The sequence below is a fragment of the Crinia signifera genome, chromosome 12 (assembly GCF_055691185.1).
Source record: "Crinia signifera chromosome 12, ASM5569118v1, whole genome shotgun sequence".
In the NCBI taxonomy this organism is placed as follows: domain Eukaryota; kingdom Metazoa; phylum Chordata; class Amphibia; order Anura; family Myobatrachidae; genus Crinia; species Crinia signifera.
The window spans coordinates 51,392,741-51,528,461 of record NC_139228.1 but is presented as its reverse complement, the minus strand read 5'-3'; the positions used below and the strand labels follow the sequence as shown (position 1 = coordinate 51,528,461).

The 135,721-nt window shown below is 48.5% G+C and overlaps 2 protein-coding genes across 4 annotated transcripts; one reads left to right on the top strand and one right to left on the bottom strand.

Moving 5' to 3' along the window:
* Nucleotides 1–15,492: 15,492 nt before the first annotated feature.
* TTC7B (tetratricopeptide repeat domain 7B) lies at nt 15,493–86,972 on the top strand. Of its 3 annotated transcripts, XM_083166395.1 has the most exons (24): nt 15,493–15,836; nt 16,601–16,755; nt 40,105–40,273; nt 45,520–45,650; nt 46,675–46,796; nt 53,319–53,397; nt 54,090–54,262; nt 54,559–54,622; nt 55,606–55,743; nt 57,793–57,876; nt 59,150–59,254; nt 59,404–59,521; nt 60,056–60,113; nt 61,183–61,255; nt 62,771–62,931; nt 63,149–63,265; nt 63,640–63,737; nt 63,925–63,936; nt 64,768–64,908; nt 65,149–65,196; nt 67,895–68,035; nt 78,874–78,938; nt 78,978–79,115; nt 85,220–86,972. In XM_083166395.1, the coding sequence occupies exons 1-24, from the start codon at nt 15,716–15,718 to the stop codon at nt 85,439–85,441; spliced, it is 2,733 nt and encodes a 910-aa protein (XP_083022521.1). In that variant the 5' UTR covers nt 15,493–15,715; the 3' UTR covers nt 85,442–86,972. The 3 variants fall into 3 exon arrangements, with proteins under 3 accessions (XP_083022521.1, XP_083022519.1, XP_083022520.1); XM_083166393.1 differs by lacking the exons at nt 63,925–63,936; nt 64,768–64,908 and having other exon boundaries at nt 15,495–15,836; nt 65,140–65,196; XM_083166394.1 differs by lacking the exons at nt 63,925–63,936; nt 64,768–64,908; nt 65,149–65,196 and having other exon boundaries at nt 15,496–15,836.
* A 22,149-nt stretch (nt 86,973–109,121) lies between these two features.
* Nucleotides 109,122–124,538, bottom strand: CALM1 (calmodulin 1). Its single transcript, XM_083165887.1, has 6 exons — nt 124,304–124,538; nt 113,771–113,801; nt 112,806–112,949; nt 112,324–112,430; nt 112,096–112,231; nt 109,122–111,381 (listed from the first exon to the last, which is right to left on the bottom strand). Exons 1-6 carry the CDS (start codon nt 124,304–124,306, stop codon nt 111,353–111,355), a joined length of 450 nt encoding a protein of 149 aa, XP_083022013.1. The 5' UTR covers nt 124,307–124,538; the 3' UTR covers nt 109,122–111,352.
* Nucleotides 124,539–135,721: the final 11,183 nt, after the last annotated feature.

Here is a 135,721-nt window from a genome sequence, read left to right as displayed (position 1 = left end):
CCTGAGAGCTCCCTCCCTGCTCTACACGAGACTCTGGAGGAATATTCCAAAGTATCCTTTTATAAGCTTAATACCTCTAAGACTGAAGCCCTCCCACTGCATATCCCTCCCGCGGTAACTACAGTATTAAAAGACAAATACCAATATGCCTGGCAGAACAAATCGATTAAATATCTGGGGGTGCATGTAGCTTGGGATCTCAATATTATAGATTGTAATTTTATCCCTTTACTGAATGCTTTTGAAAAGCTCATTACTGAATGCAGTGCTCGCGAAAACCACCCAAAAAAGTAGGTCCCGGGGACCCTTCACTTCTAAAAATTGGGGTCCTACCGGACCTTTTCTGGGTCCCAACGGAATAAATCCTCCTCTCCCCTTCTCCCTAGCATAGCACATGTGGGTCAGGAGGGGGGGGGGGGGAGAGTATCAATTGGCCCACTCTCATGAAGGTACATATATACTAGAAACTAACTAAACCTGAAAACAGGGACAGTGCGCGCCAAAGGCGCGCGCTAAAAATTTATGGCATGTGTTTTGGGGGGGGGGGGGGGGGGAGTGGTGTTGTCACATAGTAGTACACATTACAGCACACCCCATAATGCCCAGTACACATTACAGCACACCCCGTAATGCCCAGTACACATTACAGCACACCCCGTAATGCCCAGTACACATTACAGCACACCCCGTAATGCCCAGTACACATTACAGCACACCCGTAATGCCCAGTACACATTACAGCACACCCCGTAATGCCCAGTACACATTACAGCACATCCCGTAATGCCCAGTACACATTACAGCACACCCCGTAATGCCCAGCACACATTACAGCACACCCCGTAATGCCCAGCACACATTACAGCACACCCCGTAATGCCCAGCACACATTACAGCACACCCCGTAATGCCCAGCACACATTACAGCACACCCCGTAATGCCCAGTACACATTACAGCACACCCCGTAATGCCCAGTACACATTACAGCACACCCCGTAATGCCCAGTACACATTACAGCACACCCCGTAATGCCCAGCACACATTACAGCACACCCCGTAATGCCCAGCACACATTACAGCACACCCCGTAATGCCCAGCACACATTACAGCACACCCCGTAATGCCCAGTACACATTACAGCACACCCCGTAATGCCCAGTACACATTACAGCACACACCGTAATGCCCAGTACACATTACAGCACACACCGATATGCCCAGTACACATTACAGCACACACCGTAATGCCCAGTACACATTATAGCACACACCGATATGCCTAGTACACCCCAGTACACATTATAGCACACACTGTAATGCCCAGTATATATTATAGCACACACCGATATGCCCAGTACACATCATAGCACACACTGATATGCCCAGTACACATCATAGCACACACTGTAATGCCCAGTATATATTATAGCACATAAGTGCTGCTTACTTACATGCTTGTTGCTAGGGGTTACATGCTCCTTGCAGGGGTCACATGCTGGGGGGTATGGGGGCATTTTATGCTGGTTGCCACAGGGGAGGGGGCGTTTTATGCTGGTTGCCATTGGGGGGGGGAGGGCGCATATTAGGTTTGTTGCCACAGTGGGGGGGGGGGGGGGGCGGGCTGGAAAACATGCCGACATGCTGCTCAGCAGAGTAGGTGAGCGGGCTATCAGCGCGGTGGGGGACTGGATGTGGCTGGAATAGCTGACACGCTGCTCTGAGTTGCTTTAGCCACATCCAGTCCCCCGCCACCCTGACAGCGCGCTCATCTACTCTGCTGAGAGCGGCTGTTACAGCATACCCCTCTCAGCAGCGGAGTGGACTTGGGATGCAGAGTTACTATGAAACGGTAACCTGCTCTCATGCAGGGTGCGTTGCTTTAAGGTGCGCAGCGGCAGCAAACTGTATAAAACCTACAGTGATTGGCTGCCGGCGGCCACTGTTCAGTGATTGGGTCCCGGCGGCCGCTGCAGTCACAGTGATTGGCTCGCAGCGGCGGCTGACAGGTTTAGTACAGCGCGTCCTCGGGGACCCCTTTAGTTTTAAAAACTGAGTCCCCGGGGACCGTTTTAGGGTAAAATACGCGCTATAGCGCGTTTTTGCGAACCTGGAATGGTCCATACACGAGATCTCCTGGTTAGGTAGAGTAGCAGCGTCAAAGATGGTCTTGCTACCTAAGCTCATGTATTTGTTCAGAGCTATCCCTCGGATCCTCCCTACTTCTCTTATTTGTAAATTCAATGCCTTATTTTCTAAATACATTTGGAAGGGTTCCAGGCCCAGGATCTCCAGATCATGTCTTGATAAAGGGCCTTGCCCGAAACGTTGACACTAGCTTGTGTTGATTGATTTATTTCTTCACTGCTGCCGCCGCGCAGAAACTATACAAACCTTGGGAGTGCCATCTACCTTTTTGTGGGTACTTTTTTCCTTGAGAAACAGAAAGGCACCTCGAGTATCTGCATCTTTAGGAAGAGTGCCGGTACACCCTTGTCCTATATATATATATATATATATATATATATATATATATATATATATATATATATATATATTAGGGCGGAGTGAAAAAAATGAAATTGAGAAATTCAAAATCGGCTAGTGTGGAAAAGTTGTGACTAGACTTGAATAAGAAACGTGCAAAAGCATTTTGATCTGAGTCAACATCTTCTGTTCTGGCAAGAGGCCTGAAGTTTCACTTTTTGGGTGAAAATGACGAAAACTATGAAGATGCTCCGATCTAGTTAAAATTATGTCAGGATGTCTTAGAGTGGTTCATTAATATACTTTAGCATAGTAAAAGAGAGTACGAGATTGTCCTAGTGCAAAGTGAATGACTTTGGTGGAGGAAAAAATACCTAATAATTGACCCATTTTCATGGTCACAATTGTGAATATTGTGTGTTTTCTCCTGAACGTGTTTATAATAGAAGAAGCACAAATACTCTAAATGGAATTCCGGTGACACTGCGTGAAATATAACACTGCATAATAGCCCTTAATCAGAGCTGATCCCAGTACAAATTTGTTCTCAAAATGGGCAAAACAAATGCTGCATTGCAGGTGGGGCAGATGTAATGTGATGAGAGAGTTAAATTTGGGTGGGGTGTGTTGAAACTGAAATCTAAATTACAGTGTAAAAATAATGCAGCCGGTATTTACCTTGCACAGAAACAAAATAACTCACACAAATCTAAAGGTGGCCATACATCTACAGATCGATTGTCAGATTGGGCCGGTTGGAACAAACAGCTGGTAATATCTGAATGACAGTTTTTCAGCATTTCAAAGCAAATGGTCAACTGTCATTTGCTCTCATCTTTTACCAGGATTTTGTTCCAACCAGACAGATCGGACAATAAATCTGTAGAGGTATGGCCACCTTAAATCTCTCTGCACATGTTACATCTGCCCCACCTGCAGTCCAGCAATTTTTTTGCCCATTTTGAGAACAAATTTGTACTGCGATCAGGTCTGATTAAGGGCCACTATGCAGTGTTATATTTCACACAGTGTCACTGAACTACATGAAATTGGATTTATGCTGCTCTCTTTGCAGTGCATATACAAAGATAGACAATCCTTTGTATATAAATAAGAAATAACTGTTGCAGTCTGTTATTGAAAAACAGTAACTGTTACAATAAGTTTTACAAGTAACAGTGTAAACTGTCTAATGTATCATTTTACATATCACTTCTGTTTATTGACAGAAAAAGGGTTGCATCCCCTATACTGGGAACATGATTGGGCTGCATTACAGCATATAATTATGCCAAAGATAAGCCAATATATTAACTGTTAAATATGTTGAAGTGTATTATGATGTAATAAATTGTAAGCTTGCAGCAGGGCCCTCTAACCCCCAAGTCTGTCTGTCATTACCCAGCTTGTTTTATCACTGTCTACTATTGTAAAGCACAACAGAATCTGCTGAGCTATATAAGAAACTGTAAATAAATAAATAAACAAATAAATACATTGATTCAAAAAATAACAGGTTAATCATTCTATGAGTGGTGTCCAGCAGTACATATATGCCAATCACTGTGTTCATTTCTAGGCAGCAGGGCCGTCTTAACAGCAGTGTGGGCACCTGGGCAAAGCAATGCACTGGGGCCCTTACCCATTCTCCCCTCCTAGGGGTGGGGGGTGGTATCAGCAGCAGCTTTGATGTCCCATGGGAGGCAGGGGGTGCTCTATCTTCCATTCAACATGTAGGACCTGGAGCAGTAACTTCTGCTAATTACTCCTTTACTGCACAGGTGGTGGGAGGGTGAACACCAACGTGTGGAAGGGGGCACTGAGCTGTATGAAGGGTCCCTTGTAAATGACTTCCAGGGAGGTAGGGGGTGTTTTATACACAGGGGACGGTTGGATAATGGAGTGGGCTTAATATTCATCATTTTCCGGTGGAAGGGCAGCTTGTTTGACTGCAGATATCGCCATTATCTGGAAATAGATGTCAGCCTAGTATAAAAACCTAGAGTCCCAACTTTCAGGAGGTGCTGGGAACTTGGGTATCAGAGATCAGGAGCCAGAGCAATCCATTGACAAAAATATAAAACTACACCAGACGTTTGGAGCTGGAGCAGGGACCGGCTGCTTGAAGGCTGATATCTCTGGTTCTGGGAATGATAGAGACAAGCCGCTAGTGTCAGAGAGAACCTGAGAAATATGACTGGAAATTGTAATTAACAGGTCGGATGTGGACTGCTGCTTTGAAGTTGGATATCTGCAGTTCCCCAGGGCCGATTTTCAAAATTCTGGTATCCCTGGAAAAAGGGGATCCTCAGCTATCAACATAGAGCCCTTATACACCTGGAGCCCCTGGGCAAGTGCCCATTAAGCCCATACAAAAAGACGGCCCTGCTAGGCAGGATTGATCAGCAATACCTATTACAGCATAATGCACTTTAATGTATTTAACTGTTAATATATTGTCTTATCTTTGGCATAATTATATGCTGTAATGCAGCTGCAGGTGGGGCAGATGTAACATGTGCAGAGGGAGTTAATGTGGTCATACATCTACAGATTTATTGTCCGATCTGTCTGTTTGGAGCAAAATACTGGTAATGGATGCTTTGAAATGCTGATACTTTGCTTTAAAATGCTGGAAAACTGCCAAAAACTGTCATTCAGATATTACCAGGTATTTGTTCCAACCAGCCAGATCTCACAATCGATCTGTAGATGTATGGCCACCTTTAGATTTGTGTTGAGTTATTTTGTTTCTGTGCAGGGTAAATACCTGCTGCATTATTTTTACACTGCAATTTAGATTTCAGTTTCAACACACCCCACCCAAATTTAACTCTCTCCGCACGTTACATCTGCCCCACCTGCAATGCAGCATTTGTTTTGCCCATTTTGAAAACAAATTTGTACTGCGATCAGGTCTGATTAAGGGCCATTATGCAGTGTTATATTTCACCCAGTGTCACTGAAATTCCATTTAAAATATTTGTGCTTCTATTATAAACACGTTCAGGAGAAAACACAATATTCACAATTGTGACCATGAAAATGGGTCAATTATTAGGGATTTTTTCTCCCGCCAGTCAGTCACTTTGCACTAGGACAAGCTCGTACTGTTTTTTACTATGCTAAAGTATATTAATGAACCACTCTAAGACATCCTGACATAATTATAACTAGATTGGAGCATCTTCATAGGTTTCGTTATTTTCACCTAAAAAGTGAAACTTCAGGCCTCTTGCCAGAACAGAAGATGTTGACTCAGATCAAAATGCTTTTGCACGTTTCTTATTCAGGTCAAGTCACAACTTTCCCACACTAGCCGATTTTGAATTTCTCAATTTCAGTTTTTTCACTCCGCCCTAATATATATATATATATATATATATATATATATATATATATATATATATATATATATATATATATATATATATATATCCCCTGAAGTTACCCATTGACCAAGTTTATACTGCCTTTACTCTGTGTTTTGACAGTGTAATATTCCCCCATGCAGTTTGCGGCAAGTATTGACAAGTACAAGGGGGCCCCCCTGTCTAAAGTGCCCCGGGCCCCCCGAAGGCTTAATCTGGCACTGCACAAGGGTAATCTTTTACAGTTCTCTTCTTTACAGGAGAGATACGGGGTACTCAAGCAGGACTTTTATAAATACCTTCAAATACGGCACTGGTTGTCATCCTCATTTAAAAGTACCACGGCCAGCCCCTCCTTCCCTAATTACGTACTCTCTTATTTGACTTCACAGAACCATAGAGGGGGTATTTCAAGATGGTATAGATACTTGGTTACTAAAGGGAAAAAAGGTAAATTACCGGCCCAGCTGAAGTGGGAGGTGGATCTGTCCACTACCTTCACGGAGGAGGAGTGGAACGCTATTCTCTACTCTGGCTTTAAAATGTCTAGATGCCTCCACCACTCTGAGATGTTTTACAGGTTGTGCCACAGAGCGTACTTCACCCCCCAGCGGCTCCACGGGATCTGGCCCACCGTCTCCAAACTTTTCTGGAGGAGCTGTGGCAGTGTGGGTTCCCTGTACGACATCTTCTGGGAATGTGCGTTAATATGTCCGCTGTGGGGTGAAGTGTTCTCTCTTATTAGTGATGTTTTGAGAGTTAGTATCCCTTTGGACCCAATAATAGCTCTCCTACATCAGTGTATGCAGCTTCCCATGGGAGACCTATACATTCTTCGACACATTCTGATAGCCACCAAAGCTGCCATAGGTCAACTTTGGAAATCCTTAGATGTCCCTTCCATGCCACATATAATTTCTAGTATTCATAAGCATTTTCTATTCGAGACATCCAACGTTAAATATACATCTTCAGCTTCGTCAATACACCTCAAGTGGTTTAAATGGAGTGAATATAGGGAGTCCCATGGCCTTCCACTGTCTCACACAGACACTGCAGACCCAGCAACCCTTCTATCCCCTCCGCACTCTGTGGATGACGGCTCTACTTAGGAGCTAGTTGTCCCCTTATGGACCCCTGCCTATTGGACCTCTCCGCCTCATAACTCACCCCGGGACCTTTTCCTTTCCTTTTCACCCCTTTCTTTCCCTCTTTTCATCTTTTATCTTCTTATTTTTCTCTCCGCTCTTTCCTCCTTTTCTCTTCTTAACTCATAAATTTAAAACCTGTCATGTATGTTTCACACCTATGTAATTGTAATGTCTTTTTACAATTTATTCAGATATTTTGCACAATCGAAACCAAACATTGGTTACCGATTCTATTGTTATAAGTGTTCAAGACTCAATAAAAAGTTATTATTGAAAAAAAAAAAAAAACACATTTCTAAGTGCATAACCCTAACTCCCACCTACCCAGAATTGACCTATGTCATCCCTAGTGCCTAAACCTTAACCCCCCCAGCCATTCCTAACGCACATACTTGCATTCAACATTCCGACGTAGGCATTTCCAATGATCTTGGTATTCTGGGGCAGGACTCCTGGTGGTAGTCGGTATGCAGGGGTGAGTATTGTGAATGCCAGCATACCCACCGCCCCAGTGCTAACTAAAAAGTTACAGCCAGGACCATGCTCAACCTACAGTACATACCAGCTTGGCCAATGCTGATGGACACCTGTCCACAGAGGGACACCTTTACACATAATGATGCTACTTTTCCAGAGCTGGGATGCCATACTCAATCCCAAGGCTGCTATTTTTCTTTCTCCGGCAAGATCAAAATGGTGGCCAGATCTGGCGGTATGTCATAAAGTTGTTTACTGCCACACTTCAAGCACTTTTGTGAAAAAAAAAACCCTGGTAATTGTGTATTATCACAGTGCCTGGCTATGCTACCTTTTCTGCGCAGGCTAAGCTACGTTAGCGTAGCCCAACAGCTGCCTAGCGTAGTCAGCGTAGTGACTCTGCGGCAGCCCTGCGTAGTCAGCGCAGTGTCCCCATCAGGCAGCTAGCCAGCGTACTGTCCCCAGGAGAGCTGCGGCTCTGTCCCCAGCATCCCTGGCCAGCCTAGTGAGTGCCTCTCACACAGCGCTGGTAACCGCCAGATCCCCTGCGCTGGCAGACACCAGCGGAGAGGGGATCATGCGGGTCTGAGTATAAAGGAGTCATTTGCCAGTGCTCCATGTTACATACTGGCAAATGCCTCCATTTAAAACCCCCACTATCCACGTCAGCCTGAAGCGTGGCGAGCGTAGCAAGCCCCGCAAAGGGGACGCGTTGATGCGTTACGTGTCCTCCCGACCTTTTCATACACCCACTATCCACGTCAGCGGGGAGTTGATTTTAGAAAAGTGTGGCAAGCGCAGCGAGCCACCGATTCCGAAGCGCGGCAATAGTGGGGGTATGAAAAGGTCAGGAGGATGCTTGACGCTGCACTCACCGCACTTTGGGCTGGCGTGGATAGTGGGGGTGTTTCAGGAACACATTCACACCTGTCATGTCAGGCAGGTTAAAATGGTCAATGGTTCCCACACAATACAATATGCGATCACTGACTACGCTAACTGCATAACACTGACTGACTACGCTAACTACGTAAGCTCCGGCCCGACGGGCGGGAACACTAAACTACGCTGGCCGCGGGAACACTACGCCTATTTTGACAGGGACGCTACGTGACGGGCACCGCAATAACACACAAGTACCAAAAAAAAAACTAAGTAATTTGACATATTAATAAGAGTAGGGGTGTAGGCAGGCGTATACGGAAAGAGGTTAGTGTGTGCGCTTATTGGATCATAGTAAAATCGGGGTCTTAATATCGCATAATGGAGCTGCTTTAATGCTATTTTGGCTTCAGGATGGCGAATTAAAAGGCCGTCATTCCATAGGAGGAAGCCGTCATTCCACGTCAGGTGACATGTTTACGAGAGTAGGGGTGTAGGCGGGCATATTTGGAAAAGGATGAGCGCGTGCGCTATGGGGATCACCGTAACATCGGGGTCTTAATATCGCATAATGGAGCTGCTTTAATGCTATTTTGGCTTCAGGATGGCGAATTAAAAGGCCGTCATTCCATAGGAGGAAGCCGTCATTCCACGTCAGGTGACATGTTTACGAGAGTAGGGGTGTAGGCGGACATATTTGGAAAAGGATGAGCGCGTGCGCTATGGGGATCACCGTAACATCGGGGTCTTAATATCGCATAATGGAGCTGCTTTAATGCTATTTTGGCTTCAGGATGGTGAATTAAAAGGCCGTCATTCCATAGGAGGAAGCCGTCATTCCACGTCAGGTGACATGTTTACGAGAGTAGGAGTGTAGGCGGACATATTTGGAAAAGGATGAGCGCGTGCGCTATGGGGATCACCGTAACATCGGGGTCTTAATATCGCATAATGGAGCTATTTTAATGCTATTTTGGCTTCAGGATGGCGAATTAAAAGGCCGTCATTCCATAGGGTGCAGCCGTCATTCCGCGTCAGGTGACATGTTTACGAGAGTAGGGGTGTAGGCGGGCATATTTGGAAAAGGATGAGCGCGTGCGCTATGGGGATCACCGTAACATCGGGGTCTTAATATCGCATAATGGAGCTATTTTAATGCTATTTTGGCTTCAGGATGGCGAATTAAAAGGCCGTCATTCCATAGGAGGAAGCCGTCATTCCGCGTCATTCTGCATGTAAAATATGTGTAATGGTCTTAGCAAGAAGTATACCTAAAATATAGTTGATATGTGCAATAATTTCAGAAATATTAATATAAAAGTCATTTTCTCCCATTATAGTCAATTGGCATTCCTTATCTGCAGACAACACTGTCATTCCACTGTCATTCCACTGTGCTATTTTAATGCTATTTTGGCTTCAGGATGGCGAATTAAAAGGCCGTCATTCCATAGGAGGCAGCCGTCATTCCGCGTCACGTGACATGTTTACGAGAGTAGGGGTGTAGGCGGACATATTTGTAAAAGGATGAGCGCGTGCGCTATGGGGATCACCGTAAAATCGGGGTCTTAATATCGCATAATGGAGCTATTTTTTTGCTATTTTGGCTTCAGGATGGCGAATTAAAAGGCCGTCATTCCATAGGAGGAAGCCGTCATTCCGCGTCATTCTGCATGTAAAATATGTGTAATGGTCTTAGCAAGAAGTATACCAAAAATATAGTTGATATGTGCAATAATTTCAGAAATATTAATATAAAAGTAATTTTCTCCCATTATAGTCAATTGGCATTCCTTATCTGCAGACAACACTGTCATTCCACTGTCATTCCACTGTGCTATTTTAATGCTATTTTGGCTTCAGGATGGCGAATTAAAAGGCCGTCATTCCATAGGAGGAACCTGTCATTCCACGTCAGGTGACATGTTTACGAGAGTAGGAGTGTAGGCGGACATATTTGGAAAAGGATGAGCGCGTGCGCTATGGGGATCACTGTAACATCGGGGTCTTAATATCGCATAATGGAGCTATTTTAATGCTATTTTGGCTTCAGGATGGCGAATTAAAAGGCTGTCATTCCATAGGAGGAAGCCGTCATTCCACGTCAGGTGACATGTTTACGAGAGTAGGGGTGTAGGCGGGCATATTTGGAAAAGGATGAGCGCGTGCGCTATGGGGATCACTGTAACATCGGGGTCTTAATATCGCATAATGGAGCCGCTTTAATGCTATTTTGGCTTCATGATGGCGAATTAAAAGGCCGTCATTCCATAGGGTGCAGCCGTCATTCCGCGTCAGGTGACATGTTTACGAGAGTAGGGGTGTAGGCGGACATATTTGGAAAAGGATGAGCGCGTGCGCTATGGGGATCACCGTAACATCGGGGTCTTAATATCGCATAATGGAGCTATTTTAATGCTATTTTGGCTTCAGGATGGCGAATTAAAAGGCCGTCATTCCATAGGAGGAAGCCGTCATTCCGCGTCATTCTGCATGTAAAATATGTGTAATGGTCTTAGCAAGAAGTATACCTAAAATATAGTTGATATGTGCAATAATTTCAGAAATATTAATATAAAAGTCATTTTCTCCCATTATAGTCAATTGGCATTCCTTATCTGCAGACAACACTGTCATTCCACTGTCATTCCACTGTGCTATTTTAATGCTATTTTGGCTTCAGGATGGCGAATTAAAAGGCCGTCATTCCATAGGAGGCAGCCGTCATTCCGCGTCACGTGACATGTTTACGAGAGTAGGGGTGTAGGCGGACATATTTGTAAAAGGATGAGCGCGTGCGCTATGGGGATCACCGTAAAATCGGGGTCTTAATATCGCATAATGGAGCTATTTTTTTGCTATTTTGGCTTCAGGATGGCGAATTAAAAGGCCGTCATTCCATAGGAGGAAGCCGTCATTCCGCGTCATTCTGCATGTAAAATATGTGTAATGGTCTTAGCAAGAAGTATACCAAAAATATAGTTGATATGTGCAATAATTTCAGAAATATTAATATAAAAGTAATTTTCTCCCATTATAGTCAATTGGCATTCCTTATCTGCAGACAACACTGTCATTCCACTGTCATTCCACTGTGCTATTTTAATGCTATTTTGGCTTCAGGATGGCGAATTAAAAGGCCGTCATTCCATAGGAGGAACCTGTCATTCCACGTCAGGTGACATGTTTACGAGAGTAGGAGTGTAGGTGGACATATTTGGAAAAGGATGAGCGCGTGCGCTATGGGGATCACTGTAACATCGGGGTCTTAATATCGCATAATGGAGCTATTTTAATGCTATTTTGGCTTCAGGATGGCGAATTAAAAGGCTGTCATTCCATAGGAGGAAGCCGTCATTCCACGTCAGGTGACATGTTTACGAGAGTAGGGGTGTAGGCGGGCATATTTGGAAAAGGATGAGCGCGTGCGCTATGGGGATCACCGTAACATCGGGGTCTTAATATCGCATAATGGAGCTGCTTTAATGCTATTTTGGCTTCAGGATGGCGAATTAAAAGGCCGTCATTCCATAGGGTGCAGCCGTCATTCCGCGTCAGGTGACATGTTTACGAGAGTAGGGGTGTAGGCGGACATATTTGGAAAAGGATGAGAGCGTGCGCTATGGGGATCACCGTAACATCGGGGTCTTAATATCGCATAATGGAGCTATTTTAATGCTATTTTGGCTTTAGGATGGCGAATTAAAAGGCCGTCATTCCATAGGAGGAAGCCGTCATTCCACGTCAGGTGACATGTTTACGAGAGTAGGAGTGTAGGCGGACATATTTGGAAAAGGATGAGCGCGTGCGCTATGGGGATCACCGTAACATCGGGGTCTTATTATCGCATAATGGAGCTATTTTAATGCTATTTTGGCTTCAGGATGGCGAATTAAAAGGCTGTCATTCCATAGGAGGCAGCCGTCATTCCTTGTCACGTGACATGTTTACGAGAGTAGGGGTGTAGGCGGGCATATTTGGAAAAGGATGAGCGCGTGCGCTATGGGGATCACCGTAACATCGGGGTCTTAATATCGCATAATGGAGCTGCTTTAATGCTATTTTGGCTTCATGATGGCGAATTAAAAGGCCGTCATTCCATAGAGTGCAGCCGTCATTCCGCGTCAGGTGACATGTTTACGAGAGTAGGGGTGTAGGCGGACATATTTGGAAAAGGATGAGCGCGTGCGCTATGGGGATCACCGTAACATCGGGGTCTTAATATCGCATAATGAAGCTGCTTTAATGCTATTTTGGCTTCAGGATGGCGAATTAAAAGGCTGTCATTCCATAGGAGGCAGCCGTCATTCCGCGTCACGTGACATGTTTACGAGAGTAGGGGTGTAGGCGGACATATTTGGAAAAGGATGAGCGCGTGCGCTATGGGGATCACCGTAACATCGGGGTCTTAATATCGCATAATGGAGCTATTTTAATGCTATTTTGGCTTCAGGATGGCGAATTAAAAGGCCGTCATTCCATAGGAGGAAGCCGTCATTCCGCGTCATTCTGCATGTAAAATATGTGTAATGGTCTTAGCAAGAAGTATACCTAAAATATAGTTGATATGTGCAATAATTTCAGAAATATTAATATAAAAGTAATTTTCTCCCATTATAGTCAATTGGCATTCCTTATCTGCAGACAACACTGTCATTCCACTGTCATTCCACTGTGCTATTTTAATGCTATTTTGGCTTCAGGATGGCGAATTAAAAGGCCGTCATTCCATAGGAGGAAGCCGTCATTCCACGTCAGGTGACATGTTTACGAGAGTAGGAGTGTAGGCGGACATATTTGGAAAAGGATGAGCGCGTGCGCTATGGGGATCACTGTAACATCGGGGTCTTAATATCGCATAATGGAGCTATTTTAATGCTATTTTGGCTTCAGGATGGCGAATTAAAAGGCTGTCATTCCATAGGAGGAAGCCGTCATTCCACGTCAGGTGACATGTTTACGAGAGTAGGGGTGTAGGCGGGCATATTTGGAAAAGGATGAGCGCGTGCGCTATGGGGATCACCGTAACATCGGGGTCTTAATATCGCATAATGGAGCTATTTTAATGCTATTTTGGCTTCAAGATGGCGAATTAAAAGGCTGTCATTCCATAGGAGGCAGCCGTCTGTCCGCGTCACGTGACATGTTTACGAGAGTAGGGGTGTAGGCGGGCATATTTGGAAAAGGATGAGCGCGTGCGCTATGGGGATCACTGTAACATCGGGGTCTTAATATCGCATAATGGAGCTATTTTAATGCTATTTTGGCTTCAGGATGGCGAATTAAAAGGCTGTCATTCCATAGGAGGCAGCCGTCATTCCTTGTCACGTGACATGTTTACGAGAGTAGGGGTGTAGGCGGGCATATTTGGAAAAGGATGAGCGCGTGCGCTATGGGGATCACTGTAACATCGGGGTCTTAATATCGCATAATGGAGCTGCTTTAATGCTATTTTGGCTTCATGATGGCGAATTAAAAGGCCGTCATTCCATAGGAGGCAGCCGTCATTCCGCGTCAGGTGACATGTTTACGAGAGTAGGGGTGTAGGCGGACATATTTGGAAAAGGATGAGCGCGTGCGCTATGGGGATCACCGTAACATCGGGGTCTTAATATCGCATAATGGAGCTATTTTAATGCTATTTTGGCTTCAGGATGGCGAATTAAAAGGCCGTCATTCCATAGGAGGAAGCCGTCATTCCGCGTCATTCTGCATGTAAAATATGTGTAATGGTCTTAGCAAGAAGTATACCTAAAATATAGTTGATATGTGCAATAATTTCAAAAATATTAATATAAAAGTCATTTTCTCCCATTATAGTCAATTGGCATTCCTTATCTGCAGACAACACTGTCATTCCACTGTCATTCCACTGTGCTATTTTAATGCTATTTTGGCTTCAGGATGGCGAATTAAAAGGCCGTCATTCCATAGGAGGAAGCCGTCATTCCGCGTCACGTGACATGTTTACGAGAGTAGGGGTGTAGGCGGGCATATTTGGAAAAGGATGAGCGCGTGCGCTATGGGGATCACCGTAACATCGGGGTCTTAATATCGCATAATGGAGCTGCTTTAATGCTATTTTGGCTTCAGGATGGCGAATTAAAAGGCCGTCATTCCATAGGAGGAAGCCGTCATTCCACGTCAGGTGACATGTTTACGAGAGTAGGAGTGTAGGCGGACATATTTGGAAAAGGATGAGCGCGTGCGCTATGGGGATCACCGTAACATCGGGGTCTTAATATCGCATAATGGAGCTATTTTAATGCTATTTTGGCTTCAGGATGGCGAATTAAAAGGCCGTCATTCCATAGGGTGCAGCCGTCATTCCGCGTCAGGTGACATGTTTACGAGAGTAGGGGTGTAGGCGGGCATATTTGGAAAAGGATGAGCGCGTGCGCTATGGGGATCACCGTAACATCGGGGTCTTAATATCGCATAATGGAGCTATTTTAATGCTATTTTGGCTTCAGGATGGCGAATTAAAAGGCCGTCATTCCATAGGAGGAAGCCGTCATTCCGCGTCATTCTGCATGTAAAATATGTGTAATGGTCTTAGCAAGAAGTATACCTAAAATATAGTTGATATGTGCAATAATTTCAGAAATATTAATATAAAAGTCATTTTCTCCCATTATAGTCAATTGGCATTCCTTATCAGCAGTGTCATTCCACTGTCATTCCACTGTCATTCCTTTTAGTATGTCCCTGTGACCCCCCTTTGCGGGTTTATAGTGTAATATGTTTTGACCAACGCTGTTTAGGCAGCCCTTGCAGGACACCAGCTACTTATTTAAAATAATGACATCTGGGACCTATGCCCAGTTTCGTGCCCAATTTCTACCCAAATCCTTGTTGGTCAAAAGAAATTGCAAGTGGGTGATATATAAGTGACCCCTCTGTGTTGATTTCTGGCGTCAAATTTGTGGTCCAACACTCATTTTCCCTTGTAAAAGTGATTGTCCTGAATAAGAAGCTGGAGCTCGAATAAGAAGTGAATTAGAAGCTGGCCTAATAAGAAGCCAACTTCAGCCTCGTGTATATAGGAGTGTGTGTGTGTGGGAGTAATGTAACGCTCAGTATATACTAGTGTGAGGTGGGGTAATATACAGACACACAGTATATAGGAGGGGGATATACATAGCATACAGAAAGCTGGTGACGGTGGCAGCGGCTCTGACAAACCGATCCCACAGGTGCAGGTCCCCCCGATCAGGCTGCGCTTTACCCTCTCCCCCACCCGGGGGCGCTGTCTCCATCTCTCCCCGCTGTCAGCGTCCTGCCGGCCGGCAGCTGCTCAGCGATTCCCCGAGGCCTGGGTCTGGGCCTCGCCTCTTCCGTCAGACATGGCGGCTAAGAAGGCCGGCTCCCGGCTGGAGGTAGAGATTGAACGCTGCCGCTCCGAGTGCCAGTGGGACCGGATCCATGAGCTCGTCAAGCAGCTGTCCGCCAAGCTCATCTCCAACGGTACGGGCCTGCAGGATAGTCCGGGGATCGGTGTGCGGCCTACCTGGGCACCGGCACTGGCACACATAACGGGATCCTGCAGCATTATTACCCGCTGTGCCCACTTATGTGTGCCCCCATTTCTCTGCAGTGCCCACATTACCCGGTTGTGCCAACCAATATGTGTCCCAATTTCCATGCAGTGTCCACCATGTACCCCGGTGTGCCCACCTAATATGTACTTCTATTACCCGGCTGTTGCCACCTATGTGTGCCCCAATTTCCCTGTAGTGCCCACCTATATGTGCCCCCATTTCCCTGCAGTGCCCACCTATATGTGCCCCCATTACCCGGCTGTGCCCACCTGCATGTGCCCTCACTAATATTTGTTGACACTGAGGGGTACATTTACTAAAGCTTCCAAAATGAAAAGAGGTGATTTTGCCCGTAGCAGCCAATCTGATTCTGTCTTGCACTTTATAGGATGCAACACAAAAATAAGACTCTGATTGGTTGCTATGGGCAGCATCATGCTTCATTATTAGGAGTTTTAGTAATATTGTCCCTAAAAACCTGGCACCCATCTGTCCCAACTGCATGGCCCTAGGTCAGAGTTGTACACCTAGAACTTGGAATGGGAGCTGCCTCCACATGGGACACCCCTGTACGTAGGAGGCAGCTGCACCCCACAGTATACTTACAGACCTACCTTACTGTCCTACTCTGTACTCAGTGCTTCAGCCTATAGTATGCCTGTCCCATATGTGCTGTGCTTTGTGCTGCAGATGACATGGCTGAGCTACTGTTGGGAGAAGCCAAGCTGGAGCAGTACCTGAAGGATAACCCCCTTAAACAAGGAGCCAGTCCGCGGGGGCCGCGGCCGAAGTTGACCGATGTGCGGAAACACCTGACGGCAGCCTTGGACAGAGGCAACCTGAAGGTATGAGAGTACACTGTCAGTCATTAGCCTCCTGTTGTGCCTGCCCGTGTCACCTGGTCTCTATGTAAGTCCTATGTTCTCTGTCTCCATAGTGTCCTCACACACTGTATGTTACCAAAGGACATACAGCAAAATGCATGGTGGCTGCGACTATCAGCTGGTGGTCTGGCATAGAGTCATTGTACCAGTTACCAGGCATTCCCTATCAGAGGGGGTACAGGGATGGTCTGGCATAGAGTCATTGTAATAGTTACCATCCATTCCCTTATCAGAGGGGGTACAGTGGTGGTCTGGCATAGTCATTGTACCAGTAACCAGCCATTCCCTATTAGAGGGGGTACAGTGGTCTGGCATAGAGACACTGTACCAGTAACCAGGCATTCCCTTAGCAGTGGGGGTAAAGTTACTACTCTGGTAGGTTTGTCCTGCCCAGGGGTTAAAGTGAGGGGGAACGGACGTCCGGTGACACAGCTAACCTTGGTATGTAGGAGGGTCCGCAGGAGCCAAGGCACCTACGCTGGAAAGCTTTTCCCCTAGACGCAGGCTCCTCCCCTTCCGCATCCCATCATGCTTCAGTTCCTTTTAGGTGCCCACAGGAGTGGGTGCAATTCTGATCAGCTGCAGCTGGCTTTTTTCTTGATTTTTTTTGACTAGATTAGCTAGTTTTTTCTTATTTTATTAACTTAGTGATTAGTGCAGGTTTTTTCGCCAGTGTGCTGCTTCTGACAAGAAGCGCTGAACACTGAGAGCACAGCAGAGGCTGACAGAAGCGCGTCCTGTCAGCGCTCTGTGTGCAGGGGTGGGCTGTCTGCACCCACTGCACAGTGCTTAACCCCAGCTTTGCTGGGGTTTGCCTGGGCCCTGGGAGTGTCTGGAACTGGCTCCTTGTCTAGAAGGGGATCGTGGGGGAAGGACCTCCTGCGATGGCGGGCACCATCTTGGATGGGTTTGCAGACTGAAATCCCACTAGGGAAGTGAAGTCTGCTACAGGTGTCCAGCGTAGCTGGACAACTCCAAGTTATCCCGACCTGAGAGTTATCCCGACCTGAGTGAGGAGAATCTATTGTGGCTAAAGGGGGAAAGGCACCAATACTGGCTTCCTACCCCGCTGAAGCAGGGACTTGGTCCCTTCCTACTCTGTGTGCGGGCGCCATTTTCTCTCCATAGCTGCGGAGCTGAAGCCTGGCTGAGCTTTCTGAAGTACACAGAGTGCAGTTCTCCTGGAAGCGCTATCCTCGCTGACGCTGAGTCGCCTACAGCAAGCAAGACAGATAAGTGCACTGTATATACTGCCTTGTGCTTTGCCTGACATTGTGCTCCGTGGGTTAACATTACTGATACGGGTGATAATGCTGCTGCTGTGTGTGTGTGTGTTTGTGTGTGTGTGTGGGGGGGACACGTTGTTAAACTGCAATGTTTGCGGGGTTAATTTATCATGTGAACAGGTGGACCAAGGGGACCTTTGCCCTGCTTGTGAATCTGTGCCCGGCAATGCGCATGCCCAGGGGTCTGAGCAACCCGAACCAGCATGGGCTGCGGCGTTGGGAAGGTCTATGAATGCCTTGGTTGAGACTCTTAAGAGGCAAAAGGATAACTTTTATAAAGTCTTCTGGCCCTAGCTCTTCCTACTAAAATTCTATGGGATCCATTGCTCCTTCACAAGGGGACCCCTTATTGCTGCAGGTCATACATGACACTGCGCAGGGGATACATAAAATGAATGCACTTATGGAAAAATTAGCAAAAACCCCTGAGAGCCCTTCCTCCTTGCGGCCTTCAGCTACACCTCCTCTGTTACCGGTAGATTCAGATGATGATGGTGTTTGTACAGATGATTTATCTAGGGATCTGAGGGAATAGAATAGAATCAACTTTATTGGCCATGTGTGCTTGCGCACACTAGGAATTTTTTGTGGATATACAGTGCAGCATCACCGGGGATCAAAAAGGGGGGGGGGGTGGGGGCATTACATACATTACATTGAGACATTACATGTGGGGAACGCAGCCCGCCGATCAGCACAGCGCCTAGGCAGCCATCCGCGGCGCCACTGGTCGCTGAAGTAGCTGTGGAAGGTAGCAGTAACAGTATGAGCACAAACATTGCAATTAAAGCAGAGACAGTACAGTTATCACATAGGGGACACGGGGTTACATATGGCTGAGTGCACAGATCCTAGGCAGCCATTTGCGGCGCCAACTTGTATCTTCCTGGGGTGGTGGTGGTGATGGTGGCAGGGGGAGGGGGCAGAAAGAGTCAGTGAGGCCGGGGGAGAGTCAGTCAGGAAGGGGGGGTGGAGGGGGAGGGGGGCCTGCAGAGTTACCCGGGGCCGGTGCGGCCTGTCTGGGGGGGATCCTGCCAGACTGATATGATGTGGAGACCTGCCCTGCCCCCAAACTGCCTTGTTCAGCCATATTCCCCCAATGCAGTGTGCGGGGGATCTTCTGATCCTGTGTTGTTTCTGGGGGGGGGGGGGGGTTGGTTCCCCGGACAAATGTTCAGATGGTGCTGCCGGTGGTGGGTTGCTGCCAGGGGGGGAGAAGATGCTACTGCGGGTGGGGGGGCCGCGCTGCCCGATGGTGCTGCTGGGGGGGGGCCGCAGTGCTGCTCGATCGATGGTGCTGCAGGCGGGAGCACAGCTCTGTCCGCCTCTGGCCGGGTGACGCCGCATCCTGCGCCGAGGGGACACGGTGCTCACTTCTCACCCTCTCCCGCCGCAGGTCACCTCCTACCGCCTCCTCCGCTCTGATCCCAACGACCGCCTCCTCTCTGCCCGCCGCTGCCGCCACGCTGCTCCGGAGGCCGGGGGTATGGAGCCTCTCCTGCCGCAGGTCACCTCCGACCGCCTCCTCCGTTCTGCTCCCACCGGCCGCCTCCTCCTCTCTGCCCGCCGCTGCCGCCACGCTGCTCCAGAGGCCGGGGATGGTGGAGCTCCATGGATGGGAGATCGGAGCTCCACGTGATGCGACCATCCCCGGCCATCACCGGAAGTCAAAGACTGATGCTCAGGAAGAGGCTGATGCTTCTGTCCCAGGGATTGAGGATTTAATCCTGGCTGTAAAACAGGTTTTGGATTTGTCAGAGGAGGACAAAATACAGGCTCATTGTATTTTTAAGAGAATGCGCAGAGAATCTGTGACTTTTCCTTCGGATGCCGGTATGGTCTCCTTGTTGGGGGAAGCTTGAAAAGTACCTGATAAAAAGGTGTCTGTCCAAAAGATATGCAAATATGTATCCCATGCCTGAGGAGCATGTGAAGTTGTGGGAGAAAGTCCCATTAGTAGATGCCCCTGTGGCTAGATTGTCAAAGGCTACTGCATTGCCGGTTCAGGGTGGTGCAGCCTTTAAGGATCCAGTGGATAAGAAGGTGGAAGGATGCCTTAAAGCATTTTTTTAGGGAGTGGGATATACACTCCGCCCCATTATTGCTTCTGCTTGGGTAGCAAAAGCTATGATTAAATGAGGCTTTGGGAGATCAGCTGCGGCCTGATTCTGAGGCATTTATCCTTGCAGAGAAACCCAGATGTACAGCAGAGTGCATCTCTGAGGCAGGGGAAGAAGGCGCAAAAATGGCGTCAAATGTATCCGACACATCTGTGTCTGCTAGGCGAGCCCTCTGGCTTAAGGCCTGGGATGCAGACATCGAATCAAAGAAAGCCCTGGAGACCCTAGCGTTTAAAGGGGAGTTGCTTTTTGGCTCTGAACTAGAGTCCATCATAAAGCAAGCCACAGGGGGAAAGAGTACTTTTCTTCCTACCTCTGCTAAACCTTCAGGCTCTAAGTTTGGGGCGTTTAAGCCTGCTTTTCGCTCCTCCTTTTGAGGGGGAGCGTCCAGTAAAGGGCAGGCGGGAAGAGGTAGATTCCCTGCCGGTAGAGGGAAAGCCGCCAAATCCAGATTTGGGGCCTTCAGTAAGAAGCAAGTGTCTAAAGGAGAGGATAAATCCTCTGCATGACGGGGTACAGACTCCCCGTTTTAGTCTCAGAAGGGGGGGTCGCCTCCTGCAGTTCAGGGACAGGTGGAACATTACGGCCTCAGACCCTTGGGTCCTTTCTATTGTCACAAGAGGTTATCAGATAAATCTTAAGGGGAATCCTCCACAGAGATTTCTTCCAACCCCTTTAACCAGGGAAGCCATTTCACGCAAGGTCCTTTCAGGGGCGGCGTTGGCTCTCAGGGAAAAAAGGGGGTTGTGGTCCCGGTTCCTCAGGAGGAACACAAGAAAGGTTTTTATTCAATCCTTTTCTTGGTTACCAAACCAGACGGGTCAGTCAGACCCATACTAAACTTGAAGTCTTTAAATCAACACCTTTGGGTGGATCACTTCCGCATGGAGTCCCTGCGCTCAGTGCTTGGCAGCATAGAGCCAGGGGAATTTTTAGCATCCATAGACATTCAGGATGCATATCTGCACATACCCATTTGCAAGTAACATCAGGCCTTACTTCGCTTTGCGATAGGGGAAACTCATTTACAGTTCCAGGCCCTACCCTTTGGTCTGGCCACAAAGGTGATGGCGGTTATGGCTGCGTCACAGCGGCTAAGGGGGATAGTGATCATTCCCTACCTGGATGATCTGTTATTCAAAGCAGAGTCAGAGGAGAAGTTACTAGATCACTTATCAGTGGCAACTCGGTTCTTGCTGGACATGGGTTGGGTGCTCAATCTACCCAAATCCTATTTAAATCCCTCTCAGAGGTTGCAGTTTCTGGGAGTAATCCTGGACACCCATTTACACCGGGTATTCCTGTCACAACATTCAAGTTTTTTAGTGATACCTGCTTGTGAAATCCTGCTGGTTCTGCTCTGTCTCATGCTGCTGACAGCTATGTGTGAGTTTGAACACTGCAGGCTGATTACAGCACCTGGGTGAATCCATGCTGCCAGGCAGTTCTGTGTAACCTGACCATTGCTTATTGATTAAAGCACGTGAGTGAGAGACATGCTCAGCCCTCATTGATTGAGGCACCTGTGAGAATCCAATTCCTTGTGCTTCCTGTAAAAGGCAGCCTCTGGCAGACAGACTCTGCCAGAGTATAGGTTCACTAACCTGCTCCAGTGTTCCCAGTGCTTGGTCTGATATCCTGTGTTTCCAGTGTATGATTCCGGCTATTCTCCTGCCTGATCCTCCGGTACCGTGTCTAGTGATTCCAGTGTATGACCTTGGCTATCCCGGTGACTATTCTACGGTCGGCTCCCTGTGTACTGCATCCGTGACATCCTGTGTATGACCTTGGCTTATTCTGTGACAATTCTCCTGCCTGCTCTCTGTGTACTGCATTCTGTGACTCCCAGTGTATGACCCGGCTAGTACTTGGACTCTTGCTCAAGCCTGCTCCTTCATTACCTGTATCTGTCTGCAAGTTCCTGACCCAGCTAGTCTGACCATGAGGATTCCAGAGCTTACCCTGCCTTACGCCCAGTGTTTAACAGCACCATGTGGGAAACCTGATCAGGGGGCCGCGACCGGCGTACTGAGTGCAGCGAAGCCCAAATGCCGCTTGTAGGGGTCACTGGCGAAAACCACCGGTACGGTTAGACCATGCACCCCTGAGTCAGGTCAAGCCAATTCCCGGTCTGCTATTCACCCTTCCGAGTCTAAAACCGTGACAATTCCTTCCAGAGTCCAAAGCAAGGGACATCAGTCAGTTAGTACTACTTTTACTACAGGCTTCAAGGCCTACTGTCTGGCAGGGGGTGAAGCTCCTCGGCAAGATGGTGGCGAATTTCGAGAAGCTTCAGTTTGCCAGGTTTCATTCCAGAAAGTTTCAATGGAACATCCTTTCCTGTTGGTCAGGGAATGCGAAAACCATGAAACAAGAGAGATTACTTCTCTCTCAGGAGACGAAGGAGTCCTTACTCTGGTGGACGGTCATAGAGACCTTGCAGCTGAGGCGGTCACTACGCTCTTGGGACTGGTTGGTAACTTCCAATAAATAACTCGGACCTTCGAGCAGTCTGGAAGACTCTCCAGCAGGCCGAGTATTGTCTGAAGGGCCTTCCGATCAGAGTACAGTCGGACAACGCCACGACTGTGGCTTACCTGAATCATCAGGGCGGGACTCGTGGCGTGATGGCGATGCAGGAAGTCTCGCGGATCTTTGTCTGTGCGGAAATCGACATTCTGGTTCTGTCTGCTGTCTTCATTCCGGGGATCCGGAATGTAGAAGTGGATTTCCTCAGCCGGGAGGATCTGCTGGAGGGGGAATGGTCATTACATCAGGAGGTATTTCAGGAGATTGTGAGTCGCTAGGGGCTACTAGATGTGGATCTAATGGCATCCAGGAACAACTGTCAGGTTCCGAAATTCTGTTCCAGAACCAGGGACCCAACTGCCTGGGCGGTGGATGCCATGACGGTTTCATGGCACCTTCATCTGGTCTACATTTTTCCTCCGTTCCCAACGATACCACGGGTTTTGAGAAGAGTGAAGTCTCAGCAAGTGTGGGCCATTCTAATTGCTCCAGACTGGCCCAAGAGGTCATGGTATTCGGACATTCTGAAGTTGTCAGTGGAATCTTGGCCCCTTCCTCTTCGTCAGGACCTTCTAAAACAAGGGCCATTTCTGCACCTGGACCTTGCTCGGCTCAGTTTGACGGCCTGGCTTATGAGACCTCCTTATTAAAGAAGAAGGGTCTGTCTGATGCAGTTATCCAGACTATGCTTAGCCAGTCTCAGCTGCTAATTATCATTGAGTCTGGAAGATTTACATCAGGTGGTGTGAACTTCAAAAAGTACACACCTCCAGGTTCAAGGTGTCTAGATTGCTAGATTTCCTGCAGGATGATTTCTCCACATTCTGCAGTCTCTAAAAGTACAGATTTCTGCTCTGTCCATTTTCTTTCAGAAAAGGATAGATTTTTTTGCCTGAAGTACAAAGCTTCTTACAGGGTGTTACCAGGTTAAAACCCCCATATAGTCAGCCGGTGCCGCTGTGGGATTTATCTTTGGTTCTGTCTGTCTTACAGAACCCTCCTTTTGAGCCTTAAGGTCGACCGACCTTAAGTATGTTTCTTGAAAACTTACCTTTTTGTTAGCCATTGCTTCGGCTAGACGTGTTTTGGAGTTGGGAGCTTTGTCCTGTAAATCTCCACATTTAATTTTTCATGAAGATAGGGCTGTGCTTCGAACAGTGCTTAAGTTTTTGCCAAAAGTGGTTTTTTCCTTTCATTTAAACCAGGAGATTGTGCTCCCGGTGTTTTCCCCTCCAGAAGGGGCTAGAAATAGGGACGAATTAAGGAAGTTGGACGTAGTTTGCGCCTTGCCAATTTACGTCAAAAGGGTAAAGGACATCCACAAAACAGATCTGGTGTTGGTTCTGTATGATGTGCATAAGAGAGGTTGGCCTGCTTCTAAGCAAACCATTGCCAGGTGGCTAAGGTCAGTGATTGCCTTTGCTTACACCAAGGTAGGTAGACCTGTTCCTTCTCGAATTAATGCACATACCACCAGGTCAGTTGCTTCCTCATGGGCTGTGCGTCATGGAGCTACAGCAGAGCAGTTGTGCAGGGCTGCCACTTGGTCCTCTGTTCACACCTTTACCAAATTTTACAGGTTCCATGAGTTCATGTCAGAGGACGCTTCATTTGGACGGGCAGTAATGAGAACTGGCAGTCTGAGCGTACCCTCCCATAATACCGGCTTGTGAACGTCCCAAGGTGAAGCTGTGTCACCGGACTGGACGAAAGAGAAAAGGGGATTTTTGCAAGAACTTACCGTTCGAACCCCTTTCTCTGGGTCCAGTCGGGTGACACAGCGATCCCTCCCCTACGCTCAGTAAGTCATACCATTCATGTGTATCATGTTATGGTTATATGATTGTGCATATAAGATGTCGGGCATTGTACTGAGTTGTGTATCCTAGTGTGCTCTAGAAAGTGAACTGAAGCATGATGGGATGAGGAAGGGGAGGAGCCTGCAACCAGAGGAAAGATTTCTGCATAGGTACCTGGCTCCTGCGGACCCTCCTACATCCCAAGGTGAAGCTGTGTCACCGGACTGGACCCAGAGAAAGGGGTTCGAACGGTAAGTTCTTAAGAAATCCCCTTTATTCCTATGGAGTTAGTTAGATTAACTTTTAGTTTTGTAGTGATTATTGTTCAACAGAATTAGTTGTTAATTATTGCTCCAACGGGATTAGTTATATGAAAATTTGTACAATCCTATTGGGAGGTGGACAGTAATATCCCTTTCACACCAGCCAAAATTCCAGAGTTATTCCCTGGAACAACCCTGGACCAGTGCTGATGTGAAAGGGTCCAGGGCCAAAGTACAGGCACTGATGCACTGGGATTTCAACCCTGCTAGCTACCAGGGTTGGTCCCACTGGCGTAACTAAGCTACCGCAGCCCCCGCCATGGCGGGGAGGCGCAGAGTAACTATGGGCGCCTGGGGGGCTGCGGTGCTATAGTTACCCGCTGCGCTGCTGCCCGGCCGCATCTGTGGTCACTGCCCGTCACTCGCTCCCGGCGCCGGCTCCTGCTGATAATGAAAAGTGACACTTAGAAAATGGCTGCCCCCGTATTGCAGACAGTTTTGGCAGCCATTTTCTAAGAGTCACTTATCATTATCAGCAGGAGCCGGCGCCGGGAGCGAGTGACAGGACAGTGACGCAGATGCGGCCGGGCAGCAGCGCGACAGGTATGGGTATGGGAATGGATATCGGGGGGGGGCGCGCGCCGAAGGGGGGGGCGCGCCGAAAAAATTTGGCGGGGGGGCGCAATATATATAGTTACGCCACTGGTTGGTCCAGGGACCTTCCAGGGTTACTGGCTGGTATTAAAAGGTGCAGGGACATGTCCCTCCTTTCCGTGTTGCATCTGCTGATTGGCTATACAGGGAAACTTCTTCTTGTGGATTTCCAGAGACGTTTAGAGGCATCACACAGCATGCAGGAAGACACTGTGCATGCACTGTAGCACAACAGACCCCAGCAATGCTATTTAACCCCTGCAAGCCTGCAATGTCTGCAAAGGCCCTCCCTCTACCCCTCTCCCCTCCCCCTCTCTAATGACCTCATTTTAGTGGGCCTAAAAAAGACAATTTCTAATGACATTCTCATAGAAATGCAGGGTCATCCCAGGTTCAGTATGAGAGGTGTCAACCCTGGATGTCCCTGCTTCAAAAGCAGGTGTAAACGATGTCAAACTCAGGAATGTCCCTGGAAATTAATTTCCGGGTTAGTCTCTGCATTTTTGGTGTGAAAGGGATATAAGTGATTATGTCCACTTGTAGACACTCTCTATTCCCCTGTCTGGTCAGACAGAATTATGTCAAACTAGAGGGGAGAAACCTCCCATTACCTGCTTGCTGCGTGTCACCCAGCCTTGTGCTTGAAACTCTGTTTGCAGTAATCTGGTGTTACAGGCTTTATAAAATATTTGCAGGTCTGTACGGGGTCCCTGTTTATACCAAAATAATGTGTTTTCCTCCTCTTTTGAGTATCAGCGGCTTCCTTAAATGATGAGCTCCGATAATTTCTCATTATCTGAGGAAGCTGCTGATACTCAAGAGACAGGGAAATGCATCATTTTGGAATACACGGGGACCCCCTACATACCTGCAAATATTCTCTAAAACCTTTAACACCAGATTACGGCAAATACAGTTTAGAGCAAAAAAGGTTTCTCCCCTCGATTTTTGCATCAAATTTTGTCTGGCCAGACAGAGGGATAGTGAGTGTCTACCTCTATCTCCCACTAAGTGGATATAGGGGCAGATGTATTAAGCTTTAACAAGAGATACAAGCAAGGGTGATAAGGAGAGATAAACGTCCAGCCAATCACCTGCTAACTGCCACGGTACAGCCTGTGTTTGAAAAAAGTCAGTAAGGAGCTGATTGGCTGGATGTTTATCTCTCCTTATCACCCTTGCATTTATCTCTTGTTAATGCTTAATACATCTGCCCCATAATCACTTAGTGACCACCCCCGAATAGGATTATACAGGTTTTGGGACACTTAACATTTTCCTTTATACAGATTTTTGCACCAACTAATCCCGTTGGTACAATAATCTGTACTTGTTTCCTAGAACGGCGCCCACTAAGCAATTTGCTTAGTGGGCTATTCTGCGTAGGGAAATCGCATCGCATGGGCCATTTTAGGGCCGTGCGATTCTCCTATGTCATTTATTCACTGCTCTCTCAGCTCCGGGCCATCGCATTGCATCTGCCACATGCGATCGCATGCGATTTTATAGGGTGTGCGATGCCATGACGTTAGGTATACAATAATATGATTGTATGTCCCAAAAATAGATTTAACGCATCCCCCCCACTATCCACGCCACCCCGAAGCGTGGCGAGCGGTGGCGGAACGTGTCCTCCGACTTTTTCATTACCCCACTATCCACGTCGGAGTAGAGTTGATTTTATATAGTGTGGCGAGCCACCGAGCCCGAAGCGTGGCGAGCGCATGCGGAATACAAAGTAATCCGCGTCCCCTCGCGGGGCTCGCCACGCTTCGGTCTCGGTGGCTCGCTGCGCTCGCCACACTAAATAAGATCAACTCCGCGCCGATGTGGATAGTGGAGGAATGAAAAGGTCGGAGGTTCCGCTGGCGTGGATAGTGGGGGGATGCTTTAAACCTTTTTTTGGGACATACAATCATATTATTGTATAGCTAATTTCATGGCATCGCACATCCTATTAAAACGCATGTGATTTTGCGGGACATGCGATGCGATATAGTGGGGTACAATGAGCATAGAAAAAATTACATTAAAAAAATCGCATGCCACTATAAAGGCCCATGCTATGCGATTTCCCTACAATGCCGTACGTAGGAAATCTGGGCGGCGTGCTAGGAAACAAGTACCCAATAATCACTACAACTAAAAGTTAATCTAACTAAGGGGGTTATTTTGGTTCACTCCTTCTGGCAAATTCCTTCTAAAACCACTTTTACACCAAAACTGCCGGGTCGCACCTGGGTTTTTGGACCCGGATGCGACCCGGCAGTTGTTCCCTTTTACACTGGTGTCCCCCGGCATTATGCCGGGTAGGGGACGCCGGTGAAATCGGGCCCTGAGCCGGTGCTCGGAGATATCATCTCCAAGCGCCGGGAAACCTGCCAACCGTCACCCCTGCAACACCGCCTGACACCCCCGCAATGACGACCGACACTCTGGGGGCAAACCCAGCACCCACGTAAGCTGCTGGGCTGCCCCCAGCCTCCGTGCGCCTCCTGCCTGTGTCCATGAGGTGAATGGATGCCGCACACAGGCATCCATTCAGCTCTGCTGCTGTCTGCATAGTACCGCAGACAGCAGCGGAGGCTTTACACAGCCCCTGCCCAACCTCCAGACTGACCTCAGGATGCTGCGGAATAATATCTGTTGTGGCAATTTTTTTTCTCTTTCAATGGTCCTGGTGACACAGCTCAACACTGGTATGTAGGAGGGTCCGAAGGAGCCAGTCACCTATCCTAAAGCTTTAGAGGGTAGGCTCCTCCCCTACTGCATCCCTGGACTCTCCAGTTCGTGTTAGGTGCCCACTGGAGTGGGTGCTATTCTAAAGGGCTGCGGGAGCAGCCGAAGAAATAGAGTAGTTAGGGAATTTTTATTGTTTTATTAACTTTCACCCTAGCTAGGTAGGCACAGTGTGAGGATTCTCATAGTGAATCCTCACACTGCTAGCGCAGCAGGAGCTGACAGAATCGCGTCCTGTCAGCTCACTGTGCACAGGGGAGACGCTGTCTGGCCTCCCTGTGCAGCGCTTTTAGCCTCTTTTAAGAGGCTGCCTGGGCTCCGGAGCATCCTGAAACCGGCTCCACGTTTAGGTGGGGATCATGGGGGACAGGCGTTCCGTGATGGCGGCGGCCATTTTATGCGGAGCTTACACGCTGAGCTCCTGATTGAGAGGACAGCAGCGCTGTGACAGGCATGTTCCAAGTGGTCCCCATTCGAGGGGGAGACACTGGAACTAGGAAATCCTACCTAAGGAGCGGCTGGCTGGGGGTGGCTGGCGCCAAAAGGTCACGGACCCCGCAGCAGCAGGGACTTTTGGTCTCTTCCTTCACTCTGACTTTGGCGCCTTTCAGAACGCTTGCAGCGGAGCTGAGCTGGCTAATTGATCCTGGCAGAGTGACTTGGATTTCCTGGGCATCGCTTCCCCGCAGTTGAAACCAACAGACAGCTAAGTGACTGGGTGCATTGCCTCTGTATAAACGCTTGTACATTGGCCCTTATTCTGGTTGGTGCGGTCGAGCCGCATATGCGGCTCCGACCGCACCAGACGAATCCCCGCCTACAAGACGGATCGGCACGGCCGTCCGTACACGGACGGCTGCCGATCCGCATGAAAATGGCGGGGCGTACGCCTCCACCATTTGGGAGCTGCCCCCTGCATTCGATGGTCGATGACCATCGAAGGCAGGGCCGCACGCTCCCCCCGCTCACGCAAGCTTAGAGCACACGGACAATCGTCCGTGTGAAAGCTTGTATTGGGGCGGGCAGCTGACATCCGGCGATGTCAGCTTTCCGCCCCCATCACTGGCGTCATAGCCTCATTACCATGCATACGCCCCGCGTTTGCATGGGAACGCCCATGAAACGCTGGGCGTATACATAGGGTAATGAGGCTATTAAGCCCCTCACACCCCTATACGCCCCCTTTGCGGCGTCTAAATTTTTTACTCGGCGAATTCCCCTGCACATGCGCAGAGTGACCTCTGCGCATGTGCAGAGTGTAAACATCGGCGGTACGGCCGCACGCGGTCCGTACCGCTCAGATCAAAATAAGGGCCATTGTTTGCACTGTGTATACTGATAGTTATACATTTATCGCTTACATCATGTCTGAGCATCAGGCTGTGGTTTTGGGGGAGGGAGCCCTTAGTGCACTGAGCGCGTGCAATGTTTGCACACAAAAGTTTGTCCCTGAGCAGATGGCCAAGGGGGGCTTATGTATTACTTGCGCTGATGTGAGACCCATGGGCAGTGAACCCCATAGGGCTGAGCAGAGTGAACCTGCGTGGGCCAGTGCCCTAGGCAGGTCAGTAAACGCTTTGGTGCAGCTTCTAGACAGGCAGAGTGATGTGTTGGTAGAATCACAGAGACCTATGCCATCATCTCAGCAGTCTTCTGGCTCCTTGCCTCTTACCCAGGCAGATCCTGCGCTTATTCAGGTGATGCAGGATACTGCAAAGGGGATCAACAGGTTCAGTGAAATACTGGACAAAATGGATGATGTGGCAGGGACCCCTAAAAGGTCTTATGCTATGCCTACTGTGGTAGATGAGGAGGAGGGAGCGTATACTGACACCCCCTGGGAGGGTGATGATTTTGAAGAGACCTCTGCTGCTGGTATAGAGGATCTTATTGTAGCTGTGAAACAGGCTTTAAAACTGTCTGTGGAGGATAAGACTCCTGTTAAAGGTGTTTTCAAGCGACAGCGGAAGGAGGCTGTTACTTTTCCTTCAGATGAGGGGTTGCAGGAATTATTGGAAGGGGCTTGGAAAACCCCGGATAAGAGGCTACAGATGCCTAAGAGATTCCTTAGCCTGTACCCCATGCCAGAGTCTCATGCTGAACTCTGGGAAAAGGTGCCTTTTGTGGATGCTTCAGTGGCACGTTTATCCAAAGCTACGGTATTGCCTGTACAGGGCGGTGCAGCTTTTAAAGATTCTGTGGATAAAAAGCTGGAGGGAAACCTCAAGGCTATTTTTGAAGGGGTGGGGTTTACCCTACGCCCCCTTATTGCTTCAGCCTGGGTCTCTAAGGCCATGATAGAGTGGGCTGGTGAATTATGAACCATGCTGCAAGCTGACCCTGGTGCTTTGCTTATAGCAGAGAAGATTAAGGCTGCTGCAGAATATGCGGTGGAAGCAGAGGAGGAAGCTCTTAAGATGGCGACCAGAGTGTCCACAGTCTCTATTAATGCCAGGAGAGTGCTCTGGCTTAAGGCCTGGGAAGCGGACAATGAGTCCAAGAAGGCCCTAGAAATGTTAGCTTTCAAGGGAAAGTTGCTTTTTGGTTCTGAGCTAGAGGAAATTATAAAGCAAGCCACGGGCGGCAAGAGTACATTTCTGCCGGCCCCCTCAGCAAAGCAGACATCCAGATTCGCTGCTTTTAGGCCATCCTTTCGGCCCTCCCCTAGAGGTGGTGCGTCCTTTCGAGGACAGTCTTTCAGGGGAAAGTTTCAGGCCTCTAGGGGCAAAACTCAAAGGTCCAAGTTTGGCTCCTTCCATAAGAAGCCTGCCTCCAAGGGAGAGGACAAACCCTCCGCATGACTGTCAGGGGATAGGCCCGACAGTGATAAAGGTGGGGGGGGCGTCTCACACATTTCAGGGACGCATGGGCTTCTCTAGACCAGGATTCCTGGGTCTTAGAGATTATTACCCAGGGTTACAAAATCCCTTTCAGAGGGTTGCCTCCGAAGAGGTTCATCCCCACACCCGTGCCAAAACAGGCGCTCCTTCGCACAGCTCTTATGAGAGCGGCTCATTCCCTTTTGGAAAAAGGGGTGGTTATTCCGGTTCCCAGGGCAGAGTGGAAGAAAGGCTTTTACTCCACGCTGTTCCTGGTGCCCAAACCAGACGGGTCTTTCAGACCAATACTAAACTTGAAATCCTTAAATGTCCATCTATGGGTAGACCATTTCAAAATGGAGTCTTTAAGGTCAGTACTCCTGAGTCTGGACCAGGGAGAATTTTTGGCGTCCATGGATGTCCAGGACGCATATCTGCACGTTCCCATTCACCCGGGAACATCAGACCCTGTTGAGGTTTGCTATAGGAGACCTGCATTTACAATTCCGGGCGTTACCCTTTGGGCTAGCGACCGCGCCAAGGGTATTCACAAAGATAATGTCAGTGATGGCGGCGGTGCTGAGGCTCAGAGGAATCACAGTAATACCCTATTTGGACGATCTCCTGTTCAAAGCAGGGTCAGCAGCCATGCTTCAAAGTCACTTGGCAGAGGCCATCAGTTCTTTGCAGGCTCACGGCTGGATTTTAAATTTACAAAAATCTCAGTTGGTACCGTCACAGAGGCTTCAATTCTTGGGAGTCATACTGGATACCCATCTCCATCGGGTTTTTCTCCCGGAGGTAAAGGCCAGGGATCTGGTCACTCTAGTGCAGGAGATTCTCAGAGCTTGTCAGTATGGAGGTGCCTCAAGCTCCTGGGGAAAATGGTGGCGTCATTCGAGACGCTTCAATTTGCCAGGTTCCACTCTCGGGTGTTCCAATGGAACATTTTGTCAGCCTGGTCAGGAAACACTCTGACCATGAAGTCGGAGATGATAGTGCTGTCTTCGGACACTCGAGACTCCTTGAAATGGTGGACAGAAGTAGATTCCCTTCAGTGGGGTCGGTCATTACAGACCTGGGACTGGTTGGTAGTGACTACCGACGCCAGTCTCAGGGGCTGGGGGGCAGTAGTCCTGGATCTCAGGCTGCAGGGCCTGTGGACGGCAGAGGAATCAGTGTTACCAATCAACATCTTGGAGCTGAGAGCTGTCTGGAAAGTGATGTCCTTGGCGGGAGACAGGTTACGGAACCTCCCTTTGAGGATTCAGACCGACAATGCCACAGCTGTGGCGTATCTGAATCACCAGGGAGGTACACGCAGCAGATTGGCCATGTGGGAGGTGTCCAGAATCTTCCTATGGGCGGAACAGAATGTTCCTGCTGTATCGGCTATATTCATTCCAGGAGTGGAGAATATAGAAGCAGACTTCCTGAGCAGGGAGGAGCTCAAGGAAGGAGAATGGAGCTTACACCCTCAGGTGTTTCACCAGATCACTTTGATGTGGGGAACTCCGGATGTGGACCTGATGGCATCCAGGTTCAACCATCAGGTGCCCAGGTTTTATGCCAGAATGAGAGATCCGCTAGCAGAGGCAGTGGATGCCATGACTACTCAGTGGCAGGGAGATCTTCTTTATGCATTCCCTCCAGTTCCAATGTTAGCGAGACTTTTGAAGAGGATACAGGACCAGAAGGTTACGGTGATCCTTGTGGCCCCGGATTGGCCAAGGAGGTCCTGGTACTCGAGGCTTCAGAGGTTGTCTGTGGACTCATGGCGTCTACCTCTGAGTCCAGATCTGCTAAGACAAGGCCCATTCAATCACCTGGATTCCGATCGATTGATTTTGACGGCCTGGCTATTGAAGCCGCCATTTTGAAAAGGAAAGGGTTTTCTGATGCAGTAGTGCAGACTATGATAAAAGCCAGGAAAGCTGTTTCGTCGGCAAATTATTATAGAGTCTGGAAGACTTACATTAGATGGTGTGAGAGGCGAAAAGCTCACACATCTCACTTCAAGTTATCAAGAATGTTGGAATTCTTACAAGATGGGTTTTCATCGGGCCTAAGCCTTCAATCATTGAAGGTGCAGATTTCGGCCTTATCCATCTATTTCCAAAAAAGAGTAGCCATTTTGCCGGAGATTCAAACTTTTTTACAAGGGGTATCCAGACTGAAACCCCCTTACAAGCAACCAGTAGCGCCTTGGGATCTGTCACTGGTTTTGGATTGCCTTCAGAAGGCACCTTTTGAACCTTTAAGGTCGGCTGACTTTAAGTTTCTCACGTGGAAACTAGTGTTTTTGTTAGCAGTAGCATCTGCTAAAAGAGTGTCAGAGTTGGGAGCCTTGTCATGCAAATCTCCCTTCTTAATTTTTCATGATGACAGGGCTGTTCTGAGAACTGTGCCTCAATTTTTACCGAAGGTAGTCTCTGCCTTCCATTTAAATCAGGAGATAGTTCTACCTGTGTTTCAACCCCCAGAGGGTTCCAAGAAAAGGGACAAGTTGAAGACTTTGGATGTTGTGCGTGCCTTGCGCATATATGTGGACAGAGTGAAGAGTGTCAGAAAGATTGACACATTATTGGTACTGTATGACGTACACAAAATTGGTTGGCCTGCTTCTAAGCAGACTATTGCTAGGTGGTTGCGATCTGTGATAGCTTTTGCATACACCAAAGTGGGTAGGCCTGTACCGGCCAGAATTAATGCGCATACCACCAGGTCAGTTGCCACCTCTTGGGCGGTTCGACATGGGGCCACAGCTGAGCAGGTTTGCAGAGCTGCCACTTGGTCATCTGTTCACACATTTGCCAAATTCTATAGATTCCATGAGTTCGCGTCGGAGGACGCATCATTCGGGCGAGCAGTGCTGAGAGCTGCAGACCTGAGCGTACCCTCCCAAAGGACCGGCTCTGGAACGTCCCAGTGTTGAGCTGTGTCACCAGGACCATTGAAAGAGAAAAAGGGATTTTTGTAAGAACTTACCGTTCGAATCCCTTTCTCTGATATGGTCCTGGTGACACAGCGATCCCTCCCTTACGCTCAGTAAGTATGCCAGAAGTTTCATGATGTTCATGTTAAAATGGTTAAAAGTTAACAGTTTCTGTTATAAAATGTGCATATAATATGTGCAGGCGTTTGTACTGAGTTAATGTATTCCAGTGGCTTTGAAAGATTGAACTGAAGAGTCCAGGGATGCAGTAGGGGAGGAGCCTACCCTCTAAAGCTTTAGGATAGGTGCCTGGCTCCTTCGGACCCTCCTACATCCCAGTGTTGAGCTGTGTCACCAGGACCATATCAGAGAAAGGGATTCGAACGGTAAGTTCTTACAAAAATCCCTTTATCATTATTTTTTAATATTTGTTTTGGTACTTGTTTAGTAGCACGGCGCCAGCGATTTTTATCTCAAGCATCGGGACCTAAAAAATTGTGTCGATCGCATCACATGCAACCAAATCGCATGCGATGCGATCAACGCGATTTTTACATTGGAATCAATGTAAAATGGTCCCTGAGACCCAATTTTACATTGGGGCCAATGTAAAAAGCCCCCGAAAGCCCAATTTTAATTGCATCCCCCCCCCCCCCATTGTTAACGCCACCCCACGATGAACGCCAACCCGAAGCTTGGCGAGCGCAGCGAGCCCGTGAGGGGCGGAGGTACGCGTCCTTCGACCTTTTCATACCCCCACTATCCACGTCGGCGTGGAGTTGATTTTATAAGTGTGGCGAGCGCAACAAGCCACCGAGGCCGAAGCGTAGCGAGAGCGCAGCAAGCCCCATGCATAACTTCACAGGTATACGCTGCGCTCGCCACACTTTATAAAATCAGCTCCATGCCGACGTGGATAGTGGGGGTATGAAAAGGTCGGAGGACGCGTACCGCCGCCCCTCGCGGGCTCGCCGCGCTCGCCACGCTTTGGGTTGGCGTCAATAGTGGGGTGGCGTTAACAATGGAGGGACATTTCACATACTTTAAACCCATGACAGTGCATATACAATCAAAAATTGGGCACATTGGCCCATTTCCCATCGTTACCTATGTAAAATCGCGTTGATCGCATCGCATTCCATTATAATGGCATGCTATGGTCGCGATCAACGGGATTTTCTCCTTGCCGGCAATAAAACCACTTAATTGACAGAAAATCACGTCCATCACATACCGTAAATTACCTTAACTTAAGGTATGCAATCTACCATGACGGGCTCCGTGCTAGGAAACAAGTACCTTTGTTTTATATTGTTTGTATCACTGGCCAGAGAGTGATAGTATAATAAATATTTATTATTTGGGTATATACATTGTTTCTAGCGCGGTTTTATGTAACTTTCCTACTGTTCTGTTTTTCTCTGGGAATAGGCATTTCCCTATGTAACGCTGCTAGAACCATCTGCATATAACACACGTGTGCACACGTGTGTGTGTGTATGTATATATGTGTATATATATATATATATATATATATATATATATATATATATATATGTGTATGTATGTATGTATGTATGTATGTATATAATATATATATTATTGGTAGGTGGACCGTCACTCCCAATATCATGGAATAACCATCACTGGTGCCCTTGCAGCTTGAAAAGCAGGTATATCTCGTGAGAACGGAGTGCCGCGCCCACCACGAGATATATATATATATATATATATTCACAAACATATCTCAGAATCACAGGATCTTACTTCATTTTGCTTATATGCGGTTGTGTATAATAATAATTTTATTTAATAAATACATTGTGGTTACTGGATTTAGCGCCAATATTTTTGTTCTTGTGTTTCACTTAAGGGAGTCTCTTTATTGTGCTTTAGGGAGTGGGGGGTCCCAGATCCTGTGCCCCTCTCCCCTGCTGCAGAAACCGGACATTGGGAATAGAGAGGAGAGGCTGCCGCAGCATCACAGCCTCTCACCCTACTCAGCACATGCTGCTCAGTGGCGTGTGCAGAGTGGGGGAGAAAGGCAGCAGCAGCCTTTGCGCCGGCACACAGCCCACACCCCTGCCATTTTTTTTGTAAACTGGGGTTATGCTCCCTCCTATCGACCACACCCTTTTCCCCCAGGGCTCTGTGGCGCTTTTAAGCTTTCTAACGACATATCAAAATGATTGAAAACAACAGAAATAGCACAGACCTTTATAACCTTTTACACACTCCGCTTTCCCCTGTTCGGCAAACCGTCAGAGGGGCAAAAACAGCGCCGGACATTTAACTCCTAATGTACAGCTGCTGTGTCCTTTCATACGGGCCAGTCACAGCCCGGCCGCCGGGTAACAGCCGGATCTAACCACTGGAAAGGATAACTGCCGAGCCGTGGCCATCCCGTCCTAACAGGTCAGTGTATGCAGAGGGAGATGGCCTTTCACACACACACAGGTCATTTGGTGTGCGGTCTTAGCTCTCCCCCATCTCCCAACCGATCATCACTGTACTCCCACCCTCAGAATTCCACTGCACCAGCTCACGGAGCCGGTGTATGTGAAAAGCACAAACGTCAGGCAAAGTGCTGGACAAAGTTTGCCGGTCGAAAACGGTGTGTGTGTGAAATAGCCCTTAAGGCAGGGCTCGACAAACCCCGGGTGCCAGATTGCCACGGCGACCAGATTTTGCTTCCTGCCGACCAGATTTGCCAGGAAGCAGATCTCTCCGGACAGAGTGGTGGCTTGCGTTAATGGCAGCAGCCGGCAGACCAGTGGACAACTCATCCGGCTGCTGCTGTATCTGAGCAGGACCACAGACGGGCGCCGCAGCTATTTCAAAACTCAAGGAGGGACAGTGGCTGCTTTTTGCGGGTGACCCAGGGGCACAGGGATCACCAGGTGTCACTCCATCGGGTGCCCCGATGAAGTGCTCCTCCACCGTGACCATGTCGGCTCCATGCACCATTCCCCCTCCTGTACACGGTCCTGCACACAGAGCGGCGGCACACAAACACACACAGCGTATACGCAAGGTGACAACTGGCTGCTGCTGTATCTGATGGATCAGGTCCGCAATGCGGCTATTTTAATCTCAAGGCTTCAATCAGAACTCACTGCCGGCACCTGATTGGCTACCGAGCCGCAAGCCAATCGAAGAGCTTGCGGTTTGGCAGCCTATCAGGTGCCGGCAGTGAGCTCCGATTGAAGCCAGCGGGGGTGAGTTGTCATCTTGCGCTCTGTGTGTTTGTGTGCCGCCGCTCCACATGCAGTACCGTGTACAGGAGGGGGGAATGGTGTGGCCGTCACGGTGGAGGAGTTATGCCTGGTGATCCCTGTGCCATGTGTTTGTACCACAGTCTATATAAGTTCTGTGTATATGGGTGTTCTGGAAGACTCAGTGGTGCAGTGTTATGTGTGTATCAGTGTGGTGAGGAGACTCAGTGGTGCACTATTGTGTGTGTGTGTGTGTGTATCAGTGTGCTGGGGGGGGGGGGGGGTCAGTGGTGCAGTGCTGTGTGTATCAGTGTTCTGGGGGGACTCAGTGATGCAGTGCTGTGTGTGTGTGTATCAGTGTGGTGGGGGGCTCAACGGTCCAGTGCTATGTGTGTATCAGTATGCTGGTGGGGGCTCAGTGGTGCAGTGCTGTTTGTGTATCAGTGTAAATTGTTGAGGCACACAGTCCCTCTTTTTAGTTTGTCTGGCTCCTACACTTTCATTCCGGCTCCTGGATTTAAATTTTTTTTTGTAGAACCCTGCCTTAAGGGGTCGTCCGATTAAACCCATCTTCGAACTTAGATTGTCCCTTAAGATGACATGGTAGTTTGCAAAGTTTGAAGATGATTAGTTCAAGCGTTCAAGAGTTATCATTAAAAACACCCACCCACACACGGACAGACATACATATAGCACCCACCAATTGAATGTTTTGGTGTGCAGACTTTCTAAAGGTCCATACACACTGGCCATTTTTTCCCAGCATGTATGGACAGCGATGATCGCTGTCATCGATTGGGGGGGGGGGGGGGGAGGCGCTCACATACCGACTGAGAGGCTTTCCCCCTGCCCGGCGCTCATCTGCTGGTAATATAAGCAGCTTGCACGGTGATGATGCGGGAGCGCTCATCATCGGGCCGTACACACAAAGCACCAACTTGAGTGGCTTTCAGTTCAAAATCTCCCAGTGTGTATGAGCCTTAAATGTGCTATATATCTATATCTGGGCATATAGAAACCTTTCCAATATATTAGCATCATCTAATGTATTTCCTTGTTGATTTGAATACATGTCTGAGATAGGAGAAGATAATAACAGGGTTTGTGCCTATTAGAGCTCATTAATCCTGAATGCAATTGGAAAATGTGTTTGAAATATATTAGGAAGAGGAAATATACCAGTGCGATCTACAGGGAATGGGGTCAGGGTTATTTAATATCTCCATTAGTGATATTACAAGTGATCTGGAACGGAAGTCGGCTGTTTTGCTGATGACATGCGGATATTTCTGGGCGCCAGCAAAATGACTAATGAATTTTCCTAATAGAAGGATCGTGACAAGTAATTCTGCAAAGTGCAACGTCATGTGCCGCTAGCATAGATCGGAGCAGCAGTGTAGCACCACAGCATGTATTATATATAATAATCTTTGGAATATGGATATGTACAGACACCGCATATCCGCAGGGACTTTGCGTATCTGTATCATTGTATAGTAGACCTATAGTATTAAATCTGAAAAATTAAATTTAATTTAAAAAAGAAGTACGGTAAGTAGCGGCTTCATATCATGTTGTGTGTTTCCTTCACTACTTGGTGTACTCCCAGCGTTTAACATTCACACCAAGTCATGTGACACCTATGACATCGCAACATTCCCTTTCCAGTGATGATGTCATCAAATAAGAACTTATTCTCCCACTGGGTGACACTGAAGCCTGTGAATAGCGTTTAATCATATCTTACCAGGGCAAGCAGTGATTTTGTAATGGATAAAGGGTTATGTCAGAAACCTGCCCCCTCACCTATACACAAGGAAGGGTGTAATGCTATTTCTGTAATTGTAATATGGGCATGGACGCAGCTAAGATATGATACATATGAGGTGACAAACTCTTCCCACACAGCCGTGTCTATAGAGGGTTAACACAGAGTGCAGTGTACATGTACAATACAATTAGTCTAATGAACCTCTGATTGGGTTTACGGCCAGTTGTTTAATTCTGTAATGAGTTGCGACAGATGGGAAGCTATCAGTGAGCTCTGCTGCATTAATAATAATAATGATTTAGCGGAGTATTGCTACTCGCTGTATGTAGCATTTGCTCGCTTCTCTTTGTGGGCGAGATGTATTAAGCTTGCGGAGTGATAAACCACCAGCCAATCGGCTCCTAACTGGCATGTCACAGGCTGTGTTTGAAAAATGACAGGCAGGAACTTATTGGTTGGTGGTTTATCTATCTCCGTTTTATCAGTTTTCAAAGCTTAGTACATCTCGCCCTATCTCTTTAGTACATAACCATTATCTTATCATGGTGGACAGATAATGAGATTGTGTTATCTCTTTGTTCTCCAGTGGTGTGAAGGTGCCCACACACTAGAAAGATCTGCGATCGTAAGATGTGCGCATAAATTAGCCTTGAAATCTTTTATCAGTCCTGGACCAAAGATTTCAGGCAAGCGCACATCTTCACCAAAGATTTTTCTTAAGATCCCGTGTGCGTTCCTATGGATCTTTTGTTAAATCTTCTGATCTTTCGTGCAGCACATAAGATCAGAAGATTCAGCTAAAGATCCATGGGAGCGCGCATCGGACCGATATCGGCCGATTATCGGTAAACATCGGACGATATATCGGCCGATTTATCGGAAATCGGCCCAAAAATCGTTCTAGTGTGTGGGCACCTTGAGATTACTTGTTATAAAGGTTTCCATAAAATACTTGAACAGATAGAATTTGGTCATAATCAGGAGGTATGAGGCATTAGTTGCCACAGTGAGGCACTATTTTTAGGCTCTACATATTGGGTACAGCTATGGAAAAAAAGTAGTTAGAGGGTCATGCGTGTGATATATTCCTGTCCTTTTGGTGAATCTGATTATATATGACGTAGAGTCTGTTACAATTAATGGACAAGAGCCTTCATGTGACATCTTTCTCTGTTTGTAGTCAGACTTGATGCAAGAAGCCAACTTGATAATGGCCAAGATGAACTACATAGAAGGAGACTATAATGATGCACTCAGTATTTATGCTCGCATTGCGCTAGATGACATGCAGCTGGTGGCTGTGCCTCCGTACAAGCTACGCCTGATCGCTGAAGCCTTTTCCACCAAAGGTAAGGAATCCATGCCGCTTCGACACAACTAGGATGGGAGTTCTATTTCACATGGAATGTTGCTATTGGCAACCAATCAGAATCTACTACTTATTTATTTAGCACCTCCTAGAAGATAATAGTATCGGATCGGTTGCCCATAGCAACAGCCGTTCTGAAATAGAACTCCCATGTTAGTAAATTCCCCCCCTCTGTGTCTAAGCAGCACTTCTGTGGTCATTATATGTAAGGCGCACTACTACTGTGGGGATTGTGTATAAGGGACCCAATTTTGTAGCATAACATGTATAAGGGGTACTACTGTGTAACATAAGAATGTGCTATTGTGTGGAGTTATTTGATATTGTGTGACCGCACCCCTTCCTTGTGAGACCCCTGTCCTTTATAAAGTATGGGAGATAGGGCACATATTTATTTGCAAGGGCTTTGAAAACCATGGCCCCACCTCACCAGGACCACTTTAAGCCCTGTCAGTGCTGATCTGTCAGGGCTGTAGAATGCAATCTAGTTGATCCCTGTGTGCAGGCCTCATTAAGCTGGATGAGCACAGCCTCAGGGAGAGCAATACGTGCAGGCCTGTAGGAGATACCCTGAGGTGGGCAAAACTTAATTTCCCCTTCCCCCGGGGCAGGATGCTTCACCATCTCCCCATTTTATTCTGTGCTGTATAACTATTAGTAACGTAGAGTAGTGCTGAATATGACCTTGCAGGTGCACAGACTCCAGCCTGACAGACAGTGGTTATATAGAGATGATACGTGCCCTGTAACATGAGACCCGTCTGACAGCCACTAACCCTCCTAGAAGTTTAATGTTGTGCTAAACGAGATAAGTGGTCTGCGGGTAATTAGGTCTATATTTAGTGAAATGTGTAGTAAGTGCTGGTGATGCACAGGTGAGGTATCAGGTGTAGTCAAACAAGTAGCCAGACACTGGGCCTCCTGTGATCTGCGGCTTCATCAAGATACGCATTTTACCACGCAGTCAGCTGTAGATTGGGATTTTACTTTGGCACTTATATTGGAGCTATATTCGGTGGCTGCAGGAAAGTTTGGGCATATCCTATGTTCAGACAGCAGGGGGCACTGTGTCATTAGAAAGCACCGTTCTCCAAGATCCACTTGGCAGAGATCAGATTGCAATTAGCTGGTGGCCTTGGTGACAAAGTGACGGTTTTGCAGCAGAGCCATTAATACTACTATGTCATTAACGTTATGTCATTGCTGCAAAGATCAAGCTGATGAGAACACACAGGCTGCAGGGCAGGGTTATCTCTCTGCTGGGTCCCAGCACTGCAGTGAGAGGCTTCCAACCCCCGGCGGTCAGTGCAGTTATCCCTCTGCTGAGTCCCAGCGCTGCAGTAAGAGGCTTCCAACCCCCGGCGGTCAAAGCAGTTATCCCTCTGCTGGGTCCCAGCGCTGCAGTGAGAGGCTTCCAACCCCCGGCGGTCAGTGCAGTTATGCCTCTGCTGAGTCCCAGCGCTGCAGTAAGAGGCTTCCAACCCTCGGCGGTCAGTGCAGTTATCCCTCTGCTGGGTCCCAGCGCTGCAGTGAGAGGCTTCCAACCCCCGGCGGTCAGTGCAGTTATCCCTACCTAGTTTAGCACAATTGATTTGCAGAGCACTTTTTAAGTAATTTTGAAATAATACATACATGGTCGAAATTAGTTTTTTGAGTGTTTTTGTGTCTATGTCGACATGGACACCCTATAAGTGTATTGCATGGCTCGGTACACTATTCTCCTTCTATGCCCCTCATAGTAAAATATGAAAAAACGCTTTTTAAAAAAACGAATAAAGAGAAAAACATGAAAAACTCATCCCCATTGTAGCACTTAGTACAGAGACTCAGTCGCACACACATTACTCACATGATTACTGTCACATTACTCAGTACAGTCTCCAGGTGCATCCTAGTTGACACATTTTTTTGGAACAAAAGTTGCCTGATGCCAGAAGAGTCTGGTGCGTCCTGGCGTGCTGTTTTGGCGTGACTGCGGCAGAGATGTATGAGGACACCTCTGTACTGTGATACCAGACACGTAGGAGCTGTCACTGCCTAAATAGCACTAATACTGTGTGTTAGGGAGGCTGCAGTATCATGTTACTGCTCTCTGATGTCTCAGCCAGGAGAAGGCGCATTTATCTATTGACCCTGCGCTCGTCACCATCCACTGGGGTGTTGGCAGGGTACTTGGCAGGAGGGCTGTCAGTACTTAGGGGTAGATTAATCTAATACACACCTATATTGTCACACACTAGCTACCTTCAGGCGACCGGGACCACCATGGGATCAAAAGTGGCGCCCAGCTATGCTAATTTGTTTATGGGTAAGTGGGAGGAGGACTATATTTGGGGTGACCATAGCTGGGCGTCAAATTTGATCCTGTGGCGACGTTACATTGACGATTGCATATTCATCTGGAAAGGCACCCAAGACTCACTGACATCTTTCATGAACTATCTCAACTGTAATGACAGGAACATACAATTCACTACGCAAATAAATAAAAAATCAGTACAATTCCTTGACCTTGAAATCTTTATTGAATCTGGCACAATACACACCAAAACTTATCGCAAAAATGTGGATGTCAACAGTTTTATACTGTACACTAGTGGACACCATAGGCCCTGGTTAGATGGGATACCAAAAGGGCAGTTCCGCCGCATTAAGCGGAATTGCTCTAGAGTACAAGATTTCGAGACACAGGCACATCAACTAAGGGATCAGTTCTTAGAGAAAAAATACAACAATGACATAGTTGACCAAGCATACAAGGAGATAGAAAACTTGGACAGAAGTGAGACACTGACAACTAAATCACCTAGAGTACAGACAGAACAACAAGAAATCACATTTATTACACAATACAATCAATCTTCTAGACAACTCAAAAACATTTTACAAAAACATTGGCATATTCTGGGACAGGATCATCAATTACAGACATATCTGACGGACAAACCTAGACTAGTCTTTAGGAAAGCCCCGGACCTTAGGCAAAAATTGGTTAAAAATCATATCAAATCCAAAGAACTCATACAAACAAGATTGACAGACAGGAAGGGATTCTTCTTTTGCAGCAAATGTGCTGGCTGCAAAAACCTTACAAAAATAACGACCAAAGGAACTGACAGTTGGACTTCTAGCACCACTAAAGATACATTCAAACTCACACAACATCTGTCATGTGAAACTAAAGGGGTTATCTACCTTCTAAGATGCCCCTGTGGTTTGGAATATGTGGGGAGGACAATCAGACCCCTCAAAACCAGAATCTACGAACATATCCGAAACATTAAAATTGGTTACAGAAAACACAGCGTCTCATTACACTTTCTTGAATCCCATGGATCAAACCCAAAAGGACTCACATTCCAAGCCATAGAATCACCCAATATCAACTGGAAGGGGGGGGATCATGTAGAATTATTGAACAAAAGAGAGTTGTACTGGATTTTTACTCTAAAAACCCTACAACCAAATGGCCTGAACATCGACTTTCACAATGGGCACCTAGGATGAATACTGCAGATCCCTTTAATCATACCCTTGCAATATATACCCTGTTTCTTATGAAACACTGAGCAAAGATAGTTTTTCACTCCAGCAGTGATTGACAGACACACCCACTCTCGATGCCGTCACAACGCACCTGAGTGATTACTGGGCTCACCTATCAAAACCCTGGAGGCGTGACCCACCGCCCTACTTAACCCACTCCACGAATGCACATTTGTATCCTTGAAAAAGGCCGTTAGCGGCCGAAACGCGTTGGACACAGCCACAATCAACACATCTCCATCTTCAAGTCTCCTCCATACAGGAGTCGAGACCACACAGCTCCGGCTGACTCTGACACTCCGGGCGCAAGCTTAGCAGCTGAACCCGGAAGTGACGGAAGACGCCGTCGAGCGGTGTGCTACTGCTGCCGCCCGCCCGCACAAGTCTGCAGACAGAGCTCCGTCGTGGGACCGTATACCAACGAGACCAGGTATCGGGTAGGAGTGTAGTGTATCGCCGGGTGGTTTGGGACGCCAACACCCGACGACACTCACCCTCTTACCTTGACCGCACGAACTGACTGCCCTGCTTTCACCGGACACTTTTCAGTGACCCACAATTTCATCTCCTGCATTCCCCTACGTATAGTGACAGCCTGTGCATACCATCCAGTACTTTGCATACTCGCACGGCTCTACCACTGTCTACCATTGCCTCCCACCCCTGACCTACCCAGTTCTCTGTGAGACTATATCACAGGGGCAATACCCCCCACCACCCTCACAGCAATATCTCAGCCCCCCTGCCATCCAGTCTGCAATATTACCACCGTGCAGCAGCTCCTGGTTGGTTAGACGGGGTTACATTGCAAATTTGTTTGCGCATTTACTATCTTTTGTATATCAAATAAACCTCTTAAAGGAACATCTCGTTTCTTTACTTCATTTCAAATCTACCACATACACCACTGGTTTACACAAGAGGTGAGCGCTAGGCTACCCACCTGCGGTCACACACTAGCGTTTGGATATTCTATGTAATCACTGTGACGTCCCATTCTCAGCGCCTATTATTCCACTCGCACTTGATTAATCCTATATTTAGGGGGATATTCAATCTCCTGCAACCATCTCCCAACGGGGTTGATGACTGCAGGGCCCTATTCAATGCTGTCTTCCCCGACATTTTTTTCAAAAAATCGTAAAATCTCACATGTATTCTAGACTGTTACATGGCAACGCGATGGCGCATCATATTCATGCTGCGTATTTATTGCTCCACGTCCCAGTAGTGTTGATATCTGGTGACTGCGTGGCCGTTGGAATACGGATAGTGGGCTTAATTCAGACCTGATTGTAGGACAAAATTGTTCTCAAATTGGGAAAAACCATGCTGCGCTGCAGGGGGCCAGATGTAACAGGTGCAGAGAGAACTAGATTTGGGGGGGTTATTTTGTTTCTGTGCACAGTAAATACTGGCTGCATTACACTGCAATTTCGATATCCGTTTGCACATACCTCACCCAAATCTAAGTCTCTCTGCACATTACATCTGCCCCACCTGCAGTGCAGCATGGTTATGCCCTATTTTGAGAACTATTTTGCCCTGAATTAGGCCCAGTGGACAGTTTATAATGTCTGAGTCTGTTAGCCATGCATTATAATAAACAGTTGTGCACACATATGTTAGCCGCTGAGTCTGGTGTGTTAAAGTCTCCTTCCTATCTGTTATGTGTTGCAGGGCTCTGTCTAGAAAAGCTTCCTAATTCATCTTCCACCAACAGCCTTCATGTGGATCGGGACCAGGAAATCATCACCTGCTATGAGAAAGCTGGAGACATTGCTCTGCTGTACTTGCAGGAGGTGGAGCGGGTGCGTAAATTAGGCGGGAGTTGTGTGTCGTGGGGAGGGGGGGGTCAGTATCTACTGTCTGACCATGTTTTTAACTTTTTAACTGGCAATAACTCTAGGTGCCTAACTCTGTACCCCCCCTGGTGCATAACTCTGTCACCCCCCCCCTTCCCGGTGGCTAACTCTGATCCTCCACCCCCCCGGGTGCCTAACTGTGTCCCTGCCCCCGGGTGCCTAACTCTGTCTCTCCCCCTGGTGCCTAATAGAGCGTACACATGGTGAGATTTGCAATAGTTTTCGATTCAATTTTGCTTATAGAAGCAAAATCTAATCGAAATCGAATGCACATCGAATGCTTTTAGCAGCAATCGATGCAGATTTGATCCCAATGCGAGTTCATGTGTAGTGGAAGTCGGAAAGAAATCTAGTCTTGCCTGTGCATTGAATTTCTGACCTTGTTGAGCTATTGATCTATGACCTTGTTATTGACGATTTACCATCCGGATAGCGTAGTTTAGAATAATGGACTGTAGCTTCATTACGTAAAGCATTTTGTATTTATAGTGTGATGTACCGCTGCAGAGGATACCTGGATTTACAGACAAGGAAGTACAAGAAGCAAATGTAGAACCATGGAATAGAACTGTTGTTACATTGCTATACATAGTGGCCATTAGATAGTGGCTTGCACATTAACGCATGCATTGTATACCCACAAGCACATAGGGGACAGAGTCATAGTCCTGCTCAATTCCCATTACCAGAGTCTTGTGATGGTGCTGGTGGTATGGCCCTTACCAGGCTCTGTAGCTGGGGGTTGAGGAGTGGTGAACAATGGTGACTGGTACGACCAGGTAAAGTAGTGCCACCGCGCCTAATGTGGTGCCTGACACTCACTTCGACACCTCCAATGTAGTGCACATTACGTGTGGCTGCAAGTCTCTGTGGAGAGATAGGATTACATAAGGACAGATACAGTGTACATATTGTTCATAGGGATTCACTTACTCTTCCCATCTGGTCATTTTTGTTCCTCCTTTATCAGGTGCAAACCGCAAATATCCAGAACCGAAGTCCTAAGCCAGGTCCGACAACTCCAGACCAGGAGATGAGCTTTTTCCTGGAGACTGGGCTTCAGAGAGCTCATGTTCTCTACTTTAAGAATGGGTGAGTTCGACGTTGTCCTATTCAGCTTTGTCACCTCATGAATGTTATCCTACTGTATGTCCAGTGTCTTCAGGCAGTGTCTACTTATATCTGTGGCTGGATCAGTCTATGACCTTTAGTCTACTGTATGTTCTTATAGGTCTGGCTCCATCTGTTTGTATCCTTCAGCTGTAGGTCAGACTCCCTCAGTCTATGGGATTCTAGGTCTGGCCCCTAAGTCTACGGGCTTCTAGGCCTGGCCCCCTCAGTCTATGGCCTTCTAGGCCTGGCCCCCTCAGTCTATGGCCTTCTAGGCCTGGCCCTCTCAGTCTATGGCCTTCTAGGCCTGGCCCCCTCAGTCTATGGGATTCTAGGTCTGGCCCCTTAGTCTATGGCCTTCTAGGCCTGGCCCCCTCAGTCTATGGCCTTCTAGGTCTGGCCCCCTCAGTCTAGTGCCTTCTAGGCCTGGCCCCCTCAGTCTATGGCCTTCTAGGCCTGGCCCCCTCAGTCTATGGCCTTCTAGGCCTGGCCCCCTCAGTCTATGGCCTTCTAGGCCTGGCCCCCTCAGTCTATGGCCTTCTAGGCCTGGCCCCCTCAGTCTATGGCCTTCTAGGCCTGGCCCCCTCAGTCTATGGCCTTCTAGGCCTGGCCCCCTCAGTCTATGGCCTTCTAGGCCTGGCCCCCTCAGTCTATGGCCTTCTAGGCCTGGCCCCCTCAGTCTATGAATAGCACCTAGACTGTGTAACTCATGTTGTAGCCCCCTTGTACTGTGTCATTCTGGGTCTAGCACCTTTCTGATGGTATAACTCTGGGTCTAGCACCCCCAGACTGTGTAACTCTGGGTTTAGTAACCCCCTACAATTTATAACTCTAGCAGCCCTACAAAAAATAAGTCGGGGTCTAGCACCCTGCAATGCATAACTCTGGGTCTCCCACGCCCGAATGTACATTTCCTCTGTATGTGTAACACACTGGGGTGCAGTCATAGAGCACATTATGGGATGCCCGTCTTTGTGACTATTGTCAGTGAATGTAGCACTGAAGATGACATGATCTCGGTGTCACTATCACACAGTGCGTGTCCTGGGTCACATGACAACACGCATGTTCTCCTGTACGTGACATGTCTGATTTCTTTGTGATGATTCTGTCTCGGGTTTGTGTTCCAGTTATTTATCTGTATTTATAACATTGTGCTGCAGGATAAATGACCACGAAGATGAACAGTATGTATCCTACCACTGTCTGTGGCTCATGTAGATCCCGCTACACTTGTGCATGTCTGTCCCTTTCTCCCATGTCCAGAACAAAACCAGTCCTTTACCCTGTAGGTTTGGAACAGTAATCACTGTCACCCTGGGGGAGAGAAGATGAATAGAGGACATATGTCTGTATTCATTTTCCACAACTTCAAACCTTGGAGACTTGGAGATATGACTTTTGTATATCCATGTCCTGGAATTACTAGCCTGCGCCCAACGCTATACCCGAGAGCAGTGTGGAATGACTAGAGAGTACCCATGCTATTACCTCCGAATAACTGAGAGCTGTATGTGTGCCCATACTATTACCTCTGTATCGCTGCGAGCTGCAGCATTGGAGCTGCTGGACATGTTCGCGGTTTGTACTATAGGAATAGGCCCCACCTACCAGTGTCACATAACTTACTGGTGTACAACATAATAGTTACATTTTGATTTGTGTTGGCCTCATGCAGCCGTTCCAGCTCTATAGTGCCTGTCCGTGTACATGACCACTTTTTGCACTTTGCTTACCTAAATTCCTCCCACAGCGCCTCTCTCCAAGTTTTGAAATTGCTGATCATTATGGTACCTGAGTGTGTAGCTAGATCCTAGTACATGTGGGGTAACATCCGGGGCGCATTACACGGGATGTATGTTCGTGTGATTTGCATATGTGTAGCAGTATTTAGTGGACTGCGGAACCCAGACTACGTTGTCATGGTATTCCAGTATTTAGAACGGCTCCTGCTGACGTTCACATATAAATATTCCAAGTTTGCGGTATTTGCCTCTGCATTTGCATTTCATGTATATAGTACTGCACGTTAGTGTTCTTTTTTATCAACCAATTCCTCATGAAACCCCTGTCACATGGAAGGCTAGATCGGGTTATTGACTGGGATTCCCTCTGCCGGGGCTTTGAGATCACATACTGTAATCTCCAAACGCTGGCAAGACATCTCTCCATATGCGTGTGTTTACACCTCAGCCTACCAGGGTCCTTCCTTGATTCCACCCTTGTAGCTACCAGGGTTGGATTGCCAGGTATTAGAACAGAGTTATTACTGCAAGCCTGACCCAGGTTTTTTGCGGCAGTGGAACAGGGGTATCATTCTGTGGTTGTGCGATTAAATGCATTTGTATGAAATGCGTGTACAGGCTTAGATAGAATAGAGACTTGGTGTATTATTATATATAGCTTCAGGTGTTTTCTTTAGATGGAAAAGATGCACAAGTAGACATTGATTATTGAAATTATGTGGAGCATGTCTATATTCTGTGCAGACGGACTCTGCTGAGTAATATACTTGGCATGCCTATATTCTATGTGCGAACACTTTCAACCTCCGTCATCCCACACTCACCCACCCTCATGCCCCTCCCTCCTACCCCGCGCTCTTCCTCCTTGCTGCCCCGCGCTCTTCCTCCTTGCTGCCCCTCCCTGCTGCCCTGCACTCACCCTGCCTACTACCCCTCCCTGCTGCCCCACATTCACCCTGCCTACTTCCCCCTCCCTGCTGCCCTACGCTTGGCTATGATACTTGGCATGCCTATATTCTATGTGCGAACGCTTTCAACCTCCGTCATGCCCCACTCTACTGACCCTCATGCCCCTCCCTCCTACCCCGCGCACTTCCTCCTTGCTGCCCCGCGCACTTCCTCCTTGCTGCCCCGCACACTTCCTCCTTGCTGCCCCGCGCTCTTCCTCCTTGCTGCCCCTCCCTGCTGCCCTGCACTCACCTTCCCTGCTGCCTCACACTCTCCCTGCCTACTACCCCTCCCTGCTGCCCCACATTCACCCTGCCTACTTCCCCTCCCTGCTGCCCTACGCTTGGCTATGATACTTGGCATGCCTATATTCTATGTGCGAACGCTTTCAACCTCCGTCATGCCCCACTCTACTGACCCTCATGCCCCTCCCTCCTACCCCGCGCACTTCCTCCTTGCTGCCCCGCGCACTTCCTCCTTGCTGCCCCGCACACTTCCTCCTTGCTGCCCCGCGCTCTTCCTCCTTGCTGCCCCTCCCTGCTGCCCTGCACTCACCTTCCCTGCTGCCTCACACTCTCCCTGCCTACTACCCCTCCCTGCTGCCCCACATTCACCCAGCCTACTTCCCCTCCCTGCTGCCCTACGCTTGGCTATGATACTTGGCATGCCTATATTCTATGTGCGAATGCTTTCAACCTCCGTCATGCCCCACTCTACTGACCCACACTCACCCACCCTCATGCCCCTCCCTCCTGCCTCGCGCACTTCCTCCTTCCTGCCTCGCGCACTTCCTCCTTCCTGCTTCGCGCTCTTCCTCCTTGCTGCCCTGCGCTCTTCCTCCTTGCTGCCCCTCCCTGCTGCCCTGCACTCACCCTCCCTGCTACCTCACACTCACGCTGCCTACTACCCCTCCCTGCTGCCCCACATTCACTCTGCCTACTGCCCCTCCCTGCTGCTCCACGCTCACCCTACCTACTGCCCCTCCCTGCTGGCCCGCACTCACCATCATTTCTGCCCCTCCCTGCTGCCCTGCGCTCACCCTTCCTGCCGCCCCGCACTCACCCTCCCTGCTTCCCCACACTCACCCTACCTACTACCCCTCCCTGCTGCCCTGCACTCACCCTCCCTGCTGCCACACTCACCGTGCCTGCTCACCCTCCCTGCTGCCCCACACTCACCCTCCCTGCTGCTCCACACTCAAACTCACTAATGCCCCTCCTTGCTGCCCCTCTGCTGTCCCGCCCTCACTATCATTTTTGCCCCCCCTGCTGCCCCGCACTCACAATAATTTTTGCCCCTCCCTGCTGCCCCGCACTCACGAATGCCCCTCCCTGCTGCCCCGCACTCTCCCTCCCTGCTGCCCTGCACTCTCCCTCCCTGCTGCCCCACACTCTCCCTCCCTGCTGCCCCGCACTCTCCCTCATTGCTGCCCCTCCTTGCTGCCCCTCTCAGATGCCTCGTCCTCACTATCACTGCTGCCCCGCACTCAAACTCACTAATGCCCCTCCCTGCTGCCCTGTACTCTCCCTCCCTGCTACCCCTCCTTGCTGCCCCGCAGTCTTCCTCCCTGCTTCCCTGCCCTCAGCAACTGCCCCTCCCTGCTGCCCCGCACTCTCCCTGCAGTCAGAGAGATGCGTCATTCTGCAGTACTTTAACACATCTCAGAAGAACACATTTGGGAAATTGACCACTTCAGAGTTCTTGCTGTAATCAATAAAACCTGCTCTGCTGCCTCTGACCTATAATTGCTCTGTGCAATGGATTATGGGGAATGTTTTAGTGAAGGTCAAACCTCTTGGCTCGGGCTAATGGCGCTGTATAGGGTGTGGGGGTCATTGTTGTCCTGTAACTGTGATAAATGAGATCCCTGCCCACTCTGACATGTATAACTAATAAAGCTTTATCTTCCCTGTGCTCGCTGATCCCACAGCAGAACCGAACAGCACCGTAACGGATCTCGCTAAACCCAACACGTTTTCTTTATGAAACCATCTTAGGCTCTGGGGGAGAAGTCGCATGCAGTCCCCCTTGAACCACCCAGACCACAGGATTGCATACAATATATGGAATGCTATCCAAGCAAAGGATCCTATACATATAGGGGAGTATTCTGATTCACTTGGATAGGCACAATCACTCTCTAATAAACAAAACCATATGCACTGCAGGTGGGGCTGATGTAACATGTGCAGAGATAGTTAGATTTGGGTGGGGGTGTACTTCAAACTGATATCTATATTGCAGTGTAAAAATAAAGCAGCCAGTATTTACCCTGCACAGAAACAATAAAACACCCAAATCTAACTCTCTATGCATGTTACATCAGCCCCACCTGCAGTGCACATGGTTTTGTCCATTAGAGAGTGATTGTGCTTTTCCGAGTGAATCAGAATAACCCCCACAGTGCATGCCACTGATCAGATGCGAACAGACAGTGCTTCGGATTGGAACTGGAAGGGGGACACATGCAATTAGACACTTTTCATCCGATAAATCTCCCATAGGGATTTATTTGCACATAATGCAATCTGGGTGTGATATTACATTGCAGATTGTGTTCACATGTACAGCGGCCATTTCTGGGGAGGGTTATGGGAGAGCCATCTGCTGGGAAGTCTATGATCTGTACCCCTAATGCTAAAACCTAATTTTATTATTATTTTATTACCGTTATCTCTCATTAATGCTGCTCTTATTGCAGTGTCAGTTTTATCCTGACATTTCCCTTGTAGAAGGCTGAGTGGTTATTCTGTGTATTACCGGAGTGATTAGGGTTAGGGGGAGACCGGAAATGAGCTAGCCCTGTAGTGTAATCAGTAGGAATGGAGGCCGCCTTCCCTCTGTCTGCTGCCAATAGGCCTGTACAGTGGCCAAGTTCCCGTCCGGGTAATGGTTATCAGCGTGACGTCCTGTCAGGAGCGGTATTAGGCGGTCTGACAAAGTCTACAATAAGCTCAGCTGATGGGTCTTTTCCAGCCCGGGACCTGGTGCCAATCTACTTTACAGAATTTATTACAGGCGTTAGTACCTGGTGCTGCAGCATGCAGCTGTGTACTGCAGCTAAATGCTGCACGCAGTGGCCTGTACCCCCTACACCTTGTAGCTGATCAGAAGTATTATGTACATGTCCCGATATTTGTGCTGGAGCTGAGGCCTATGACTCCATTTCTAGCCGTTTTGTATTTTAGTTAAGATTTTCAGTATTTTTTTCCTTTGCAAAGTGGGATTGTTTCCATGTTTCCACCCCCGAAATGGATCCAGTATTGTTTGTTACCTGGTTTCATTCATCCTTTCTCTTGGTAACATAATTTGGTTGTACACCTTCAGTTAATCAGTTTGTACATACTCACCTGCTAGCGTTACCAAATGCGTTGGGTTCTGCACCTAGTATTAGGCCTGCACAAATGAGACATAACTGCTACCTAGGACTCATGCAATAGAACATGTACTGTATATTAGTCATCATTTACATAATAAAATAACCCAGATGTGAGTCATATGAGTCTTTATGGAATATTTGGGGTGTTCCCGTTGTTTGGAGACTATAATAATGTAGGAGGTTGGTCATGTCAGTGTTTAGATACTGGTGATGGTTTATAATGATGGGCATTTAATCAGTGTAGCTATTTTAGGAAAGCCGTTTCTATTGCCCGCAGTAAGTCAGATGAGGAAATCTTTGGGATTAAGCTTCGTGCCTCATAATAATGTGATATAAACACACCACCAGGAAAGGTGGTTAATGTGATCTTTGAGGCATAATATCGGAGGCTTTATCTATCAGTGGTACATTCCTCGTTCTTTCTTAATCCAGGAATTTAACCCGTGGAGTGGGCAGATTCCGAGAGATCCTGAGAGCCGTGGAGACGAGAACCACACAGAACCTGAGGATGGTGAGCGGAGGGGGTTTATGAATATTTCCTGTATACGCTGCCCATCTGTCCTGCGCTCTTTCCCAAGCTCATCATCAGACTTTGTGTAACAGAGGTCTACACAAGCCAGTAACCAGAGGGACGGCCCCCTGCCTGAGCAGAGGGACGGCCCCCTGCCTGAGCAGAGGGACGGCCCCCTGCCTGAGCAGAGGGACGGCCCCCTGCCTGAGCAGAGGGACGGCCCCCTGCCTGAGCAGAGGGACGGCCCCCTGCCTGAGCAGAGGGACGGCCCCCTGCCTGAGCAGAGGGACGGCCCCCTGCCTGAGCAGAGGGACGGCCCCCTGCCTGAGCAGAGTAGTATTCACAAACTAAATAAGTTTCCCATTTCCGCCATGTTCCACTCCGGATAGGATGCTTGATGGTTTGCGGCCAGGGCATTGGTGTATTATTTACCTTTGGCTCCCTGCTAGTCTACAATGTCCCTCTCTGCCCAATATTACTGTATGATGGTACTACCTACCCCATGTCCCCTCAGGACTTGACCAGGTACTTTGTCCGCAATATCCCTCATTGGACATATTCTAGGTCACTGGGAGTGATTGCCCATCATGTCTCTGCCACCATACATGGAAAGTTACTTCTACCATTTTGTTTTGGCACAGTAGTAGCGATATCACATGGAGCATGTTGTAATCTAATTTTTTTTGTTTCAGACGATCGCCAGACAGCTAGCGGAGATTCTGCTCCGGGGCATGTGCGAGCAAAGTTACTGGAACCCGCTAGAAGACCCTCCCAGCAAGTCGCCCTTAGATGATCCTCTCCGTCAGGGGCTCAACACGAAAAGCTATGCTCTGAGCCGGCGACCTCGAGTTTACATGGGGGAGAAGTAAGTCTCCGATTCCTACCTCTTAATGGTCTTTCAAAGTGATTTCATTTTACTTAAGCATTATCCCCTGAATTTATAAAGAGATGCATGGATTTTCCTGACTTCCTCCTAATAAAACAGCTTCCCGTGCAGCCATTGGTTCAGTCTCTGTCAAGTTATTCCTTACTCCCACCAGAGCCAGTCTGTCAGCCTTATTCTTAGCTTTCTATGCAGCTATTGGTTTTGTCTGTTAACCTTTCTGTTTCTCTTTGCTGCTATATATCATATTGGTGTTTTGTTTTTTCTTTGTTCCGTAGTATTTTCTGCCCCCACGAGAATACAGAAGAGGCTCTACTGCTGCTGCTAATCAGTGAGTCCATGGTAAGATACATGTGTCCACCTGTACTATGTACTTTGTACTGAGAATGCAGCCTATCCAGTCACTAGGAGCCAGTGACATCACTAAGAGTGCCGCCTATCCATTCACTAGGAGCCAGTGACATCACTAAGAGTGCCGCCTATACATTCACTAGGAACCAGTGACATAACTGGGAGTGCACCCTACCCAGTCACTAGGAACCAATGACATCATGAGAGTGCAGCCTATCCAGTCACTAGGAGCCAGTGCCATAATTGAGAGTGCAGCCTATCCAGTCACTAGCAGCCAGTGACATCACTGAGGCATGATATGTGCATTATGTCCATACTAGCCTGGAACCCCAAAGGAGGAGGTAACGGCTCCTGCAACAGTGGGGTAGCGGAAATGGACCTCATCCCACAGAGGGCCCAACTATGGCCCCCGGCCCACTGATACCCTCCCCTCGCGTCACTGACTATACCCCCCACGCTGGCTCTCCCTCCAGTCAGGGCCCCTGACATGCTGGCCCACCCTCTAGTGCCACAGGAGGACAGCCTTTGGACCCATCCATGCTGGCTGTGGTATGCTGTAGGGGAGATGGCCTGTGAAAGCCTTTTCACTGTTGCCCTGTGAGAAATGAAATCAAGATGGCACCACTAATGGATGCCTAGGATCTGTGCCACCCAGCCTAAAATATGTACCCCGTGTCTCCCTCTCCTGTTTTCTTTTTTTATGGTTTACCTAGCTGGCTGTTTCAAAAACAGTGGCGCCACTAAATGGCTGCCTGGGTGCTGTGCAGCTCAGCAAATATGTTCCCCATGTCTGTGTCCCTTATCAGTATACCTCTAGTGCACATCTGTACGTGTGTTATATCTGTACTGTCACTGTGCTACTTGTTCCTATCCTGGCTGTTGCACAGCAATCCAAATCGAATTCCTAGTATACGCAAGTTTACCTGGCTAAATAAAGCTGATTCTGATTTATTTTCCCTGTGTTTGATGTGCAGGCTAACAGGGATGCAGTGCTAAGCCGGATCCCGGAGCACAAGAACGATCGCATTATCAGTCTGCAGAGCGCGTCTGTGGTGTATGACCTGCTGACCATTGCTCTGGGGAGGAGGGGCCAGTATGAGATGCTCTCAGAGGTAATCCATGACCTTAGCATGTAAGCTGGCCCTTGGTATGTATGAAGAGAGCAGATTAGTACTGGTAACAGTAATACAGTTAGTATATAATATGGCATAATGTAACAGCGTGCATTCAGTACAGTATATGTCAGGGCTGGGCAACACCGGCCCTCCAGATGTTAATGAACTACACATCCCAGGATGCTTTGCATTAGTTTTGCTATGTGGACATGCTGAAACTGATGCAAGGCATGCTGTGATGTGTAGTTCATCAACATCTGGAGGGCCGGTGTTGCCCAGCCCTGGTATATGTGCTTCATTATCATCAGCTGCTCATTCAAGATGGCTGCCCTTACTCATCATACATGTACTGTAATTGAAGCAAATGACCCTACTGTAGAATAATGAACATCTAAGTCATCATAACCATAAAATGGCATGCTCATTCTCTTTTATACCTTCCTAGAAAGACTTACTCAGTCTGTCACCTCCTTACGCATAGAATGTCGCTGGCTTTTTGGTAATGGTGATAAGTGGGGGAATAAATGCAGTAGTGCCATACCAGCAGTTCCCATGGGTATAGACAACCGCTTCTATTACATCAGCCAAACAAGTGGGGGAATAACTGCAGTAGTGCCATCCCAGCAGTTCCTATGGGTATACACCACCGCTTCCTGGTGCTAGTATTGCGCCCAGATCACATTACACATGTAACCAATGACACATGGTACCCTCAGACTAATATAGCATTTCAGCTAAATTGGAGGCGATGTATTAAGCCCCAGAGAGAGGGATGCTGGGTCCACAGTTGGAGGACAGATCAGCCATTGGCCTACCTGACAACTAAGAATCGTCGGTCTGATGTGTTGTCTGATGTCATCATTTACATGTGCCCGCCCACTTCTATTACATCAGCCAAACAAGTGTGGGAATAAATGCAGTAGTGCCATCCCAGCAGTTCCCATGAGTATAGACCACCGCTTCTATTACATCAGCCAAACAAGTGGGGGAATAATGGCAGTAGTGCCATCCCAGCAGTTCCCACAGGGATAGACCACCGCTTCTATTACTTTACCCAAATAAGTGGGGGAATAATGGCAGTAGTGCCATCCGTGCAGTTCCCACGGGGATAGACCACCGCTTCTATTACTTTACCCAAACAAGTGGGGGAATAATGGCAGTAGTGCCATCCCAGCAGTTCCCACGGGGATAGACCACCGCTTCTATTACTTTACCCAAATAAGTGGGGGAATAATGGCAGTAGTGCCATCTCAGCAGTTTCCATGAGGATAGACCACCGCTTCTATTACTTTACCCAAATAAGTGGAGGGAAAAACTGCAAAATGGGAAGTTTGATTTTTTTTTTTTTACTCTTAGGTTAAATGTGTTTTTTATTTTGCAATGCCATCCTGGTGCTAGTATTGCGCCCAGATCACATTGCACATGTAACCAATGACACATGGTGCCCTCAGACTAATATAATAGCATTTCAGCTAAATTGGAGGCAATGTATTAAGCCCCAGAGAGGGATGCTGGGTCCACAGTTGGAGGACAGATCAGCCATTGTCCTACCTGACGACTGAGAATCGTCGGTGTGATGTCATCATTTGCATGTGCCCGCCCAGTTGTGATGTCATTCACCGACAGCCGCTGTGGCAAGGATACAGGCGGTACACACAGCATGATGCGCTGCAGATATATCCGCTGTTGGCGTGGTGCAGGTGATATATCCGTGTGCTGACACATGCAGTCTGATGCCATCATTACACAGAGATAGAACATTGGCAGTTATAGTCTTGGTAAGTACAATATATCCCATATGTGGTATACAGTATTTGCACTAGACACGTCCATGGCCTCTGGCTGTGACTTGCCCGTGTTCAGTATTAATCCTCAGAGTTTACTCTGCCTCTGGTTGTTGCTTCAGTTATAAAGCCAAGCGTAGGATTCTATGTCCCTACCTTTGTTTGCTGTATATCTCTATGTGCAATACATAAGCAAAATATATGCTGGCGATACTGGCCAGCTGTTGTCTGCATTGTAACCGGTCTCCTATCCCCCCTGCAGTGCTTGGAGAGAGCCATGAAGTTTGCATTTGAAGAGTTCCACCTCTGGTACCAGTTTGCACTCTCCCTGATGGCTGCAGGAAAGGTGATGTCATGTCCTGTTCTCCGTTTCCACTTTGTGCGTCCAGTCCGTCCACAGTGCTCACCGTGCTGTCTGTGCAACCTTTACTAGTGTCTGAAAAGCAGAACATTAATGGAGGTATTCAATCTTGGGTCACGGCTGTCGAGGTGGCCCGACCGCCGTGACCCTGTCCCGTTCTCGGTCTGCTCAAACGAGAATTTGTCAGAGCGGACCGAGCTGTGGAGCTCTGCAAACCGCTATGTGCTTCTAATAGAGAGGCAGTAACAATACTGTACAATACTGTGATTGGGTGAGACCGTCCGCTGGGCTCTCTAAACTATTACCTGTAACCCACATACAGTCAGTGGTGCAGAGCGGAGACCTGTTTTATCCTTTGTTATTAGGGGTTAGAGTGCTGGGTCCGCATGGGGCAGGGATGTACAGAAAACGGTACTTATTTCCTAGCATGGCGAACATCGCATAAGATTGTATGCCTTAATTAAAGAATACAATCTATACAATTGAAAAGATTTTTAATTGTATGTACATTACCGCATCTTATGGATCTCATCTTATGGATCTCATGGATCTTATGCATCCATAAGATGCAAAAGATCCATCAAAACCAACCGGAAGCGTGGCGAGCGGCGGTGGCACGCGTCCTCCGACCTTTTCATACCCCCACTATCCACTTCGGCGTGGAGTTGATTTTATATAGTGTAGCGAGCCACCGAGCCCGAAGCGTGGCGAGCGGACGCGTAATACCTGTGAAGTAATGCGCGGCCCCTCGCCACGCTTCGGGCTCGGTGGTTCGCTGCGCTCGCCACACTATCTAAATTCAACTCCACGCCGACGTGGATAGTGGGGGTATGAAAAGGTCGGAGGACGCATACCGCCGCCCCTCGCGGGCTCGCTGCGCTCGACACGCTTCGGGTTGGTGTTGATGGATCTTTTATCTTATGGCTTCTTATGGATTATATGCATCTTATGGATGCATAAGATCTATGAGAGCCATAAGATGCGATATTGTACATACAATTAAAAATCTTTTCAATTGTATAGATTGTATATCTCGTCGATCTCGTCCCTGCACAAAGACATAAGATGCATGCAATGCTTGCGATATCGTCCCGACACATACAATCTAGATCGTGCTAGGAAATAGGTACACAGAAAACACCTTTAGCTCTGTCTGCAGATTGTAGAGGGCATAGATTGGGCATTAACCCACGGGGGCACTGGAGCCTCCCAATGATTTCCACCCTAACATCAACTATCTCGTCATCTCTCCATCCAGTCTGCCCGAGCTGTGAAAATACTGAGAGAATGTATCCGCCTGAAGCCTGAGGACACCACCATCCCGCTGTTGGCTGCCAAGCTGTGCATGGGCTCCCTGCACTGGGTACGTTCGGCTCAGGACCTTTATATTATACAGCTATAGCAGTACTTCTTATACGTAATGCTCCTCGTGCCAGCGCAGGTACCTGCAGCGCAGCACTGACCTCCTGTGTGTAATGTCACTGTTACAGACTTCTGTTCTAACATTGGCAGATGGACGAGGCTGAAAGATTTGCCAAAATCGTTGTTGATTGTGGAGAGAAAAGTTCGGAATTTAAAGCCAAAGGCTTCCTGGCCCTGGGACTGGCGTACAGTTTGCAGGCCTCAGATGGTAGGAAGTCCCGGAATGGGTCCTTTCTTATTGGCTAACCCTGTGCATGACAGGTTTACCTTCAGGCAAATACCAGAGGCTCCCAAACGTGGTTTAACCAACTGTCTCATTTAAAAATCAACAGTAGATGCTAGTGCTTCTTGGGGCAATGAGTTTGAGAAGCACTGCTCTAGGCAGCAATGGGAAAGGTATTACCTTTCTCTCTAGTGGACAAAACCATGTTGCACTACAAGGGGGCAGTTGTAACATGTGTAGATAGAGTTAGATTTGAGGGAGTTTTTTTTTTTCTGTGCAGGGTAAATACTGACTGCTTTATTCTCACACTGCAATTTAGATATCCGTTTGAAACACACCACCCCCCACCCCACCCCCCCCAAAAAAATCGAACTTTTTCCATTAAAAAATGTGCTTGCGATCCAGTCTGAATGAGGCCCTATGTTCTTTCTTTGTTTCCTGTGCTCCATTTCCCTGTTTAGTAAATCAGGGCACAGCTGGGTAAATGCTAACCCTGAGTCTCTCCTTGTTATGTTGCAGCCTCACTGCGCGGGATGCAGGAGGACCTGCAGAGGAAAGCTCTGCTTGCCTTTCAGAGGTGAGTGCGAGAACCTCCCATCCGGCATCAATATGTACTGGGCCAGCAACCAATATGCACAACATGAGTTACTGGGTCATAATCCTTCCAACAAATTCTCCCCAATGGTCTCTGTGTGAATCTGTCCACTGCGAGGAAATCAAATGGTATCCTGGCAAGGTGCTTTCTGTGATCAGCTACCAGTTATTTGCACTTGCAGAACTTGCGCTACCTAGGAGGTGTTGCTCTCATTGTATGGCCTGGAGGGGGCGCTGTTGAATTATTTTGTTATTTGCTGCAGGCATAGGGGGCATAAATGTGTTCTACCAAACCGCTTATACTGTACAGTGAGCAGACACAGCCAGATTAGGAGACTGGCAGAAGAATTGGCGTACAGATACAGTACATGTGTGCAATCACAGATACATGCAGAAACATGTCTTCCTCCTCATAATGTCTGAATTTCTCCTCTTCCTCTGCCCAATACATGCTGCCCAGTTACACTCCAACTAGTGCCCCTCACAGAGAAATGCCCCCCTCCCTACTGCTCCTGCCATGTACCCGTGTCACCAGATATCTTCTGCCCATACATTGGTTACAGGGGTCATTATGGATTCTCCCTGGGACTCTCCATGGCCTGTTTGTACTAGCGCCAGTGTGCAGCTCTGTATGTGCCCATGTTAATCTCCATCCATGGTGATATTGGAGTGTTATGTCTTTCCTTCACTTTGCAAGTTACAGTAACTGCAGACCGTGTAGTAGGGTCTCTGTAGCTCACAGAGGGGGCTGCAGTTAGTGTGCGCTTTGCATATGACAGACACACCGTACATACGAAGCACTGATTACAGGTCAGACTGCTGGAAGAGACCACTCGGTAATGCTACAGTAGACTATGTCGTGAGGATGTTACTGTATGTTCAGGAGCAGCTTATTAGACGCAGCTAATAGAGATTGGGCCACCAGGACGATGACTGTGATGTTCCGTCTTCCTCGAGTTCAGGTGTTAAGTCCTCTATAACACAACACTAAGCTATGTGTATTCCTACATTCTGTTACAGCTGTATTATGTTATATACTTTCTAATCCTCAGGGCACACAGCCTGTCACCCACTGACCACCAGGCAGCGTTTTACCTGGCACTGCAGCTGGCCATATCCAGACAGGTAAGTGTCCCTGATCCAACATATGATGCCTCTGTATGGCTGCAGGTCTGGGGTGACGCCAGGGAGGGGAAGCGGTACACTGTGCAGTGCGAGACCAGTGTCAAATACAGGAGGTTATATATCTGCATGCAGAGACACAGTGATTCCCTATATAGTCCTTGTCTTGCCTCACATGCTCATGTGCTCAGCAGAGACTCTGATATTTGTGCATTCTAGATTGTAAGCTCTGTAGTACAACGATGCACAGGCTGGGTGGGTCTGCGGGTTCCCTTCTGTGTGTCTAGTGATGATCTCTGAGAATCCGCGCGATCCATTATTCTGTGTACACAAGCTATGGAGTGAATAGAGCTGGATAATGATATGTATTGGGGTCAGCAGCGCTGGGAGGAGTCGGTATGACCGGTGGGAAGCCTACGTCTTTAGCCAACCTGTTTAGCATATTGCACTCCCAGCTCTGCACTTTGGACAAGGCTGCTTTGCATACTCTAGAGATGCAGCTCTGTTGCTCCAGCTCGGGTGTTCTGCCACCACGTACTATATACAGCTGCAGAGCCAGGGAATTACAGGGCAGCTATGAGAGACTGCCGCCTTGTTCTGTTCTATCATTGTATATGGAGATTTACTCCCAGAAACCATAAGCCCAGCATAATGTGCTGGTTACGGAAAGAGGTATGAAAATTTCTAGTGATGTCACTGGCTCCTACTGACTGTATAGGCTGCGCTCTCAGTGATCTCACTGGCTCCTAGTGACTGGATAGGCTGCACTCTCAGTGCTGTCACTGGCTGCTAGTGACTGGATAGGCTGGCCTCTTGGTAATGTCACTGAATCCTAGTGACTGGATAGGCTGCACTCTCAATGATGTCGCTGGCTGCTATTGACTGGATACGCTGCGCTCGCAATGATGTTGCTGGATCCTAGTGACTGGATAGTCTGCACTCCCAGTGATGTCACTGGCTGCTAGTGACTGGATAGGCTGGCCTCTTGGTGATGCTACTGAATCCTAGTGACTGGATAGGCTGGCCTCTTGGTGATGCCACCGAATCATAGTGACTGGATAGGCTGCACTCTCATTTATGTCACTGGTTGCTAGTGACTGGATATGCTGCACTCTCAATTATGTCACTGGTTGCTAGTGACTGGATAGGCTGCACTCCGAGTGATGTCATTGATATTTGTTATTAAGCCTTTTTACTGCAGTCCCACAGATAACAGATTTATATAAACCAGTGGTTCCTAAGCTCGGCCCTCAGGACCCCAAACTGTCCATGTTTCCCAGTTACCTGTGAATGTGTAAAATGTGAGAGGCGGTAACTCACGGTCCTCAGGATCCCTAACAGACAGGTGATAGGGAACCACTGGTGTAAACAATATACTTTTTGTCTTTTTCTTAATAAATATTTTCCTTGTATCAGTCTGTAATATGCACTGACACTGATCTTCATTTCCACATAGAAGAGTCCTGGATGATTTATAGTCATGTAATGTATGGGTGTCATTCTATGTGTCTTGTCCAGATCCCGGAGGCTCTGGGGTACGTTCGGCAGGCGCTCCAGCTCCAGGGTGATGACTCCAACTCCCTCCACCTGCTGGCGCTGCTGCTCTCTGCCCAGAAACATTACCACGATGCCCTGAATATCATTGACATGGCGCTGAGCGAGTACCCTGAGAACTTCATGTGAGTACTAATAGTACTGTATTATTCCGGCATGGTGCCGCACTGGTTACCTGCATCATATGGCTGCAGAGTGTGGGAGAACTCTCGTACTATGTAGTATACAGATCCTGAGGCTGATCCTTAATGTGCTGGGGGAACGTGTCTCTGAATCTCTTGTATAAGGAGGGTGGGAGCAGGTGCTGTTCCTCCTTATGGATGCTCTCTTTCTGGGTTCTAGCCTGTTATTCTCCAAGGCAAAGCTGGAATCTCTGTGCCGGGGACCCGACGAGGCGTTGCTGACTTGTAAACACATGCTGCAGATCTGGAAGTCCTGTTATAACCTCACCAATCCCAGGTACCTATTCCATTCATCGCTGGCTGATCTTCTGAATGCCCCCGATACCCAGACTGCTCTGTTTCTTATTACACATTAATGAGTATTTGTTTCAGACCTGGGGTAAGTTCCCAAGTCAGGAGGCAGTTGTGGTTTTTGTGTACCAGGATACTGCGGAAACGTTAAGAGATACACAATGAAATGTTCTCCCATGCACTGGCACTGTACCCACGTGCATGTGAAGGGGGTTTTATTGGGTCTGACATGGTTTGGAACCAAATACTATGTCCATCCCTGGACTTAAATGAGCGATGTTTATAAGTGAAGTGTGGGGACATGAGTATATTTGTAGCATATACACGTTGGGATTCGCAGCGACTGTTGTCCTATTGCAGTGACTCAGGACGTGGCAGCAGCTTATTGGACAGAGCCATCGCAGACAGACGGCAGCTGAATACAATCACTATGCCGGACTTCAGTGACCCGGAGACAGGTGAGGTTCCCCTCTAGTCTGGTGTCTATAGGGGGTATAGTGGTCATATGGCTGGCAGAGGCAGCATGCTCGGGTTACTGGTGCCATCACTATCTATGACAGCAAAGGGGGGGGGGGGGTGCAGCGAGTAACTTGGGGGTTGTACAACTTTGTACATGCCAACATCCTACATTTACTATTGGCGTAGTCTCTGTCTCTTGTGTATTCGCTATCCACGGCTTGAAGGATTCCGCTCATCTCTTTCTCTAACATTGTTCTACATCATTTTGTGGGACAAGCCTAGAATCATTTATTTGGTGTGGTTTCCCCCTCATGTACAGCCTTCTCCTCACTAACACATCACTCATCTCCTGATATACTCTGTGCTGCTGGGGAGTCTGCTTCTCCCACTATATATATAACTCTGTCTGTGGCTTCCCACTGCCTCCATTACCCTCCTCCCATCATGTCACTGCCCCTGTCACATGCAGCCCTGTCCTCACTGACACATCTCTCATCTCCTGATATAATCTGTGCTGCTGGGGATCTTGCTCCTCCCACTACATAACTCGCAGTCTGTGGCTCCCTGCTGTCTACATTCTGCTCCTCAGCCCTGTCCTCACAGACTCATCACTCATCTAGGGGAGCCTATACAGATGTGTGCTCTGTCATTTTGGTGGTAAGCAGCTACCATCTGTTCAGGTTGTAGCAGTGATTACAAGCAGCCTGCTGCAACTATCCACGGATGTTTCATGCTATGGAAGCGGATGCAGCCATGCTATTACCACAACCTGTTTGTAAGCAGACAGGTCTGGGTTTTCTGCAGTGCCAGTGTGTGTATTGCTGGCGTTAGTACAGTGTAGAAGATGCTACAAGTCACTCTGCAAGCGCACCTGTCAATCACCCTCTCTTTCGTGCCGTCAGAGTGTTATGTGTGATTGACAGCTGTGCTCTGCAGAGGATCCTGTATATGATCAGGGTATGTACCTTGACCCAGTTATCCAGCTCCCCTTCTTGGCTTTCATTGTTCTTCTCTCGCTTTGTCTTCTAGCATCTGAGTCCTCTTCCCTCTCAAGACCAGAATCACCTCTCCACCTGTTTGTCTCCTCTCATCTCCCTCATTCACCTTCCAAACCTGACCCCGTAACCAGGGCAAGCGCTGAGCCATCCTCTGGGCCCGATCCTCCTCTGTGTAACTGATTTCCTGCTTGGCATGGGTCATGCCCCTTTTCTGGTGATCTGCAAACTGGATACGTACCTCTCACCCATGCCAGGGTCACCCGACAGCTGGCACACTCCCTCTGTGACACATTGAGGGCCCCTCTTTGCAGACCCTCAGGAAACGCGCTCCGCCGGGGGTGGGCTCTGACTTTATTTGCTGTGACGCTTTTGCATTTTGTTTTCATTTGTGATTTATATGCAGTGTTTGAAGGCCGCTCTCCAGACTTGTCTCATGGGTTTGACTCCATGTTTTCAGTGTGTAAGTAATGCTGGCACAACCCATGACCTTGCTACTGGCACCCCCTATCCAGCAGTAGTCACATGATTACTGCCAGCTCTACCATTCTCTGCCAGCAGGGGGTCTAGTGTCACTGGACACCCTGGCAGCTAAGGGTGCTACCCACTGCACATTGTGATTACAAGGCCTAGATGCCACGGCCTTTCTCTTTAATTATTAAAGAGACAGTATTCATTTCTGACAGCTTCAACACATGGCTATTTCAGGAGGGCTCGTTATTTAATAATAGAGGTGCTGAGCGGGGGGTCACCCAAGTGTATTATCTCCATGCCCGCTGTGTGTGTGCTGACCGTACAGATCAGTACTGTCTCTCTAATAAGAGCCTGACAATGTGATGATTGCCCCACATTAACCCTTTGCAGTGTGCAGCACAATGTGCATGTGAGGCCCTGGTGTCTTTGTGCCTGAACACAAGAGCATGCACTTATTACCCCAGACCCAGCAGTTTCCCAGCTTCCTTTCCCACTGTGAAACGGTTACCGGTCCTTCCTGCCCAGTATCCCTGTTGTACGGGCAGATTCTTTCCTTGTTGTTGGTTTATGGGCATGATATTTTTACATGTGTGTTGGATTTGGTGCTTTGTGTGTTGAATGACTGTATTGTGTACACATGAAGAGAACGCTTGCTGTAAGGTCCCCTTGCCACCATTTATCAGCTGTACTGATCTGTAGCCACGTACCTGTCTGAGAATGCTGGGACTTATAATTACACAGAGAATGCTGGGACTTATAGTTACGCTGAGAATGCTGGGACTTATAGTTACGCTGAGAATGCTGGGACTTATAGTTACGCTGAGAATGCTGGGACTTAGTTACGCGGAGAATGCTGGGACTTATAGTTACGCGGAGAATGCTGGGACTTATAGTTACGCGGAGAATACTGGGACTTATAGTTTCGCTGAGAATGCTGGGACTTATAGTTACGCGGAGAATGCTGGGACTTATAGTTACGCGGAGAATGCTGGGACTTATAGTTACGCGGAGAATGCTGGGACTTATAGTTACGTGAAGAATGCTGGGACTTCTAGTTACGCGGAGAATGCTGGGACTTATGGTTACGCTAAGAATGCTGGGACTTATGGTTACGCGGAGAATGCTGGGACTTATGGTTCTGCGGAGAATGCTGGGACTTATGGTTCTGTGGAGAATGCTGGGACTTATGGTTCTGCGGAGAATGCTGGGACTTACGGTTCTGCGGAGAATGCTGGGACTTACGGTTCTGCGGAGAATGCTGGGACTTATAGTTACGCAGAGAATGCTGGGACTTCTACAGTAGTTAAACGGGGAATGCTGGGACTTATAGTTATGCGGAGAATGCTGGGACTTATACAGTAGTTACACGGGGAATGCTGGTGTTCTAGTTTTGCGGAGAATGCTGATCTCCTGTTACAGATCACTGCGGAGATTACTAGCACACAGGTTCCAGCTTATCCGCTAATATCCCTGGAGAATGGGGCATTCTGTCTGCTGCACACAGAGGTCTTTTCATCTGGCAAAGGCTGGCAGACAGGACCCAAACCCTAACTCTCCATAAGTAGAATCCTCAGACCTGGCAATGGGAGGATGTTACAGTGACCCGTATCCACTGTCACAGAATCTCTGCCAACAAAGCCGCCCCACCAAGTATATACATCGCGCTACAGAGTAACTCTTCAGCGATGCTCCTTCTATCAGTGACACCGAAAAAGTGTTTCCTTCACCATGAATCCCTTCATTGCAGAATATTACTGTGGGCAAGGGGAGGTCTGGGCACAGAGCACCGCAGGGAACGAGGAAAGGTCATGTGATGTGGGCATTGCACGCACCCCTGGGGGAATAACTGTTGTGCAGCTTCGGAACCCCACTGTACAGACTGCATAGTAGTAACAATAAGCCCCAATAAAAGGCACATCTGTACAAAGGCTCAGGCTGCCAGGCAGGCTATTATGGGGTAAACATGTGCTGGTGTCACAATTCCTCATTTGCATTCTCAGCCCATTGCAGGATAAATAGAAATATATTGATACTGCAATGTGCGAGTCTGTAACGCCGGTCCGCCCACATCCGGACAATGCAGAGTTTTAAGAGAACTGAGCCGTCTTGGTCCACAGGGGATGAAGCCAAGTTATAAACTGATCCAGTATTCAGAGCGCCGGAACTAGTGATCTCACTGAGGTACGAGGCACTTGACGTCTCAGTGAGGTCACTGGCTCTTGGTGAGTTGTCAGACTGTGTGCAGTGTAACAGGCAGCAGCGTTTTCCCCCGGAATGTTTTATTTGCCCCCTGTAGAGTCTGTGTATGTTTCTCTCCTATAGGTGTCATGTTACCAGGAGGTGCCCGCTCAGGTACTGCCACAGCTGTAACATCACTGGACATCTCCTCACGTGTGTGTGTGTGTCCGTACTGCGGTGATTGGGCTGCTGCACGTGTTGCACACATGGATAAATGCTATTTTACAGCGTATGCCCAGTGCACGACTTTTATAGGCTGTAGCAGAATTTGCCATTACAGTTTGGGATTTAAACACATCCATGCTTGAATGCAGGTGGCGTAGTGAGTACCTCAGTAAATTAGATTGAACTATCTGGACTCCAGCATGGATCTCCTTATCATAAGTACTGTAATGGCAGAGTTTGGGAAACCCCGGGCTACTCCTCATCCCCATTTCTCACTTCCACAGGTTCCGTCCATGCGACATCCATCGCAGCATCGCGCGTAGAGCAGGCGTTGTCTGAGGTGGCATCTTCTCTGCAGAGCAGTGCTCCCAAGCAAGGTCCTCTGCACCCCTGGATGACTCTGGCACAGATCTGGCTGCATGCAGGTAAGGGTCAGGATAACACAATGTTGTATACTGTAATGATTACTCAGCCCCCTACTCTGTGCTGCGTCTATTTGTCTCTGATTTAGCCAGGCAGGCTGCAATGTGAAAGCTTCCCATAACTATAAGGAGGGAGTATATTGTGCCTGTCAGTCTGGGAGGTGTACAAATAATCTGAGGTATTTCTCCTTCATCCACTAGGTGGCACTGGAGTTACATTGGGGAATAGAAGGCGACCACAGGGAGCATGGGCACTTTAAATATAAAATTAGTGTGGCCAACTCCTCCCCTTCTACTTCCCCTCTCAGGCAGTCTTAGATTGTGCCCCCAAGGGAGCAGGTCACACTTGTGCTCACTCCTGGGCATTTTGATAATAGTTATAAAGCAGCAAGTTTTTTTCAATGAGGACAGGCAGACTGCTTCTATCTGCCTGCTACGTGGGAAGCCTGCCGGAGGGAGCCGGCGGCTGCTGCTGCTGCGGTTTGCACCCGGCTCCCTGGCTGCAGAGACCACCGTCTCTGGAGATGAAATGGGCGCCGCTCACCGAGGCGCGTGCCGCGATCCTCCACCAGCCTCACCGCTGACCGCAGTGCTGCAGCTCTGTGAGTATACCCTGCCTCGCTGTTAGCAGCGGAGGTCAGGGCACTTAAAAGGCGGCTAAAGAAGAGGATTTATTTAAATCTGGCGCCATGGAGAAGGAGCTTCCGGACGGGGGGGTGGAGTTACAGCGCGGTGCCCCAGCTATCCCCAGCGTTACAGGGTGCAGGCGGTGGCCATTTTCTTTGTACTTGGTGCTGCTAGACACGCTGCTGGAGGCTCTGTATTACACTTGCATGCTTTCCCAAGGCTGTTGCACATCCCTAAACTCCTGGTGACCGTCCTGCTCTACCCGGGAGATATATATATAGATAGATAGATATACCGCTCCTTGTGTGTGTGTGTGTGTGTGTGTGTGTATATATATATATTTACATACCATAGCGCTGTTTAGACACTGTGGCAGCTTCTCTCTTTTACTGTCTATCCCATCCAGTGTTTCTATCTGGATCTTCTATACCTACAGTACTCTCCCTTGGGTGTGTGGTAGTGTGTAGACTTGTCTGTGTGCCTTATATTTGTAATAATGGCAGGGGGAAGCTCCAAGAGGATTGCTTTTAAAAAGTGTACTTCTAAATTCATACCTTCCTCAGAGAGTAATTTATACTGTGATAAATGCACTGAAAATCCCCCTCTGACACAAGCCCCAGCGGACCCCCCTTTCTGAGCTACACAGCTCACAGATGTCATGTCACGTTTATCATCTAGAAGCCAGCAGAGTGATTTAGCCTCTGCGGTACATAGCCTCACTAGATCCTTGGCTCCAGGGCAATCTGAATCTTGCCCTTCCTCCTCTAAACCCCCCCCCACACACACACTTTGCAAAGGAAGAGGGCCCCTCCACAACAGGTGGACTCCCCTCATTCTGATGACATACCAGAATTAGAAGTGGGTGAATTTGCCCCCCCTGAGGAGGAGGAGGAGAAAGTGCTGGCTTTTGACACAGCGCCTGCACAACCCTCTCGGGATTGAAGATTTAATTGACATGGTCAAAGTTGCTTGTAATGTAACGGACAGAGTGGATACTCCTGCCCGACCCTCCCTTTTTAAAAAAAAAAAGCAAAAACAGTCATCCAACTTCCCCACTGCGGAAGAATAAGATGGCCATGTAAAGGAGGCTTGGAGTCATCCAGACAAATGTTATCAAACCCCTCGTTTTTATTGAATTACCCCTTACTGCCAGAAAGAGGGTAGAGATACCCCCTTCATTGGATTCATCTGTGTCACCGCTGTCAAAAAAAAAGGTCCTCACGGTTCCTGGGGCCACCACCCGTAAGGACATCTCTGACCGCAAGTTCGAGATCACCCTGAAATATATTTTTTCAGCCTCTGGAGTGTTACAGCGACCGGTGCAAGTCGGATGCTGGGTTAATAAGGCCATAGGTGTGTGGGCCTTACAAATCTCAACTGAGATACGTGAGGATTCAGTCCCTGCTATTGTCATTCAACTGTAAGAGCAGATTCAGGAAGCCTCAACATTTCTGATGGAGGCATCCTCAGACATTTGTATAGTTGCAGCTAGAATTTCTGCGCTATCTATTTCTGCTCGAAGAAATAGTCCAGTGTGGCAGGCGGACGCTGAATCTAAAAGAGCAGTGGAGGCCTTGGCCTTCAATGGGGAGGTCCTGTTCGGCCCGAGCTGGATAAATGGATATCCCAGGCAACAGGAGGTAAGTCTCACTTCCTCCCTTCGGCAGCACCGCCTTCTTCTCACAGGACCACCCAGGTTCCTTCCTTTCGGTCCTTTTGCCCCTCAAACTGATTTAGGGGTTGATCCAGAGGTGGTGCTCCATCACACCGAGGTTCTAGAGGTCGCAACAGAGGGCACCTCTACAGCCACACTGGACCCCAAGACTACCAAGCCCACAGCATGATGGTCTTCCGTCCCATCTGGAGGACCCCAGAGTGGGAGCACGACTCCGGAACTTCAGTCACGTCTGGCTCCAGTCCTGTCAGGACTCATGGGTAAGGGATCTTGTGGCCCTAGGCTACAAGATCCATTTCCGTTTATCTCCCCCAAACAGGTTCTTCAAGACAGGACGGCCAGTTCCTCCAGAGAAGGGGCAACTGTTATTGGCAGCCATTGCCAAATTGAGAAACACAGGAGTGGTGGTTCCGGTCCCTGCAGAACAGCGTACCTAGGTCTACTACTCCAGTCTTTTTCTCGTGCCAAAGCCGGATGACTCCTTTACGCCCCATTCTAAATTTAAAGGATATGAACCCATACTTGCAGATAGTCAAATTCAAAATGGAGTCCCTGCAGTCAGTGATACAGGGGTTGGAATAGGGAGGGTTCTTGGTATCTATCGATATCAAGTAGGCGTACCTACACATCCCCATATGGCCCCCTCACCAAGCATTCCTTCGTTTGCGCTGAAGGATTACCATTGGCAGTTCCAGGCACTATGATTTGGCCTCTCGTCAGCACCTCTGATTTTCACCAAGGTTATGGCGGTGATGATGGAGGTTCTCCGCACTCAAGGTGTGACAATCATACCTTATCTGGATGAACTTCTGCTGAAGAGTCTTTCTCGGGAGACCCTGCTGGAGAACATTCTTCTCAGTTTGAGGATCCACCCATGGGATATCAGGGTTCTCTACTTCAAAAAGTCGCAGCTTCAACCCAGCTCAGCATCGTTTTGTTTCTAGGGATGATCCTGGACACAGTCCAGATGAAAGTCTTTTTACCACAGGAGAGTCTCCGTCTATTACGCCCTTCTCCAGGCGAAACGTCTCCTTCAGGGCAAGGCCATCCGTGTCCAGTCAGACAACTCCACGGCCATGGCGTACATCAACAAGCAGGGAGGCACCCACAGTTGCGCGGCCATGAAGGAGGTAGGCAGAATCCTGCTTTGGGCGCAGACTCACGCTCTGTCGGCCATTTTCATACCCGGAGTAGAAAACTGGGAGGCCGAATTTGTCAGTTGGCAGGATGTACATCAGGGAGAATGGTGCTTACACCCTCAGATTTTTCAGAGGTTGATCCATCAGTGGGGCCGTCCTCAGGTGGACCTGATGGTGTCCTGACACAACTTTCAACTCCCCAGGTACATCGCTCGGACGTGAGGCCCACAAGCAGAAGGGGTGGATGCGCTGTTCACTCCTTGGCCCTTCCAGTTTGTGTACCTCTTTCTGCCGTTCCTGTTGATACCTCCAGTTCTTCAACGCATCTGGAGAGAAGGAGTCACGGCTCTGTTGATAGCACCAGACTGGCCACATCGGACTTGGTACACCAATCTGACAGCACTGCTGATAGACGAGCCGTGGCCCCTGCCTCTTCAGGACGACCTTTTCAGCCAGGGACCCTTCATCTTCCCAGATTTAGGAAGTCTTCATTTGACGGCATGGCTGCTGAAAGGTCCATCCTGAGGCGTGCTGGTATTCCTAGAGCGGTGATACCTACTATGCTACGTGCAAGGAAAGAAGTCACCTCAGCACACTATGACCACATTTGGCGTTCCTATGTGGTTTGGTGTGAGCGGCCTGGTGTTTCCACGACCCTGTTTAAAAAGGCGAGACTCCTCCTTTTTCTACAAGAAAAGGAAAAGAAAAGAAAAGGATTGAGTTTGGGTCTGAAGCTGAATACCCTGAAGGTGCAGGTCTCAGCTTTTTCCAAAAGAAACTGGCCTTCCTTCCTGAAGGTCAGACTTTCTTTCAGGGGGTGGTGCGTTTGCAACAACCCATTCGACCTCCAATGGCTCCCTGGGACCTCGACTTGATTCTCCAGTTCTTACAAACTTCAGTGTTTGAGCCTTTGGAGGAGGTGGACCTTCGCTATCTGACATGGAAGGTGGTCCTTTTACTGGCACTGGCCTCTGCCAGGCGCGTATCTGAACTGGGGGCTCTCTTTTGTCGTTCCCCCCTTCCTTCAGTTCCTTTCTGACAGAGTGGAACTCCGCAATAGTCTGTCCTTTCTACCTAAGATAGTATCTACCTTTTACTTGAACCAACCCATTGTGGTCCCAGCATTCACTGAGGACTCGCCGGAGGCAAGGTCACTATATGTAGATGTAGAATTGTCAGGGCTCTATGCATCTATGTGTCTCGCACAGCCCTATAAGGAAGTCTGATGCTCTGTTTGTCACCTGTGACCCATTACGTCGTGGGTGGCCAGCGTCTAAACAAACACTTTCTAGGTGGATTCAGCTGACCATTCATCAGGCCTATGTCACCTCTTCTCGGACTCCTCCTGTTTGCATAACAGCACACTCAACCAGATCGGTGGGTCCCTCTTGGGCGGCTACCTGAGGGTCTCCCTCCAGCAACTCTGCTGAGCTGCTACATGGTCGGGCAGTAGAACCTTTGTTAGGTTTTACAGGTTTGACACCTTTTGCGGCTCATTGTTTGGAGGCATGGTATTACGGGGTTCTCAGCGCTCACCCACCCGGGTTGGAAGCTCTGGGACGTCCCCAGTGTAACTCCAGTGACACCTAGTGGATGAAGGAGAAAGAAGAATTTTGTACTTACCGTAAATCCTTTTTTCAGAGTTCACAGGTGTCACTAGACGCCCGCCTCAGCGCTGTTCTCTACCTAGCCCTAGGGCAGGTTACCTTTCAGGGTTCTTACCTTGGAGTTTTCCCTGTTACGGTTTTACTACTGTATGTTTTTATGTACACATGGTCTGTTGACTTTGTATGTGTTGTTTTCAGTGTTTTCTCACTGTTCTTCTCTACCTATGTTTTCTTCTATACTTATGTATGTGGTGTTTAACCTCCTCTTTGGAAGTGTGTTTTATCTTCCTGCTCCTTTCCGGGCACAATCTTTAGGACTGCCTGAGAGGGGAAGTACAAGGGGAGGAGTTGGCCACACTAATTTTATATTTAAAGTGCCCATGCTCCCTGCGGTTGTCTTCCATTCCCCAGTGTAACTCCAGTGACACATGTGGACTCGGAGAAAAGGATTTACGGTAAGTACAAAATCCCTCTATAAGACCCCTGCATGCCATTTGTCTGCATGACGGATGCCAGCATTGGATTTAGTGGTTACAGAACCAGGCCATTTTTGGAGTGCCGTAGCTTTTTCAAATATCAGAACCCCTCTGCAGGGTCTGGGATGTCTGCTTCTGAAAACCTAGACTCTGGGCTCAGCACACCTACAAGATGGGGTGATACCCCTCCTTTTTGTAGAAAGGTTCTGGTCACCCCAGCTAAGTGGGACTGTGGGTAATATAACAGGACATACCCCAAACCACAAACTGAATCTGGTCCAAAATGCGCAGGGACCAGGAATAGAGTGCGCAGGGACCAGGGGATTGGGAATAGAGTGCGCAGGGACTTGGGGAATAGAGTGTGCAGGGACTTGGGCAGCGGGGAATAGTGTGTGCAGGGACTTGGGTAGCGGGGAATAGAGTGTGCAGGGACTCGGCCAGCGGGGAATAGAGTGTGCAGGGACTTGGCCAGCGGGGAATAGAGTGTGCAGGGACTCGTGCAGCGGGGAATAGAGTGTGCAGGGACTCGTGCAGCGGGGAATAGAGTGTGCAGGGACTCGGGCAGCGGGGAATAGAGTGTGCAGGGACTCGGGCAGCGGGGAATAGAGTGTGCAGGGACTCGGGCAGTGGGGAATAGAGTGTGCAGGGGCTAGGAGAGCGGGGAATAGAGTGTGCAGGGGCTCGGGGAGCGGTGAATGGAGTGCGCCGGGACTGAGGCAGCGGGGAATGGAGTGTGCCGTGACTGAGGCAGCGGGGACAGTGTGTGCAGTAAATCAGGGAGTGGTGCGCAGTGACTGGCAGCGGGGACAGAGTGTGGAGTGACTTTGGCAGCCGAGTGTGCAGGGAATCCTATCCTAGCGTGTCACTGTACAGTGTAACGATGTATCAGACATTCCACATATTTTGTCCAGAAGCTGGGTCCTTACTTGCTGGGACTGGCTCGCTGGGTCCTTGTGCTTCCCTTGAGGCCAGCTGGGTTTATGGCAAGTTCCTGACCTTGTGTCAGCGACGGATCTGTATGGAAAAATGATCAGAGACGGCCCCAGCAGGGTGAAATTTCACCCTCTGGCTCCGGAGCACAAGCACCCTTTAACCTGCTGTCACATAGACATGATGGAACTTCACCAGCATGAAATGAGACTGATAGACATATTACACACAATTCATGTAGCCATCAGACCTGTACAGGCAAAACCGCGCTACATATGTGCAGAGAGTTAATATCATTCTCTGCTTATCCTATTGCAGATACTGGGCTGACTGGAGCACTGTGTGTTCCAATCACCATATATATATTAGCTGTGCAATAACGTACAGCTAACATGGTAATATAGGTCCGCTGCTGTGTCTGAGGAATCCACACCGGATCACTCTGCGGGACCATCAACTTTCTGAAGCCGATGCCAGTAACCCTGTGTGAGTGGATACATAATGGGTACATTGCCGCACTGACTGAGCAGCGTCCGAGCTCTCCTGTAACATAGTGTTACTAATATACTTCCTTATGGCAGTTACTAAGGTTTCCGATGGTCTTTATTGCTGGGATTAGCTACATGGGTTATGAAGTGCAGCATCAATAGATAATACTAGATCTGTCTAGATAACAGGCTGAGATCAGACAATCTGATTATCAGGTGTTGGCCATGTTGTATTATTCATGCTGTGACCTCCGGGCCAGATAACAGAGTAAGTGCTGGCAGCTGTAGCACTAGCGTCTGTTCCCGATCGCTGTCTAACACCCGATCACATGTAGCAGATAAGGATGTAGATCCGGCAGGATAGATAACAGAGTAAGTGCTGGCAGCTATATCACTACAACTATATTCCCTACCACATGTGTGTATGTGTGGTAGGGAATATAGGGGCAGGGACTGATGTGAATGTTCAATGTCGTATTGATGGCCCTAATTTCTAGCAGGCTGATAGGCTGCATCCTCACCAAGGAAGAGTCAGCCGAGACAGTTGCCGCCATCTTGTAATTAGTGGCAACGTCCCAAGTTATCATGTGAACTAACGTTTACTAATGCTCATGGTCTAGGCTGAAGGTTCATCCTAGTCCTATTTGTTATGGGAACCCTTGTACTCTGATGTCCAGGATACAGCAGCTGTACTCCAGGAAGCCAGGCAGAATGCAGGGCAACGTTGCACAGGGGTAGAAGCATCCCTGTAACACACACTGTGCCTGGATACTGCATACAGAAACAATGGGACCAGAAAGATGCAGTAGTGTCTCTCCATATCACTGCAGCCTGGTGTGGCAGAGAGGACAGCCTCTGACATGGCACAGAGCGAGGCCTGTTCTTGTGTACGCTTGGCATGTGCCAGTCTGTGTCCATATAAAGGCAAACAGCCAGGTGTAGCAGTCTCTGTACTGTGTTCTACTGTATGTATGGCAGCTGTGCTACACGTGGTGATGCTGATAGTTATCATTCCCGGCACCTGGCCGAGAGATACAGCAGGACTGGCACTTTATTTTCCCAAGCCATGAGGGAGCTAAATGTAATATCTCTCCCCCCCCCCCCCCCCCCCCCTTCCCTGTGTCTCTATCCCTCTCATATATTTCTCTCCCCCTCCTTCCCTGTGTCTCTATCCCTCTCGCCATCTCTCTCTCTCTCTCTCTCTCTCTCTCTCTCTCTCTCTCTCTCTCTCTCTCTCTCTCTCTCTCTCTCTCTCTCTCTCTCTCTCTCTCTCTCTCTCTCTCTCTCTCTCTCTCTCTCTCTCTCTCTCTCTCTCTCTCTCTCTCTCTCTCCTCCCCGTGTCTCACTATATTTTTCTCCCCCTCCTTCCCTGTGCCCCTTTCAGACCGCACTAAAAAAGGTATTTTGCCTAGTTTTAACAGTTTTAAAACGGTAATCTGTGCGGTCTGAAAGGTGAGTGATTTTACCGTTTAAAAAAAAAAACAGTTTTTTGGAAACGGTAAAAAAAGCAGGGTCCTACCCATTTTAGACCCGTTTTTTTGCAGTCTGAAACGGTATTTAGGACCCCACACTGGTCCCCCTCTCCCCTGGTACCTGGGCAGCTCGGTCTCCCCCATTAGTACCTGGGCAGCACAATCCGAACCCTCTGCTCCCCTTTCCACAGCGAGGCATGGACACATGTTGCCTGGATTACCGGCTGGCTGTCCAGGTACCGGGGGGTGGGCTGCCTTGTTCCATGGGGAGCAGATGGTTTGGATTGCGCTGCCCACGTCCTAGTGGGGGGGAACCGAGCTGCCCAGGTACCAGGGGATGGGGGGGGTTGGACTGTGTTGCCCAGGTACTAGGGGAGGGGGGACCAAACTGCCCAGGTACTAGGGGAGGGGGGGACCAAGCTGCCCAGGTACCAGGTGAAACTGGTTGAATCTGATGCTGCTTTCACACCGCAAACCTGCTTTAGACCAGGCATTTACATGCAATGTGAAAGGGGTAAAACTTGCTCTGACCCGTTTAAAAAAAAAAAAAAAAACATTTTAAATACCTGGTCTAAGCAGGTTTTGCGGTGTGTGAAAGCAGCATCACCCTCTTACTATCTCTCTCCCCTTTTTCCCTGTGTCTCTGTCCCTCACAATATCTCTCTTCCCCTGTGTCTCTGTCCCTCACTATCTATTTTATTTCAGCCCTCGTTCGCTCCCCTTCTCTTCCCCCTCCTCCCCCTCTACCCTCGCTTTCTACTCCACCTGGTACTCTTTACCTAGAACGGCGCCCGCGAGCCCGAAGCGTGGCGAGCGCAGCGAGCCCCGCGAGGGGACGCGGATACCTTCACAGTTATACGCGTCCCCTCGCGGGCTTCACAGGTATCCGTGGCGAAAAGCGGACACCTGTGAAGCCCGCGAGGGGACGCGTTTACCTGTGAAGGTATCCGCGTCCCCTCGCGGGGCTCGCCACGCTTCGGGCTCGGTGGCTCGCTGCGCTCGCCACACTATTCTATTCTCAACTCCACGCCGACGTGGATAGTAGGGCATGAAAAGGTCGGAGGACGCGTACCGCCGCCCCTCGCGGGCTCGCTGCGCTCGCCACGCTTCGGGTTGGCGTGGATCGTGGGGTGGCGTACAAAATTGGGGGACATTTAAGGGTTAATTCTGCCTATTTGGGCTCTGTAGCCCATTTAACATTGATTCCTATGTGAAAATCGCGGGCATTGAGGCATTGAATGCAAAATCGCGGTCAATCAGGCTTTTTAACATTGTTCCCTATGGGAAAATCGCGGTGATCGCGGGCATCGCGTCGCGGCCGTTTATGTACTGCCCGCGATGTCGCGATCACCGCGATGGGCGCCGTTCTAGGTAAAGAGTACCCTCCACCTTTCTCTATAATTCAATATAGCCTTACCCCAAACCCTTCTCTCCACCCCTGTTCTCTCTCTCCTCTCCCCTACCTCTGTCCCTCCCCCATACCCTTCTCTCTACCCCCTCTTCTCTCTCTCCCCCCCCCCCCTCTGTCCCTCTCCATACCCCTATTTCCACCCTCTGTTCTCTCTCTCTCTCCTCTCCCCTCACTCTGTCCCATACCCTTCTCTCCACCCCTGTTCTCTCTCTCCTTTCCCCTACCTCTGCCCCCCCATACCCTTCTCTTCACCCCCTGTTCTCTCTCTCCTTTCCCCATACCCTTCTCTCCACCCCCTGTTCTCTCTCTCTCCTTTCCTCTCTATCTGTCCCATACATTTCTCTCCATCCCTGTGTTCTCACTGTCCCTCACCTTCTCTCCACTCCCTCTCTCCTCTCCCATCCTCCCTCTGTCCCTCTCCATACCCCTATTTCCTCCCAGTTCTCTCTCTCTCTCTCTCTCTCTCTCTCTCTCTCTCTCTCTCTCTCTCTCTCTCTCTCTCTCCCCTCACTCTGTCCCATACCCTTCTCTCCACCCCCTGATCTCTCTCTCTCCTTTCCCCATACCCTTCTCTCCATCCCCTGTTTTCTCTCCTCTCCCCTCCCTCAGTCCCATACATTTCTCTCCACCCCTCTGTTCTTTCTGTCCCCTCACCTTCTCTCCACCCCCTCTCTCCTCTCCCATCCTCCCTCTGTAGACTACGTGTAACTTTTCTTGGAGTGTGTCCATGCCCCTCTCTCTTTCATGGCAGAGTTGTGTTGGTCACAGTCTGTGCTGTGCCATCTGCAGCTACTGGAAGGGTGAATAGAAAGCAACATTCTGGGGCTTAAATGCCAATGTATAAAATGTTGTTATTTCTAAATATTGTTCTTTTATGCTGACACAGTGTATAGTGATCTAGCAGTGTGCAGGGATCTATCATGTGTCTCTCTATACACTGAGAAAGAGCCTTTTTATGTTGCACTGCGCACAGAGCTGACAATCTAGTGATAATAGACATCTGTGTATCCTCGCAGCGGAAGTTTACATCGGTATAAGTAAGCCATCGGAAGCCACAGCATGTATCCAGGAGGCAGCCAACCTCTTCGAAGCCACAGCATGTATCCAGGAGGCAGCCAACCTCTTCCCAATGTCGCACAATGTGTTATACATGAGAGGTCAGGTGTCCGAGCTCAGAGGAAACATCGATGATGCCAAACGATGGTATGAAGAGGCTTTGTCTATCAGTCCCACCCATGTGAAGAGCATGCAGAGACTGGTGAGAACCCAGAGCAGCCGCTGTATGTAACGTGTTAATCCTGTATGTCATCATGTGTGTTCCAGAAATAATGTATCATCCTTCTTCCATGCGTTTACAGGTAGATGGGGGTAGGGATTGCAGGATAGGACTCAGGGCTGTAGATGGGGGTAGGGATTGCAGGATAGGACGCAGCGCTGCAGATGGGGGTAGGGATTGCAGGATAGGACGCAGGGCTGTAGATGGGGGTAGGGATTGCAGGATAGGACGCAGGGCTGTAGATGGGGGTAGGGATTGCAGGATAGGACGCAGGGCTGTAGATGGGGGTAGGGATTGCCGGATAGGATGCGGCGCTGTAGATGGGGGGTAGGGATTGCAGCATAGGACGCAGGGCTGTAGATGGGGGTAGGGATTGCAGGATAGGACGCAGGGCTGTAGATGGGGGGTAGGGATTGCAGGATAGGATGCGGCGCTGTAGATGGGGGGTAGGGATTGCAGGATAGGATGCGGCGCTGTAGATGGGGGTAGGGATTGCAGCATAGGACGCAGCGCTGCAGATGGGGGTAGGGATTGCAGGATAGGACGCGGCACTGCAGATGCGGGTAGGGATTGCAGGAAAGGACACGGCGCTGTAGATGGGGGTAGGGATTGCAGGATAGGACGTAGCGCTGCAGATGCGGGTAGGGATTGCAGGAAAGGACACGGCGCTGTAGATTGGGGTAGGGTTTGCAGGATAGGACGCAGTGCTGTAGATGGGGGTAGGGATTGCAGGATAGGACGCAGGGCTGTAGATGGGGGTAGGGATTGCAGGATAGGACGCAGGGCTGTAGATGGGGGTAGGGATTGCAGGATAGGACGCAGGGCTGTAGATGGGGGTAGGGATTGCAGGATAGGACGCAGGGCTTTAGATGGGGGTAGGGATTGCAGGATAGGACGCAGGGCTTTAGATGGGGGTAGGGATTGCAGGATAGGACGCAGGGCTTTAGATGGGGGTAGGGATTGCAGGATAGGACGCAGTGCTGTAGATGGGGGTAGGGATTGCAGGATAGGACGCAGGGCTGTAGATGGGGGTAGGGATTGCAGGATAGGACGCAGGGCTTTAGATGGGGGTAGGGATTGCAGGATAGGACGCAGGGCTTTAGATGGGGGTAGGGATTGCAGGATAGGACGCAGTGCTGTAGATGGGGGTAGGGATTGCAGGCTAGGATGTGGCGCTGTAGATGGGGGTAGGGATTGCAGGATAGGACGCAGGGCTGTAGATGGGGGTAGGGATTGCAGGATAGGACGCAGGGCTGTAGATGGGGGTAGGGATTGCAGGATAGGACGCAGGGCTGTAGATGGGGGTAGGGATTGCAGGATAGGACGCAGGGCTTTAGATGGGGGTAGGGATTGCAGGATAGGACGCAGTGCTGTAGATGGGGGTAGGGATTGCAGGATAGGACGCAGGGCTGTAGATGGGGGTAGGGATTGCAGGATAGGACGCAGGGCTTTAGATGGGGGTAGGGATTGCAGGATAGGACGCAGTGCTGTAGATGGGGGTAGGGATTGCAGGATAGGACGCAGGGCTGTAGATGGGGGTAGGGATTGCAGGATAGGACGCAGGGCTTTAGATGGGGGTAGGGATTGCAGGATAGGACGCAGGGCTTTAGATGGGGGTAGGGATTGCAGGATAGGACGCAGTGCTGTAGATGGGGGTAGGGATTGCAGGCTAGGATGTGGCGCTGTAGATGGGGGTAGGGATTGCAGGATAGGACGCAGGGCTGTAGATGGGGGTAGGGATTGCAGGATAGGACGCAGGGCTGTAGATGGGGGTAGGGATTGCAGGATAGGACGCAGGGCTGTAGATGGGGGTAGGGATTGCAGGATAGGACGCAGGGCTTTAGATGGGGGTAGGGATTGCAGGATAGGACGCAGTGCTGTAGATGGGGGTAGGGATTGCAGGATAGGACGCAGGGCTGTAGATGGGGGTAGGGATTGCAGGATAGGACGCAGGGCTTTAGATGGGGGTAGGGATTGCAGGATAGGACGCAGGGCTTTAGATGGGGGTAGGGATTGCAGGATAGGACGCAGCGCTGCAGATGGGGGTAGGGATTGCAGGATAGGACGCGGCACTGAAGATGGGGGTAGGGATTGCAGGATAGGACGCAGGGCTGTAGATGGGGGTAGGGATTGCAGGCTAGGACGCAGCGCTGTAGATGGGGGTAGGGATTGCAGGATAGGACGCAGTGCTGTAGATGGGGGTAGGGATTGCAGGCTAGGACGCAGCGCTGTAGATGGGGGTAGGGATTGCAGGATAGGATGTGGCGCTGTAGATGGGGGTAGGGATTGCAGGATAGGACGCAGTGCTGTAGATGGGGGTAGGGATTGCAGGCTAGGACGCAGCGCTGTAGATGGGGGTAGGGATTGCAGGATAGGACGCAGGGCTGTAGATGGGGGTAGGGATTGCAGGATAGGACGCAGGGCTGTAGATGGGGGTAGGGATTGCAGGCTAGGACGCAGCGCTGTAGATGGAGGTAGGGATTGCAGGATAGGACGCAGCGCTGATGATGGGGGTAGGGATTGCAGGATAGGACGCAGTGCTGAGGATGAGATAAGGACACGGTGCTCTGGAAGAGATGATCCTCATATGCAGGTTTGTGTTCCTTACCTAATGTTCGTCCTTCGGGTACACTTACTCATCGAGTCACTGCTTACTAAATACACCTGTAATAGTGCGTACTGTACTACGCCGGATGCACCATAAATCACAGCATAGCCTATAATACATCACAAGCAGTTCTGACAAGTTTTGTTGTGCTGAGTAAATAAAGCCATGTGTGGCAGACAACCGGCTGTGTGGTGCAGGGGACACGCTGTCTGCATGTACGTGTCACTAGCGTGTTACACAGCCTGCACCAGCAGAGGCCCTCACAGCCTCGTCGTACACTTGTGGCACATATCCAGCTGCGTTACACTTGCGATCAGGTAGGCATGGTGGCATTCCCCCGACGCACTCACCTGCGTTCCCAGTGACGTGGGCCCGAAGCACAGGCCGGCTCTTCCAGTTCCCCGACTAGAGTAGAATGGCTGCGCCCAGCTATGCATCTGGATTATATAATGTAAGTGTGAACTCTGCCCTAATGGTTAACTCATTCCTTGCCAGAACGGTGACCTGAAATCCACAATATGACCCATTCAATGGCACCGGAGTAGCGTACAGACTGTAACGTAAGATTGCGGAGACTGCAGGACCACACCAATGTGTATACAATATTCATGTATTGTGTCCGGTGTGCTGCTGCCTGCTTGCCGACACAGTCATGTTGCATGGATATACTGCATTATGGCCCTTATTCTGGTTCACTCGCAAAGATCAAAATTCCTTCTCAAATGGACAAAACCATGTGCACTGCAGGTGGGGCAGATGTAACTTGTGCAGAGAGAATTAGATTTGGTGGAGTTTTACTTCAAAGTGAAATCTATATTCCAGTGTAAAAATAAAGCAGACAGTATTTCCCTGCACAGAAACAAAATAACTCCCAAATCTAGTTCTCTCTGCACAAGTTACATCTGCCCCACCTGCGGTACACATGGTTTTGTCCATTTGAGAAGGAATTTGCCTTTGCGAGTGAACCAGAATAAGGGCCTATATGTGTGTACAGGGATAACAGCTAGCACTGTGACTGCAATATGCTTCTAGGTATTAGTGCTGCTTATGTAACAACCCGCTATAGGGGCAGAGCGATATAAGAGTTTCCATTTGTTGCCTTAAGCCTAACTCTGAAAATACCATGAAATGTGGAGCCAGTTCTACAGAGCTGTATGGGTGTTCTCCCTCATTTACATATAGTGCCTCTGGCATATCTGAGGAGGTGGGGGAAGATGGAGGAAATTGTAGATCTGTAAAAGCAAGTACTTTGTTTTTAATTCTTGGAACAAATGGCTGGTGAGATGCGCAGAAACCAATTTTGTGGTGCTGCACCTTCCCAGCATGCATTTCCATTGCACATTTAAAAGAAGTTAAATTGAGTCTGGATAAGAAGCTTTGTCCGGATTCCTGCTCCGCTGTATAGAAGTAAAGTGTGTCTTAAAGTAAAATATTCCTTCTCCTGTGCCCCAGCACAGCCACAGAGACCATAGTCCTGACTCCAGGGGAGCTCTCGTTGGACCCTGTTACACCGGTGACTCCTAGACCCAGTGCCCCTGAGCATAGGCGAATCTAGGGGGTGGTCCGGGGGTGCACTGGACCACCCATTAGCCCATTTTGTAGCTGAGGGATGGAGCTTTCCAACGAGCCCAGCCCCGTGTCTCTAGCCCCCTGGGAACCGGAGATACTGCCAGGCAAAGCTGGAACGTTTTCCCTATAGGATAACATGGGACCCGCTAATTCCGACCCCCACCCAGTTCAACGGCTGCCAGTTCCCCCTTCGGCATCACTGAAGCTCGAGGTTGATCTCAGTCTAACCCAAATCGCTGGGCCTTCAATCTGATAACAGGCTGGATCCATATGGGTTAATTGGTTCCAGGGATATTGAGCTTAAACCTTTTTTTTTTAATTCCTTAAATGTAATTTCATGACTGTTTATGTTCTTTGAGGGCAGATTTCTCTGGAACCAAACAGACCAATTTTACGGGACCAAAATCATTCGAAGCCAACTCAAAAGTTCTTCAATATGATACTGGTCTCATGTAAATGGGTCAGTTGGTTCCGAAGATAAAGCTGGTTGGTTAAAGGGGGGTAGGGAGAGGGGAGTGGTTGTCTCTCCCCCTCACACCAGAAAATGCAGGGACTAGGCTGGTGTATAAGGTGTCAGCCTGGGAATGTCCCTGCATGATCCTGGGACCATGTTCCCGGGTAAATCCATGCATTTTCTGTTGTGAAAGGGGTATTATTTCAAACAGACGTGACCTGCAGTGCTCTGAATACAGCCAGGCAGCCCCTGGCTGTATTCCTGTCACCCCTGCAGCCTCCGCTCCAATTCTTCTCCCCGCTTTCACCTCAGCCCCCCCCCCCTTTAATCATGTGGTTCTGGCGCCCGGCGTGCTCCCCCGACGTCACGCACAACAACAGCGTGCACAATATTTCAAATGTCCACTCGGCTAGAGGGGACACCAGGAGGGGAGTGGGAGCGTGCTCTGCGCTGCGCTCTGCTCCTCTCCCCATAGAAGCAGCTGCACTGCTCTCCATCTCTCCCTGCAGCAGCAGCGAAGGCTCATATAAAAATTTACAGTAAGTGGCACTTTTGGGGGCATTGCTTAAGGGACGCTACAAGTGGCGGTATGTGGGGGCATTACGCATAATGTGTGGCTTAATGTGTAAGGGGCATTACATTGTGCAGCATCATGTGTAAGGGGCATTATGTGTGCAGCATCATGTGTAAGGGGCATTATGTGTGCAGCATCATGTGTAAGGGGCATTATGTGTGCAGCATCATGTGTAATGGGTTCTATGGTGCGCGGCATCATGTGTGATGGGTACTATGGTGCCAACAAGCAAGAACCCCCTAGCAATGAGCACATAGGTAAGCAGCACTTATATGGCAAATATGTAATGGGCATTACGGTTTGTTATATAGTATGTAATGGGCATCATGATGTGTGGCACAATGTGTAATGGGCATTATGGTGTGTGGCCTTATGTGTAATTGGCATTATGGCGTGTGGCTTTATGTGTAATGGGTATTACGGAGTTTGCTAAAATGTGTAATGGGCATTACTGTGTATGGTCTAAAGTGTAATACCACACCCCTTTTTGTGATGCCACGCCTCCTTCCCATGAGACCACGCCTCCTTTTTGACGCGCGGCTGCGCCGCGCAAAGGTCCCCCTGCTATTGTATCTAGATCTGGGACCACCCATTACCATAATTCTAGATTCGCCTATGCCCCTGAGGTAGGGCAGGATGCTCTGTGCTGTGTATACAGATTTTGTAGTGGTGCAATGTTACAATGTAGCAGATCATTCTACGCTGGGCTCGCCCCTGTACATTGTGCACAGCTTACATTACATCTGGAATTGGGTTATAGACTTATGTATAGGAGTACACTGTAGTGGTCCTGATGCATTCAGTATGTGTGTGTATATACCTCCTCCTGTACGGTCTCCACATGGAATGCTCATGTGTAACCCATTTGTACCCCCTTCCAGAGTCTGATTCTCCACCACCAGGGCCGCTACAGTCTGGCAGAGAAGATCCTGAGAGATGCGGTGCAGGTGAACTCCACAGCACATGAGGTGTGGAACAGCCTCGGGGAGGTTCTACAGGCGCAGGGAAACGATGATGCAGCCACAGAGTGTTTCCTGACCGCTCTGGAGCTAGAGGCCAGCAGCCCGATTGTTCCATTCACCATAATCCCCAGGGTCCTATGATAGGGTAACACGCCACAGGGAGAGGGCATGTGTTTGCTAGCAAGTCATTGTGGCCGTTCCAATCCACCAATCACTGGCTGTGGAAGGAGACTGTGCTCCTTTGGGTGGTTTATATGTTGTTGAAAGGTTGTTTTTTTTCTCATTATTTTGCCTAAAACTTGTAAATGTGTTGGCAAGTGATCTGCGCTCTGCTCCAGCAGCGTGCCTACGTGCATAGTGGCACTGAGTATGATGCTGGGTTATATGGCTTGCTGGTACCCTGTACTTACGCCTGCACAGCTGGCACAGGACATTTTCCAGAGCGTCTCCTCATCAAGTAATAGCTTCTCATTGGTATCATATTTATTTCCCAGTTCGCACCACCTTGCTGTGGTTTACATGTATCTAATGATGCCCAGATGCTTCTGTGTGACCTGAACGATAAGTGGGTAAATGTGCCAGTGTGTCCATGGCACAGCCCCAGTAATGCCAGGATCAGCCATATAGGCATTCCTCCTCATTGTGTGCATGACCGGATCTGATTGGGCTAGACCATAACCCAGCCATTGGTGTGCCCATGGTCTGCTGCTGGCCATACCCTGAAGATCAGGAGGTGGGTAGACCGGCAACCTTGTACACAGTCTAGATCAGTCCAGAAACGGTAGGTCCCTGTGGGTGAGAACACAGTGCAGCCTTGGTTCCATCCATCGTCTCGCACCTGCTCACTTTTGCCTGACCGGGGACTCTGCTGCACTAATAGCTGTTCCGGAATGCATTGCACCTGGCAGAGCACGCAGAATAGGGATGGCTGTCACTGTGCCTCTGCATGGTGTGCATCTCCTAACACCGGGCAGAGCTGGGCCACTACAAGGTGAGATATAGATTATATATAGCACCTTGGCTGCATTGTTCCTTATATTTGCTTCCATGTGATCCTGGTCTGCGTTGTTGGGTCACAGAGAGAGTTTTATATGCAGCCAAATTCACCCTGTGCCAAAACAATGATCCTGTCATGTAACAGAGCAGGAAGACAACAGGATGCTTCGGACCAACCTGATTGGTGGAACAGGTGTCTTCGCCTTGCTCTTGTCTAAACAGGAAATAGAGATGAGGAGGCTCTAGATTCTGTAAATGAGCCTGCAGCCAGTCCCTCTGCTCCCCCATCTTCCTATATTCACCTTCAGCCCCGCGGTGCAGCCCACAACTGCAGAGATACTGAATTTCTAATGACACAAGGAATTTGGAAATTGTTGGTCCCTCAGTGTCCTAGAAGGTCACATTAAGGATGTTCCCATGTGAGGCTGTGGACATACTTATAATGCTTGACACCAGATATATATACACAGTATATATGTATACTGCAATGAATGCCTGTTACAAGACCATGTAGGAATATTGTTCTATTTAAGTTTGTGATTTTTTTTTTTATGTGAATTCAGAGATTATTTATCAATGACGGTTTGTGAATCAGAAGCAATGGTTGAACATTCCTCGTGTTCTATGAATATGCGGCGTTTACACGTCCATGTCAATAAAATGATTTTTAAAATGATTGTTTCCCTGTGTATTGGGGTTGTCAGTATATTGGGGCGCAGAAAGGCTTTCCGCCCAGTCTGTGGTAATGACGTGGCCAGTATGCGGGGTTTCTGTAAACCGGAAGCGACCAGAGGTCACCGGGTGCTTGCCATGTAATTATAGGACCTTTATCTCTCCCTATTAAATGACATGTATTTATAGCAGATACACAGTAATAATAATCGTATAACAGCTATAATTACTATACAATCCGGTAATTATACAAGTGCTGTATCAGGAGATAAACTTATATTGACCTACTTTATCTATACGAGTATTTTAGGAGTGTTGTGTCTGATCCATGCCGGTGGTCGACCTGGGAATCCCGACTTACACAGGCTATTTTGCTTTGCTTTAACACGTGTCGCGGTCAGGCTCTACGTAACATTGGGATAGACCTGAGAACTGGATGCTTCTCACATGGTCACCTCCATTTCTACCTACAGACAGTAGCTGTATTTAGTATGTAATTCAGTTGTCAAATACACGAGTGAAGCCGCAGGTATATCATTGGTGTGGTCACTGTTTTGCACACCCAATATTCCTAGGGCAGCATCACATTATTCCCTTATACATTAGATCCGTTCCAGCTTTGATAAATACTTGAGAAAACAATCTCTCATCTGAACAAGCCACAGCATAAACTCGGAGCAGCCTACCGGCGTTGTCTGCCCAGATTTCACATACGGCTAAACCCAGTGGGTATGGTATATTTGGGCTATTTGGGGTTGAGCTCATTCTCTGGGGCCATGTTTAACAGTCTTGTCTATCGCCAGGCAAGTTCCAAGTTCTTCCTCTTCAAGAGCCCAAAAAGGAGAAAGTGACTGACATGAAATCCGAGGTAACACATGTACAACACCAGGCATTGATAGTTTCATAGTAGGGATCCAGGTTATGGTATAAAACATAGACTGACTCATGATAGACAGTCATATGGTCGACCACTAATGGTTGACAGGGTCGACATGGAAAACGGTCGGCGTGAGTTTTAATGTTTTTGGGGTGTCCATGTCGACCTATGTAAAAAAAATGCATGCCTACCTTTTCCATGTCAACCTTTTGACTATGTCGACCTTTAAACCCTGTCTATCTTTTGACTGTTGACCATTAGTGGTCGACGATATGACTATCATGAGTCAGTCTATGATCAGTCCGGATACCGGGGATCCAATGGGGAACGAGGATATAACTTTACCCATGTGAGTATCTGTACAATCTGTTTGTGCATTATACACTGACACACACACATGCTACCACAGGCGGCTTCCCTGGCATAATACCCACCATTATACCATGCCTGGATGTGCTCCCGCCCTGCTCTCCATGGAAAATGCCCTGAGGCGAGAGCGGTCCCTGGAACGCAGCTGAGTCTCCCTGTTCTGTCTGCCGCATGACCTGGAGCAGTAACAGAGAAGGTTTAACCTTCTTCTTGCCACATTGTCCTGTATGAGGCCAGGGTTACATGTGGGCTTCCTACGCTGATACATTGTAGCGTGCTGGGCTCTATAGCAGAACCTGGGACCTAGATATAATAATAACATAATGCTCTACAACAGGGGTTCCTAACCTTGGTCCTCCATGCACCCTAAAAGTCCAGGGTTTTAGGCTTAGTACCTCAATCATTTTGACTGACCGGGTTAAAACCTAGACTGTTGCGGTGCTTTGAGGGCCATGACCCTTACAGGGAGTATCCAGTATTCGGGGAGGGAGCGAGCCCACAAGCAAAGATGCAGTGATACAAATGGTGACTGGATATCCGTGAGTGAGAACTTGGGACTCAGTGATCATCAGGCAGTATATTGTACTGTGAAGACGGGGTCCAACACAGACACAAAGGTGCAGGGGGTTAGTAAGATGGGGAGAATTGTAGGTGATTCATGGAAGAATGTAGGTGAGAACACTACAAGCACCAGAGCTTTGTATCAGAAGGGTTGGTAATAGCACCAAGTAAAGGTAGCAGCTAGTGTGGACGGAGGCAGGGATGTGGCCTCACAAAGCAGTCTGCCCCTGCAGTTTGCTCTGGTGGGTGCCAGGGGTCTGCGTATAGGCGCTCAGTCAGACTGTACTGCACAGTAGTCACTTACAGGGAGGGTTCCCCAGAGAACCCACTCCCCAGCCAGCAACGCGATGTGTAATCCACAGGCTACAATGGGCTGCCACCATTTTCAGATTAGATGTGGGGGATACATCAAACCACTATTTCTAGCAATACCAGACCATGTTTTCCGGATGGATTGACCGGAGCATTGCTGAGAAAAGAATACTATTTTGTCACATGGGAGTCACCCTCCCTCCGATATACATTATGGTGTGAAACACGAGTATATTCCTGAGACCCTCGATTGCTATCAACAATTCCCGCTCTGGCTGGACCAAGTTATATTATTTTATATGTTTCTTCAGTCCTATGACTGCCCCCACCTACGGCATGATTTTGCTTTGTTAGCAAAGCAAAAAACATGCAAAACCATGCTGCACTACAGGAGAGCAAAGAGAGTTATACCCCTTTTCATCTACAAGCCGGGTCGCACCCGGGATTTTGTACCCGGCTACAACCTGGGTGCGACCCGCCTTGCAAACACATTCACACTAGAGTCCCAACCCGGAATAATGCTGGGCAGGTGATGTCATCAGGAGGTGGGGTCGGGGAGGCGCTGGGAGATGAAAGAATCTCCCAGCGCCGGCTTTTGCACTGTAGAGAACGGGACCCTGGTCGCATCCACTCTGGTTACCCGTTTACACTACACAGTGACCCAGGTTGAACCTGTGTTCAACCCTGGTCGCTACCAGCGAGCGTTTCCACCTGCCTAAAATCCCGGGTTTTGCACACTCCCGTGCAAAAACCTGGGATATTTAGGCTAATGGAAAAGGGGTATAAGGTTTGGGTGGGAGGTGTTCAAACTGAAATCTAACGTGTGGGCTACATGCAAAAGCAGCCAGTATTTATCCTGCACGGAAGCAATATAACTGCATTTGCTTCCCTTGCATGGTGTGATTCAGACACAGAATGACTTGCTGAATCAGGCCCAATATGTGACAGTCATGTTGTGTGTTTGTCATATGTAACTCTCATACATGTCACACTTGTTTTTGATATTTTATTCTCACTACAATAAAAAATACATTTGAGAAAAACCTGATTATTGAACACAGCAACATTCCGTGTAGCAGATGACTCCTCCCACTGCGCTACTGCACCATAGCAAGGTTCTGCCTCCATCACGTGTCAGCAGACATTTGTACAAAGCTATAATGGAGAACACTGCTCTTATTGAGGTTTATGGGAATATCCGGCTTCTACACATAGGAACATGGCTGCAGCAGGGGAATAATATCGCCTGAGTAGTTGGCACATGGAGGGTGATTTCAGCCGAGGTGGTAATATGACAGGTTACTGGGGTGGGAGACATACCTGCGGGGTGAGAAAGGGGGGGCAGCCCACGAAATCTCTTCTGTAATACTCAGCAGCACTATCACATCCCCCAACAGGTTTACATAAGGCTCCCGCCTACACAGTGACCTACATTCCCTGTGCATGGCCTGGTGCTATCACTAAGCATACGGCGGAACCTCCAACTCTATACTAATATATATATATATCTATATCGGAGGATACACCCCAGGGATGGATGCTAGGTTGCTTGTCTGACGATTGTTGAAATTCAAGCTGTATTGAATCCTGATGATGGTCTTTTGTAAGACCGAAACGTCCCGTTACGTCGATGGTATGTCAGCTTTTTCTACTTTCATGGAATAAAACCTAAAATTACTTTTAACATGGTGAGTGCCCTTTTTTCACCTCCTATATACTTTGATGTTTAGGCATCTGTAGGAGCACCCCCCTCAAAAGGATGGTCAATTTGAATGCAGACTTTGCCGAAATTTATAATATATATATATATACCTCCAACGAGATATATATATATATATATATATATATATATATATATATATATATATATATATATATATGTGTATATATATATATATATATTAGTATATATATATATATTAGTATATAGTTGGAGACAAACTTTTCTTTCACTCATGGTTAGTGGTTGGATGAAGCCATTTATTGTCACACAACTGTGTTTACTCTTTTTAAATCATAATGACAACAGAAGCTACCCAAATGACCCTGATCAAAAGTTTACATACTCCAGTTCATAATACCGTGTATTGCCCCCCTTTAACATCATTGACAACTTAAAGTATTTTGTGGTGGTTGTGGATGAGGCTCTTTATTTTCTCAGATGGTAAAGCTGCCCATTCTTCTTGGCAAAAAAGCCTCAGTTCCTGTAAATTCTTGGGCTGTCTTTCATGAACTGCACGTTTGAGATCTCCCCAGAGTGGCTCAATGATATTGAGATCAGGAGACTGAGATGGCCACTCCAGAACCTTCACTTTTCTGCTGTAGCCAATTACAGGTCGACATGACCTTGTGTTTTGGATCATTGTCATGTTGGAACGTCCAAGTACGTCCCCTGCGCAGCTTCCGGGATGATGAGTGCAAATTTTCCTCTAGTATTATTCATCTTGCCATCAATTTTGACTAAGTTTCCAGTGCCTTTGTAGCTCAAACATCCCCAAAACATCAGCGATCCACCTCTGTGTTTCACAGTGGGAATGGTGTACCTTTTATCATAGGCCTTGTTGACTCCTCTCCAAATGTAACATTTACGGTTGTGGCCAAAAAGTTACATTTTGGTCTCATCACTCCAAATGCTTTGTTCCAGAAGTTTTGAGGCTTGTCTCTGCTGTTTGTAGTATTGTAAGTGGGATGCTTTGTGGCATTTTTGTAGTAATGGCTTTCTTCTGGCGACTCGACCATGCAGCCCATTATTCTTCAAATGCCTCCTTATTGTGCATCTTGAAACAACCACACAGAGTCCTGTATTTCAGCTGGTTATTGGTGGATTTTTCTTTGCATCCCGAACGATTTTTCTGTGCAGTAGTGGCTGAAATTCTTGTTGGTCTACCTGAACGTGATTTAGGCCCTTATTCAGATCTGATCGCAGAACAAATTTGTACTGCCATCAGATCTGAATAAGGGCCTTAGTTTCCACAGAATCCCTGATTTTCCACTTCTTAAATAGTGTTTGAGTACTGCTGATTGGCATTCTCAATTGCTTGGATATCTTTTTATACAGTATACTTTTCTTGTTCTATACAGTTCAATTACCTTTTCCAGCAGATCCTTTGACAATTATTTTGCTTTCCCAATGACTCAGAATCCAGACACGTCAGTGCAGCACTGGATGAAAGATGCAAGGGTCTTTCAGGAGACCAGAAACTCACTGACCTTTTATACACACACACTGATTACAAGCAAACAGATCACAGGTGAGTATGGTTACCTTTAGTAGCCATTCAATCCTGTTTGTGTCAACTTATGTGCATGTTATGAGGCCAAAATCTCCAGGGTATGTCAACTTTTGGTCAGGGTCATTTGGGTAGTTTCTGTTGTCATCTTGATTTAAAAAGAGAAAACAGAGTTGTTTGACAATAAATGGCTTCATCCAAACACTAACCATGAGTGAAAGAAAAGTTTGTGAGTTATCATTCATATTCTCTGACAAATGGCCAGAAAATCATAAATTCTGCTAAGGTATGTAAACTTATGAGCACAACTGTGTGTGTGTGTATGTATGTGTGTGTGTGTATATTTCCCAGGTTCTGAGCATCTCTCATGCCATGGTTCCGGATTCCCGGAGCAGAGAATGGATGAGATAGGTCAGGCTCTGCCGAGATTGATTTATTGGCTACTGAGTGAATGCGGCTCCGTTAATTAACTGATATTAAACAAGCTTTACGCATTAATTAATGAATTGAGTTCATGGTAATTCAGTCATCGTGTCAGCTCCAAGCAGATAAATGGGCTCCGGGGGAAATGGGTCACATTATAGCAAATGTTGGTTATTATTATTTATTTATTTATAACTGAGAACAGGTGAGGAGATGCCAGGCAGATTCCATGGAGGGGCTGTGCCAGGCACATAATGCCTGAGAAGGAAGTGAACACACCAGGTACAAGTCCAGCACATGCCCACCACACACACACACCATACACCCAGCACACGCCCACCGTACACCCAGCACACACCTGTTTATTATTAACCTGGGGATGACATAGATGGCCCGGACACCCTGGTGAGGGCTGAATGACCTGATAACTGGCACCTATGGATGTAGTTCATTGCTGGGCATGAAGTGGATGGAATTTCCATTGGGAATATTCTGAACTTGCAAAGGTGCCCACTGTTGCCTTTCCATTTTGGGGGGGGGGGGGGGGGGGGGTGGTGGGAGTGCCACCTAATTTTCTGGAGCCTTCCGGCCATTCCTGGAGGCCAGGTAAGTGTGGTGTTTTGGTTCGGTTTTGGATTCCATCAAAATCTATTAGAAATTAGAAATGAAATGAGTTCCATTTTAAATCCAGCTAACAACAGACCCAAACCCGGGACCCAAAAGTGATTCCGAGCTGGACTGGACTTGAACCTTTTGTGTGTGCTCATATTTCATATTTTATATTTCAATATCTTTTCTCCTACTATCTCCAGGGGCTGCAGCATGGAGAGGGCAGGTCCAGGCTGCCTGATAATGGCAGAGTTAATGATCTGGGCAGGGTCTGGGTGCTGAACATCCAAGGTAGTGTGTGCTTAGTGTGAAGGTAAGAGGTACCTGTGTACAGGTGGGACACGAGAAGAGTATAGGGGATGTAGCATTCCATCCCCTTCCCTCTTGCATTCCAGCTCCATCCACAGATAATCTTGTCACTTTTTCTCTCTAACATGGGAAGCAAAAAATAGAAACACTAATGCTAAAACCAATTAAACAATTCCTGTCCGTCCAATCTGGGATTTAAAGGAGGATTAGGAAGAGTTCAGACACAACAAGAAGGATTATTATACCCACTTACACAAGTAAGTAATGTTAAGTTATTGAATGATGGGACACAGATCATTACACCACACAGTAGTACTTATTTTACACATTATGCCACATAGTGTTGCTCCTTATACACATTATATCACAAAGTACTACTCCTTATACATATTATGCCACACATCAGTACTCCTTATACACAGTATGCCACATAGTATTACTCCTTATACACATTATATCACAAAGCAGTACTTTTTATACACATTATGCCACACATTAGTACTCCTTAGTACAAAGTAGTACTCCTTGTACACATGCCACACATTAGTACTCCTTATACACATTATATCACAAAGTAGTACTCCTTGTACACATGCCACACATTAGTACTCCTTATACACATTATATCACAAAGTAGTACTCCTTATACACATTATGCCACACAATAGTACTCCTTATACACATTATGCCACACAGTAGTATTCGTTATACACATTATGCCACACAGTAGTACTCCTTATATACACATTATGCCACACAGTATTACTCCATATACACATTACAACACATAGTAGTACACAGTGCCAGATTAGGCGGATTTGTGGGGGTTTTAACCACTGGGCCCACATCTCTCAAAGGGCCCCCCGCTAGCCACCACAGATCAGATTGAAGGAAATAAAGTCCTGCGTTAGTAGCTGCAGCACTGCTCCCATTGGCAGCCACAAGTGCTGCAGGGCCATGCTGGGCTGTGACAGCTGACTTCCATATGTGAAGCTACACCCTGCGCTAGGAGTGTCTGGCTGCAATGAATGAGACGCGGCTACTAGCGCAGGACTTTACCTCCCTCGTCTGCCCATGGCACTGCCCATCTGCTGCCTGCCGCCCACTTGCCACCTGCCCCCCCCCCCCGCATCCCCCACCTGCTCCCTGACCCCTAGGGTGGCAGAGAGGTGCAGTGGGGACAGAGAGGTTCTGTGTTCGGCCTCAGAGTGTGTGTGTGTGTGTGTGTGTATATATATATATATATTCACACACACACGCTGCTATCCTGGCTTGGCTTGCTGCTTCTGTAGCGCACCTTTGAAGGAATTCTCCTCTCAGACACACTCTCCCCATGAAATATTAACGCTGTGGCCTGGGAGGGCGTCCGAGGAACTTTGAACAGATCACAGATAGTTCTGTGAGGGCCACATAGATAATTCTGTCTATAAATGCAATGAAAGAGACGTTTCTCCTTCATGCACCTGTGTTTTCTATGGTAATCAGACTACAGAGGAATAATCGGGGTACGGTGCGGCTCTCTGGAAGATCTGAGGAGCAGCCGACATGAATATTCCTTTAGGTCTGACCTCAGAGTTTTGATAAATGTGATCTGTGCAGGACTTTGCCCCCGGGGGTAGGTCTGTAAATGAGGGGGAAGGACAGATTCCTGCTCTGATTCTGAAGGAACTGTAAAATAAAGCTTTTCCTTTACATTTTAACTTTGCTTTCATCAAGTATAAATGTTACAGTAAGTTGTGAAATATGGCAGCGTGCACAGAGCAATGTACACCTTTTGCCTTCATCTTTTCATATACTGTACAGTACACTTATATGTATGGCTGACCTTGATGGCTGCAGTGATGTCCATCGAAGGTTTAGGCGTCAGTGGTTTATTGCTACTTATGCTTCAACCTCAGACATTGGATCAGCACCACAGGTGGTCTCCGGCCCACTGAATGTGGCTGAATTATCCCCACTGAGCGGAATACAATTTGAACAACAATAAACATAAGTCCATGGCCCGTATTCCTGGTTCACTCACAAAAAAAATCCTTCTCAAATCCACAAAACCATGTGCACTGCACGGGGGCAGATGTAACATGTGCAGAGAGAATTAGATTTGAGTTATTTTGTTTTCTATGCAGAGAAAATACTGGCTGCTTTATTTTTACACTGTAATATAGATCTCACTTTGAAGGAAAACCCCACCCAAATCTAATTCTCTCTGCACATGTTACATCTGTCCCACCTGCAGTGCACATGGTTTTGTCCATTTGTGAAGGAATTTGCCTTTGCGGGTGAACCAGAATAAGGGCCCATGTCTGTGCAGCTATCTGGCCGCAGTCAGGTGCTCAGTGTGGTCAGAGGACTGACACCGTCCTAATAACAGGGAGGATGGATTAGAATATCTGCAGGAAATGGGGGAGGGGAATAAAGGGTTAAATATTTGTTGTTTCTGGTATATCAAGAGACATGTACTTGTGGTGTGTCCTCCAGCCCCCGCAGATGTATGTCCATCTAATAACCCATTCTCTGCCAGATACATCCCTCATCCACACCGCAGTGCTCTCCTCCAGCAGACGGCAAGGGTTAATGTAATAATGGCTCTATCCCAGGACATGACAGTCTCCACCTGCAGCGATGCTCTGGCCAGGAGCTCTGCAATGCAGATTTGCTGCAGAGCTTGTGTTGGCATGTTCAGGATCCAGCGTTTGCAGAGCAGCTGCCTCTCCTCTGAGCGGTAATTCAGGTTGCTGTGCTGCAGCCTCGCCCAACATTTCTATTCACAATCCTCCCCTGGCTGCGGGCTGTGTGGTGACTGCCGGGGCCCAGGCCGGGGTATACTGTACCTGGTGCATTACTGCAGAGGTGGTGCAGCAGATCCAGGCGCTTTTGGGATACATGGCTAAGGAACAACACCCTAAATAATAATGCCATCTCTCCATAAATAGCACAGGGCAATTAATTGCCGTGCACTGAGAGTCTGTGCACTTATTGGTGTAATTGGAAGTTGCGTTTGTCTGTGTTATAATTACATTTAGGGCTCAGAGTGCAGTAATTTATTGACTCTGCTATCAGTGGCGTAACTATAAATTTGGCTCCCCCCTGCCAAAAATGTGTGGCCCCCACCCCCCCTTCTTTAGTAAAACATGACAATGATGCGGACTGGTGTGTGCTGGTAATGACACCGGCCACCCCCAGGCGCAGAAAAGGCAAGGAGACTGGGGCAGCAAGGAATACGAGATATGCTGTCACCTATGGTATGCAGCTGCAGTACACATCCACCGCTGCCCACTACTGCTGAGTGACAGCAAACTGTGTAATCCTACAGGACAGCAGGTATTTTTCAGTGCGCCCAGAGACCGATGGCTCCCCCAAGCCACAGCTGGGGCTGTCACACTATAGGTACGCCACTGCCTGCTACGCAGTGGGGGAACTTGGTGCTGTGCCCAGGAGAAAAAATATAATTTGGGCCCCCCTCCTCCCCCAACCCAATATCACACACGGCAGTGGGTGACAGGAAGAGGCAGTGGGTGATAGGGAAAGGCAGAGGGTGGCAGGGGGTGAATGGGTCAGCAGTGGGAGGCAGAGTGTTACAGGGAGTGGCAGAGGGTGACAAGAAGAGGCAGAGCGTGGCAGGGGGAGGGAAAGTGTGGCAGGGAGAGGCAGTGTGTGACAGAGAGAGAGACATAGTGTGAGAGGAAGAGGCAGAGAGTGACAGGGTAAAACAGTGGGTGAGGGGGTAGCAGCGGGCCCATTAGTCCTCTGGGGCCCTTGTGCACTGCTATGGCCAGAGGGCTGTAAAATAAATCATATAGAGAATGTCTTAGTTTTATCAACCAAAGCGTCACTTCAGCAAGTTATAGTTTTAGAACTTGTGCAAAATGTGTGTGTACAGGGAGACCACTGATGTTCTGACACCTCTTTTAATCTGGACACATGCTGGGGAAAGTTAGGCTGTGGAAGGCATCGTGAGCCGGGAATTGTACTGCTGGTGGACGGGAGAGGGGTTGCGGGATTGGGAGGTTGTAGCTGTGGGAAGGAGATAGGTTGTAAGGGGGGGAGTTAGGTGCAGGGAAATCATGTTGCAAAGGGAGGAGAACAGGTATGGGTGGGAGTCATGCTGTGGGAAAGAGGTGGGCTTGCAGGGGGTGAGATGGGTGCAGTGGGAGTCATGCTGCAGGGGGGGTGGGATACCACCAATAATCCAGCACTCTGCTGCAATTGCAGGTGCCCAATTATTGGTGCTGTACCTGTATTGTGTATTATAGTCAGCTATGAAGGTGCAGGGTGCTGCAAAAACACCTCCCAGATATTAAAGGTCAACCAAAAGAATAATCAAAAAGTTAGTACTGTCATAATGTAAAAGTGCCATTAACCTCTTCAGTAGTATCTTCCGTTACCCCTGGGGACCATTGACCAGCATAATGCATTATATGCTTAAGCCTGCCCCCAGACTACTATTGCCTGGGGGTGGGTGTAAGCGTATAATGCATTGTGCTGATTCCTGGATACAGGAAGGTACCCGGTTAGTGCTAATGCTAGGGATGCCCACTTATCACCTAACCAGACAGATGACTATGAGCTGCGCCAGCAAACTGCAGCCATGACACCAGAAATGAGCAGTTGTGTGAAGCAGAACTGATTACATATGTGTATTAGGGCTGCCATCAGAAATTGTGGGGCCCGAGACGAACAAAATGGATAGGGCCCCCCTTCCCCTTGTTGAAACCCCGGTGTGCCTGGTGATACCTCCAGTGACCGCAGCACTGGTCACACTACTCAATGTCTACATGGCTTCAAATTATACATGATAGGAGGGAGCTGCGGGGACTCCAGTGCTGGGCCCCCTTTTGGCCTGGGCCCCGTTTCTGTCTGGGCCCCAGTCTGGAGTCCCCACAGCCCCCTCCTAATCGCTGTCCTGAAGGCCACTATCTGTGCGATAACATATATAAAATAAGCTGCATCCAGGCACTGTTACACTATGTACTAACATTCGGAATTACATGTTCTATGGCTTTTTTTTTGTTAACCTTTACAATCTAGTAGTTTCTTTGCCTCCTGCTGTATTTAGAGGTTTGTTTGTCAGGGGGAAGGCGGCTGATCTTCATCACTGACACTTTGCAGCTATCTGTCCCCTCCCCGTCGCAGAGTCTGGGAACGGCTGTTTAGACCCATTCAGGCCATATATGGTGCCATTGTATACTGTATGCAAATCCCAGCAGCTCCAGCTCTACTCAGCAGCCAGTGCAGACATAGATAGCAGCAGAACAGCAAACCCATGGGACAGGGGGCACGGGCACTAGCTTAGTACATAGGGGCGCCCAATCGGATTTATACTTACATTTTTTAATTTCACTTTAAGAAAGATCAGCCAGCCTGGAAGAATCTGATTGGTTTTCACTAAAACTGTCCAGTGTAATTTGCATGATTCTGGAAATATTAGTGAACATTAGTAAAAAGGTCATTTGCAGACTGTGAATTTATTTAGTCCTTTCGGGTGGAGGGTATGGCTCATTAGGATCACATTGGTCATTATGTCGACACCATTATGTCGACATGCATTTCGGTCGACGTGAGTCTAGGTCAACATGCAGGAAGGTCGACATGAGTCTAGGTCGATAGGGTCATAAGGTCGACAGGGTCATTAGGTTGACATGGGTTAAGTTGAAAGTCAAACGGTCGACATGGGGTATTTCAAATTTTTGGCCCGAATGTTGACACAGTTGACATGGACACTAAAACGTAGCACCGTGTCCCCTTGCATGGCTCGATGCGGTCACCATGCCTCGCTAAGCTTGGCACACAATTTTATTCTCCCACCACGCCCTAGTGGCACATGTTGGCTCAAAAAAATGCGAAAAACCCCATGTGGACCTTTAGACTGTCGATCTAGATTCATGTCGACCTAATGACTCAACCCACATGCTAGTGACCCAATGACCGTATCCCCGGGTGGAGTCCCCGGCAATTTAACTGTTTAGCTCATTATTGCCCAGATTGCAGCAGTCTGTCGGGCATCACGGTACATACACATCCCTGAATGTATAACTGATTTTTCAGATTATTATAATTAATGAGTCCAATTAGTCACACTGCATTCCAGGTAGCTGCAATGCAGCCCAAATAGCCTCAATGCAGCCCAGGTTAATACAGTGCAGCCCAGGTAGCCACAATGCAGCCTAAATAGCCTCAATGCAGCCGAGGTGGCCTCAGTGCAGCCCAGGTAGCTGCAATGCAGCCCAGTCTAATAAAATGCAGCCTAGGTAGCTGCAATGCAACCCAGGTTAATACAATGCAGCCCAAGTAGCCCCAATGCAGCCCAAATAGCCTCAATGCAGCCCAGGTTAATACAGTGCAGCCCAGCAGGGGCGGATCCAGGATAAAATGACAGGGGGGGCACCATGATAAAAGAGGGTTTAGGTGGGGGAGGGGCAGTGTTAGTGGTGCCAGTGTACATGCTAAGAGAGCAGCAGAGAGAGGGTGGGAATGGGACTAAAAATAGGCCCTGGCAGTTAAAGTACGCAGGCCCACCATGGCGACAAATGTGAAGGATGTAATTGTGCGCGCGCCGAAGGCGCGCTCCAGAAAAGGGGGTGTGGCCACTCAACAGGGGGCGTGTCCTTGAGTGTAGTGTACAACACCATATACAACTTCTACACATTATGCAACAAAATACTACACCCCATTATACTTGCCCCTTACACATGATGCCAAATGGAATGAGCCAAAATTCACATAATGCCACACGGATTGTGCCAGAATTTACATAATGCCACACGGATTGAGACAAAATTCACATAATGCCAAATGGATTGAGACAAAATTCACATAATGCCAAATGGATTGAGACAAAATTCACATAATTCCACATGGATTGAGCCAGAATTCACATAATACCACACAGATTAAGCCAAAATTCACAATACGCTTCATAAACAGGGACATTGTGCGCCAAAGGCGCGCATTAAACATTTACACCATAATGTCCATTACACGTTAAATTACACACCATTATGTCCATTATGTATTATGCCAAACACCATAATGCCTATTAAAAATTATGCTACATAAGTGCTGCTTATCTACATGCTCATTGCCAAGGGTTCCATGCTCATTGCCAGAGGTTCCATGCTTGTTGCCATGTGGGATTACATGCTCATTGCCAAGGGGGAATACATGCTCGCGGTAAACGGGGACAGCTGCCGCCAGGCAGAAGTGACAGCCACTGACAGTGGCAGAGCCTGGCTGTATTCAGAGCACTGCAGGTCCCGGCTATTTGAAAAATACCCCTTTCACACCAGAAAATGCATTCCCAGGTTGCCCCCTTTTACACCAGCCTAGTCCCTGCATTTTCTGGTGTGAGGGGGAGAGAAAACCACCCCTTCCCCCCTTTAACCAGTTATCTAATTTAACCGGCTATATCTTCGGAACCAACTGACCTATTTACATGAGACAAATATCATATTGAAGAACTTTTGAGTGGGCTTTGAATGATTTTGGTCCAGTGAAACTGGAACGTTTGGTTCCAGAGTAATCTGCCCTCAAAGAACATGAACAGCCATGAAATTACATTTAAAAAATAAAAAAATTGGTTTACATGCAATATCTCTGAAACCGATTGACCGATATGGACCAGACTGGTATCATATTGAAGGCCCAGCGATTTGGAATGGAATTAGATCAACCACAAGCTTCTGCGATGCCAGGGGGGGAACTGGCAGCCGCCGGAACCGGGTGGGGGGGGGGGTCGGAATTGACGGGTCCCATATTATCCTATGGGGAAAAAAACGTTACAGCTTTGCCAGGCGATATCTCCGGTTCCCGGGAGGCTAGAGACACGGGGCTGGGCTCGTTGGAAAGCCCTGGTCCTCAGCTACAAAATTAATGACAGGGGGGGCACGTGCCCGGGTGCCCCCCCCCTGAATCCGCCACTGCAGCCCAGGTAGCCACAATGCAGCCTAAATAGCCTCAATGCAGCCGAGGTGGCCTCAGTGCAGCCCATGTAGCCACAATGCAGCCCAGGTTAATACAATGTAGCCCAGGTAGCCGCAATGCAACTCAAGTAGCATCAGTGCAGCCAAGGTAGCCGCAATGCAACCCAGGTTATCCTAAATGCAGGTGCTCTGGGTCAGTCATTCCTTGGGTGTTCTATCTGATCCTCCACTGCTCCTGCAGCACCCGCTCGGCTGTTCTCATTGGTGTTCCCAGCCCCAGGAGCACACGCACTGTTCTGCAACCATAGTCTTTCAGGTCCTGTCATGTAACCAGTATGACTCTAATGAGCAGTGTCTATCTGCCCAGAAAGGATGGACTCGGGTGTAATAATGATCAGTGGGCAGATACACTGATATATCTGCTATTGGCTGGGCCGTAGGGCCAACGTCTATGAGCTACAACATTGGTGGACATATTGGCTGTATATCGTCCATGCGCTAAGGGTATATTCATCACCAATGAATAATATGTTGCATAGTGTGTTCTCAGCTGTATCCATCCCAGCTTCTTCTAGTCCTGATCCACATGGGCAGGCCCAGGACAGTGAGCATGGTGAGATGGAGCAGGGTCTAGACAAAGCCCTAGAGCTATCCACCAATCAGACTGCTGACAGCCATTCCCTGTATGTAAACAAGTGGAGAGATGGCGCAGGACCACATGACGGGTGTATTATGATTTATTTTGTTTACATTTTTCCCGTAAATGGGTGCGGAGGGGCCTCAGATGCATTGCTTGTCCCATGGCCTACACATCCCAACAGAACATACGCGCTCTGCTGCCAGCTGGCGGATGAATAAGAAAACCCAGCACCCCTTTGTCTGTGCATCAGGGTTTTGGTCGATGCATGGAGGGCTTGTCCAATATTATCTGCCAGATTTTGTTTAATCCCATCTCAATCCCAATGAACCCTGTTCTCCCTACTTTTCTCCTTCCACTCAGTTCCTATGGTATGCCCCACTGGTCCTTCCAATTTCAAGTCTATTCTAAGCATGGATTACAGACGTAACAAGCCGGTTCTGGGTCTCATAGCACATTGGGCTGATAATGTCTCACCTGCTCTGGCTCACAGAAGCTCCCTGCACTGGTCTGACCATGGTTGATGCTACAGTAACCACCAGAAAGCAGTCTGCATGGTTACCCAACCACAGGATATCCCCCCCCCCCCCACAAACACCAGCATACTGGGGCCCCCCAAAGCAGATTCACTCTCTGCTATCATTGTAAGTTCCATTCTTGGGGCATACTCTCTGGGTCGCGTCTCTGATGTAATAATAAGCCCATGTTATTAGTGACACAATATCCCTGGAAGGTGACAGTATCTCTGTGTAGGTGGCTGTGACATTACACATCTGCACCCCTGTAGAACCCCCGCACTTGCCCCATTGGCGGTGAGAGAGTCAGTCCTAAGCTCAGAGTGACAGACGGCGGCTGCAAAGGGTAGTAAAGTCAGCGGAAAAGATTGTTGGGGCCGAACTCCCACCTGTCCACGAACTATACCTGTCCAGGGTCAAGAAGTGTGCTGGGAAAATTGTGGCGGATAAGCTGCACCCTGGCCACAACCTGTTTGTAGCGCTTCCATCATGAAGACGCTACAGGTCCATCCATGCAAAGTCAACCAGAACCGCTAAAAGGTTCTTCCCAATAGCTGTCCATTAACTGAAAAATGTCTAATGCGTAAAATAACATTTAATATGTCTAATGTGTCGAGCCCTATGCGCACTCTTAGAAGAAGTGTCCACTTTGATCCTGCATGTAATGTGTGTTATTTATTGTCCCCTACATATTCTTGCTTGGCGATGCAATCTTACCGCAAAAAATTACTAGTATACGCGAATATACCTGGCCAATAAAACTGATTCTGAGATCGCTACCAGGCACTCGGCCCAGTCTGTGCTACCAGCTTAAGGTTGCTCTTTTTATACAAGAGATCTACAAATTCATTGTAGTATTTATGTCCTTCCTGCAGTATAATTATTCCTGCACTCACACGCCCGACCTTGCCAGCATTGTGGCCAGGCGGGCAAACGGCATGCTGGCTGCGGAGTCTTAGCAATGGAACTTGAGGCAGAGTCTCACCTGTGTGAGCACCGTGCAGTGCCATACTAACACATGTACTGATAGAAGAGAGCAGAGGACCTAGGACTGAGGCTTGTGGTACTGATAGAGGAGAGCAGAGGACCTAGGACTGAGCCTTGTGGTACTGATAGTGGAGAGCACAGGACCTAGGACTGAGCCTTGTGGTACTGATAGAGGAGAGCAGAGGACCTAGAACTGAGCCTTGTGGTACTGATATAACAGAGCAGAGGACCTAGGACTGATCCATGTGGTACTAGGACTGAGCATTGTGGTACTGATAGAGGATAAGTCCCAGGACTGAGCCTTGTGGTACCGACAGAGGAGAGCAGAGGACCCCAGACTGAGCCCTGTGGTGCTGATAGAGGAGAGCAGACAACCTAGGACTAGCCTTGCGGTACTGATAGATGAGAGCAGAGGACCTAGAACTGAGCCTTGTGGTACTGGTATAACAGAGCAGAGGACCTAGGACTGATCCATGTGGTACTGATAGAGGAGAGCAGAGGACCTAGGACTGACCCTTGTGGTACTTGGACTGAGCATTGTGGTACTGATAGAGGATAAGTCCCAGGACTGAGCCTTGTGGTTCCGACAGAGGAGAGCAGAGGACCCCGGACTGAGCCCTGTGGTGCTGATAGAGGAGAGCAGAGGACCTAGGACTGAGCCTTGTGATACTAATAGAGAAGTCCCAGGACTGAACCTTGTGGTACTGATAGAGGAGAGCAGAGTACCCAGGAATGAGCCCTGTGGAACCAATAGAGGAGAGCAGAGGATCCAGGACTGAGCCTTGTGGTAATGATAGATGAGAGCAGAGGACCTAGGACTGAGCCTTGTGGTACTGATAGAGGAGAGTAGAGGCCCTAGGGCTGAGCATTGTGGTATTGATAGAGGAGAGCATAGGACCTAGGAGGTGAGCCTTGTGGTACAAATAAAGGAGAGGAGAGGATCTAGAACTGAGTTGTGCTAATGAAAGAGGAAAGCAGAGGACCAAGGACTGAGCCTTCTGGTACTGATAGAGGAGAGCAGACAACCTAGGACCGAACTTGTGGTACTGATAGAAGAGAGCAGAGGACCTAGGACTGAGCCTTGTGGTACTGATAGAGGAGAGCAGAGCACCTAGAACTGAGCCTTGTGGTACTGATAGAGGAGAGCAGAGGACCTAGGACTGAGCCTTGTGATATTGATAGAGGAGAGGGTGTAGGCAGAGCCGGCCTTATCCAATTTGATGCCCTAGGCAAAATTTTTGTTGGCGCCCCCTAGCAGATGATACCACCACCAAACTTGTTTAGACACCAAAAATAACAAGCTGGTTTATGAAATTTTTTATTGTTAAAGAAATCGGTACTAAACGCACTATATATAAACCAGGGGTGGACAATTATTTCAGCTGGAGAGCCGCTTAACACTTCCAGAAAATACTCGAGGGCCGCACTCCAGAAATAGAGGGTGTGGTCACTAAAAGTGTGTGTGTGTATTTGAATGTATTGTGGCACACTATGTACCCGTTTTACACATCACGGAACACAATAGCAGGCCCCTTATACTCGCCCCTTACATATTATGCCTCACAGATTGACCGAAAAGTCACATTATGCCACACGGAATGAGTGAAAATTCACACTGGCGGAATAAAAATTCACGTTATTCTAAACAGAATGACCCAAATTTCACATGAAAGAAGTCAAAATTCACAATATGCCACACTGAAGATGCCAAAATTCACATTATACCAAGTAGAATAAGCCAAAATGCACATGGAATTCATGTTAATGCCACACAAAATTATAAAAAATTAGCAGCGGAGTTGGGCAGTGCAGGCGGGTGGCGCAGCACAGGCAATCCCTGCAGCGGGCTGGGCAGTCAGTGGCGGGGTCCCTGCGGTGGATGGGAAATAGTAGCCAATACCACTACTAGTTCCCATCTGCTGCAGGGACCTTGCCGCTGACTTCTCACACACTGGCACTATTGGGCCTTTACACTTGCAAAGGAATCTACCTCCATTTTACATTCCATTGAAGCTGGCTTTCCCTGTCCCCTAGCATGCAGATTGTGGCACTGGTAGCTGATTTCCCTGTCCCTCAGCATTAACACAGCTGCACCCAACCCCCACCGCCCAAGAGGCAAGTAAATTACCTTATATGCGACACTGCAGTAGTGCACCGTTTTTACAATCTGGTCCCATGGTCTGCCACTGAGGAGCAATTCACAGATGCCCTAGGCAATTGCCTAGTATGCCTATGCCTAGGGACGGCTCTGGGTGTAGGACTGAGCCTTGTGGTAATGATAGAGTAGAGCTGGGGACCTAGAACTGAACCTTGTGGTACTGATAGAGGAGTGCTGAGGTCCTAGGACTGAACCTTCCTGTAATTTAGCTGACACAGAAAGCAGTGAGGAGGTGGAACTAGGATAACTGTCCAAATAAGTACAATATTGAGGCTATGGGGCGCATTTATCAATATACAGCGATGCCGGTGCAATGACATCGCCGGACATCGCATTGCAGTGTTGAGTTATACCGCCTGGATGTATCATTATCAGGACGCAGGGACAGGGCTCCGAAAGGAGCCCGTCCCTGCGAAGCCCTGACCCGGAAGCCGGGGGGTCTGTGCATGCGCGGTTATGCACTGACCCTCTGACCGCACTGCCCTGCTCGGCAGTGCGATCCCACAGCCATAGGCTACAATGGGCTATCGCCATCCCAGAATGGCGATAGCCCAGGGATGCGAAGCCGGGCTGCCCGATGTTGATACATCGGGCAGCTTTGCATCCCCCATAGAAACCTATGGGGGATACAGCCGGCGGCGTAGCAGGGGGGATCGCAGCAGGGATCGGAGATTCCTGCTGCGGTCCCCCTTTAATACATTTGGGGATACTTAATATTTGCGGTTATCCCCCGAAAACGGGTGTTGTCGGGGATTTAGCCGCAAATATTACTTAAAAAATGCGGCCCTATGTCTTGTTCCATAAACCACTTTTGATGAAAGACACTGAATGGCATTGTATGATTGTAATGGACAGCTGGCACTCAGCCATGCACTGCAGTAGGCTTTTGTTACAGGATTTTTACCACTAGAGCGGCTCCACTAACCTAATGTCTTAAAAAACAGTCCCCAGACAAGATAACATGGTCTAGGAAAGTGGAAACTGCTTGGCAGGATTTAAGACGAGCTTTATGTACAGAGCCTGTCCTGCAAGCTCCTAATTTTACAAATCAGTTTGTGTTACAGACGGATGCCTCTGGGACAGGGCTAGGAGTCGTTTTTTTTCCCAGGAGGTGGATGGAGAGGAAAAGCTGATCGTCTACTTTAGCAGTAAATTAGTGCCCAGTATTTAACTGTAGAGCAGGAGTACTTAAGAGTTCTTAGAACTGTGGGCAATAGAGTTCTTAACATTTTATTTGTTGGTAGGAAAGTTTTTGTTGGTCACATCACAGACAATGCACCCTTGCAATCAATGCACATAAACAAAGAGGTAAATGCTTGTGTGACCCGTTAGGTCCCAATCCTCTAAACAGCCCTATGGTGAAGCTAGGGGAGGAGGAAGAGGTGGACAACCTCTGGAAAATGGTGGAGGGCTGTGTACCCGGGTGGATGACATCTAGAGGTGGGCGAGGTGGTGAGCTTGCCTGAAAAGTTGTTAGCATCACCAGGGTTGTTGAAGCTAAGGAGGTAGGAGTGTGGCAGGGACAGCATACCTCCACATGAAGATAATGTGAAGGCGATACAGTCCAGGTTTTAGAGCAGCAGCAGGGAAACTGATTTGATCAGGGTTGGGCTGATTAGCAGCACCTGTGCTCTCCTGATATAAGTGTTTCCAGGGCAGGAGGTCATTGCACTTGATGGTGGAATAGCTGCCCAAGGGATAGGCCAGGGGTGTGGGCCAAAGTAGGGACCACTGGAATAGTCAATAATCAATAGTGTCACTGTAGACCTAGTGCCTGTAGACCTTTTGGTGTTGACTTATTGACTCTCCACCTAGACATTGTCTGTGAGCTAATCTACAACCCATAAGCAAGTGTAAGTACATATAACAGTTATTCAGGCTAGCCACAGTGCAGTTGTCTACATGCAGAACAGGGTACAGAGGACAGGAGACATAGACATACGTTCCTTCTGAGGAACAGGGTACAGAGGACATAGACATTTGTTCCCTTCTGAGGAACAGGGGACAGAGGACATAGACATACGTTCCCTTCTGAGGAACAGGAGACAGAGACATACGTTACCTTCTGAGGAACAGAGGCCAGGGATCATAGACAAACGTTCCCTTCTGAGGAACAGGGTACAGAGGACAATGGACATAGATATACATTCCCTTCTGAGGAACAGGGGACATAGATATACATTCCCTTCTGAGGAACAGGGGATAGAGGGCAGGGGACATAGGTATACATTCCTTCTGAGGAACAGAGGACAGAGACATACGTTCCCTTCGGAAGAACAGGGTACAGGGGACATAGATATACATTCTCTTCTGAGGAACAGGGGTTATAGGACAGGGGCCATACATTCCCTTCTGAGGAACAGGGGACATAGAAATATGTTCCCTTCTAAGGAACAGGGGACATTGATATATGTTCCCTTTTGAGGAACTGGGGACAATGGACATAGACATACATTCCCTTCTGAGGAACAGGGGACATTGATATACATTCCCTTCTGAGGAACAGGGGACACAGATATACGTTCCTTCTGAGGAACGGGACAGAGGACATAGCCATACGTTACATTGGGCCAGATGTATCAAGCTTCAAAAAGTGATAAAGCGGAGAGTGATAAACTACCGATCAATCAGTTCCAATCTGTCATTTTTCAAACACAGTCTGAGACAGGGTGCATATCCCATAGCCTGTAGAATATCTACTTAGCCAGTCATAGGGTGGTCTGAGATGTGTGCTTTTAATGCCCAATTACTCCGGAGCTGACAGCTTGATTTACGCTTAATACTTAATGCCTCTGAGTAATGTTGGCATTTACTATTTTTTCTTCTTCTTTAGGCTGCTGTAAAGTTTATAATACTGTATATGCAGTGCCATGGATTACTATGACTACCACAGACACATGACTTAGGGCTTTAAAACTCCCTGAGCTTTGAACTGTGGTCCCTCCAGAAAGGATATGCGTAGGGTAGCCAAGAGAAAAAAAACTGATATAAACAAGAACTTTAAACTACTTGATGTCCGTTACCTCAATCCTAATGGAACCATTCAATGGGATCGCCAATTGGCAGCCATTGATGCTCGGTGATCCATTGGCGAATCAGGGAAATTATTCATGTTAAAAATTCCCGATCCCTAGAATTAGCATCAGGGGATCAGAGAATAGCACCAATCAGCCGCAGGCGTATGAGGGCCTTCACACTGTATGGCCGTTCTCCCCCGTGTACAACAATAAGGAAACACAAGAACGGGTTCTTGTTTTTATTTGGCTTTATTAATTTCAGTTGCAATACAGGACAGCCATATTACTCTATCCCAGGTCTTTGTGCCCTAAAGTGCAAGCAGAGATTCAGAATTAGCGCAAGCTTCCAGTCACGCCATGGGTAGAATAAGTAGATTACTGCTATGTCCACACCAGCGATGGTCAGAAATTTCCATAGACCAGGAAAGGATGGAACCGCGCCAAGGCCAATCCTGTGTGTAACAAGATACCGCCTCTGCACACATCGCGCTTTCTGGGAAATAATTGCATTTAGGATACAAGTCACAAGGTGTATAATATGCCATTGTGATGAGATGAGGACTGACCGCACACCCAGACCCACAACCCTTCAGTGTAACAGGCGCTACCGGAGGTTCTAATATCCATACTCTGCACAGATCATGTTTAAGGCAGAAGCCAAGTCTGACTGTACGAAGTATTGAGGGAGAGGCGACTAAAGGAGCTGCATCAGCCAACGCTGGCAAAAACCCCACAACCCAAAGAATGGCCATATGGGCAATGCCCCCTTTGCAGAAGATGTCAGACACCCAATGCATCCCCTTCATCTACAACCACTGTAGACAGCCTGCACTATGAAATAAGATGGTACATCAGCTAAAGCCACATTTATATATAAAGTCCTGCATATTACGTGCACGTTTCACTGTATCCCCGGGGCAGCCATTGGTGGCTGAGACAATATTCAGAATGATGCACATAAGCTGCAATCTCCTGTACACTGTCTCAGCAACACAATGGGGGCCTCCTGTAGGCAATGTGTCCCCCTTAAAGCCCCAAATCCCTATAAAACCAGACAAAGCACAGTCCCCAAGCGCCACAGACCCACCTCTGGATATAACAGCCCTGGCTGCCGGCGATAGCGTCCGTCAGGTAGAGGCCCAACCCGGTAGTCCAATGTACAACAACTGACGGTATCATGAATGGTCATTCACCAGGACTTACACTTCATCCCGATACATAAAAGTTATACTATAGCCAATACGACATTGTGCATGCAAAAAATGGCTCTCCAAATTCCAGGCCATAGGACCGGTCAGAGCTATAAATGGGTGCAGACATGGAGATATTCGGAAACTGGAGCTTGAGTCTTAAGACCCCCCCAGGGCTGGAGGCACCGCAGCATCTACAGGTGGGCAGGACTAGCTCACCCAACAGCAGAAGGCTTTCCCATCTCACCAGCCTGTACCAAGCGCACAAACCAGAAGTATTGCGGTTCCGTCAGTAGATTTTTGTGGGGGACACATACGTAAATAGCTAAGCCGCCTACAGACAGATGGATGAATAAATTAAAAGGTGTTTCAACAGAAAAAATAAAAATCTATATTACGCTAATGGTATTTTATTGGAAACAAACAAAAAAAAAACAGAGAAAAAGTAGCATTTATAACTTGGAATGGATATACGGTAATGACGTTCTCCTGAACAGCCATGATGATCGTTGTGCGGACGTCCTATACAGACATAAGAAACTGCCGTCTTCTAGTCTAGTACAGACGGGGCTTATTCACAAAAATATATACAAGCATTCAAGGCTTCTCCCCCACCGCGAGCGATACTTTCTGTTTTCTTTTTAGAAAGTGGGCGGATGTCACCTCAACATCCGTCTCACACGTGCGCGGAGCACTGTTAGGCCAAGGTCAGAATGTACAGTCCTCGGGTCATGAGGCACCCCAGGTACAGATACCATTCAATCATTAAGGGGTCATCCACATTTGCATCCTTCAACCATTTTGCTGCAACCCATCCCGAGGTATAAACCAATTCTGAGAGTAAACTGGCTATGACAATTCATATTACAAATTTATAGAGTCCGCCAAGTTGGCGGATCATTTGCTATATATATATATATTTTTTTTAAGTACAAAGAACTGACTGTGCTCAATTGTCAGGCTGCATGCATGTAGGACTGACCAGCCCACACTGTGTAATAATCATTCGCAAATGGAACTTAAGGAGTCCGCTAAGTGCTGCCTTGTTGATAAAGGTAGTAGTACAAGTATATATATACTGTAAATCGGATGTTTAAACTCATCTTTTGGGGACAGGACCACCAACCATGACATGCAGAATTCTGTGGACAGAAGGTTACTTGACATTCAGTTTTGCTATACAGAAACAGAATGGGTAAATTAACATTTTTGCAAGAGGTAAGTAAAAGATTCAGTTTGATTCTTCTAGAGGAAAAACTGGGGACGAGTCTTCATTTTGCAGTCATCATCTGTACGAATTCTATAAGAAGAAACACAGCCAATTAGTGGTGTCACCAGGATTTGTTCTGTCAGCTATAAGAATGTCTGGATAATGCTTGTTTAGTCTGTATGAAGGGAAATGTGCGGTAATTGGACACTATTACATAATCGATGCAGCCAGTGTATTATTCACAAGAATCATGGCCATGAAAGGGATTTCAGCACCCTAGGCAAAACGCACCAATACTAACGCTCCAGACCCTCAGGTGAACGTGTGGAGGTGGCGTCTTAGAAATTCTACACCTGCCATTTCCATTACATTCAACAAAGTCATCCTTAATATTTTCATAATCAGACTCTGGGGCACCCCCCAGATTCTGGAGCCCCTAGGCAGCTGTCTAATTCTGGCAAATGGTACAGCCGTCCCTGAAGAGACGACAGGAAGCAATAGCACCACTGGCTGGAGAAATCTGCCTACAGTAGGGGTAGGAGGGTGGTGGGTCCACCTAACCGATATACCCTTATGCAGTGACTAAGGCAATAATTGCCTAAATTCCCAGCCATGTCTGCCAATAGGAAACCAGGTGTTTTGCATATCGAACACCTGGCAGGCAACCAATTAATAACAAATATACAAAGTGCTGGTAGATGATTCTAGTTCTAGATATAGTGTAGTCTTCAGTCCAGTTACCTCCAACCAGGAGATCATCTATCCTGGATAGGACCACCTGACAGCAGCCTCACATGTCCTTACCTTCATAGTTCACCTGGCCATCTCCATCTATATCTGCTTCTCGGATCATCTCGTCTACTTCTTCGTCTGTTAGCTTTTCCCCTAGGTTAGTCATTACATGGCGGAGTTCTGCTGCACTGATGTAGCCGTTCCCATCCTGTGAAGGAAGCAGAGACCCTTTCACTTCATGCTCCTCCAGTAAAATCACCCAGCGTGATGGTATTTCTACTACAATCCAGCAGACGTTACCTTGTCAAAGACTCTGAAAGCTTCACGGATCTCTTCCTCGCTGTCCGTGTCCTTCATCTTCCTTGCCATCATGGTCAAAAATTCTGGGAAATCAATTGTGCCGTTGCCTAAACAATATCAAGGAACATTTAGTAGTATCCCCTCTGGAAGCTGCCACTAAAAGCTGTCTGGCCATGGCCCTCCAACTTCTCACAAAGACTATCTATGCTAGCCCCCCCATATATGGGACTCCTGTGCCCGCCCAGCCAACAATTCTGGACTGCATCGCCACACCACACATAGCTTGGAGATTTTACCGCCTCATCAGTAGGTATGTACACAGCTTTGTAGTCCATTCTAATAGTAGACATTGGTGGCAGAAACCCACACACCACACTGCAGAGCACTTGTACCATAAGACTAAGCCTGTGACTGACTGCACAACTGGGACATTACTGTAGAACGTCAGTGATTAAATGTGGACGATGTAGAAGCATCCATACCATCAGCATCAACTTCATTAATCATGTCCTGCAACTCCGCTTCTGTCGGGTTCTGCCCGAGAGATCGCATAACTGTCCCAAGTTCTTTAGTTGTGATGGTGCCATCCCCATCTTTATCAAATAAGCAGAAAGCCTCCTTAAATTCTGCAAAAGAAGAGGGTGTAAGGTGTTGTTATACAATGTTCTTTTACCATCAAATATGTTCCACCCCCTGCACCTATGGTAGCACACCGCTGTATATAGCACATGTAACTGTGACAGGGAAGGTGGCCCCTCTCAGCTCTGGGCCCCATAGCAGCTGCACACCCTGCACCTATGCTAGCTACACTCCTGTATATAACTGACAGGGAAGGTGGCCCCTCTTAGCTCTGGGCCCATAGCAGTTGCAACCCCTGCACCTATAGTAGCGCACCCTGTATATAAACACCTGTAACTGTGAAAGGGAAGGTGGCCCCTCTCAGCTCTGGGGCCCATAGCAGCTGCATTCCTCCCCGCACTTACGGTAGCTGCGACCTTGCATGCCCCTCTGATTTCTGTCTAGGGACCCAACACCAATGGGGGCCCAGCTTCTGGCTGCTGCTCTGGGCAGTCTCCTATTACATAATTGTGAGGCGCGCTACAAATGTACTTGTATATGAAAAGATCAGAGCCCAAAGAGCCAGGTCCACCCTGTCCGGTTGTTTCTGGCTTCTGCTTTCCTAGATGCTCCACTGGGAACAATTTATAACAATCTGTGTGGAAATCCCATGCAGTGGCCACTTTGTCGCACAGAGCGTGGATCTGCCAGATAACTCCTGAAAAGGCAGCACCAGCGGCCTATCCATAGGAACCCTATATTTCCCTTCCTGATAGAGAGCGTATGTTCGCTTTCAATCAAGCAAAACCCTCTGATGGAGTCTCACTGCAAAGAACAGCATGCCTTCACACCACTAACGCCAAATGGGTGGTCTGTTCCAATCACTCACCAGCAATCTGCTCCTCAGAAAGTTGGTCAGCCTGGGGGAGAAAGGAAAGTTGTTATACGGTGTTGTCCTAGTACATGAAACAATTACAAAATGGATCCAATCAGCGCTGATTAGCAGTCCAAAAAGCTAAAACATGGGCTATTAAAAAGCCTATGCAGTAACACTAAAGTCCTAATTCCGGACTGCAGCTCACTCCAAGTATTTCACAGGGCTCACGGGAACAAATGGAAATCTGTCAGAATAAAACAAAAGAGGAGGGCTTCATAGATGTTGCTGGCCCAGCAACATCTTTTGGAGGACATACCTATTAAAAACCATTTTATGCTATAATGTACTGAATTTTACTCTGTAACTACATTATTATGCTGTTGGGCAATTTTATATAAAAAAATGGATTATCCATTTTGTGAAATCTTTGATTGGCGCACCCTGAACTCTCTTTTCTTCATCTCTAAACCCCTGTGTACATACATGCACAGGATAAACAACGTGCTAAATGATGGATGTTATGTAGCCCTGCAGGACGGTGGAGTCACAAGGGATTAAAGAATATAGTAATGGGTGGAGAATGCAGCACATTCCTTATATGCCCCCATAGTCCAGCTGCGCATGCTCGACTGATGCATCTCCAGTCTTTGGCATGATCAGCAGCTCTCCATTTACTTTAATGGGACAATGCAGCCCACACTGCAGAATGCAGGGACATTCCCTGCTCTGCCAACACCCTCACACACCCGGCACCCCCATGCTGCTAACACAGCCATGCACCCACACACTAAGGACACTGCTACAACTCCTGCACTACCAACACAAGATGGTATCGCTGCACTGCCGACACCACCGGCAACTGCAAAGTGAGGACACCATTGTGACCCTCACACTGTGGACATCGCCAGCACCAACATTATGGTCGACACGCATTTAGGTCGACGTTGAAAAAGTTGATGTTAACACAGTCAACATAAACATTAAAACGCAGCAACGCATCCCCTCGCATTGGCTCGCCATTCTTTGGGCACACTATTTTATTCTCCCACCACGCCCTAGTGGATGGTAGGGCATGAAATACCGCCTGTCGGCACATTTTGGCAAAAAATAAATAAAAAGGAAGTTAAAAAACCCCGTCGACCTTACCCATGTCGACCTAACGTATGTCGACCTAAAGTCATGTTAATCGGGATCCCGGCGTTCAAAATCCCGAAGGCGGAATCCCGACAAGAGGGGGGGGGGGGGACACGTGGATGGCCCCCCCTTGCGGGCTCGCTGCGCTTGCCACGCAGCGGGCCCGGTGCCTCGCTATGCTCGGCACACTAATTTATTCTCCCTCCGAGGGTGTCGTGGACACCCACGGGGGGGGGGGGGGGGGGGGGGGGGTGGGGGAGAGAAAGTGTCGGGATTTAAACTGCACCCCCTGGTGACCGAATGACCATATCCCGTATACAGCCTGCAGTGTATCCCATCCACACTGTATCGAACCTGCTACATACCTCCCAACAGTCCCGATTTTATCAGGGCCTGTCCCACCCGCAGGCGGCAGTATCCCGCGGTGTGGGGGGGCTGTTGGGAGTCCCCCGTCAGCTGCTAAGCATCTATTCCCGCAGCCAGGGGGCTGGGGGCATGGCTAGAGGCTCACAGAGCCTCTGGGTCATGCCCCCATAGCGGCAAATGGCCTCGCGGGAGAGCCACGAGTATAGGCCACGCCCCCAAATTAGGCCACGCCCCCGAAATTTCCGGCGCGCCTCCGGTGCGAAGGAGCTGCGTCCCACATCGACGTTGCCAAAAGTTGGGAGGTATGCTGCTATGTATCCCACACTGTATCCAATCCATACTGTATCCATCCCGCATTGTATACAGCCTGCACTGTATTCCACCCATACTGTATCCATCCCGCATTGTATACAGCCTGAAGTGTATCCCACCCATACTTAATCCAACCTGCACTGTATCCAACCCATTATGTATCCGACAGTATATCAAACCTGCACTGTATACAACCCACACTTTACCCTGCACTGTAACCGACACTGCATCTGACCCACACTGTATCCTGTACTATATCTGATATGCACTGTATCTTGCACATTATTTGTCCAACACTTTATGCAACGTACACTGTATCTATTGCGATCAGTATCCTGCACTGTATCAAACCTGCAGTGTGTCAGTACAGTGCGGTGTAACCCTGTGTGTGCTGCTGCAGTTCCGTGTGACCCTGGCCCTTATTCTGGTTCACTTTCAAAAGGCAAATTCATTCTCAAATGGTCTAAACCATGTGCACTGCAGGGGGGGGGGGGGGGGGCAGATGTAACATGTGCAGAGCATTAGATTTGGGTGGGGTTTTCCTACAAAGGGAGATCTATATTGCAAAGTAAAAATAAAGCAGTCAGCAATTTCCCTGCACAGAAACAAAATAACACCCAAATGTAACTCTCTCTGCACATTTTCCACATGGTTTTGTCTATTTGAGAAGGAATTTGCCTTTGCGTGTGAACCAGAATAAGGTCCCCTTTGTATTTGCTGGAGTAGTGTGCGTCAGTACAGTGCGGTGCAACCCTGTGTGTGTTGCTGCAGTGCGGTGTGACCCCTGTGTATTTGCTGGAGTAGTGTGTGTGTGTGTGTCAGTACATTGTGGTGCAACCCTGTGCGTGTTGCTGCAGTGCAGTATGACCCTGTGTGTGTTGCTGCAGTGTGGTGTGACCCTGTGTATTTGTTGGAGTAGTGGGTGTCAGTACAGTGCGTTTTGACCCTGTGTGTGTTGCTGCAGTGCGGTGTGGCCCTGTGTATTTGCTGGAGTAGTGTGTATCAGTACAGTGAGGTGTAACCCTGTGTGTGTTGCTGGAGTGCGGTGTGACCCTCTGTATTTGCTGGAGAAGTATGTGTCAGTACAGTGAGGTGTAAAACTGTGTGTGTTGTTGCAGTGCGGTGTGACCCCATGTGGAGCAGTGTATGTCAGTAGAGTGCGGTGTAACCCTGTATGTGTTGCTGCAGTGTGGGGTGACCCTGTGTGTTTCCTAGAGTAGTGTGTGTTTGTGTCAGTACAGTGCGGTGTAACCCTGTGTGTGTTGCTGCAGTGTGGTGTGACCCTGTGTGTTGCTGCAGTGTGGTGTGACCCTATGTATTTGCTATAGTAGTGTGTCAGTACAGTGTGGTGTACCCCTGTGTGTGTTTCTGCAGTGCGGTGTGACCCCTGTGTATTTGCTGGAGTAGTGTGTGTGTGTGTGTGTGTGTGTGTGTGTGTGTGTGTGTCAGTACATTGTGGTGCAACCCTGTGCGTATTGCTGCAGTGCGGTATGACCCTGTGTGTGTTGCTGCAGTGTGGTGTGACCCTGTGTATTTGTTGGAGTAGTGGGTGTCAGTACAGTGCGTTTTGACCCTGTGTGTGTTGCTGCAGTGCGTTGTGGCCCTGTGTATTTGCTGGAGTACTGTGTGTTAGTACAGTGTGGCATAACCCTGTGTGTGCTGCTGCATTGTGGTGTGACCCTGTGTATTTTCTGGAGTAGTGTGTATCAGTACAGTGAGGTGTAACCCTGTGTGTGTTGCTGGAGTGCGGTGTGACCCTCTGTATTTGCTGGAGAAGTATGTGTCAGTACAGTGTGGTGTAAAACGGTGTGTGTTGTTGCAGTGCGGTGTGACCCTGTGTGGAGCAGTGTATGTCAGTAGAGTGTGGTGTAACCCTGTATGTGTTGCTGCAGTGTGGGGTGACATTGTGTATTTCCTAGAGTAGTGTGTGTTTGTGTCAGTACAGTGCGGTGTAACCCTGTGTGTGTTGCTGCAGTGTGGTGTGACCCTGTGTGTTGCTGCAGTGTGGTGTGTCCCTATGTATTTGTTGTAGTAGTGTGTCAGTACAGTGTGGTGTACCCCTGTGTGTGTTTATGCAGTGCGGTGTGACCCTGTGTGTTGCTGCAGTGTGGTATGACCCTGTGTATTTGCTGGAGTAGTGTGTGTCAGTACAGTGTGGTGTGACCCTTTGTGTTTCTGCAGTGTGGTGTAACCCTGTGTTTGTTTCTGCAGTGTGGTGTGACCCTGTGTGTTGCTGCAGTGTGGTGTGACCCTCTATTTGCTGGAGTATGTCTGTACAGTGTGGTCTACCCCTTTTTGTCTCCTACTGTATGTGCACTGTATGGAATTACAGCAGGTCACAGTTCCCCTATAGAACATGTGCTAGCCGGAGACACAGGTAATGTAACACTGTAGGGTATATTCAATGCCGATCAGGTGAGGTATGATGGTGAACAGTGCCTATTGCTCACTGTCATAGCCCGTCCTCAGTATTCAACTGACCCCCTGCACTTGCCGTTTCCATCTTTCTAAAAAGCAAATAGGAAACGGCGAGTGCAGCCGTCAAAACTATATGCAGCGGGTAGCCACGAACCTCGCGGAATTCCCCCGAAACATAGAATAGGGCGAGCAGTCAGCGAGATGTTTAAATGACGAGGATGGCTTCTGCAATCCTCACCATAAAAAACCCTTGCGGTCCGCATTGAATACATCCCTGTATATGCGGAGTGCGGACAGCACACGTATTTGACCAGACTGCATCTGCACACGTGCAGGGGAAAGGCTGCTGGAAGGAGGAAACATTAATTGTGATCTGTAATCATTTCCTGGAAGCTTCTGACGTGGCCCAGACTTAACACTTTGGTCCTGACCCCACCCCTCACTGGGGATGGCCATCCACACCCCAAACACATTTATCAGCACAGGTAATGTTCTGTCACATCGTGCCAAGTATCACATAACACGGCCATAGGCAGAGCAGCATTGGCCATTCTGCCCCAGTACAGAGATTATACCCAGGTAACGTGCAGGCCACAAGATGGCCTGCATTATGTTGTCTTTTCTAACAGTTACGTATATAGTGCAGCTAATTCCGGTGGTGCCCAGCAGCACTAGAGGTGGCCGTGTTACCATGCCGCTGACTCCTCCATGTTACAAGAGGTGAGTGTCAGGAGTGCTGCGAGGGGCCCCTGTGAAAAGCTGACAGTCTCTAAAACACAACAGGGATCTACTGACACTACGTAAATGTAGGAAACGAGAACAAACACCCAATCCACGTACATATCCCAATTATCCCTCATTTGGAAGCAAGGGCTTCCGTCTTTTTGTTCACAATCATCATTTGCTATAAGGTCCCTGTATGTGAAAGGGTAGCCACCTGCAATGTAACAGGCCATGGGTACGTGATATTTTCCATTATATACTAAACTGTGTTCTGATAGATTGTAAGCTTGCGAGCAGGGCCCTCCTACCTTTTGACTTTCTGCAAATACCCTGTTTGTTGTATCACTGTCTCCTTTGTAAAGCGCAACGGAATATGCTGAGCTATATAAGAAACTTAATAAATAAATAAATAAAATCACTTGTATCAGAAATTCGGGTGAAATGTTCATTATCTCCAAACATTGGTGGGATCAGTCTTTGGAGTAAGAGACAGCCAATGCTCTTCTGAAATGTCGCACACAAAGTAACTGGATGCAGTGACTTGGACCCATCCACCTGTAACCAGACAGCACTTATCCCCACTAGCCAGGCTGGGAAGGAGATTAACATTTGATCCATACAGGGCTAGAGGTGATTCTAGATGTGCTATATGTACAGAGCTGGTTGTGGTCACCTGCACTATAGATATATGTAGAGAAATCCCTACACCCAGGATTTTGTACCCGGGTTGTGACTCGGCTTGCAAGGGCTTTCACATTAGCTGCCCGACCCAGCATAATGCCGGGCGGGTGACATCATCAGGAGGTGGGGTCGGCCGGTGCTGGGAAATGACAGCACCTCCCGGCGACACCTTTACAATGCAGTGAACTGCATTGCATCCACTCGGGTTACCTGTTTATACTGCCCCTGGACCCACAAGCGTCCCAGATCCAACCCTGACCAAGACCCAGGGTGAAATACCGAAACGCTGGACCCGGAATAATTCTTTCAGGATCCTTTCACACTGACCAAGTTCTATGCAATAACCCTGGAAATATTTGTCAGAGTGAAAGGGGTATTACTGTTATAAAGCTACATATAAGCTACACTCTTGCGAGTCCACCAAACCCCTCCTGGCGAATGAACGCCCACCCAAACCCCTTGCAGTGCGGGTTTGCCCGCACAGGCTGCGAATGGATATTTTGCATACACATACATTTATATGCCTCGGGTAACCGCCCACATCTTTCGATGGTCGGCGACCATCGAAAGATGTGGTGCATGCATATAAAAGTGACTTTGAAGTCACTTACATATGCGTGCACGCTGACACGGATATGGGCGGGCAGCTGACATCCGGTGATGTCAGCTGCCAGCCCCCCGCACAACCATGAGAGACTCCTATGGAATGCTGGGCATTCCCATATGGTAATGGGGCAGCCCAGGGCCCCCTGCCCTTCTCACGCCGCCATGGGTGCGTGCACCCGGCGACCCGAAAGTTTGCCGTGGGTGCACGCTGCCTACGTCTGCAAATGCGCGCACCATTGGTCCCCCGTGCGAATGCAGAGGACTGAATGGATGTGAATTACCCCCACAGTCCCCTGTATGTAATATTCTCTATAAGGCCACGGAGCACAGTGTCCTGTGTGTAATATTCTCTATAAGGCCACGGAGCACAGTGCCCTGTCTGTAATATTCTCTATAAGGCCACGAAACACAGTGTCCTGTATGTAATATTCTTTATAAGGCCACAGAGCACAGTCCCCTGTATGTAATATTCTTTATAAGGCCACAGAGCACAGTCCCCTGTATGTAATATTCTCTATAAGGCCACGGAGCACAGTGTCCTGTGTGCAATATTCTTTATAAGACCACGGAGCACAGTCCCCTGTATGTAATATTATTTATAAGACCACGGAGCATAGTCCCCTGTATGTAATATTATTTATAAGGCCACGGAGCATAGTCCCCTGTATGTAATATTCTTTATAAGGACACGGAGCACAGTTCAATGTATGTAATATTCTTTATAAGGCCACAGAGCACAGTCCCCTGTATGTAATATTCTTTATAAGGCCACAGAGCACAGTCCCCTGTATGTAATATTCTCTATAAGGCCACGGAGCACAGTGTCCTGTGTGCAATATTCTTTATAAGACCACGGAGCACAGTCCCCTGTATGTAATATTATTTATAAGACCACGGAGCATAGTCCCCTGTATGTAATATTATTTATAAGGCCACGGAGCATAGTCCCCTGTATGTAATATTCTTTATAAGGACACGGAGCACAGTTCAATGTATGTAATATTCTTTATAAGGCCACGGAGCACAGTCCCCTGTATGTAATATTATTTATAAGACCACGGAGCATAGTCCCCTGTATGTAATATTATTTATAAGGCCACGGAGCATAGTCCCCTGTATGTAATATTCTTTATAAGGCCACGGAGCACAGTCCCCTGTATGTAATATTCTCTATAAGGCCACGGAGCAGTCCCCTGTATGTAATATTTTTTTTTTAAAGGCCACGGAGCACAGTCCCCTGTATGTAATATTCTTTATAAGGCCACGGAGCACAGTTCCCTGTATATAATATTCTTTATAAAGCCACGGAGCGCAGTTCCCTGTATGTAATATTATTTATAAGGTCCCTGTTTTGCCTGCACATTGTCTGACAACACCAGGACAGACCCTGCCACCTCTAGCTCATTGTCACATTACATAGCGCCAGGGGAGGACACACGTGAGGTTCTGCAGCAGCAGAGAGCAGGAGAGGACACACAGGAGGTTCTGCAGCAGCAGAGAGCAGGAGAGGACACACAGGAGATTCTGCAGCAGCAGAGAACAGGGGAGGACACACAGGAGGTTCTGCAGCAGCAGGGGAGGACACACAGGAGGTTCTGCAGCAGCAGAGAGCAGGGGATGACACACAGGAGGTTCTGCAGCAGCAGAGAGCAGGGGAGGACACACAGGAGGTTCTGCAGCAGCAGAGAGCCGGGGATGACAAACAGGATGTTCTGCAGTAACAGCACAGAGCAGGTGAGGACACAAAGGAGGTTCTGCAGCAGAGCACAGCGGAGGAAGCACAGGAGGTTCTGCAGCAGCAGTGAACAGAGGAGGACACACTGGAGGTTCTGCAGCAGCAGGGAGCAGAGAGAGTTTCAGTCCCAGGACAGGCCCTGCCAACCCCAGCTCAACATTACATGCACAGCACCAGGGGAGGACATACAGGAAGTTCTGTAGCAGCAGCAGAGAGCAGGGGATGACACACAGGAGGTTCCGCAGCAGAGAGCAGGGGATGACACACAGGACATTCAGCAGCAGGGAATGACACAGAGGAGGCTCTGCAGCAGAGAGCAGGGGATGACACAAAGGAGGCTATGCAGCAGAGAGCAGATAATGAGGACACAGGAGGCTCTACAGCAGAGAGCAGATGACGAGGACACAGGAGGCTCTGCAGCAAAGACCAGGGGATGAAACACAGGAGGCTCTGCAGCAGAGAGAAGGGGATGCTACAAGAGGCTCTGCAGCAGAGAGCAGGGGATGACACACAGGATATTCAGCAGCAGGGGATGACACACAGGATGTTCAGCAGCAGGGAGCAGAGAATGACACAGAGGAGGCTCTGCAGCAGAGAGCAGGGAATGGCACACAGGAGGTTCTGCAGCAGAGAAAAGGGGATGAAATGCAGAAAGCTCTGCAGCAGAGAGCAGGTGATGACACACACAGGAGGCTTTGCAGCAGAGAGCAGATGATGAGGACACAGGAAGTTCTGCAACAGAGAGCAGGGGATGACACATAGGAGGCTCTGCAGCAGAGAGCAGGGGATGACACACAGGAGATTCTGGGAGGTGGTGTGCCCCCAGCCAACCTCACCGCCTCCCCTAGCAGTGGCGCACTTTAGAGCCGGTCTTATACCACATGAACATGGTGTGGAATGATAGTGCCCAAATACCTCCTGCTAAGGTGTCCATCCTCCATTGGCCCTGAGCCACATAGCTATACACCAAGGCAGTGAGGCGGAATGAGGTTTCCATGTGACAAGGGATTGCACAGATTCAGCAGAACAGCAATGCTCTGCGGGCAACGTGCTGGAGTCTGAACCAATGCCACCCCAATTGCCACTCACTGCCCGGGGCTGCCACTCACCTCAATAACCTGACTGTACCTCACAGGGGAGACCCCCTGACTGTACCTCACAGGGGAGACCCCAATAACCTGACTATACCTCACAGGGGAGACCCTCATAACCTGAATACCTCAAAGAGGAGACCCCCATAACCTGACTATACCTCACAGGGGAGACCCTCATAACCTGAATACCTCAAAGAGGAGACCCCCCATAACCTGACTATACCTCACAGGGGAGACCCCCATAACCTGACTACATCACTGAGGAGAGCCCAAAATCTGACTACCACACAGAGGATACCCCTAGTAATCTGACTGTACCTCAGAGAGGAGACCGCAAAAACTTGAATGTACCTCACAGGGGAGACCCCAAGATGGAGGGAAGGAGGTACAGAGGAAATCTGAGGGAACATGACCTCACAGAAGGAATATAGCTCCCAGCAGAGGAGGTAGATGCTTAGGACAGTAGAACAATGTATACATGCATGGGAAAGACATAAGGACATCCTTACCCAGAAATAAGGATCAAATATGATTTAAGGGTAATAATATGGTTAAAAGAGGGGGAAGACTAGATGGGCCGAATAGTTATCTGCCATCAAATTCTGTGTTTCTATGTACCTCATATGGAAGGCCCCATAACTGTACCTCACACGCACACCAAAGACCTCCCAACTGTACCTCACCCAGGAGACCCTCTGACTGTACCTCACATGGCAGGTCCTCTGACTGTACCTCACCTGAGAGACTCTCTGTCAGTATCTCACATGGGGTACCTAAACTGGGAGACCCACAGTGCCCTGCAGGTACCTCACCTGTGAGACCCCCAATCCTCTGATGGTACATCACATAGGAGACTCTCTGAGGGTATCTCACCTGGTAGACCCACTGACTGTAGCTCACATGGAAGAACCTCTGACGGTACCTCATATGGTGAACTCTGGTTGTACCTCACCTGAGAGACCCTCTGGCTGTACCTCACATGGGAGATCCTCAGACGGTACCTCACATGGGAGACCCTCAGACGGTACCTCACATGGGAGACCCTCAGACGGTACCTCACATGGGAGACCCTCAGACGGTACCTCACATGGGATACTCTCTGGCTGTACCTCACCTGGTAGACCCTCAGATGGTACCGCACATGGGAGACTCTCTGGCTATACCTCACCTTGTAGACTCTCTTGCTGTACCTCACTTGGTAGACCCTCTGGCTGTACCTCACATGGGAGACCCTCTGACGGTACCTCTCCTAGGAGACCCGCTGACGGTACCTCTCCTAGGAGACCCTGTGATGGTACCTGACAGTGGAGGCACAGACTCCTCCATCGCAGCAGTCCTCCCTGTAGTCAAGAGGTTCTTATCTGCCATCAGATTCTATGTTTCTATGCCCACTATGGCTGCTCCATGCCCACTTTGCTCTCGCAAGCCCAACTGCACCATCTGCCCAACGGGCGTCAGTGGGGCGGACACACTCACCATCCTCTGTGCAGCGACGCCTCAAGATAACAGCAGCGCTTCCTTTCTAAAATTGCAGAATTCCCTGGCTCGTCCGGGTCAAAATCTCAAAATTGCTGAATTTTCCCTCTATCCATTCCTTGTGGCTAAAACGGTGGAATAAGCGCGGTGAGAGCCCGTCACACAATGAGGTCCCTGTATGGTTTCCTTTGTGCAGTGATCAGTCTGCAGAAGCTGCTGCTTTGACTGCTCCACCACCCTAGCCCTCCCCTTCTTGTACTGCTTAGCTCCACTCCCATCACACCCCCTCCCCCATGCTAAATAGCCATATACAGTATGCTGCTTACACAAGAGCCTGACCCTGCTAAAATCCCAGAATTAAGTGATTTGAAATAAAACACAGATTTGGGTGCAGCTGACTGTTACTTGGTGCAAATGCGCTTAATGCATGTTCTCTCCTGGCGGAAACCACACAACGACACATGACAGTGCTGTGGCTCTGGTTGTGTAGTGTCGCTGTGTGATACAATCCTGTTACCGCTGCGTGTCAGTGCTTGGTAATTGTAGATGCATTAGCATAACAGGTTCCTGCTTTCTGACAACCTGATAATACATGTACATCAGGTACTGTAGGTATGCTCTGCGTATTACCTGAACAAATCATTATTATTATCCTTTATTTATATGGCGCCACAAGGGATCTGCAGTGCCCAATTACACAGCACATAATCAAGCAAAACAGTGACTTACAGGTAATCATATATAATGCGACAGCGATCCCCAGCATACACTGGGGCAGATGTATTAAGCCTTAAAAATAGATAAACAGGAGGGTGATAAAGATGAATACATGGCCCCTAACTGCCAGTTTTAAACACATGTCAGTTAGGAGCTGATTGGCTGGACGTTTATTGCTCTTTTATTAATCAATATTTGCAGCTAAATCCCACAGTTAGGCTGTGGGCAGGGAGGTTAGGCTGAGGTTGGAGGTTAGGCTGTGGGCCCGGCCGCCCGGTTGCAGCCGGATCCCACCACTAAAAGGGATGGCTGCCGGGCTGTGGCCATCCCCACCATTCTAAACTACTGTGTGCTGCACGGCTTCCTGGCTGTACGGGTTTTCGCCGCCCGGCAGGAGCCGGAGTGTGTGAAATAGCCCTATGGTCCCTCCTCAGGATAGGCTGCGGGCCGGAAGATTAGGCGGATAGGCTGTGTGGCAGGAAGGTTAGGCTGTGGGCAGAAAGGTTAGGCTGAGGAGGGCGGATAGGCTGTGGGCAGGAAGGTTAGGTTTTGGAGGGAGGTTAGGCTGAGGTTGGAGGTTAGGCTGTGGAGGGAGGATAGGCTGAGGAGGGAGTTTAGGCTGTGTGGCAGGAATGTTAGGCTGAGAAGGGAAGATAGGCTGCGGGCAGGAAGGCTAAGCTGAGAGCAGGAAGGTTAGGCTGAGGCTGGAGGATAGGATGTGGGCAGGAAGATTAAGTTGAGGGCAGGAAGGTTAGGCTGAGGAGGGAGGATAGGCTGAGGAGGGAGGAAAGGCTGTGGGCAGGAAGGTTAGGTTTTGGAGGGAGGTTAGCCTGAGGAGGGAGGTTAGGCTGTGGAGGGAGGATAGGCTGAGGAGGGAGTTTAGGCTGTGTGGCAGGAAGGTTAGGCTGAGGGCAGAAAGGTTAAGCTGAGGTTGGAGGTTAGGCTGAGGAGGGAGGATAGGATATGGGCATATGTACCCCCTACTTTCTACCAGGAGTAACAGATGGCAGTAGAGCATTAAAGCGCTCAGACTCCAGAAAAATGGCACAGCAGCGTCCCTGGAATCCGGAGGGTCAGCATTAAACAAATAGGTGTGGGCCCCCCTGGGTGTGTGGGGCCCGTGTGCGCCGCACACACTGTACCCATTATACATATGCCCCTAGGGACAGGGCTGACGGCACATGCATAAAAGCCTGTTACTGCACTCAGCACATCGTAGCAACGCTGCTGTCCCTGTCTGTGTTGGATGATACATTCATCTTTAGTTATGGCACTCAGCACATCGCAGTAACGGCTCATTCAGTGCCCCTGTCTCTGTCTGTGCCCCGTGATACTGCAATCTGCAATGTGATCCTGGCTACTAATGTTACAATAATAAACGGGAGAATTTCTTATCCCAATATATTGATTTTTTGGTGCGTATTGCAAAAAGAGAGAGGAGGGGAGGCTGTAGCCGAGAAAGGCCAAAGGCCGTTTCTATGGGAATGTGATTGTGTACTGGTACTGTGACTATGTTACTGGGAGACTATACTTAAAAGATAAGATTAACAAGTGGTTAGTAAAACAAACAGGACTAAACTTGAGGAGTCACAGTGTCCTCCCATCTGTCCAGTATAAGCATAGGAAAGACAGCCCCGGTCAGTGCCTCTGTCTAGTGTAAGTGTAGGAATGACAGTCACCGTCAGTGCAGCTGTCCAGTGTAAGTGTAGGAATGACAGTCCCCAGTCAGTGCCTCTGTCTAGTGTAAGTGTAGGAATGACAGTCCCCGTCAGTGCAGCTGTCCAGTGTAAGTGTAGGAATGACAGTCGCAATCAGTGCATCTGTCTATAGTAAAGTGTAGGAATGACAGTCCCTATCAGTGCATCTGTCTATAGTAAAGTGTAGAAATGACAGTCCCAATCAGTGTGTCTGGGAAGGGTAAGCATGGGAATGACAGCCCCGGTCAGTGCATCTGACCAGTGTAAGCGTAGGAATTAAAGTCCCGGGCAGTGCATCTGTACAGTGTAAGCGTAGGAATGACAGTCCCGATCAGTGCATCTGTCCAGTGTGAGGGTAGGGATTACAGTCCCGGGAAGTGCATCTGTCAAGTGTAAGTGTAGGTATGACAGTCCCGATCAGTGCATCTGTCCAGTGTAAGCATAGGAATGACAGTCCCGATCAGTGCGTCTGTCCAGTGTAAGCATAGGAATGACAGTTCCGGACAGTGCGATCAGTGCGTCTGTCCAGTGTCAGCATAGGAATGACAGTCCCAAATCAGTGCATCTGTTAAGTGTAAGCATAGAAATGACAGTCCTGATCAGTTCGTCTGTCCAGTGTAAGAGTAGGAATGACAGATCCAGGCAGTGTCATCAGTGCGTCTCTCCAGTGTTAGGGTAGAGATTACCGTCCTGGGCAGTGCATCTGTCGAGTGTAAATGTAAAAATGACAGTCCCGGACAGTGCATCTGTCCAGTGTAAGCGTAGGAATGACGGTTCTAGGCAGTGTGATCAGTGCATCTGTCCAGTGTAAGCATAGGAATGACAGTCCCGATCAGTGCTTCTGTCCAGTGTCAGCGTGGGAATGACAGTCCCATGCAGTGGATCTGTACAGTGTAAGTGTAGGTATGACAGTCCCGAACAGTGCATCTGTCCAGTGTAAGTGTGGGTATGACAGTCCCCATCAGTGCATCTGTCAAGTGTAAATGTAAAAATGACAGTCCCGTTCAGTGCATCTGTCCAGTGTAAGCGTAGGAATGACGGTTCTGCGCAGTGCGATCAGTGCATCTGTCCAGTGTAAGCATAGGAATGACAGTCCCGATCAGTGCTTCTGTCCAGTGTCAGCGTGGGTATGACAGTCCCGAACAGTGCGTCTGTCCAGTGTAAGTGTAAAAATTACAGTCTCGATCAGTGCATCTGTCCCGATCAGTGTCAGCATAAGAATGACAGTCTCGATCAGTGCATCTGTCCAGTGTAAGCATAGGAATGACAGTCCCGATCAGTGCGTCTGTCCAGTGTAAGCGTGGTAATGATAGCGCCGGTCAGTGCGTCTGTCCAGTGTAAGCTTAGGAATGACAGTCCTGGGCAGTGCATCTGTACAGTGTAAGTGAAGGAATGACAGTCCCGATCAGTGCGTCTGTCCAGGGTGAGAGTATTTAAAGGGAAATTGGGTTACAGATTGTTCATAAAATCTGTCTGAGCGTGGGCACCCTAAAACTCCACTTGTACCTGTAACCACAGCTGCACTGGGCAGCGCCATGCTGGAGAAGTTCCTTCCTACAGAGACAGATTTCCACTATGACGAGGACAATCAATAACATCAAAATCTCTCAGAGTCACCTTGTCGTGCTTAGACAGGTCTGATTCGGAATTGGGAGCAAATCCAAACCAGAGCAGTTTGCAGCATTTATCAAAACCATGTTGCACTGCAGGTAGGGCAGATGTAAAATCAGAAGGTGCTTATGCAGGCTTATTTCTTCATTGCAAGAACAAAACTGCTCAGTGCCTGATCCCTAAGTGTGGTATATGCCAAACGTGTGTTCCCTATGTGTGGAAAGTGCCCAGTGTCTGCTCTTTACATCCAGATTACATTATGCCACACACTGTCCACAGATCACATTGTATCACACAGTGCCCCAGATGACAATATACCACACAGTGCCCCAGATCACATTATACCACACACTGACCCAGGTCACATTATACACACAGTGCCCCATATCTCATTATACCACACACTGACCCAGATCACATTATAACACACACACACTGACCCAGATCATATTTTACCACACAGTGCCCCAGATTACATTATACCACACACTGATCCAGATCACATTATACCACACAGTGCCAAAGATCACATTATACCACAGAGTGCCCTAGATCCCATTGTACCACACAGTGCCCCCACATTATACCACACACTGACCAGATCACATTATACCACACACTGACCCAGATCACATTACACTACAGTGCCCCAGACCACATTATACCACACAGGGCCCCAGATCAGCTTATACCACACAGTGCCCCAGATCACATTATACCACACAGTGCCCCAGATCAGCTTAAACCACACAGTGCCCCAGACTACATTATACCACACAGTGCCCCAGATCACATTATACCACATGGTGCCCCAGATCACATTATACCACACACTGTCCACAGATCACATTATACCACACACTGACCCAGATCGCATTATCCCACACAGTGCCCCAGATCACATTATACCGCACAGTACTCCAGATCACATTATACCACACACTGACCGAGATCACATTATACCACACAGTGCCCCAGATCACATGATACCACACACTGACCCAGATGACCTGATACCACACACCGACCTAAATCACATTATATCACACACTGACCAAGATCACATGATACCACACACTGACCCACATTACATGATGCCACACTGCAGTGCCCCATTTTGTATGTAATGAACTACTAAGTTCAGATACCCACTATAGCTATGCCTATGATGAGAGGAAGGACATGGGACATTGGAAGACACAGATCTGTGGCTCATCCATTGCTATCTGCCACTACAGTCACATTCTGATGAATGACCTAAAGCTCTGCTGTAATACCAGGAAACGAGGGACTCACAACTCCACTGTTACACAGCTAAGCCGGATTTCCTCCTATTATTCCTCATCACACGTGTGCCGTTCCGTTACCGCGGCCTATCAGTCACAGCATCCTCAGCACAACCACAGCTATTCTGCATACATGACACATGTCCCTTACATACAGAGCCACACAGTTAACACATGTCAATGGCTTGCGGAAGGTTCGACAATCTTCAATTAGCAGCAAATCCATACGCAAGATGCTATCCATGGAATGATTTCCCAGTGTGCGCAGCCCAGGACTTACTCGGTGGCTGTAATAGAAACGTGGCTGAAGCTGACTTCACTACTCTCAGACACCTGGGCACACTTGCATTTGGGATGTGGTCATTTGGTCTACAGCATGATGGTCTACAGTCATTAAGTCGACACAATTAGGTCGACATGGGTCTAGGTCGAAAGGTCATTAGTTCGACATTGTCTAGGTCGACAGTCAAAAGGTCGACATAGGGTTTTTCACTGATTTTTGAGCCGACATGTGCCAACAGGCGGTATTTCATGCCCTACCATCCACTAGGGCATGGTGGAAGAATAAAATAGTGTGCCGAGCGCAGCGAGGCACTGTGCCCGAAGCATTGCGAGCGATGCGAGGGGATGCGGTGCACTTTAAACTGTGTCCATGCAGACTGTGTTGACATTCAGGTCAAAAAACAGTGAAAAACACCATGTCTACCTGTCTACCTTATGTTTGACTGTCGACCTAGACACCGTCGAACTAATGACCTGTTGAACTAATGACCTGTCGACCTAGAACCATGACAACCTAGAACCATGTCGACCTAGATCCATGTCGACCTAATGGTGTCGACCTAATGACTGTCGACCATGATCCCAACCCCTGCATTTTCCCTGACACTCCCAGGAAATGGCTGGTTACCACCCACAAACGCCGGCTTCCGGTCAGTCAACTTGCGAATGGCCACAGATAAAAATAGCAGGATTGTATCAAAGGACGGTCTTGCGAATGCGCAATACGGGACGTTTTCATGCACAGTCATTTGGTTATCATCCGGCCTGCGTATTGGCAGCTGTGCGATCAGGTCTGAATAAACCTCACTAGTGTGATGTGCTTGTGCATTTACTACCAGCACATATAGGGGGTGAATCTGATTGACTTGCTATATACTGATCCAGTATTTTATGGGCGTCCCATGGGTACGCAGGCAGGCGACTGACGTCACACAAATAAAACTCAGCTTTCACTTGACTTCTATTTACGAAGGCAGGAGAAATCATTCGATGGTCGTGACCATCGAATGATTTCTCCTGCAGCGGACACATGCAAGGGGAAGTATTACTGAGGGGAATCGGCATCAGGGGGTGGGGAGGCGGTAGATGACTTCTCAGGCACTCGTAAGCTGTGATGTTCGCAGCTTCCCGAGCCAACCTGAATCGGTCCCATAGTACATTACACAGCTTACTGTTGTACAAATAGCCCATATTTACTGCCCTAAACCATCCCTTGGAGGCTGCTGCTGTACGCTGGCAGCATGAGCTCAGTGACATCCGGCATACCGTAATGTATCATATTAGTGTGCACCACTCACTTTGGGCCTGATTCAGCATGGACTGCTAAATGTGAGAGTTCGAAAGGGACTGCGAGCAGAAAGACGCCATCCAGACAGAAAGAGCAACTGCCCCTTGGTAAATTGCGAGACAATTGCTTATGGATCGCTAATCGGCATCCACTTGCAGATCTATACGCAGTTCCTGAACCATCAAAGAGTTTGTTCCCGCCATGTGAATGTGAGGCCACCACTATTCTGTGACTGAGACCGGCTGGAATTTGTCAGCGCCGACATCACAGACCCTCCTCCTATACACCTGGGCATGCCAGCGCTGACATCACAGACCCTCCTCCTATACACCTGTGCACGCCAGTGCTGACATCACAGACCCTCCTCATATAGACCTGGGCATGCCAGCGCTGACATCACAGACCCTCCTCATATAGACCTGGGCATGCCAGTGCTGACATCACAGACCCTTCTCATATACTCCTGGGCACGCCAGCGCTGACATCACAGACCCTTCTCATAAACACTTAGGCATGCCAGCGCTGACATCACAGACCCTCCTCCTATACACCTGTGCACGCCAGCGCTGACATCACAGACCCTTCTCATAAACACTTAGGCACGCCAGCGCTGACATCACAGACCCTTCTCATAAACACTTAGGCACGCCAGCGCTGACATCACAGACCCTCCTCATATAGACCTGGGCATGCCAGCGCTGACATCACAGACCCTCCTCATATAGACCTGGGCATGCCAGCGCTGACATCACAGACCCTCCTCATATAGACCTGGGCATGCCAGCGCTGACATCACAGACCCTCCTCATATAGACCTGGGCATGCCAGTGCTGACATCACAGACCCTCCTCATATACACCTGGGCACGCCAGCGCTGACGTCACAGATCTGCATTTTACACACCCAGAAAACGTCCGGTTACCACCCCCAAATGCCAACTTCCTGTCAGTCAAACTGCTAGTGGATTGCATTTACGATCTATACAGAATTTTTGCCGCTAATTCCCCTTGCGCATGTGCACGGTATGCGTGCGCAGTCATTCTATAGTCGCTCGGGTGGCATGTAGCCTTTATAGTAATCCGCTTGACTGTAAGCTCTAATGCCAAGGGTCCTCTCTGCCCACCGTCACAGCATCCACCTGCGCATCGCCCGCACGACACCTGCCTGCTATACAAACCTATTATGTAGTATATACAATATTGCTCTGATTCCTTGCACCCCGTATCTTCTGGATTACTCTGTATTTGCCTGTCGGTCCTTCCTGTGTTTCTCCTATGATGTATTTGCCAGCTGCGTCGTCAGGTGCTATCGCTGTGCTGCCAAACATAATTACTATTATAACACAAGCTTTCAGGCCACTTTTAAGTCATTAAGAAAATATTAGGTGTTTGCTTTGTAACCCAATGCAGTTGTCCTCTAACACACAACTATACAACTTTAGGACAGCAGCTGGGACTCATTGTGTGCACTACCCCCAGTGCTGACCTGGGGAGACGCTGTAGGAGCGCCCATTCGCTTGTGTACGCCTCGTGGAAAAATACTCATCCTTTCATGACTCACAAAGGGAAACGCCAAGCTGTACATGGGTGTGACAGGCCCGGTCATGCTGGGAATATCACCGCCAGGGCTCAGGGAGGGGCGGTTGCTAAGACGAGGTGCTGAGGTGCAGACCAATAGTCAGTTGGGATATCCTAATATTGACACAGAAAACAGACTCCGCACCTTGGTGCCGCACAATGCATATGGTTATTTAACCCTGTCCACTGCTGTAGATGTGTGCCTGTAGTGTAAGAGGTCACATCAGTTCCACGCAGCGAGAGACCACATCAATGCCACGCAGGGAGAGGCCACATCAGTGTCACGCAGGGAGAGGCCACATCGGTGCCACGAAGTGAGGGCCACATCGGTGTCATGCAGGGAGAGGCCACATCGGTGCCACGCAGTGAGTGGCCACATCGGTGTCATGCAGGGAGAGGTCACATCAGTGTCACGCAGGGTTATATCAGAGGTCACATCGGTGTCACGCAGAGAGAGGCCACATTGTTGTCACGCAGGGTTATATCAGAGGACATGTCACGCAGGGTTATATCAGAGGTCACTTCGGTGTCACGCAGGGTTATATCAGAGGTCACATCGGTGTCACGCAGGGTTATATCAGAGGTCACATCGGTGACACGCAGGGTTATATCAGAGGTCACATCGGTGTCACGCAGAGAGAGGCCACATTGTTGTCACGCAGGGTTATATCAGAGGACATATCGGTGTCACACAGGGTTATATCAGAGGTCACATCGGTGTCACGCAGGGTTATATCAGAGGTCACATCGGTGACACGCAGGGTTATATCAGAGGTCACATCGGTGTCACGTAGGGTTACATCAGAGGCCACATTGGTGTCACGCAGGGTTATATCAGAGGTTATATCGGTGACACGCAGGGTTATATCAGAGGTCACATCGGTGACACGCAGGGTTATATCAGAGGTCACATCGGTGTCACGCAGGGTTATATCAGAGGTCACATCGGTGACACGCAGGGTTATATCAGAGGTCACATCGGTGTCACGTAGGGTTACATCAGAGGCCACATTGGTGTCACGCAGGGTTATATCAGAGGTCACATCGGTGACACGCAGGGTTATATCAGAGGTCACATCAGTGTCACGCAGGGTTATATCAGAGGACATATCGGTGTCATGCAGGGTTAAATCAGAGGTCACATCGGTGACACGCAGGGTTATATCAGAGGTCACATCGGTGTCACGCAGAGAGAGGCCACATTGTTGTCACGCAGGGTTATATCAGAGGACATATCGGTGTCATGCAGGGTTAAATCAGAGGTCACATCGGTGTCACACAGAGTTATATCAGAGGTCACATCGGTGACACGCATGGTTATATCAGAGGTCACATCGGTGTCACGTAGGGTTACATCAGAGGCCACATTGGTGTCACGCAGGGTTATATCAGAGGTCACATCAGTGCCACACAGAGTTATATCAGAGGTCACATCGGTGTCACGTAGGGTTACATCAGAGGCCACATTGGTGTCACGCAGGGTTATATCAGAGGTCACATCAGTGCCACACAGAGTTATATCAGAGGTCACATTGGTGTCACGCAGGGTTATAGCAGAGGTCACGCAGAGTTATATCAGAGGTCACATTGATGTCTCACAGGCGCATCAGTGTCACGCAGGGAGAGTTCACATTGTTGTCACGCAGGGTCACATCAGTGTCACGCAGGGTTATATCAGAGGTCACATCGGTGTCACGCAGGGTTATATCAGAGGTCACATCGGTGACACGCAGGGTTATATCAGAGGTCACATCGGTGTCACGTAGGGTTACATCAGAGGCCACATTGGTGTCACGCAGGGTTATATCAGAGGTCACATCGGTGACACGCAGGGTTATATCAGAGGTCACATCAGTGTCACGCAGGGTTATATCAGAGGACATATCGGTGTCATGCAGGGTTAAATCAGAGGTCACATCGGTGACACGCAGGGTTATATCAGAGGTCACATCGGTGTCACGCAGAGAGAGGCCACATTGTTGTCACGCAGGGTTATATCAGAGGACATATCGGTGTCATGCAGGGTTATATCAGAGGTCACATCGGTGTCACGTAGGGTTACATCAGAGGCCACATTGGTGTCACGCAGGGTTATATCAGAGGTCACATCGGTGACACGCAGGGTTATATCAGAGGTCACATCGGTGTCACGCAGAGAGAGGCCACATTGTTGTCACGCAGGGTTATATCAGAGGACATATCGGTGTCATGCAGGGTTAAATCAGAGGTCACATCGGTGTCACACAGAGTTATATCAGAGGTCACATCGGTGACACGCATGGTTATATCAGAGGTCACATCGGTGTCACGTAGGGTTACATCAGAGGCCACATTGGTGTCACGCAGGGTTATATCAGAGGTCACATCAGTGCCACACAGAGTTATATCAGAGGTCACATCGGTGTCACGTAGGGTTACATCAGAGGCCACATTGGTGTCACGCAGGGTTATATCAGAGGTCACATCAGTGCCACACAGAGTTATATCAGAGGTCACATTGGTGTCACGCAGGGTAATAGCAGAGGTCACGCAGAGTTATATCAGAGGTCACATTGATGTCTCACAGGCGCATCAGTGTCACGCAGGGAGAGTTCACATTGTTGTCACGCAGGGTCACATCAGTGTCACGCAGGGTTATATCAGAGGTCACATCGGTGTCACGCAGGGTTATATCAGAGGTCACATCGGTGACACGCAGGGTTATATCAGAGGTCACATCGGTGTCACGTAGGGTTACATCAGAGGCCACATTGGTGTCACGCAGGGTTATATCAGAGGTCACATCAGTGCCACACAGAGTTATATCAGAGGTCACATTGGTGTCACGCAGGGTAATAGCAGAGGTCACGCAGAGTTATATCAGAGGTCACATTGATGTCTCACAGGCGCATCAGTGTCACGCAGGGAGAGTTCACATTGTTGTCACGCAGGGTCACATCAGTGTCACGCAGGGTTATATC

Excerpts from the sequence above, each read along its gene's own strand:
- TTC7B (XM_083166395.1), top strand. The coding sequence starts at position 15,716 with ATGGCGGCTAAGAAGGCCGGCTCCCGGCTGGAGGTAGAGATTGAACGC. Across the intron at positions 59,522-60,055 it reads CAGTTTGCAGGCCTCAGATG|CCTCACTGCGCGGGATGCAG; the intron begins GTAGGAAGTCCC and ends GTTATGTTGCAG. Across the intron at positions 64,909-65,148 it reads TGGGCCCGATCCTCCTCTGT|GCCGCTCTCCAGACTTGTCT; the intron begins GTAACTGATTTC and ends CAGTGTTTGAAG.
- CALM1 (XM_083165887.1), bottom strand. Across the intron at positions 112,431-112,805 it reads TAATGAAGTTGATGCTGATG|GCAACGGCACAATTGATTTC; the intron begins GTATGGATGCTT and ends GATATTGTTTAG. Across the intron at positions 111,382-112,095 it reads TGGCCAGGTGAACTATGAAG|AATTCGTACAGATGATGACT; the intron begins GTAAGGACATGT and ends TTCTTCTTATAG.